Below are 144,179 nucleotides of genomic sequence, written 5' to 3'. Positions count from 1 at the left end.
ACGAGGTCACTATTGTTATTCTGCGCGTTTCTTATTCTTCTTATTATTATTAGTGCCTCGGTCCGAAGGAACGAGGTCACTATTGTTATTCTGTGTCTTTTTTCACTCTTGTTATCCTGCACATTTCTTATTTAGTGCCTCGGTCCGAAGGAACGAGGTCACTCTGGTTATCCTGCGCATTTCTTATTTAGTGCCTCGGTCCGAAGGAACGAGGTCACTCTGGTTATCCTGCGCGCTTCTTATTTAGTGCCTCGGTCCGAAGGAACGAGGTCACTCTTGTTATCCTGCGCGTTTCTTATTTAGTGCCTCAGTCTGAAGGAACGAGGTCACTCTTGTTATCCTGCGCGTTTCTTCTTCTTCTTCTTCTTCTTCATCTTCTTCTTATAGCAGAAATTTCGGTTCGCTACTCCTCCCACAGTTTCGACGATACCTATGACATTATAATTATGAAAACATGCGTCTCATTCGGGAATAGTGTGCTATGACTTCTGTATATTACTGGAGTTACCATGGATGACCCATCCGCAATGAATGGCCAAAACTTCCCAAGGCTCCAGAGCGCAGAGCTTTTGACCTGCATCCACGCACCAAATTCGAAAAACATGCATTTTGTGGAGAAGAAGCGGTGTGTCGATTTCCAAACCAATCTGACTTTCTGTTTTTCCGCAATTCCAGTTTGAATTCGGAATTCCAGATGCAATACACACTAATGGAGTCAGCTAGAGTGGCATTCCTGAGGGCTAGAGTGGAGCAGCCCTGAAAAATCGCCTAAAACTTTTGTCTTAAACTTGCTCTGCTGGCCACAATTTTCACTCCACATGCATAAATTTGGAATCAAATTGTAGGAAAAATAGTTGTGCTTTGAAAAATGTAAATACAAAAGCAAAGTAGCTTCAACTTTTTACACTGTGACACTTAACGAGGCAGGAGTGCCAGTTCTCTTCCCCATAGACATAATATCTAGAACCCAAAGTCTGGGGAGAAAAGCAGAAACACACACTTTTTCAACTCGCCGAATCTCAGGCATTTTGGGGAGTTGGCAAACAATTTTGACACAGTTGGAAAGCCCAAAGCCTTGCCTTACAATTCAACTACCAATGAATGAGCAGTAGTATGCATGTGATAACACAGACTGAATATATTGTTCTGCCCATGTTGCCGCCCTGGGCGAAATTACTGCCTTGCGCCCTTGCGCCCTTGTTACTACTCCTAACTCTTTTTCAGGGCATTTTCAATGGAGAAAATATCATCTTATATTCACATGAATACAATAATAGAAAACTGCTTTGCAGCGAGGATGATTTTTTTTTTTTTTTTTTTTTTTTTTTTTGCGCTTGTGCCGCCCCCCACGTGACATGAAAAAATGCCGCCCCGGACGGCTGCCTACTTTGCCCATGCCTAAAACCGCTACTGCTGCCATGCAGGAGACCTGGGTTCAACTCCCCACCTCGGCAAGAGCCAGAACTTTACATAACCTACAAACAGCATAGAGCTGCTGTTATAGCGCAAGGGTGGCAAGTACGCTCAAATCCGAGGCACTCTTAAAATTTCCGCGCGGGAATTTTCTAGTTATTATAGCAAATTTCGGTTCGCTACTCCTCCCACAGTTTCGACGATACCTATGACATTATGATTATTACTGGAGTTACCATGGCGACAAAAACCCAAAAGAACCGGGTCACATGACACATCCACAATGAATGGCCAAAACTTCCCAAGGCTCCAGAGCGCAGAGCTTTTGACCTGCGTCCATGCACCAAATATGAAAAACATGCGTCTTGCGGAGAAGAAGCGGTGTGTCGATTTTCAAACCGATCCGACTTTGCGATTTCTCATAATTCAATTTTCAAATCACGATTTTGCCCTCATTGAAAAATAATGGGGAGCCGGCCAAGACCCATGCATTTTCAAAGCCTCACAGCTCCCTCATTCTTTGGCCGACAGACTCCATTCAAAGCTTAAACGGGTCAGCAGAAGTTAAACTTTATGTGTGTCATCTTCATTTTCATGTCTGCTTTAGTTTGCCATAAAACACAGTTTAAGTTTGGAGTCATTTTTGAGCCAGCTCAGACTTTTGAATGGGTGTGTATTGCGTGAGCTAGAGTGAGTTACATCACAGCTAGAGTGCAGCAGCCCTGGAAAATCGTCTAAAACCTTTGTCTTTTGCTTGCTCTCCTGGCCACAAATTTCACTCCGCATGCATAAATTTGGGATAATATAGTCAGAAAACTACACTGTAAAATCCAATTAGTTGTCATTACTTTAAAAAAGCATGCAAACCGATTGCAATTAAAAAAAACAAGTTAAGAAAACGAAGTATTTTAAGTTGTGCTAACTAGCACTTCCTTCGTAGAGTACACTTACAAATGAGTTTAAGCAACTAACACAATCAAGTTGAGTGTACTTGATAACTTACTTTAGATACACTCTTGAATAAATAAAGATTACTCAGAATTACTATTTAAATCTACTAAATCATTGCATGTGAAATTTACTTTGTTCAGTCCATATAACACACTTATCTAAGTTTGACTAACTTTGCATTTTACAATTTCTATATACTTGAACAGCAATCTGACTTACTTTGCTAAAACCATGCAAATGCGACTTCAGCAATGGTCAGTCGTTCAAATGTCAATACAGGAATGAAAAATAGGTTCCAATCCCCTAAAATAATCTGAATTACAATTAAACATCATAAATGAAGGTAATAACACAGTTGAAAGTTCAAATAAATCATTTTTATTTTTCTTCCATTTATATCAACTTTTTTTTAAAAGATAGCCTTAAATTACATCCACAAACACAGCTTTAATAATGCAATCAATAATACAGTAAACACAGCTTTAGATCTGTAATAACTAACACTTTATAGACCACCCTCGGTAAAGAACCAACATGCAGAAGTGCACTTCTGTATTCCTGAATGTTACTCAAAAATCTAAATAAAACCATAAAAAAAAAAAATCCTCTCCTTCTCTCATCTACCCCTCTCCTTCACTCTTTCTCCCTCTCCTTCTCTCATCTACCCCTCTACTTCTCTCTCCATCTCTTTCTCTCATCTACCCCGCTCCTTCTCCTCTCCCCCTTTTCTTGTCCTAAATAAATAATATTTTTTAAAAAGCATGCCATCAATTGCAAAGTGGCTTCATTCAATGAGTGCAAAAACCTGAGAGGGTAGTGACTGGCAATGGATCTCACATGTGAATGAATGTACGTACATCTACAGGCTCTAACTCGCTGATGAACCCATGCGCTGACAATTTGAGTGGTGTCTTATAGTGAACAATAAAAAACAACTGAATCCACTCATACATTTGCATTCTAACTCAACAAGAGATTTTTAAGACTTTGCAATTTTGGCAGGAGTTTGTTCTCACCTAGGCCAAGCATCACTCTTTGAATGAAGCCGAAAGTGTTTTCATGGCTTTTGGGTGGTCTAAATGTAAAACGTATGACAACCATACAAAAGGCAAAGTGCCTCAGGTAGGTTCTGGAGAACATCCATTACAATACCTCCCTCAACATGACAGTAGACGTTGGGTGAAGGGGAGGGCTGATTTGAAATGAGATGCTCATCTTCATGGACAACAGTCAGCACCCCTACAGATACTTGTGCCCAGGTCTCATCAGTGTTGTAGAAGTCACTGGGATCATCACCAAGTAGAACAGGGAGGCCTCGGAGTACAATGGTTCGCATTGCCGTCGCATCTGGATTCTAGAAGTGGATGATGAACAAATTAAGCTCTAGATAATGCAGCATTCAAAAGCTACAGTACAAAACAATTGTTGCAAAAAAAAAAAAAAAAACAGCAATCACTATTATTATAAGTCACCTTACCATGAGAAATAAAGACAGATGGAGCCTTTCACAGACTGCATCAACTTGTTGCACCAACTCTGTCAAGGTCTGCCCCACACTTCCTTTCTTTCATTTGAAGATCTCGACAAAGCATGGTGTGTGGCAGTCGAGGGCCTCAAAAAAGTCCACCTGTAGGTCCTTGGTGACTACCCTATTGAACTCTGCATACACCTGCAACACACAGCAAAAAGCATGGTGAGTAAATAGGGTTGGGCCAGTGTGGAAAAATACATTCACAACCGTTAATAGTTTAATTTTATTACAACAGTAATTGGCAGACTGTCATTTAGTATTCGGTCACAAGGCAGAATGACAGAATTACAGAAGATGAGAAGAGTATTAGAGTCACTGGGAAAAAAATACAAAAAACAATAATACAGGGGTGTTAAAAATATGTTCCCGGAAACAGTCAGAATTCTAAGGAAAAGAGTCAGAATTTCTCAGATGTCTGACTTTTTTTATTTTTATTTATTGATTTTTAGTAAGAATAGTCTCTCAATTTAATCTAATTAAGGTGCAGCAGTTTGTCAAAATGTTTCTACTGTTGGTGGTTATAACTCCTTTAAGGAATAGTTCACCCAAAAATGAAAATATAGTTATCATCTATTCACCACCTTGCAGGTAAGATGTCAGGGGAAGTTTTCTTTAGCCCTCTAAGCACTGCTGGAGCTCCACCAGGAAACAGACCCTGTATTTTTTACAAACAATGGATGTCTGCGGTAACCACGGGCAAAATCGAATAAAAGTACCTCCAAAAAAGCTTCAAAATCCTCAAAGCTTCTCATCTGCCACAATCCATACGTCAGAAACCCGCAGCATGCAAAATTACATGCAAAAGATGGTATTTTATATATGTTTACAGGCTAAATACGTCTCTATGCTGTTAGCTTTGAGCACCATTTGAATGTTCTCTCTCTGGTCACGTGACAGCTCGTGCACGTGTGAATGCGCCTAAAAACGAACAGCATGTGAATTCACAAAGTAATACAAAACATAAGGCTCAAAAGGATGCACTTTTGATGAGAAAATTCTCTAAAGATATTGGATTAGTGGATGTTTGGCGAGCCTTAAACCCAAGTCAAAGGGACTATACTTATTATTCCTCAGTTACAAGAAATTACTCAAGACTTGATTACTTTTTTATGTTTGCTAAAGACCTATCAATTGTTAAAAGTATCAAAATTGGCCAAATACATTTATCAGATCATGCACCTTTAAAAATGACATTAAAGACTAGTATTGAGAAAGGTACTCATATTTGGAGGTTTAATAATTCTCTCATTTTAGAAAAGGAATTTAAAACTAAGGTAAGAGAAGTGTTACAAGAATATATAAGGTTTAACGACACAGAGGATGTAAATCCATTAATATTATGGGAAGGGGCCAAGGTCGTTTTAAGGGGTGAAATAATAGCCTATGCCGCCTTTAGGAAAAGACAAAAAGAAAATGCAAGAAAATTACTTGAGAAGAAAATTGAGGAATTAGAAAAAGAACACAAAACCTCTGGGGAAACCTCAGTATTGGAGGAACTTAAAGAGACAAAAGCAGTAATGAATGATTTTTTGAATATGGAGGTAGAGAAATCATTGTCTTTTATAAGACAAAGAACATATGATGGAGGCCCCAAAGCAGCAAAAGTTTTGGCCTACAAACTTAAAAAACAGCAAAAGAAGGTATCAGTAATGCAGCTCATTGAAAAAAATGCAGACTGTAGTAATGGGTCGAAATGAGATAGCAAACCAATTTGCAAAATATTATCAGGAATTGTATGACGCTACCCAAAATCTCGTAAATAAGGAGGATGTAATGCAATTTTTTCAAAAGTTGAACTTACCCAAAGTTTCTGAAGAACAAAATATCACCCTTCAATGGCAATAACAGCAGAAGAAATTAATAACCATATTAAAAAACTTAAAGCACATAAGTCGCCTGGAAGCGATGGATATACAAATGAGTTTTTTAAAGAATTTCAGTTTGATCTTGTTCCACTTTTATGTAAAGCCTATAATTGGGCATTGGATAATGAGACATGGGCAGCGACATGGAATTCTGCTATCATAACAGTTTTACATAAGCCAGGTAAAAATCCCGCAGATTGTTCATCTTATAGGCCTATTAGCCTCTTAAATACAGATCATAAATTACTATCTTCAATACTAGCTACCAGATTAGCGAAAATTATACCACAGCTAATAAATCCAGATCAAACTGGCTTTATTAGCAAAAGACAGCTTGTTGACAACGTGAGACGAACATTAAACATCATAGAGACAGTTCAAAAACAAAATCTCCCTGTGGGAATGATTACCTTAGATGCCGAAAAGGCCTTCGATAAGGTCTTATGGCCTTATCTATTTGAAACTTAAAAGAATTTTGGTATACATGACAATTTTATAAGTTGGTTGAAAGCTATGTATAAACAGCCAAATGCTCAAGTCAAAGTTAATGGGGCAATGTCAAATTTATTTAGTATTTCTAAAGGCACCAGACAGGGGGACCCCCTATCCCCGTTGATTTTTGCACTATGCATAGAACCATTGGCAGAACGAATTAGGTTAGAACAGAAAATAAATGGTATAGTTATAGCTGGAGTAAATCATAAATTGCCGATATATGCAGATGATATAATTATCTATTTAGCTAAACCTGAACAATCAATTGAAGCATTAATGAAGGTAATTGAAGCGTTTGGAGCTATTTCAGGCTATGTATTGAATGTTAATAAATCAGAAGTAATGGTTATGGGCTGTACAATCAGTGATGAACTCAAACACAAATATGCATTTCATTGGGATGTGGAAAGGATAAAATATCTTGGAATTAACATAACAAAGAATTTGGACAACTTGTATTCAAAGAACTTTGATGAATTAACGTGTCAAATCAAATTGGATTTAAATAGATGGTCTATAATCCCATTTTCCGTAAGAGAGAGAGTTAAAATCATACAGATGAATATATTACCAAGATTTTTATTTCTTTTCAAAGCACTACCCATATATATTGTTTCCAACACATTCAAACAGTGGGATTCTATTATAATGAATTTCATTTGGAACGGCAGGAAACCAAGAATAAAAATGAAATACCTCAAACTGCCAAAAGAAATGGGTGGTCTAGATTTACCCAACTTGCAAGCTTACTACCAAGCAGTACAAGTAAGAAACGTTAAAATATGGATGCTAGAAAGCCCACATATAAAGTGGAGAGAAATGGAAGTAAATTGTGGCGACATACCATTAACTGCTCTCCCCTTTTCTAATTATAAAAAGTCATACATTGAGACTTTAGATAACAGATGGGTAGTGGCCACACTTAAGGTCTGGAGAGAAGTCTGTCACAATTTAAAACTAAATGAAGATTTAATTTTCTTAAAAGCAATGGGGACTGACCCAGACTTTCCTCCTAACAAAACAGATCGGACTTTCAGTCTGTGGGCCTCAAAAGGTTTTTGTATATTTGGACAAATGTTTAATGACGAAGTAATGAAATCTTTTGAACAGGTATCTCTGCAATATGGTTTACCTAAATCTCATTTATTTAGATTTTTCCAAGTGAGATCTTATCTTCTTGATGCTTTAAAGAAGAAATCAAACCAACAGGTAAACCCTTTGATTAAATACATGCTTAAAATATATGATGGTGGAGCTGAAACAAAATTTCTAAGTAAGATAGTTAGAATAATACAAGCTGACCACAAAGATAAACAAATGGATTTTTATGTTAAAAATAGATGGGAGAATGAACTTCTTTGCAATATTTCATCTGTAGATTGGGAACAAATGTGTAATAACATACACGAAACAACTAATTCAAATTATTGGAAGGAGTTTGCATGGAAAATTTTAATTAGATTCTTTAGGACACCCCAAGTCCAATGTAAGTATAAATGTAATCTAACTTCAAATTGTTGGAGAAAATGCGGGGAACAAATAGCACACCACAGTCATATATTTTGGTCATGTAATGTCATAAGTGAATTCTGGAAAAATTCTGTCAGAGAGATGGAGAATATTTTTGGTGTTTCATTTAGTAAGAATCCTTTGGTGCTATTACTTGGAAAAACACCAGAGGAAATTAGGAGGAAGGATACTCACTTGTTTTTAGTTTTAAGAGTAGCTTTAATTAAACAAATTACAAGAAACTGGTTAAAGGATGATAATTTAATTAATTCTAAGTGGAAGGATCTGGTAAATGAGATTTATGGAATGGAGAAAATAACAATGAGAATTAGAAACCAAGTCTATATATTTGAAGAAAGATGGGAAAAATGGGTGAAGTATACAACAAACAATACTCGTAATGATCTATAATATGAAAGTTGTGTACTTATTTTGTCTCCGAATGGGTCTACATCTTGGGCCATGTCGTGTATATCAGGGAAATGTATCCTCCGAAGGGAATGAAATCATATCGATATTTGTGTAATTAATTGATATGTGTATGTGTGTATGTGTATATATATATATACATATATGTGTGTGTATGTAGGTATGTATATGTATGTGTATGTATGTATGTATGTGAGTGTGTGGATGTACAGTACAGGCCAAAAGTTTGGACACACCTTCTCATTCAATGCGTTTTCTTTATTTTCATGACTATTTACATTGTAGATTCTCACCGAAGGAATCAAAACTATGAATGAACACATGTGGAGTTATGTACTTAACAAAAAAAGGTGAAATAACTGAAAACATGTTTTATATTCTAGTTTCTTCAAAATAGCCACCCTTTGCTCTGATTACTGCTTTGCACACTCTTGGCATTCTCCCGATGAGCTTCAAGAGGTAGTCACCTGAAATGGTTTTCACTTCACAGGTGTGCCTTATCAGGGTTAATTAGTGGAATTTCTTGCTTTATCAATTGGGTTCGGACCATCAGTTGTGTTGTGCAGAAGTCAGGTTACTACACAGCCGACAGCCCTATTGGACAACTGTTAAAATTCATATTATGGCAAGAACCAATCAGCTAACTAAAGAAAAACAAGTGGCCATCATTACTTTAAGAAATGAAGGTCAGTCAGTCCGGAAAATTGCAAAAACTTTAAATGTGTCCCAAAGTGGCAAAAACCATCAAGCACTGTATATCCATTTAAAATTGTTTTAACATCTGAAAAAAAAACATCATTCCGAATGCAGGGCATGCCGTGGTGAAAAAACAATGAATTACATGTAGTGGAAACCCTGTAACTATCACGGCACATTGAGGTCTGACAATGAACGTGTGTCACATGTTGGGATAATCTGTATTTATATCTGAGTCACCTTCAAATCAAGAGAAGTTACAACATTATCAAGGGAACCCATAGAAGGATGCAATACTTGGATAGCAAGCATTTCCCAGCTAACTGGCTCTTGTCATGCTTCCTGAGCAATGTACACATGTCAAACAAGTTACCAATACCAACACCTGACACTGAAACAAATGTTTGGTCGTACAGAAAGCTCCTGGAGGCCATGGCCTGGACAGGCTAACGTTATGCCTCTTTGGTTCATTAGCTAGCTAACTAACGCTAACGTTAGCTCGCTAACGCTAACAGTCGTAGCGGTATTATAAACATATTAGCAGGCAAAAAATGCTGGATAACTTACCTTACATTGCCTTTCTTCAAAAGAATAAACAAGACGACGCAAACGTCAAGTCAGCAGGCTGCCCTCAGTGCCCCTAAGTAAGTATTTTGCATTTTTCACTATGCAAGTGCAGGGTTGCCAACTCTCACGCATTGGCCGTGACAGTCACGCATTCAGCCTCAATCTCACGCTCTCACACTCGAGAGAAATCTCACGCCAAATCTGACTTGTTTTCTATTGTAAATTTTTCCACTCCATCCGGTCAGGTGTGCTGGATCTGGTTGATTATTATTATTAGTTGATTATTGATTGTGCAATACCGCGACTTGCAGTTAATCGCGCTGCGCGCATTAAACTATTTTGCGGAAGCAGGAGGACGGCATGATTTACGTTGTATCCACGTTCGCACGCTGCGTGCACGACTGTGCATGTGCTCGTGCATGAGCGCCCGTACCATGAGCGCCCGTACCGTACTGGAGCACACCCCCTCCAACCGTGGTTAAGTTGATTTAATTAAACAGTCAAACGTTACTTTGGTGGTCCATAGATTAATTTTTATCATGTGGATTGAAGTTTGCCTAGCCCATATAAATGCTCGGGAAATCGGGAAAAATAAGAGGTGTAGGCTATTAATTCAGTCATAGGACTGTATGCAGTCCTATTGTTAAGGTATGCATATGAAGTCCTTTGAATCATCCTCAATTTAGAAAGGTTTTTCACTTTTTAATGGTGGGTAGCATCAAATGTGCGCACTAACATGCCCACACACAGACACACATATTCCTGTTTTTATATCCTTGTGAGGACATTTATTGATATAATGCACACTCTACACACTCTTAGACACACACACACACACACACACAATATAACTGAGTGCAGTTCACTTTGTTCATTGATCACTGTTGATACTTTTTAGTGACACAGACACACACACCACCACGCAGATTCCACACACATACACTACATAGTAACAGCCCCCCGACAACGGCCCCTGAGGCACACTCAAAATTTCTGCGCGGGAATTTTCTAGTTTTACTTTATTCTTCTGTATAAATTTCGGTTCACTACTCCTCCCACCAGGGGCGAAAATCCCATTTCATTATTGGGGAGGACAATAAACAGCAAAATTTCTGAGAGTAATTGTTGGGGGGAACATGAAAAAATTGCTGTCTGGCACAACTGTACCTCTCTCTTTCTCTCTTACGCTCCTTTGAAATTTGCCGTACAGTGTTGAGCGCTCAGCATGTTCATATGTTTTAAATAATGCTATTAAAAGCAATAATCCTCTAACCAAATTTCTTTGCTTACTGTTCTATTTCCACTACAGTCCATCAAAGTAGCTTTACAAGAACTAGAAACTCAAAATAAGCTCTAAAACTAGAGGAAATGGAAATCGCTTTTCATATTAAAACCTTGTGCTTGTGGTGTGATAAATGACTCGCTGGCTTTCACTTGAGGAGGTTTTCTTGCTAGTTATTACTAGGCTGCTGCCTCTCGGGCTGACGGACTGACTGAAAGTTACCAAGCTGCCGCTCTGCCGGTAGCAGGATGCGGACCAAACCACTTGGAGGCAAAAAACACACTATTTTACGTTTATAATTAGCACCGCTTGCATTGTGCTTTCATTGAATATTACTATATTATTCAAAATGATTTATTAGTATTAACAATGATTTTTTTTTTTCTTGGGGGGGGGGGGGGGGGGGGGCAACTTTATGGATGGAGGGGTCTTGTCCCCCACGAGCCCCCCCAGGATTTCCACCTATGCCTCCCACAGTTTTCGTGTTAGACTCATACACTAAACATGAAAAATGTGTGGCCCGATGGGGAGAAGTGTGCTATGACTTTTCTAAACAATCCAACTTTCCAATTTTATTGGAAATCCACTTAAAGCGAATTTTTTCCCATCTGCGCAACATGGGTGAATTTTTGCTAGGCTATCGCAACCTCACCGTTCCCTCGAAAGTTCCCTCGAAAACCCCATTTCAACATGTGCAATCGTAAAAACTGCATATCGTAAAAATAGTGTGTTTCATCCATGCTCTACATGTAAATATATTTGGCAATCAGATTGAGCCTTACTGCATTAGATGCCCACCCCCAAGTAACTGCTTGTGGTTGAGGTCGCAAACTGCGTGGAGAGAAGAGGGCATCGTGTTGGCGGAAGCGACAGAGACATGCGAGGAAAATGTGGGCGAAGAAGAACTCGTGCCTAAAAGACACAGCACGTCTGCTATTTGGAAATAGCAGACGGTTTCAACAAATATGACACATTACAAACCCAGGTTCTCTGTAAGTTATGCCAAACAGTTGTAGCATCCAGCAGGGGAAATACGACTAATCTCCACAGCCACCTACAATACAACCACAAAGATCTGTACAAAGCTCTCCACGAAGCTAGCGTTAGCAAAAGCAAAACTACAGACTTAAAGTCACGTAGCAGCAAAGCAGTCCAGCAGGCATCCATTCCCCAGAGTTTTGCAAGTGTAACTTCCTATGAAAAAACATCAAAGCACCACAAAGAAATAACGGAGACCATCTCACGTTATTTGGCTAAGGACATGATGCCTATAAATACAGTGAGAAGAGAGGGCTTTGTGAGTCTGATAAATAAACTGGACCGCAGATACCAGATTCCCTCACGGAATTATTTTTCCTGTGTCGCCATCCCACAGATGTACGACACCTGTCGGCAGACGGTTCATTCCGAACTGAGTCAAGTTGAGCATTATGCAGGTACTACAGACCTTTGGTCTAGTCGCACCACAGAGCCCTACCTGAATTTCACTGTGCATTTCCTCACTGACGACCTTGAATTGAAAACACGATGTCTAGAGATAGTGTATTTTCCAGACTCATGCACTGTTATCTCTTGGATCCAAGAGCTATGTCTTGGACATAACTCTTGGATTACGTGAAGTGTTGGCCAGCTGGGATTTGCATGAAGACCGGCAAGTGTGCATCACAACAGATAACGGCGCCAACGTTGTGAAAGCCACAGAACTCAACAATTGGGTCAGACTTCAGTGTTTTGGCCACAGACTGTATCTGGCCATCGGTAAGTGTTTAAATGACTAAGAGAATAAACTGATCTGCTTGTCACTGTAAACGGTAGTCTTAATTGTAATCTTCTTATTTTGTAATACATCTAATTATTCGTTCACTAGATGAAGAAAATGAAGTAATTATTGTATTAAAGTGATAGTGTGTAGCATAAAGAATAAAGTGAGACATGAAAAACAAATTGCAGACTTTGTATTGCATAGTATGTTGCTTTGTAACCTATTGATTTTTATTAGCTCATGACATGCACACACAAGTTAGGCTGCTACAGGGTAGGTGATTGTTGTCAGTGTAAAATGTTGTAGTATCTTTAATTATTGTAGTTACAAAACTATGGTGTATATTGCAGTCATTTTTGCCAGTAGGTTTTAAATCATAAACGTTTGTCTTGTGTTCTCCCCACCCCCCAGAAAATGCTGTTAAATCTGATGACCGCATTAGTCGAGCTGCTGGGCTCTGCAAAAAATTGATGGGACACTTTTCCCATAGCTGGAAAGAGAAAGTGACACTGAAAAAGGCACAGCGGGAGCACAACAAGTGGGGGTTCAGGCAAAAGATGATCGAGAGAGCCCTGGAGCAGCAGCGGGCCGTATCTGATGTCCTCTCAGCAGACAGAAAATCAAGGCATTTCGTTCCCACCTGGCAGGACCTGGATATACTTGAGTCTGTAAACCAGGCACTACAGCCTCTGCAAGAATTTAGAGATGCTCTTTCAGGTGAGAGTTATGTCAGTGTTTCATGTGTGAAACCAGTCCTTCATCTGATGAAGACATCAGTCCTTGCAGAGAGGGAAGAGGACAGTGGTTTAACAAAGTCCATTAAGATGAAAATTCTGGACTACATGAACACCAAGTATGACAACCCAGAAACCCAGGAACTTCTGGATATGTCGTGCTTCATCGATCCCAGATTCAAAGCCAGCTACATCAGCGCTGAAAAGGTCTCAGACAGCAATTTCGATGAATCTAACCCACCACTAGGTGGGTTAGATTCATCGAAATTGCGATGCATCGCAATGTTTTCTTGCATCGATTTGCATCGATTTTTTCACGTCGATTCTTTTCCACCAAGCCCGGAAAAAAAACGGGTACCCGGAACAAAAAGTAGGTAACGCGTGCGCCACCCGGACAGTTTAGCAGGTGGGACCATAGCAAACGGAAAGCCGTTGTAAAATAAATGTAACTCACGGCTTCAAGGGACTTGCTTTTATAAAACGGTTACCCTACATATAGCCCATAAAATAAACACACAAGAAAAAAATCAATAATTTATTGGTAAAAATGCAACAATAAAATTGAGAACTATTCATTCTTCCACCAAGCAAGATAGAGTGGACAGAATGAACAGAGCGCAGACGGTAAGATTGCTTTTTCATCTAGCGCCATCATCATGTCACATCAGGCTATTCGGGCTCGTTAATGTTGAATTGGATATTTCCATTAATAGTGCAATTGTTAAAATAGTGTTCAATTATGTTTGGACTCCTCTTTGCAGGGACGGTGGCGTGCGTTTCGCGACAGGTGTGTTTTTGCACAGACGTAGGCTATGCCTAACGTCGGCTGTAACAATAATAATAAAAGTATACTGATAATTTACCATACATCGGCGCTGTCACACTGTGTCCGCTTTGGGTGGAGATAAAAGGCAGGTGGATCAGGAGGCAGCAGGGAGAGGTAGGCTATTTCTCCAGGGAGGCCACCGAACACAGTGGGTTACCCGGCTGCTCAAATATGAATCCCCTCAAGCTTTCTATGTTTTTTTCGGCAGCATCTTTGTGATTTTTTGTGCATTCGTTGAAAGACACGGTGACATATTTTAGGTAATTTCATCGTGGCGAACACTGAAGGAGTCGGGCTTTAATTTGCGGTTGCCCTCGTTCGCCCTGCGTCCCATGAAGCTGTACGTCAAACCAGGCTTTACAGACAAGCCCCCTCCTGATCCGCCGGGCCTTTTATCTCCACCCACGAAACGAACGCCACCGTCAAGTACTTTCGCAACACGATAAATTATAAACTATAATACATACATACATACATACATAAAAGTCAATGGTGTACTGTACTGCCTGTGTACCAAATTTTTTAATTACTTTGTTATGATGGAACTGGCTCATGCAATTCTTTCACTCCCAGATTACATAGTCAAAATATTTTGTGTCTTTGTGTCACGCCGGGTGGTAGGTTAGGACCCAAATGCAGGAGGCACAAGGCACGAAGTTCAGGATGCAACAAAATATTTTAATCAGCTCACAGGGAACGCAGGGAACACATGACAGCTAAGACAATAACTGGACAAGGAACAGAACTCAAAACAGGACTTAAATACACAAGAACTAAATAGCTAACAAGACACACCTGGGAAAGGGGCTGGAGCACAAGACAGGAGAACACAGAGGATAGGCTGAGGGAAACACTGGGAGGGATCAGAACAATAAGGAATAATTGACAGACACAGGACAGGTGTGGCACTGGGAGGGGCAAACAAGACTAACCAGACACAGGTGAAAATACTAATGGGAAACAGGACAAGAGACCACAGGAAAACAGAAAAACAAGTGTTCAACCAAAGTACAAAAACACAGAAAACACCAAACCATGACAGTACCCCCCCTCAAGGGACGGCTCCTGACGTCCCAAAAACAGTCTCTGGGGCACGGGGATGGATGGCCGTCCTAAGACGGGGGGAGGAGGAGGCCGAAAGACAGAGCTCAGAGCCAGAGTCTGGTGGAAGGCCAGAGGGCAGATGACCAAGGATCAGGCGGTGCTCGGGTGGACGGCCAGGGCGCAGGAAACCAGGGAAGGCCTGGCGCTCGGGTGGACGGCCAGGGCGCAGGAATCCAAGGACGGGGCGGTGCTCAGGCGGATGGCCAGGGCGCTGGGAACCAGGGACAGAGCAGCGCTCGGGTGGACGGCCAGGGCGCTGGGAACTAGGGATAGAGCAGCGCTCGGGCGGACGGCCAGGGCGCTGGGAACCAGGGACATGGCGGCGCTCGGGCGGACGGCCAGGGCGCTGGGAACCAGGGACGTGGCGGCGCTCGGGCGGACGGCCAGGGCGCTGGGAACCAGGGACGTGGCGGCGCTCGGGCGGACGGCCAGGGCACTCGCAGCCAAGGCGGAACCTCCGTGGATGGCAGCCGTGTGGGTGGCACCACACTGCAGGCCGGCCCCAACGTCCTGCAGCGCGGACTCTGGGACGCTGGGTAGCAGCAGCGTAGACTCGGGACCGCTGGGCAGCGGCAGCATGGACTCGGGACTGCCGGGCAGCGGCAGCGTGGACTGAGGGCTGCCTGACCGCTGATGAGCTGGTGGGACCAGTGACGCAGGACACCGAGGAAGCAGCAGCACAGCCCTGGGAGGTTGGGATGAGTGCTGCACGGGTCCTGGGGGCTGGGACCGGGGTTGTCACAAGGGCAGTGGGAACTGAGCCTGGGGCAGCTAGTCGGGCTTGGGGGACTGGGACAGGGACTAGGACAGCCAGTCGGGCTCGAGGAACTGGGACTGGGACCGGGGCAGCCAGTCGGGCTCGGGGAACTGGGATCGGGGCAGCCAGTCGAGCTCGGGGAACTGGGACCGGGACCGGGGCAGCCAGTCGGGCTCGGGGAACTGGGACCGGGACCGGGGCAGCCAGTCGGGCTCGGGGAACTGGGACAGGGACTGGGGCCGGGTCAGCCAGTCGGGCTCGGGGAACTGGGACAGGGACTGGGGCCGGGTCAGCCAGTCGAACTCGGGGAACTGGGACAGGGACTGGGACCGGGTCAGCCAGTCGAACTCGGGGAACTGGGACAGGGACTGGGACCGGGTCAGTCAGTCGAACTCGGGGAACTGGGACAGGGACTGGGACCGGGTCAGCCAGTCGAGCACAGGGAGCTGGGCTTGCTAGGCTGCTGAGGCTAGTAGCTGGGCTTGCTAGGCTGCTGAGGCTAGTAGCTGGGCTTGCTAGGCTGCTGAGGCTCGGGGCTTGACTTACTGGGCTGCTGGGGCTCGGGGCTTGACTTACTGGGCTGCTGGGGCTCGGGGCTTGACTTACTGGGCTGCTGGGGCTCGTAGCTGAGCTTCTGGGGCTCGTGGCCTGACCCACTGGGCTGCTGGAGCTCGTAGCTGAGCCCGCCAGGCTGCTGAGGCTGGTGGCTGGGTTGCGGCTAGCCTGCAAGTGGCTTACACACTTGAAGCTAGCACGCTGTTGACCAGCAAGCCGGCGCCTGGCCAGCTGGTGGCTACGAGGACCTCCAAATGCCAGTCGGGTTCCCAGAAATGGGTTCTGGGATGGAGCAGCAGGACAAACAACAGGAAGCAGCTGTGGCAGATGAGACTGGGGTGCAGGTTGGGAGGAAACTGGAGTGTCCAATGAGGTGTTCAGTAGGTAATTGTTAAGTCTGTTACGGACAACATCCAAACGGGGGACAAAGTGACTCACCCAAGGCCTCTCCTTAAACCACCGCTGTTGGACAAATATTTCTTTCAGGAGATGAGCCTCCTGATGGGACGGAGCCATCATGAGGTTCTCCACAGTCCGTTCAAAATGAAAAACCTTTTCTTTAAAAAGGCGTTGCTCCGCTGGGTCCATGTTGTGGTCCAGTTATTCTGTCACGCCGGGTGGTAGGTTAGGACCCAAATGCAGGAGGCACAAGGCACGAAGTTCAGGATGCAACAAAATATTTTAATCAGCTCACAGGGAACGCAGGGAACACATGACAGCTAAGACAATAACTGGACAAGGAACAGAACTCAAAACAGGACTTAAATACACAAGAACTAAATAGCTAACAAGACACACCTGGGAAAGGGGCTGGAGCACAAGACAGGAGAACACAGAGGATAGGCTGAGGGAAACACTGGGAGGGATCAGAACAATAAGGAATAATTGACAGACACAGGACAGGTGTGGCACTGGGAGGGGCAAACAAGACTAACCAGACACAGGTGAAAATACTAATGGGAAACAGGACAAGAGACCACAGGAAAACAGAAAAACAAGTGTTCAACCAAAGTACAAAAACACAGAAAACACCAAACCATGACACTTTGAAAAATAATTCCTAGTCAAATGTTCAAAAAATCTTTATTTTGAGAGTGACATGAGTTAATTTATGGGCTATTTATTTCCAAAGCTAGCCACAGATTAACACAAAATCAGTCTTGCATGGAAAATAGCTGTAAAAATCGCAATAATCGAAGAATCGTGGCACCAATAATCGCATCGAATCGACAAACACTGTAATCGCTATAATCAAAAAATCGAAGCTGCCATAATCAAAATCGCATCGAATCGTGAGGTACCTGCGATCGAGCACCCCTAATCAAGACCAGGGTGATGTCAGAAATGGAAGCAAAAGCACTTAAGGTAATAATGTTATAATGTTTATTTGACACAAGCCTGATAGAATATTCATATAATATATAATAATTTTGCATGATCTTGAATGGAACATGACATATAACTGAATATTAGTGCAAAATGAATAAATGTTTTCCCACTGTATTTTTCTCTCTGTTCTAGGAGAGGAACCCCACTGACCCAGAGGCCCAGAACATGGATCCAACCAGTGCCACTGTGAAGAAGGCAAAAAAAAATCCCTGGGCAGTTTCTTCAAGAATGCCCTTGCCCCAGTCCCTTCTTCATCTTCTGTGCAACCGGCACAAACTGTGAAAGCTGAACTCAACAGCTACTTGCTGTCCCCCACCATAGACAGTGAAGCAGACCTTCTGGCTTGGTGGAAACTCCATCAGGTCAGCTACCCACATCTGAGTAAACTTGCCAGGAAGTATCTCTGTATACCTGCAACTAGTTCACCCTCAAAGAGACTTTTTAGCACATCAGGAAATGTTGTAACATGCCAACGCACATGCTTAATACCTAGCAAAGTAAACATGCTGGTTTTCCTAGCGAAGAACTTGCCATAAGAAAACATGTTCACACAAGTGTCCACACACAGAGACACACACACACTTACATGAATACACACACAGACACACAGTACATTACATTACATATTGCCCTACAGTGACTGTTCTCCAGCGCAAGTTGAGTTTAACTGGCATTGTTATAGATTGTTCCTTTTGCTAGTTTTTTGGCAAAGAACTTACTATGAAGGTTTATCATTATTTTTGTTTTTGTTTCTTGTTTATTTTATAATTTATCATATCATTTGGTGGTTTACTCAACCCCCCACCCCATACCCCAATGACTTGTTGGCATAGAAAAGGTGAAACATTTGCTATGCGAGACACTGCAGGTGGATTTAAATTCTTTTGTTCACTATCTGTTTATTTAAGATTTAAAATTATTTAACTTATTTTACGTACTTATTTTTTATTTCAACAATCCAGGTAGTGGGGCATGTTTCTGCTATCCATGTTTCTGAGTAGCATAAATGTTTTATAGGAGGCATTAAAATGCTCTGTGATCGAGAAATTGTGTTGCTGTGCACCTAAGTTGGTTCAATGTCAATAGAGCAGCTGCAGCCAGGTGCAGTTCTTTCAATAAAAACATCTTGTTGGAATGGAAACATTGGATTTCGTTTTTTGTTTTTTTGTTTTTTCAGTGTCTGCATAGGCTATTCATTGTCTGTGTGGAGTCTATGTTACCAGCAAATCCAAAGCAGAAAGACATTAACACTATATACTTAAGTATTTGTTTATTTATCGCAAGTCATATTGTCATCGCAACACTCAACAGCATTATCACATATCGCATGTTTTCCTAATATTGTGCAGCCCTAGTATCTGGTAACTTATATTATGCTTAAAATTTCAGATTCAGTGAACAGTAGGCCCGTTTCTACCAAAAGGTTCCTCGTAGTATTTGGGGGGCAGGAGCTACTACAGGAACGTCCTCTCGCTCGTCCTTCTCAACTGCCGTGTCTCCACTGAGAGGGCCGAGTAGGAGGAAGGTTCCTGTAAAGTTACCAGGCGGTTGCGCGACCATGACCTGGGCATCAAAATGCGTGTTGTTAAAAAAGCCTGTTGTTAGCGTTAGCTAATGTTCCCTAAAGCTAACGTTAGCGTCCCTAAAAATGCCGGCTAAAAAGTGTGTTGTTAGCGTTAGCTAACGTTAGCTAGCACGAAAGTTCAGGAACTCTCTCCTTAGGGGTAGTTCCTGTGGTGGAGACACGCGACAACAGCCCAGTTCCTGCGGTGGAAACGGGCCTAAGAACAAACCTTTTTCCCTCACCATTTTTTTCCTCTTCCAATCTTCTCTTTTTTCGCCCTTGAGCGCCACTCCTACATTTCCGTTTAGGACCCATGTTGCAGCTGTAATCAAGGTGTTATACAAGTGCCGTGACCCCTTTAAGGGATAGTACAGTGCGCTATATGGTGCGCAGTGGCTGAGCAGGTGGGAGTGTGTGTGTTGGTAAAGCTGGCGACCGGGGCCAAGCGTGTTGTAAAGGTAGCTGCAAACGAGAAGAAATAAGGTGTGTGCCCTTAGAGCTTTTGTCAGAAAAATAAATGCGGGAACTCCTCAAGACTCAAGCCCGATTTGTGTGTGTTACTTGGCCATTCAGCCATAAAGAAAGGGGGGTCAGTCCTACCAACTTCGGCCCTGGAGCAGAAAATAAGTCTCCCTGGTGCGTTCCAATTACGGTCTGAGTGCGGAAGCAAGAAAGGTTAACAAAGGTTTAATTAGCAGCATTTAACTGACACAACACAGACTATTTGTGAAAGTCCGTGTTTGTTATACAGTCTATGGTAAGAGTAGAAACACAGAGTCACAGTTAGTGTGTGGCCCCTCTGGTGGTTGTGGCCCTAAGCAACTGCATAGCCCGTTTATGCCACGGGCTGGCTCTGAGCGTGGCCCCCAGCCCAGTCGGGCTTGGACGACTAATAATTACCCCTTTTCCTTATGTGATACTCTTTGAGTCATTTTTGTGATTTGTTCATATTTTGTTTAGAACTGTTTTTGAGAGCAATTTTGTGAACACAATACACATGAATGGGTAGGAGAAACACAGAAGAACTGTGTCAGAATATTGACTTATATAGAGCTCCACAACATGTACAGGCAAACTTAACTTCAACTCTGTTGCTCTTTAAAATCTACCCTGAACAGTTTGTCTATTTTGGGCTGAAATTTCAAAGAATCCACAGCATCTCTTTAAGCTCAATTATGTAGAAATGGTTGCATTACAAAAATACTACTACTACTACTACTACTAATAATAATAATAATAATAATAATAGAAGGTTGGAGGATTCTGCCACTGTTTCTGGTAGGTCAGATGAGTGGTTTAAATTTCTGTATCTTTTTTCAAAATTTACAGATCTTCCTTAAATCATTATTCTTTAAGACTATAACACACATGGGCAAAATAACGTCCAAGGCTGGATCCAGTCTGTAAGACAGTTTGATCTGGCTCTTAGATGTAAATCATGATTTATAGTTGAATCCAATCCCCTTGCTGAATGTATGTTTGTTTGGGAAAACAAATTCTCCTGTTTATTTCACAAAGGTGCTGTGCACCAACAATCCTGAGGATATGAGTTGGGTTGAGCTTGTAGCAACTCCTGTACACGCTGTGTGGGCAGTACACAACTGAAATGCTACCATCAAGTTTCATGCTGGCTAACAAAATCACGGAAATGCAGTGACGCTGTGTGGGAAACTACTGGCACCATGCGGTTTTCACAGAATTTTGGTTATTTAGTTAAAACTGAGCTGATGAACATTTGTGTGCCATACAGAGGATTTCCACTTCAAAAACTATACTTTAATAAACTGAGTGGGAAGACAACTCAACTATACCAGAGCTGCCAACTCTCACGCATTGGCCGTGAGACTCACGCATTTGATTGGCTTCACACGCTCTCACGCCACACCTCCGATTTCTCACGCTGAAGTGCTCATCAAGAGCCTTTTTTCTTGACTAAAAACGGTTCTGTTTATCTGTGATCTATCTGTTGAGCCTGAGAAAAGCCACTTGTGATCGATAAGTTATGCCTACAGAGCAGAGGCAGCGGCGGCTGGGCCACTTTTACAAGAGGCCCAGCCAATCAGAAGAATCTTTTCGATCGATCAGGGACTTCCACCTCACCCCACCAGCATATTATCCAATGAAATGAATGAGTTAGAGGCTACTCACATTACAAAGTTTGTACCACGCCCAAGCGTTCATGCACGAGCACATGCATGGTCACGCACGCAGCGCGAACGTGGATACGGTGTAAATCATGCAACTTTCCTCCTTCCTCCGCAAAATCGTATAATGCGCACAGTGCGATTACTGGCAAATCGCCGCGTTGTGCAATCAATAATCAACCATGTTGTCTATGTTGTTGTCAGTTGTGCTGCTGCAACCGCATATAAACAAAAAGTCGGTTTATAATGAAAGTACGGCAGTCTGTGTGCGCGGCGTACCTGTCAGATCCGGCAGACCTGGTGGCCACGGCACCGCACAGTGCGCCACCCGGTCAGGTCAGGCCCCCCCCCCACCCCACCAAACAAATCTCACTCCAAGGTTTTTGGAAAAGTTGGCAGCTCTGCTACACCCACTGAGATGTTACATCACACACTGGTGATAAGTTCTGAATATATGAAATGGCAATAATTAATCAACCTATTAAAAAGGAGTTTGAAAAGGAAAAGTGATATAAATGAATATGTTTATAAATATAATGCATTAGTATAGAAACTTGATTACAATCAATTTTAAACTTTGAATGTGGCCCCTCACCTGGTCATAACATACCTTTTATTTGGGCACACAAGTCTAACTGTATGGACACCCACAAAAATCTAGGTCGCATTGTGTCTTGTAGCTTCCAATTTTTCAGCACAACAATGGTATTCACACAACTTGGCACAGCTGCTTCTTTGTTTTAACTGCCAGAATCAAAACATGAAAAAATGAGGAAAAACAGATCCTGTGGATTGGTATAGATCCTGCACAGTGTAATTTCCTTTTTAATGAATTTGGAAATCTTTCTAAAATTCTGTTTTCACTTATGGCATTATAGGTTACTGAATGTAGATTAGTGAGGAAAAAAAATATTTTAAACGATTGTAGCATCAGGCTGCAACATAACAAAAGTGAAAAAAGTGAAGGGGTTCTGAATACTTTCTGAATGCACCTGTATATGCACCATTCTACCATAATCAAAATTTTTACCATTTGGGCAGAAAAAGGATTGTTGATGATTAAAGATTTGATTTTTTTAAATAAACATCTTGCTGCTTTTAATCAAGTAAAAGTTAAATGTTATCTCACATGTAGGCGCTTTTTCCAATATCTGCAGGCCAGAAACTTTGTAAGGCAGTCTCTGAAACAGAAGGTTGCAGCAACATGGGACCATGACTGGCAACTTCAGCATCCTTGAAAATCCACATAGGCATAGCCTTCACTTTCTCTATGCAATTAAAGTAGTTTGCAAAAAAATGGATTTATTCATGTCTGACACAGAGAAAACAGGCTTGACGCCGTAACTCTAAATGGCATTCTGCTTCAGTGACGCTCGAGCCGCGCCTGACACACATTGCTCTCCAGGCTGTGTGGCTCTAATCTTTTAATATGGGTGCTAAAATGAAAATCAAGAGGGCCTGTGGCACACACGGACTGCTCACACTGTGACCTGGGCATTAGTCTCACAGCTAGTTAAACTCTTTAAACAGATCATCTCTTTTAACCATGTTAAGGGGACTTAGCACAAGGAAAATGGTTCTGAACTGCCCGATGAGCTCTGGGAAGAAGGGTTGGGTAGAAATAAAGATTGTTCTGTTAATATTAATGCTTCAGCTCATTCAATTTAAAACAGTACATCGCTTATACTATTCAAGGTGAATAAGATTCAACTTCTATTTCACCCCAATGTCACACATATAATTCTGGTGATGAGACTCTACCTCATCTTTTTATTTCCTATAAGTTCAGTTTTGGATTGAGATATTTCAATAGTGTAATAATTGGAAAGCAAATTATTCCTGATTGTATTTTTGCTGTGATGGGTTGCTCTGAGAGTGCCTTTGAGTTATCATTTGAGATTCAGTAGTTTCTCATGTTTGGGATGGTTATCATCATCATCATCATTATTGTTCTAGTGCCACATCCACACGCGCTGCTTCCACTGGTCTCTGTTGTTCATTGCCACACCAAGTTCATTCACAGTCAGTCCTGTATCCCTGCTCAGAACATCTGGAAATGTAAGTGGTCTACTTCCTCTTGATGGGCGGGGTAGTCTCCAGAGAAGAATATCTGATATGACCTGGTTTGCTCGGAGTCTTCTTTGTGCCACAGCAACTGAGATGTGAGGGATGCCGCCATAAATGCAATGGATGGTTATAGCCAAAGGGCTATTTTGAAAAAAAAAAAAAGGAATTGACCTCCACTCCATGCTATAAGAATTGGCTTAATGAAAATATTCCTGTTTATTCTTGGATGAGATAAGGTATTCCATGTCTAACTTGTTTGTAAGGATCTGAGGATCCATTGTTGATCACACTAGGTGACAAGATGTTCAATATGCACATGCTCATGTATGTTCCTTGTTGTGCAGCCTGCTTACATTTAACCTAATTTGGAATAATGTACAACAACAAATTTACTAGAAAATGTATTTCCTTAATTTTGACTTTTTTTTATTTCCCTTGAATAATGGAGAATTGCGAAATTGCTGGACATTTAACTGTGGCAGCACTGGAGCAACATATTGTGAAAGGATAAATACGTGTTGAACATGTTAAAAAGGAAAAACAGGGTGAAATAATTTTCTCCTAAAAATGAATGAATTAATTAATCTTTAAAAAATGTATGCAGTAGAGGACTAGGATCAGCCCCAAGACCCCATGACACTGAATAGGGATAACTGTGTATGCAAAATGGATGGAGTAATAACAAACAAACAAACAAAACAAACAAACCAGCTTTGTGCAGCAATTCAGGGCAAGCCAGAAAGAAACAGCTTTGAACAAAGATACTGGAAACACTGGAAAGGGGAATGATCATTTATCAAGTCCAAATACAGGCTCTTCAAGAAATGTTATCCAAAGTTAGCAATAGTAATGATAATAATAATGATGACAAATTAAAATTGTAACAAAAAATATCTCCAACATTTAGCACATTGTTCAAAAGGAACATCACAGAGACAGTTTGAGGCAGTTTAAAGACTGACAAAGGATATTTGCAATCAGTATGTTCAGACCATTATTACATTTTCAAGGTAAACCTATTCATACGCATGAGGAGCAAACCCCCCTTTTCAGTGATACAACATTGATTGCAGAACCACAGTAGGAAGTGGGCATAATTATTTGAGAGAATACAGACAAATTCCGCCATATAATGACCATGCCATTTTTGGAGCAACCCAGTGGTTGAGTAGTTCTGTGATGTCGTCGCATTTCATTCTAATTATGTCTATCTTCAGCAGAGATGGCATCAAACCAATCACATCAAAAATACTCTGCTATATTTACTGCATTTGAGTAGTCTTTGTCCTCCTCTTCACATATTTGAGTGCTTTAAACAGCAATTTCATTATTATTCAGTTATAAATTTAACTAATTTAACTAATACCTATTATTTTAAAAGTATTTTTAGACATAAGTCTACAATGGTGAAAACTTGACTGGTATTAACTAAAAAAGGATAATCCCCAAATTTTGGTCGAATACTAGCCACCAAATTATTCCCACAGTCCACACCAGAACCAGCACTGCATTATTTTTCAGTATTTTTTTTTTTTTTTTACATTTGTACAAATTCTTCCCTTTGAAAGCTGTTAGGTACTTGAGCATACTCAGTGAGGTGGGGGGTGGTTGGCTGCTTGCAAATTTACTTTACTACCTATTTTTTGTCAAGGTCAAAGATCTCCTGGCTCTCGATGAGAATGAACTCCACAACCTGGTTCTGGTATACCATGTTGACTGCCATGTTCCCGGAGTCCAGCTCAGGCCACATCAGTGTTGGGCCAAAGACAATACTGATGCCCTGAGTTGACATTAGGTTTTTTGAAGAATAGACCAGGACTCTGACAAAAAAAAAAGAGCAAAACAAAATTGTTATTGTATATAGCAAGCAAGATCATATGGGGGTATTATTGTACAGCTCATCCAATATAGTCACTCAGCAAACAATGCATTATGCATTTATAAATTTAATATAAACATAGCTTTTCAAGCTCAGATCTGGGGTACATAAAGATCAGATGTGTTCTTTGCAGATACTTCATCACTTCTCCATTTTATGGGCTCAGTATGTATCTATATTATCTTTCAGATTTGTATGCACGGTAGTTTTTACCCTTAAATGGTCCCTGCTGAAAGATTATCTTGTTGCAAGACTGGCAACACTGGTATATCATTTTGTGAACCCAGCTTTAGGTACTGAAAGATCCAGGTTCAGCCACAACTCAAACCCCTCACTCTCCACACCACAAATTCAGCAGTGGTGAACATTGCAGAACATCCATTGACTCAACAGGGAAAGTTCTAAAAGTAATGTGGATAGAGGTTTAACGCAAGGAGTCTGGAAAGGCAAGGAAACCAGAAAAGTTTGGCACTGGAGAACAAGATCCACAACTAAACTAAGACTACATTTTCTGTGGTTAGCAACAGGTCACAAAGGTAGACAACTACACTGCATTCACCTAGACTCTAGTGAACAATGTGTATTAGTGTCAACTGTCTTCTCCTTTGAAATTATTGTTTAGATAGGTGTTCTGGTGAGACTTTAAGCCAAGGGTAGGGAGCATCTGAGGACTGTCTCTACTCTGTACTATGGAGCAGAGAGTGTGTAGAAGAGTGTAGCATTCTCCTTGTGCTGAGGCTTGGCTGGCGGACAGAGGCAGGCAAGGCTGAGGGGGACCAACCAAATGAAGGAGGCAGCCCGCAGGCTTCTGGGCCTGTTATGTAGTGAGGCCTGGAACAAGATGGAAGGACCGCGGCACAGGGCTGCTCTCCAAGCTGTCAGTGGGTTCTTGACGAAGCGTTCTGAGGTGGGATTGAGTCCCCTCTTGCCCAAAACGGATGCACACAGGGCCTCTCAGTGCATAATTGCATCCAAAAGGTATTGTCAGTGTGCCAGGCATGTTCGTCTGTGCCGCTGTGGCGTCTAAAGCTGGTATTTTGCAGAGCCAAACTGATGTTATCTATGGCTTACATGTCATAAAACACAAAGCAAAAACACAGGCTGTAAATTTTCTGTCCTCATAGCGCGCACACACTGTTTTTGCTTAGATGTGTTGCACATGTATACTCCTGTAAATAAGTTTTCTTTTTCTTGTCTTCTATTTTTCCCAGTATCTGATTGGTTTTTGATATGGACACAATAGTTCTAGCTGTATTTTAGGATGTATGTAAACAAGTGTACAACATTTACTCGCCCTCTGAGGGCTTTCCTAATGAGGTCAAAATCAGCATCTGAAGCCACTGCAAGCTTGGCTCTTAAAGGGTTAACTGCATGTGATAGCCAACATCTTGTCCTGCCATGTAACATTACACTATGGACTGAGCACATGTGTTCCATGCATATTCCTCAACCTCATTAATGAAAGAAACTCCTGATGATCATCCACACTGACACAATCATGATGAATAATTATCATCGTCTCACTTTGAGCAAAGAAATTAAATTTTACTTGAAATGTGCCTTCAGTCTATAATGTCAGAAAGAATGCACAGTGAAGTAATAATATTGCAACACTAATAAAGTCAGTGTGTGATTAAATAGCACTACTGTAAAGCAAACTGTTATTGGTTTTCATTTTGGTGTTTTCATCCTAACACTGGTACGTGGTAGGATACACATGCATCACACATGTCATCTTTCGAACTAATTGGCAAAAAAGCTGATCAGTTGGTAGAAACTGTTGTAAGAAAGTTACATTAATTGTATTCATATTTCAGGTTTAGTTTACAGGTGGGTAAACTAAGTATCAGGAAGTTGATCTGTGCTTGCAAAGATGAATCCAAATCCCAATTACAGGATTTTAAGTCAAGGTCAAGTCAGATTTTATCTATATAGCACATTTAATGCCCAGGCAATTCAATGTAAAATAAAATAATACTAATAATACTGATACTACCACCACTACTACTACTGCTTCAGACAATAATGATAAGACGATGGGGAACATTAACAGAAGTACATAAATAAAAAATAACTAAACTAAACAAATCAGATGTAGCAACAAAACTGCAAAGTAAGTGACCGGCTTAATCAAAGATGGTTGAGGTTACTTTTAAAAGAGGTTAGGCCAGTGGCACAGTTTAGGTTAACTGGAAGCCTGTTCTACAGAGAGGGAGCATAACAGCTAAAAGATTGGTATTTGCCTAGTGTTTGGGAAATACATGGCAAGGTAAAGACTGCTTTCTGAATCTCGAAATTAATTCTAGAATGTATCGGAAGAGAAAAATCTGGAAATCATGTTCAAAATAAAATGCAGCTTGAATTTCAAAACAAAACAAAACAAAAAATAATGATGAAATGATGAAATGAAGTGATGAAGATGGCTTAGTGGATTCAGTCAGAGGATGACTACTATGTACAAATAAATGTAAACTTAAGGCAGGACTTGCAAACTACGATTTTAAAAGTTTTAAATGAGACAGAATGATAAAAGATCATGGTCCAAGATGTGTCTGTGTGTGTGAGTCAAAATTACAAAGTCAGAAAGTATAAGTCTATGCATGTACAGCATACATGGTACATTTCTGTGACGAAGTACTTAAATACTTTGTTGTGTATCCTGAGTGCAATGCAAGTGAAACCTGATTTGAATGTGTACACACTATAATTTCCCATTTATGTCTACAATTCACCTCAGACCCGTGCCTGCACACAGTACATCACTGTTCCATGCCTGTCCTGGCATCAGGATTTTAACTTAATTTGAACAGTACAATGATCTGGATTGATCTGGACGGTCTGGATTGCCATTCCTAATGGCTCACTAATGATCTCAAATTAGAAGACTCAAGTATTAAAGTAATTCTACTGTATATTCATAGGAGGAATACGTCATCTAAGCTCTAGGGCTGATTCTCCTGCTATCTGGCAATCAGCTGAGAGCTAGTGTTAACATCTGCTTCCTGTTTCTCTTTCCTCCTCAACATTCTTCCATCATAACACCCCTGATCCTTTCCTCCTCTTGCTACCTCTTTTTATGGCTCATTCTTTTTATCTCCTCATACTTTTTCCGCTCTCTTCTTTCCATCCTCGACCCAACTTACTGTAGTGGCAAAATACTGGCACAGTTATTCAAGGGAGCCATGGTGACATGCATAATAGCAAGTGTCCAGCATGCCCAGGAGGTGACCACAGGACTCTTGATGTAAACTGACGAGCCATTGATATCTCTACATAAGTTGACATGCGCAGCCCAAGATGCCAATGCTAATTAATTAGCATCTCATTTTCCCGAGCAGGGGGCATGACAGGAAATGGGAGCTGGACCATGATGGTGTCCCTCTCCCTCCTCGCCTGGAAGGCTTCTTCTAATTGGGTCAGGATCATTGACTTCTTCAGGATCATGGGACAGATGATAATTTGAGATAGGGAGGGGGAAGAGAAGAGAAAGAAGGGTCTAAGGAGCTAGAGGAAGAGGACTAGAAAGAGGATGATGAAGGAGTGATGGTGGATGGTAATGGCTCAGAGGTGGATGAGTGGCCCAGAGGGTGAAAAAGGAGGCTTCAGTGTCATAAAGTGAAACCTAAATCCTACCAGTGTGAGGCACTAAAGTTAAAATACTGAAAGGTTTCCAGTGAGCATCTTCAGTGTACTATGGGGTAAATATTTATGCTAAATGTTGACTGCATACACCAGAGCTGCCTGAAAAAGGATTTAATCCACTGGGTACCCACTGATCTCAGGACTAGCATTGGCTTTGCCACGCCTATAGAGAGGTTGTTCCAGAGGTTTGTTTTTCACTGCTCTTTAAGGTCAGCAAGAAGTAGAGACGGAAAACTCAGCCTGTGGATGTTTTAAAACCCTTGTGGTAAATGGCAACCATGAACAGCAGTGACAAAAACACCCACAAAAGAAGGAAGAAATAGAATGGCTAAGTGAAGGTACACTTCAGAGAATCTGGTTTCTTTGACCACATCATCACAATGCAAGTACACAGCTCCATATTGAAGCCAGACCCCACGGACTTGGGAGAAAAAAGAGGAACGCTGGTTCCACACAAGCAGAGGATGAAGCCACAACAAAGGAGTCAAAAACTTCATAGACTCCTGCATTACTAAAGGCCCAGCCCCAGCCAGGGCTGAAATAAAACCCCTCAGCAAAGCCAAGGATCGTAAAACACACTCTTTCTCTCACTGTTGGAGATGAGAACTCACACATTTTCTCTCTCTCTCCCTCTCGCTTTCTCTCTCTCTCTCTCTCTCTCTCTTTCTCTCTCTCTCTCTCTCTCTCTCTCTCTCACACACACACACACACACACACACATAAATGATAAATACAGAAATTCTCTCACTCTCCAAACTACAATCTTATAACCTCATCTGACATCTCTGATAAGAACTGTGGTCATCTGATAGGCATGGAAAAGTTTCTTTTTTTCTTTGTAATTAAAGCCCCAGTGCCCCATTTTACTTATGGAACACACTGTGTATACACTGTATTTACACTATATCTCTTTTATGTTGGGAGAAATAGGCAAATAATAAGTATGCAAATAAATAAATCACACGTTTCTCATTTGGTGTGGTCTAGTGTGCAATTTTGGCATAGACTATGCATCTAACATGTGGGAGAAGAGAGGAGGGACATGAAGAAAGAGTAATGAGGTGAGAGAGAAAAGGACAGGGTGAAAGACATGGGTGAAATAAGTGAATAAGGGCCTGGCCACATCAGTAGGTATGGGTGTGGCAGCCCCATCTCTGACACTGTTCCTCTGGCACAGACTCGCTTACCATTCTGTCACATGAGACATTGTTGGGTTGATTATTTTCATGGCAAGAGGGCAGAGGGAAGCCATACTGTGGCCAGGGACAGACTTGGAGGCACTGGCTGGGATTTACCCTGTCCCCACAAGCCCTTGCGGTGAAAGCATGTGAATGAAACAATGCATCAGGCAATGAAAAATGTTATAAAAGGTGTCAGTAGCTGTGCTGACAGCTACTGACACCTTTTTTTTTTTAACATTTTATAACATTTTTTTCCAGGGTCCTGTGTGGTAAACCTGGTGAGGGAGTTGGTAGTTCAGAGCTCAAAAGGGAAAAGACAAGTGAAAAATGTCTGAAACTGTTTTGGTAGGGACAAATTTCTATTTTGGGAAGGTGTGTTATAGGTGTGTTTCAATGAGTAGTGTTAGTTAGAGAGTTAGTGTGTGAGGGATGAAAGAAAAATACAGATTATCATCATGCAAACAAGTGAGAAGAGAAAGCACAGGGAAAGTTTATCCCTGCAGCCATCCTCCAAGGGCAATTTTGCAAGAATATGAATAGGGAGCTTTGGACTAATTGAAGAACTTGGCACGTGAAACCAAACAGACAAACACGTTTTCCCGCCACGGCCAAGGGGTATGTTCCAGTTAGGGAGGGGCTTATAAATCTAAAATGAGTCAGTTGGCCTCCTCTGCAGGCTGGTAAATATGGAGAAGGGCTAAGGGTGGGACAGAACACCTCTCTGGGGATGCGGGTTTAGCCATATGGCCCTTTAGCCTGTCCAGGACAGGCAGAGTGGACAGGGGCCAGTCAACTTGCACACACAGCACTAAGATCACTTCCCCAAGCCTCATATGGGACCTGGATAGTGCTGAGGAAGGGCAGGAGAATGTCTGACCTCTCCATCCTCTTAAAATCATGAGCTTGACCCTCTGTCAATCTGCTAGTGTGAAACAGTGCACAGCAGACCTGACTAAGGGCTTATACAATAGTAGTTATTGTGTGGTGTGGTGTAGTGTGTGGAGGGCTTAGGATTTAAGGTAATGTTTAGTATGAGATAAGGATTTAAATTACGGTTAATTTTACAGTTACTATTTAATACTAAGGGTTACAGTTAGATATGTAGTGGGGAGAGTAAATGTTACAATTGAGTTAGGAAAAGTCATCGTAAGTAGAACAGACGTGTGTCAATACAATGGGTCCATTTATCTTGGATATATGTAACCTATATATAAAATATAGATATAATATACATCTAGGATATATCAAATATGATTAATTTGCCATTTTACTATATTCTAAAACAATGACTTGTGGAAGTTGTGCACTCAGAATAGATTTGAATGCTTGCAAATGACATGAACCTACCTCTGTAGGTGACTGAAGAGGAGTTTCATGGTGTCTTGGTTGGGCTTGGGTAGCTGATGGACTAGCTTCTTCACAGCCTGCACATTTTGCATGCGATCCTTTGTTTCTGTGCAGAACATTGAGACATTTTATACTTGACATTACAGGTTAGCTGTGATACTACAATTAAATTGATCAATTTGTTTACTTGGAGCAGTCTAATCGCTTAAGTAATATAACAAAAATAACATAAGCTATGAGTAATTAATTAAAAAAAAAAAAAAAAAAAAACTAAAAAGCACAAATGAAGTTTCTTAAACAATACTAACTTGCTAATGTTATGTTCTTACCCCCCATAGATGGATCAAAATGAAATGCTTCTGTGATTATCCTCACTCCACCTCCAAGTTCCATCTATTAATCACTCTGTTTCGGAGTTATTGCTTATTCATCCATTCATTCATTCATTCATTCATTCATTCATTCATTCATTTGCATTATGACAGTTCTACAACACCACAGAGGTGGAAACCAAAAATTATAAAGGAAGACCTTTTGGATCTTTAAGCTAAAGTCATTCACCTCAGTTGCATTACAGAAGATTTGGACCTAACTTGATTCTCCTAAAGGGAAAGCCACTGGAAAAGTTGGATTGAAGTGTGTTCTTTGGGGGAAAATATTTGAACGGCATGTTTTATCTTTGCACAATTCTCTGTTCCTGTTTCTCTTTTCTTATGGTAGATTATATTCACAAGTATTCAACAGCTCATGTCATCTTTTTGTATATATTTTTCCACTTGTAACTTTTTGTTTAGGATGTTTAAGGAATAAATTAGTTTGAAGAAACTTCATGTCCATAGTCTTTAGTGTGCAGAATCATTGTCTTTTATTGTTAGTATAGGAAACCACGAGATGCTATTGTGTGGTACTGTAACATGAGCCTTGATTGCTGACAAGTTACGAGCCATGTGGGAATATCCTGTCAACCTCTTCGTTATGGGATTACAGATACTGGCACTAAAGCAGATCCTGAATGCCAGGCAAAATGACCATCCTACTCCTGTCTCTTGGAAAGCTTTAAATTTTACTTATGGGAACACTAGAAGGATCATGTTGCTCGGTTATACTCCTGGAAATTCCCACAATGTTGATGAAAGAACATGATAAGGAGAAAAAAAAATCACCACTGAGTGACCTCTTACTGTAATATCTGTTTTGATGAATCTGCTAAGACTTTACTTAATTGTAATCAAAAAACCTGGAGTACATTGGTCAGATGAGATAGATAATCTGGGTGGGGAAAATCCTCAATTTAGTCCTCACAGTCTCAGAGATATCAAAACCACCAGACATCAAAGGATCAACCTCCTTTAAACCATCAAAGTTCCAAACAACTTTGCGTTTTTAATCCAAACAGATGTTTGCCTGCTGTAAATCTATTCTATTTAGGAAGATTATATGGCAACGAAATGTTTTTAAGTCCAATGCCCCACGCCACCCCACCAGAGGGTGCTTGCGTTCACTGTTCAATTGTAAAACAAACAAATAAACAGTTTATTAGTAAATTATAAAGTACACAAGGGTTTTAGAAACAAATCAGATCAGCTGCCAATTAAAATTAGTCATGGGTATATCTTATAACTGTGGGAGGGGCCAACACTGCATCTGTCCTGAACTTTTTCAAATTTCTCAGTTCTCTCCACCAACCAAATCCTTATCCTTTGTTGATCCTTGCACATTGCATTTTTCACAAGCAATATGGTATTAGAGGTTTTCCCTTTGTTTTTAATTAGCTTCTTTAACTATTACTAAAAACTACTTGAACTGGCAACCTTGGATTTCATCAAAGAAATTCAACTGGCTGGCTGGCATAGGCGCCCATGTGGTTGGCATATGATTGTGTTTGAACAACCAAAACAAAACCTTAGATTTTAGTAGAAATTACATTTATCATGTCATATCACGGAGAAGCACTACATTACCCATAATCCTAATCAGCGACGTCTGATTTGGCAACTTTCATCAATAAAGTGCATGAAAGTTGTCAAATCTTCTTAAAAGAAGATTATAATATGCTGATATGTTACGCTATTGAACACCACCCTTTCAGTCAGTGAAACACAGTGGGTGGAAAAACCGTGGAAACACGTCAAAAATAGCACTAAAGATTCATTTTTTTTCATAACACATCTTTACTCGTGATAAACCAGTGCAGCAACTAAAAATGGTACAGACATGGGGTCAACATTTTTGCAAAGCACTTGACCTCTACTATCATACCCGATGGCAAACCAATAGAGGGAGCCACTGACTAGTGTCAAAACATGGAAAAAAAACATGATTTCACTATCTTAAGAAAAAAAAAAATCTGACCAAACAGGCGTCCTTCCCACACCCAAAAACTTTGATTAAGATTGCAAAATTAGTGATCACAACATCATATAATAGACATAACATATTAGAACTACAAAAACTATGGCGCAGGACACCTCTGTGTGTTGCAACTCCGCACAGATTGTAGTTCTGGTACCCCTCTTCTGGGTTAGGGTAAAAGTTTTGAAATTAGGTTTAGAAAACATACATACGGTAGTTTTTCAACAGCAAAAGTATAACCTTAACATGTTATACAACTCAAATACATCTTTACTCATGATATAAACATAGGTTTATATCACGAGTAAAGATGTATTTGAGTTGTTTTTTAACAAATCAATACAGATTCCAGTGGAAAATCTCACATATCTGGGCAAATTGTGGCTGCCAGGTCTGAAAAATCAAGTCAGAATATCCATCATTTTTGCATTGAATTTGAAAAGACACATCGAGTTGAAGCATCCAACCAGTCTTGGGAAATATTTACAAGTGAATGATGATCACAAGAAATAATTATCAAAGGGTAAGACCATGAGCCCACAGCCACAAAGTTCTTCCACGTATGTCAAACACAGCATTTTGTCAAGGACAGGCTTACTTGAGAAGAACGAACACATAGTGACAGCTATGCTGCTGCCAACAAATTGGATTGGGTGAAAGAAATTCTGCAGTACCAGCTGATACTAAAATAAAAAGTTCAAACTGTGAACTCTGCTGACTCAGAAGCAAGAGGCTCTGATCATTCCCATTCCAGTGGTGACAAGACAGACACTGCAGCATCATTTTTCAGATTTAAACTCAACCCACAAATTTCTAGAAAAACTGAAGAAGACACTTATTTGAATGAACCAACCACAGGTAAGTTTGCTGAGTACACAGTGGTGCCCATGCTCAAAAGGCTGTTCATTAAGTACAGCACTGCACACCCTTGAAGCACTCCAGTGGAGAGGCTCTCCCCCTTACTGGTTAAATATATAAGCCCGGGAGAATCCAGCTTGGTGATACCAAGTTTGACATGCAACCGCTCTTGAATACAAACAAAAAGATTTGAACTACTTTTATTGGTGGATTGAACTGGTAGCAGTGTTAATTTCACTGACAAATAACTTTTGTCATCATTTTCATCAGTGATGATGAAAAGGAGACAATAACTTATTTATGATGAAAAAAAGCTATGACGAAATTTAAATGGTAAATGGTCACTGGACTGTAAGAGAAGAGCGGCTATATTGATACATGGATACATATTCTTGTTTCTTTTATATGAGACTTGGTTTTATTTGTATTTGATTTTAAGATAAATAAAGACATGTTTCACATCGTAACAGTTAAATCTGTGCCTGTATTGCATGTTAAAACCTTAATACTATTCCATAAAAACAGGTTCATAGATATTTCCTCCAGGAGTATATAATGACTTTAGAAACTCTACAAGAACATTTTAATCGTGCATTACACTTTAACTAAACCTGTTAGATTTTACTTGACTAAACCTACTATAGATTTATTCAACAAAACAATATTTAGTCAACTAAAACTAGACTAAAACAGTTCAGATGATTAAAATGTCTAAATTTAATGGTATTTAAGTCAGAAAACTACATGAAAATTTGCTGTCAAAATTAACACTGACTGGTAGTATCTTTTGTTGTGACTTTAAGATAAGATAAGATAAGATAAGATATTCCTTTATTAGTCCCACGGTGGGGAAATTTCACATTGGGGAGCTATAGCCCTGACTCTTAAAACCAAAATACACACAGGAAATCTGCTTCTTAAATGAAGATGTGATGTGTGTGAGTTTCTGATATTCAAGAACTGCCTTTTCTCAGAGCAAACACAAGTCGGGAAGAACAAAAATCAAACAGAATGAGAATGACTTACTTATTGTTTACACAATGTTTACTTTTAGTTCTTTTCTTTTTAGAAGTTGTGAAAATATGTTGGCTGAATATTGCACTGTCAGCAGACTAGTCACAACCTAAGTCTACTTTTCCACAGCCTGATTCTGTTTTTCCTTACAGTTTTTGCCAGTGTTGGTGCATACTTAGAATCTTGTTGGACTCTCAAAGTAACTGCAGTTAATAATCTCTTAGTTTGTTTAGAAGCAGAGTCTGGCTTTTGCTCCCATTGTTACTTTCTCTAAGTTGTGTTCTGAAGAATGTGATGAAGCCAGTGGTAGAGCCTGTACCAGCTCACTTGGAAGCATATGTTCTATTTCATGTTTTTTAACTGCTGCATAATTTAGTGCAGGCTAAATACAATTTAGCCTGCATTAGCCTTTTTTTCTTTCTTTCTTTTTCTTTCTTTCTTTCTTTCTTTCTTTCTTTCTTTTTTACTTTTTTTTGCATAATAAAAATGTATGCAGAGCTGAATTATGCTTGTAAACCAATCATCATTTGAGTTGTCCTGCTATGGACACACTGTTTGGTGGTAAAACATACAGTATACTCACTGTTTTTTTCTTGGCTTTTAAAAGTAATGTCTGTGATTCTATAGTAATACACAATAATTCATTTAGTTTGGGACATGGGCAGTAGCAATGATTTGAGGCTGAAGATTCATGGAGGGGGTCATACTGAAAAAGAACAGCTCAGGGCAGCTCATTTAAAAAAAACGGAGGAAGTGATCATGAATTAGTTCATTTTGGGAATATTCAAAATTTTGAACTATGTATGTGAATTAGTTCATTTTAATCTGTGTGAACTCAACTTTGAACTTGTTCTTGTTAAGTGTGAACTTGCATAACACTTATTCAGTTAGAAGACATTAGGTTGTGTGATGTAAAACATTAAACTTGCTCAACTTTAATTAAGGTTCAAACGCAACCATTATAAAATACAAGAAAACTGGCCAAACATTCTACTGCTGGAACAGGTTAATATTGTTATTCTCCATTTTAAATGTAAATATAAATATGATAGATGATAGATGGACAGATACATAGACAGATGTCAAGTCACATAATTGAAAAACATTTGCAATCAAAGAGAATCATAATTATAAGTTACAAATTTTCATACTTTAGCTGTGAGCTTTAAGGTATGCTTTTGCAAACTAGTACCCAACACAGTGCCATCACAGAGAAGCAAGAGTTTTACCCATCTATCTGTTGAATCCTGCAACCTGTTTTATTTCCTTAAATGCCAGTTTGAAGAATGCTGCACATTTCCCTTGCTCGCTTGGGCTAAGCTTCCTTTCTCACCTCAGCAGAGAACCCTTCAGGTTAAGCAATGTCATACTAATAGAGTCTGCCCTGCATGTTCTCATTAGGGTAGGTTGTTAGCATACACAGTCAGGACATTGTTTGGCCTGCTCTCTGTTGTAGGACTGAGGCTCCCCTTGAGCACGGCTACAGCAGATGTCTGCGTGTATACTGAGCTGGCATGGGCGCAGGTGGCAGATGCCCGTGTTGGGTGCCAACCGCCGCCAGTTGGGCACAGATGGACCATCACGTTCAGGGAGGGAGAGCCGGGCCCCTGACCTTCTGCTGTAGGTGAGGCTCTGTGGAATGTGGGAGCATTTCCCTGAGTCGTGAGCAATTGCTTCCACTCCTCCCTCCCATCAAGTTTGTTAAGAAATGGCAAAACAGAGCCAACAAAGTTTGTCAGAGAAGCAATAAAACAGGACATTCAACACAATGAGGTGGTGTCACACTTTTAGAGTTGAGAGAAGAGATCAATATTTTCCAACATCTGCTGTCATGTACCACCTATCAACAGTGGCTGGCTTTGAAATATTTAATCTAGATTCTATTACTGGCACAAAGGACATGATTCATTAATTACTTTGCCATTGGTGGTGGACATATTGGAGATGCCCCTCAGCCTACCATTGTGGACAGATGGTGGGGACACTGTCATTAATATAAAGCAGGCAGAAATGGTAAAACTATCTAAATATGCTGAATCACTTCAACAACATACACCATAAAATCAGGAATCTCTTTGAACTGATAGTAATGCAAACATTGCCAAGTACAAAATATAGTTACAAAATTGTGTTGAATATCCTCTGAATATCATTTAATTAGTAAAATTTGTCATCACAGATCAATCACAAACAAGGGCAACAGAGCTCAGGAACAATGGGAGATGTCTTGGACAACTGACATTAACCCGCAAAAGATTAAATGAACATTAGTTTTGACAAGCTGAGTCCCAGGCTGCAACATTGGGCCTCTTTTTGGATACTCCTCACTGAAGTCTGTTTTAAACAATACAAAGAAACCTCAGTGTGGTTATGAAATTCAATTCAATGACACAGGGTAATGCAAGAGACATTAACTGGCCCTTACAAGGATACAAGGATACAAGAAAGCTTATTGGTCATTATACAACAGGTTGTATAATGAAATTAAAATACATACTTAATGACTTACACTGCACTGGAATCAACAATGTAAATTACGAATAACAATGTAAATATTACATGCACTACTTCAACTCAATGTATAATAATGAATGGAATAAAAACGTCTCTACTCCTGTGCATATTTTAAAGTACTTTAGCCTCAACAACTTGAGGCACCAGTTGTTGAGGCTAAAGTGAGGCTAACATAATGAAAAAGAGGAATGTCCAGAAAAAAAAACAATATGTACAAATTACTCTGCTTATTCCATTTTCCGCAAATTTGATTAATTAACCAGATAATGGCCTAAAGTTATTTTTTTCATTTCCAGGTAACTGTTTCAACTGGTGACACAGCAAGCAGATAAACATTCAGTACCTTAAACTGCTGTACATTTAATCCCATTACAAACAGGGACATAGTTTGTTTCGAGACAGCTTGCTATACAAACCAATCTCTAGCCTCAGTGCACTGGTTTACCCAAGTCCCATCAAGGCAAATATTAACAGAAAGCAAATAATCCTGCAGGTTGTGATTAAGATTTTAAATGGATCCCAATTGTGTGCTTTTGGTTAATGAATAACAAAGTCTTAGAGGATGGCGTCTATAATGTATTAAACATGAAAAGCTCCTTGATGAAATATAGAAACTAGATATATTTTTGCATTTCAAACGATTTGCATGGCTAGCTTACTTGCATGCAAATGAGGGGGAGTTTCAAAGAGTTATAAAAAGAAATTAACTAATAAGTAACATTAAATCACCCCGTTTCATAGAAAAAGGTGTCATCTTGATCAGAAGTAAATGAGTTATGGGGATTGCTCAATTAACCCACAAAAGCCACACAAGCACAGTTTCACAAAAGTGAATTTATTAAATCATTGCATATTTATGTAAGGACTTCACTCTGTACCCCAAATGCAAAAATACACAAATATAATTAATGATCATTAGGGATGAGTGAATAATCAATCTGGCTGATAATGGCTCTGCTGTACTCAGTCATTCTGGATGAATCATCTGAGCACAAATTTCTTGGGAGAAAAATTAGCTTTTGTGGGGATGTGTGCTTTCATGCCTGCAGAGGTAAAACATGTTGTGGTAAGTCCTGAACTGCCAGCTGCATTTCAGTTCCTTTCTTCTCTTAAAGTGATCAGAAGGTAAAACTAGGGCAAATCATAAATATGTACAATCATTTAAATGTAAATGTGTGTGACTCTTTGATGCTCAAGTGATGTTACCCAGGATGACCTAAAGCTAGATCTGGACTTTACCCTTTTCAATAAAATATCTTCTGGTGCTTTTGATGAGCTGACCCAATTCTGGCCAATCTTTCAGTATGCAGGATATTATTATATGTAACAGCCCCTCTAAACCAGGTTTGCATGGATGGAGATGCAGAATAGTCATAGCATCAAATTCTCAAATTTGTAAAATATGTACATCCATGTTCAGGTGGATGAATATACAAAAAAAAAAAAAAAAAAAAAAAAAAAAAAAAAGTAAAAAAACATAAAAGTAAAATAAAAGTAAGACCCTTAAGGGGTTTGCCTCTGTGTCACTGGGGTGGATAAATATGAAGGATATAAACTCAGCTACAGTGGTCCATGAAAAAGTCCCTGACTTGGTTGAAATTGTGGTGAAGCATTCATATGATCATTCTCACCTGGATGGCCCTGTTACAAACTCACATGACTCTACTGCCATGGTTACTTAGGGCACAGACAAGGAGCAAACAACTAGGGAAAATATGCTTTTCCCTAAATGGTATTTTTGCATTAACAGAAAAAGAATTTTCACAAAGAAGCAGAAAGAGAAAAAAAATGTTAAGAGAGGCCCACTCTCTAGGACACTGTAAAAACATACAAATGCACACTTACATGCATACTTCGATACACAGAGACACACAAAAAGGAGAATCTCTTTGCTACTTTGCACATTTATTGATGATACTCTGGAAAAAAAAAAATCAGAATAATTTTGGTGTTCAGTGCTCCAAAAAGATAAAACTCAATTCATAAATGTTTGCACTGATTTGCTGGGAACAAAAAGGCAGGCTTGTCTGTGAGACAGGTGGCTGGAGATTCCAGATCCCCCACTCTGATACTAGGGCCACATGAATAATAGATTCTGCTACATTGGTGCCAGGATCATGGCCTGCAAACACAGCTGCTCCTCACCACCATCCAAGAACAGCTTACAGGGAAGAGAAACAGGGCATGGGCCTTGCACCTGAGGACCCGGTGTTGGAAATACATAGAAACTCACAAAACAAGACAGTGAGAGTCAGAGAAAGGGTGGGAGGAGGAAAACAGGCATCTGTGATCTGTGCACTCCAGTGTAGTAACAGAATGGATACAAGAAAAAACAGGAGAATTAGAGACTGTACATATGAAAAAATGGTGTACCAGAACATGTTATTTGTTTTAAAGGTGAGGCACAGATTTGCAATACATACCATAAACAGCTACAGTTTACATGAGCTTTGACCCAGAAATGATACAATAACTTTTAAGGCTGCAAAAGGCTGCTGATAAGGTAGTTGGTCTCTGTCAAATGGAACACTTTCTCTTGTTGGCTGTTACCAAAAATCGACATGTTCTGACACATTATGGCAAAGCAAATCACACACGGTTATCTGCTGGCTAAGTGATTTCAATTAGAGAGCTGGTGAAGTGGAGCTAGAATAATCATCCCACCGCTCATTTAAGCAGGGCCCATCCAGGCTCAGAGGATCTCCCCCTTTATTGCAACCCCATTACTGATACAGCCAGGATGGCTGCTGTGGTGCTAATGATGATGGCCCATCTTCTCCATCACCACCAAGAGACCATTTCACGTGATCTTAACTGGAGAGTGATAGATGGGCATGAGGTAGAGAGTCACATATTTGTCTACAAGCTAATGGCTGGCACAGATGTTGCCCTCTGCTCATGAGCGAATCTTCTAAGACAGGTTACTGTTACTTTTTCTTTGGGAGAAGCCACAGATTTCTTACCCAAATAACATGTAGTAACAGTATATGAAAAGAAGCATGACCACTTTAGAAGCTGTTGTTGGGGGATTTCACTGGGTGCGTTCTAGAATTTAGTTTGTCCAATTTCTTAGTTTAACGTTATTTATTTATGTGGGCTTAGATTGTATTTTTGTTCATTCATTCTGTTATGTTCAAACAGAAACCTTGAATGTCTGAATGTCAATGAATGAAAAATCTGATCTTTTAAATATGCTATACTGTCGAAATCTAGCTAACTAATTATCTGGATGTGATGGGACAGTCGGGCTAGCTAACATTTTAGGCCTAGGACTGCTGAAGATTTTGGGCCGTATGTTTCCAAAGTACTATGTTTTCACAGCACTATATTCCCTCAATGTAATTTTGAAAACATCCCCATGTTTCCCATGTTTCTACAAGCCTACAAAAAGAAAAAAAGCCCATACGATGGGTCTAATGATTCATTCATTGTCTTGACAAATCAATTTTAAACTCTGCCGATTCAAATGAATTGAATGGCTAAAAGAAATTAGTAGAATGACTTGCACTAATGTCAGCCTGAATCAATAAAAAGTGTTTTGAATCAATTAAATTTGAATTCTCAGAAAATCACACCAAACTTGCATTGAGCAAATACTATAAGGCGCAAGTTGCTGCATGGACCCCCTTTCCTGTTAAATGAGGTGCTAACCCTAACAACAACACAGCAGTAGCATGACTGACACAATGGACATATTTTCAGCCCCACTGAACCTAAATTCCAAAATCAGGGAAACTGATGGCTAAAGAAGTGATGGGATTGCTGGTAAAGCTGACTGAGTGGCTGTCACTACTGATGGTTTATTAACGCATTTCATTTGTAAAGACTGCACCATGCATTATGCATTTCTTAAAACAAGACCACTGGAGAAAATTAGTAAGTAAAAAAAAAAAAAATCACTTGTTAAAATAAATAAATGCTAAATTATTTATTTATTTAACTTTAGGTTTTCAGATTAAACAGGTCTTTAACCACTTCAACCCTGATGCTTCCAATGGGTGGGTTTGTCATTTCTGTGTAACCAATTGCTTTGCTTAGACCTACAGAACTTTATTGTAAATTCTACTGGGGACCTCAAGGTTTGCAAAACTTCCAAGTTTATCCTGGTGAATTGTGTATAAAACAAGTGAAGTATTGCACAAGACATCTATGTATTTTCTATTTGCTCTAATGGTCTTTTGAGACCGTAAGCAACTAACCCCTCGTACCCCTTGGATCTGTAGGGTCTCAATGCGCTCCTCATGTGAGTAGACAGGGAGTCTACACCAGGCACTCTACATGCGGTAACCATGGAAACACCCTATGTGCACGACTGTATCCCTACCGGTGTAATTGCATTTTATTCAGCAACATTAAAATATATCCTCTAGAAATATTTAAAGAAAAAGTCAATAACAGGGAGGCACAGTGCAGTGGTTAGCAGTGTCGCCTCACACCAAGAAGGTCCTGGGCCCGATTCCCAGCTAGCTGGGCAGGGGCCTTTCTGTGTGGAGTTTGCATGTTCTCCCTGTGTCTGCGTGGGTTTATCGTACCAAATTTCAGTTTCCTATGTGGTGTAGTTCTTGAGATATTGACACCTGAAAATGGAGGAAAAATAAGGACACGCAAAAATCTTAAAATCGACACATAACCCGTCACTAAATTGGCCGTATCTCAAAAAGTGTCCATCCGAGCAAACTAAAATTTTACAGTGTGCCTATTGGATAAATAAGGAACAACTGGTGAATTTTTCAGAATTTTTTGAGACCCAAGTGCATAGGATGTCCTGAAAATTTGGTGAAATGACATGGAATGACCCACACACCTCTTTATAGAAGGCCTCACAGCTGACAATGAGCAAAAAGCAAGCCATGAGGTCAAAGGAACTGCCTGCAGAGCTCAGAGACAGAATTGTTGCAAGGCTCAGATCTGGTACAGAACTGAAAGCCTTCTGTACAAGGCTTTCAGTTCAATATGTATCACAAACCAAAATAATGCTGTCAATGTCATGTTTTTAATGTTCTCTGTGCTACTCATGGATGTATAAAGAGAACAGAGCCACTGTACCCAGCAAAGTAGCCAACACAAAAACAGGTAACATACTTTGCCTGTCAAGCTAAACTAAGGTTGTGCATTGCAATATGGCTAGTAATGCCATTACCATACCAGAAAGTGGTGGATAAAAAAAACCAAAAAAAAAAACAAAAGGTACGTTGCATCTGCTACACAACAGTAGGTTACACCAGAGGGAATACTTGAAACATGACACCTCATTTAAGCCCACATTACCCAGTATGTCAACAGGTGTAACTAGACCAAAACAAGGAGCAACACACACACTTGAAACTATCACCACAGCATTTCAGAAGGTGCAGCCATTTCCAGCTGATTCAAACAGACCAGTAGAAATCACTGCAGCGATTGGTACATATGTAGCCATGGATATGAGACCCTACTCTGTAATGGAAAATGCAGGCTTTCAAACCATGCTTAATTTCATTGAGCCCCGGTACACTATCACTTCACAAGCCCATTTCAGCCAGACCATAATTCCTGCTTTGTACAAAAAGAAAAAAAAAAGCCCAAATAGAAAGTGAATTGTCTGAAGCAGCCGCTGTTGCTCTGACTACAAATGGCTGGACGTCAAGGGCTGTACAACACTACCTAACTGTAACAACACATTACCTTGCTGCTGAATCGGAGGCCACTGCCATTGTCATCATCCTAACACCCCGTCAGGATGAGCCCTCTGCTGTTTGCTGATGGTACTATGGAGGTTGTTAAGAGTGAAGCTAATGTTAGCATCCGGGGGTATGTAAACAGCTGTGATAGTGACTGCTGTTAGCTCTCTGGGAAGGTAGAAGGGACGGCAGATGACCGTCAGAACTTCGAGATGTGGTAAACAATGACTATCTATAGTGCGCCAAGCATTATTAAGCCAGGTTTCAGACATAATCATTACACAACAGTCCCAGATAAAGTTGTCAGTAGCTATCTGTAGTTCCAGTTCACTCATCTTGTGTGCAATAGATCTGACGTTGGCTAGAAAGAGGCTTGGGAGAGGGAGTTTATGTGGCTGCTTGCTTAGCCTGGTTAGCAGCCCAGCTTGGCACCCATGCTTTTGCTTTCTCTCCCGTCACCTACGTCGCTTGTTGGTTCCGACAACAATCCATGAGGTCCCCGGTGGTCTGGAGATGTCCTTCGGTATGTTGTATGTCCTCTGAATGTGGCTAGTAATGGGCGATCCACATTGTAATCCTATATTGATTAAGTCTTATCGACTATATACGAGCTTGCCTTGGCAGAACTCGCCAAGATGTAGCCAGAAACACAACAAAATACATGCAAACAGCAAAGAACAGGAGAGCTAGGAGCCACTGCACAGACACGCGCCGCCATCTTCCTGCAAAGGACTAAGTGCACTGGTGTGCCAAAGGGATGGAAAGCCCACTGAGATTCTCGCTCACACTACAAAAAGTTTCACGATGATATTCTTGGTAATATTTTAAATCAAGTGTAAAATCGGTTTCAAGACGACAAAACCTTTCATTCCTTTCCCCTCTGGACCCCCAGCAATTCACCAGCTTTAAGACAAACTGTCCATATCTGAGGCACTGGAGACTGCCAAACAAAGCCTCACAACCCTGGGTTCTTGCTTGAAATAGTACACTGTAGATATAGAAACCAGGAGAATAAAAAGGATATTCTCCACCAAAGAATAACAGAACCATCCAGGGCTAAGACTGAACAGTACTGGAAAAGCATATAGGAGACAGAGGCATTTCATAACACCAATGCCCAGTGGCTGGGGGATCTGAGAGCAGACCACAGCAATCTCCCAGAACAAGAACCAGTAACCATTGCAATGGTTGCTGATGGACCCACCAAGAGTGACTGGCCCAAGGTTGGACAGTCCTGATCATGAAGGACTCTCAGAACTACTGGCCTATAACCTGCTTTTCCATGACATGGAATCATATCAACTCACTAATCCATATCACCAAGTGTGGTAGGGTGGTATCAAAGAGGGACAAGATGGTCACAACTGAAGGGGTTGAACTACTGGAAGGCAACATAGCAGATGTGCAGGACAGCTACAAATACCTTGGAATTCTGCAGGCAAATGGAAATCACAAGGAGGCTGGAAGGAGGTCAGCCACAACCAAATACCTCCATAGAGTAAGGCAGGTCCTGAAGAGTCAGCTGAATGGACAGAACAAGATCCGAACAATATCCTGGCCAAAGATAGAGACCACTGATATCAAAACAAGGGAGCTCCTCACAATGCATGGAGAGTATCATCCTGAAGCTGTACACTAAGTGGAAGGAGGCCAAGGACCGGTGAGTGTCAAAGCCACCATCCAGGATGAAGCATCAAATATCCAGGGATACATCAGGAAGATGACCTCCTAGGCGAATAGTTCAGGCAGCAGAAGCCCAATGAGGAGGGGGAAGAGGAAGAGCCACTGTCATGGAGGGACAAGCCCCTGCATAGCATGTACCACTGACAGATAGTATAAATGGCTGATATCAAGAAAAGATACCAGTGGCCAGAGAAGGCTAGACTGAGAGACAGCACAAAGGCATTGATCATAGCAGCAAAAGGACAGGCCCTAAGCACAAGATCCAGAGAAGCTGGGGTCTACCATACCAGGCAGGACCCCAGGCTGCAGGCTGTGCAAAGATGCCCCTGAGACAGTACAGCACATCACAGCAAGGTGAAAGATGCTAGCAGGTACAGCATACATGCAGGACCATAATCAAGTGGCTGGCATAGTGTACAGGAATATCTGCACTGAATTGGGGCTGGAAATCCCAGGGTCAAAATGGATAACACCTTCAAAGGTGGTTGAGAATGACAGAGCTGAGATCCTCTGGGATTTCCAGATCCAGACTGATAAAATGGTGACAGTTAATCAACCAGACATCGTGGTGGTCAACAAACAGCAGAAGAAGACAGTAGTGATAGATGTAGCAATCCTACGTGACAGCAACATCAAGAGGAACACAAGAAGCTTGACAAACCCCAAGGGTGAGATAGGGGCAAGAGAAGATGACAGCTCTTGGGGCTGTGATCCCCTAAACTGGGAGAGTGGCCCCTGTAGATTCCAGGAAGAAACATCTGAGATCTCTGTCCAGAAGGAAGATACTGCGCAGAACCCTCAGGCTCCCAGTCCTCAAGTAGAGGACCCGAGCTCAATATACTTAATACATTGAGAGAGCACTACAATTTTTTTTCTTTAATCAGCATCTCTACATATACGGCAGCCATTTCATTCCAGTGTTTGTTGAATTCCAACACAAGCGCACGTGATTCTACCTAACGATTCTATCTAACGAGGAAAAGTATAAAACCCACTCATGACTATCATCTCTATCCTCTTGCAATAGGACCAGCTGGATGGCAAAACAATGCTGTAGTCCCTCAAAAGTAACTGCAGTCAAAACATAACAACAGAACAACAGACTGGTGGAGACCATGCCAAGATGCATGAAAGCTGTGATTAAAAATCAGTGTTATTCCACTAAATATTGACTTCTAAACACTTTTTAAGTGAAAAAAGGGTTTAATAAATATGAACTTGTGTTCTTTCCATTATTTGATGTCTGAAAACACTGCATGTTTCTTGATATTTTGGCTGGTGGTGATTTTCTGCAAATAAATGCTCTAAATGACAGGGCATAATGCTTTACAGCACTTCATCACTGGCACAAACTGTGTCTAGCTGTTCTCAGTGCATAAATCATGGCAGAGCCCAAGAAACCTGAAGCAAATACTGACAGAGGAAACAAGGGAGAGAAAAAGATATAATGATTGAGCAAGAGACTGCAACTATCCGGAACTGCTCAGTGTTTTGCTGTCTTTGTAAAGTTCTTGACTCACTAGTTTTTGTTCATAAGCCAAGTCAGGCCATTTTGACACAGGGATTTAGTTGACTAGCTGTCCTTTGTATGTTAGCATCCCCAGGAGCATCCCCCCATAGAACGGCCAGTGGTCCAGGATGGCTGGCGGCTGCCATGCATGCACCACTGTTTTTGTTTGTTTGTTTGTTTGTTTATTTGTTTCTTGTATGTATGTATATATGTATGTGTGTTTGTTTGTTTGTTTTTGTTTTTGTTCTGTTTTTTATCATTTCAGGTAGTTGCACTAACAAGCGACAGGGGGCAGTAATACAAAGATTTGGTTTCTACGCGCCAAATTAATATCCAAGAAGAAATAAGACCATAGAGAGCATGAGCAGCCTGAGACTCGAATGGAAGCAGTTCATGTCAGTTACCATGGTTACAACTTACTCTTTTTTATCCAGCTTGGAAGATAGTTCAACCAACCTTATTTGCTATAATATACCGCCCTCCTAATTCAGCATTTTCTGAATTTCTGTTGGAATTCCCAGACCTCTAATCAGATTTACTTTTCAGCACTGATGAAGTGATTATAGCTGGAGATTTTAACATCCACACTGACACGGAAAACTCTCTTAACACGGCGTTCATCTCATTATTGGACTCAACTGGTTTCTCGCAGAGAGTGAATGAACCTACTCATAAAGATAACCACACTCTCGACCTTGTTCTTACTTATGGAATTGACATTGAACATTTGACAGTGTTTCCACAGAATCCTCTTTTATTTGACCACTATCTGATAACCTTTGAATTCCTTCTTCAGGATTACTTGCTGTTGGAGAAAAGTGTTTCCATTAGATGCTTATCTGATACTGCTGTAGCTATATTTAAGGAGGAAATCCCATCAGCACTTAATTTATTACCATTAATTACCTTAATTTAACTAGTGACTCTTATGCTATCTTTAGTCTCTCGCAAACTGACAATCTCTTTGATAGCATTGCAGCCTCACTGCAAACGACACTTCGCTCCTCTAAAAAAGAAGACTATAAAACAAAAGAGGTTAGCTTCATGGTATAACTCACATACTCTTGAGCTGAAATGAACCTCACAGGGACTCGAAAGGTTATGGAGCTCTACAAAAACGGAAGAATCTCGCTTATCCTGGCAAGATAGTCTTAAAACTTACAGAAAGGCCCTCTGCGTCGCTAAAACAGCCTACTATTCATCTCTGATGGAAGAAAATTAAAATAATCCCAGGTTTCTTTTTAGCACCTTAGCTAGACTTACAAAGAGTCATAACTCTATTGTTCCCTGTATTCCTGCAACTCTCAGTAGTAATGACTTCATGAACTTTTTTAATGATAAGATTCTAGCTATCAGAGACAAAATTGATAGCCTCCTTCCCACAATTGGCATTAACCCAACCCCCTTAGAGACTTCTGTCAAAGATAATAATTTAGAGGCTTTTCCCCTGATTAATCTCTTGGAACTAACTTCATTTATCTCCTCCTCTAATTCATCTACCTGTCTCCTAGACCCTATCCCAACTAGGCTGCTTAAATAAGTATTACCTTTATTTAGCACATCTTTGCTAGATATGATCAATACGTCTTTATCGACAGGTTACGTGCCACAGTCCTTTAAAGTAGCTGTAATTAAACCGCTTCTCAAAAAACCTACTCTTGTCTCAGATGTCTTAGCCAACTATATGTAGCAGGATAGTCTCTTCCTCCTCCCCTTCCCCCTCCTTTTCGCTTGCTCCACACCAGGTGTGGGTCATCTCGCGGCACTAATTGCGGGGTGGAGTCGCTAGCCTTTTAACTGCTCCGGTGTGTGTGTTTGCTCAGTGTGCTACCTTGTCTCCCTTGGGGCTGGCGTCCGTGTGTGTCGTGGCGTTCCATGTGCTTTGAACCGTGTGGCGGTTGGCGTTGCCGATTTCGCCAGGTCTTCTCCATCTCTCCGAAAATTGTAAGTCCTTTTCGCCTTGTGGTATTTGGGTGTCTCTGCGGTCTCTGGGCATTACACCTGCTTTACGTTGTGCTTGCAGTGAGGCTGTCGGCTGGCTGCGGCTGTGTGGGACTGGAGGTTGTCTACGCTGTTGTTCGCTCCCTCCAGGTATGTCGGCTCAGTTAACCCAACGGCAGCTGTAATCCAGCTCGCTAGTGGCTGCTATCCGGCTAGCCGCTAAACTTTCTTTTTGTGGTCTCTCAGCAGCGTTTAACTGCGGCCTGCTGCTCTCCCTCTCCTCCCCGGCGGAGACGCTGTGCCTGTGCTCTGTGCTCTGTGGTAGGTGGCCTGTAGCCAGGTTACGCCTGGTCATTCACATTTTAACCAACATAATTGTAAATGCTATTTTGTGTGCGCACTTCGTAGGCACGCTTTGGCCTGGCTGTGCGCTGCGGTGCTCCACTCTCCGGCGGTCAACGCTCTGGTGCACCGGGACTCTACTGCTGTCTTGTCTGGTCTTGTCTTGTATTGCTGTGTATGCTGCCTTGTCTATTATTATGTGCTTGCCTTGAAAAGGCAACACATCTTATTATCTTGCATACTTATTATTTTTCTTTTATTATGTGCTTGCCTTGAAAAGGCAACACATCTTAAAATCTTGCATATTTCTTCTTTTTATTATTAGTGGGCAAGCTGCAGCTTGCACACTCATGTTGTTCCTACTATTTCTTTCTTTATTTCTTTATTTCTTTATTTCTTTATTTCTTTATTTATAGGTCCGTTTTTTTGGCGCGCTACTCCTCCTACAGCTTTCATTTTAGGCCCACACAATGAATTGGGAAAATGTGCGGCCCGATTGGGAATAGTGTGCTATTACTTTTCTAAGGAATCCGACTTACGAAATTCCCAAAATTCCCATTTTCCTGAAAATTTCGGCCATAGGAAATGAATGGCCAAAACTTTGGAAGGCTCCAGGGACCACAGCTTTGGACCTGCGTCCACGCACCAAATACGAAAAACGTGCGTCTTATTGAGAAGAAGCAGGGTTTCGATTTTCAGACCGATCCGACGTTCCGTTTTTCTGCAATTCCGGTTTGAAGTTGGAATTCCAGACGCAATACACACTAATGGAGTTGAGCTAGAGTGGCATTCTTGGCATTCCTGAGCGGCTAGAGTGGAGCAGCCCTGAAAATTCGCCTAAAACTTTTGTTTTTAACTTGCTCTCCTGGCCACAATTTTCACTCCACATGCATCAATTTGGCATCAAATTGTAGGAAAAATAGTTGTGCTTTGAAAAATGTAAATACAAAAGCAAAGTAGCTTCAACTTTTTAAACTGTGACCCTTAACGAGGCAGGAGCGCCAGCTCTCTCCCCCATAGACTCCCATTATATCTGGAATGCAAAGTCTCGGGAGAGAAGCAGAAACACACACGTTTTCAACTCGCCGTTTCTCGGGCATTTTTGGGAGTTGGAAAATAATTTTGACACCGTTTGAAAGCCCAAAGCGTTACCTTTCTCATGATACATTTTATTTTCTGCTCGGAAACCGCGCGCCGCGGTTACGCTTCCAGCTTGCCCACGCAGTTTCCCCAGAAACTGCACAATCCTCTAGTTAGTGGGCAAGCTGCAGCTTGCACACTTATGTTATTCCTACTATTTCTTTATTTCTTTATTTCTTTATTTCTTTATTTCTTTATTTATAGGTCCGTTTTTTTGGACCGTAACTCCTCCTACAGCTTTCGTTTTAGGCCCACACAATGAATTGGGAAAATGTGCGGCCCGATTGGGAATAATGTGCTATTACTTTTCTAAGGAATCCGACTTACGGAATTCCCAAAATTCCCATTTTCCTGAAAATTTCGGCCATAGGAAATGAATGGCCAAAACTTTGGAAGGCTCCAGGGCCCACAGCTTTGGACCTGTGTCCACGCACCAAATACGAAAAACGTGCGTCTTATTGAGAAGAAGCAGGGTTTCGATTTTCAGACCGATCCGACATTCCGTTTTTCCGCAATTCCGGTTTGAAGTTGGAATTCCAGACGCAATACACACTTATGGAGTTGAGCTAGAGTGGCATTCTTAGCATTCCTGAGCGGCTAGAGTGGAGCAGCCCTGAAAATTCGCCTAAAACTTTTGTCTTTAACTTGCTCTCCTGGCCACAATTTTCACTCCACATGCATAAATTTGGCATCAAATTGTAGGAGAAATTGTTGTGCTTTGAAAAATGTAAATACAAAAGCAAAGTAGCTTCAACTTTTTAAACTGTGACCCTTAACGAGGCAGGAGTGCCAGCTCTCTCCCCCATAGACTCCCATTATATCTGGAATGCAAAGTCTCGGGAGAGAAGCAGAAACACACACGTTTTCAACTCGCCGTTTCTCGGGCATTTTTGGGAGTTGGAAAATAATTTTGACACCGTTTGAAAGCCCAAAGCGTTACCTTTCTCATGATACATTTTATTTTCTGCTCGGAAACCGCGCGCCGCAGTTACGCTTCCAGCTTGCCCACGCAGTTTCCCCAGAAACTGCACAATCCTCTAGTTAGTGGGCAAGCTGCAGCTTGCACACTCATGTTATTCCTACTATTTCTTTATTTCTTTATTTCTTTATTTCTTTATTTATTTATAGGTCCGTTTTTTTGGACCGTAACTCCTCCTACAGCTTTCGTTTTAGGCCCACACAATGAATTGGGAAAATGTGCGGCCCGATTGGGAATAGTGTGCTATTACTTTTCTAAGGAATCCGACTTACAGAATTCCCAAAATTCCCATTTTCCTGAAAATTTCGGCCATAGGAAATGAATGGCCAAAACTTTGCAAGGCTCCAGGGCCCACAGCTTTGGACCTGCGTCCACGCACCAAATACGAAAAACGTGCGTCTTGTGGAGAAGAAGCAGGGTTTCGATTTTCAGACCGATCTGACATTCCGTTTTTCCACAATTCCGGTTTGAAGTTGGAATTCCAGACGCAATACACACTAATGGAGTTGAGCTAGAGTGGCATTCTTGGCATTCCTGAGCGGCTAGAGTGGAGCAGCCCTGAAAATTCGCCTAAAACTTTTGTCTTTAACTTGCTCTCCTGGCCACAATTTTCACTCCACATGCATAATTTTTTGGAAAGTAGTAGGAAAACTAGTTCTGCTTTGAAAAATGCAAATACAAAAGCAAAGTATCTTTAACTTTTTAAACTGTGACCCTTAACGAGGCAGGAGTGCCAGCTCTCTCCCCCATAGACTCCCATTATATCTGGAATGCAAAGTCTTGGGAGAGAAGCAGGAACACACACGTTTTCAACTCGCCGTTTCTCGGGCATTTTTTGGAGTTGGAAAATAATTTTGACACCGTTTGAAAGCCCAAAGCCTTGCCTTTCTCATGATACGTTTTATTTTCTGCTCGGAAACCGTGCGCCGCGGTTAAGCTTCCAGCTTGCCCACGCAGTTTCCCCAGAAACTGCACAATCCTCTAGTTGTTTTTATTATTCCACCTTTTTTTCGGCGCGATACTCCTCCTACAGCTTTGGTTTTAGGCCCCCACAATGAATTGGGAAAATGTGTGGCCCCATTGGGAGAAGTGTGCTATTACTTTTATAAGGAATCCAACCCACGGAATTCTCAAAATTCCAATTTTCCTGAAAATTTCGGCCATCCGAAATGAATGGCCAAAACTTTGGAAGGCTCCAGAACCCAGAGCTTTGGACCTGCGTCCATGCACCAAATACAAAAAATGTGCGTCTTGTGGAGAAGAATCGGTGTGTCAATTTTCAAACCGATCAGACTTTGCGATTTCTCATAATTCATAATTTAAATCACGATTTTGCCCTCATAGAAAAAGAATGGGAAATCGGCAGACACTCATGCATTTTCAAAGCCTCACAGCTCCTTCATTCTTTGGCTCACAGACTCCATTCAAAGCTTAAATGACTCAGCAGACCTTCAGCTTTATGTGTGTCATCTTCAATTTTTCATGTCTGCTTTAGTTTGCCATAAAACACAGTTTAAGTTTGGAGTTATTTTTGAGCCGCCTCTGACTTTTGAATGAGTGTGTATTGCGTGAGCTAGAGTGGCATTCCTGAGGGCTAGAGTGGAGCAGCCCTGAAAAAACGCCTAAAACTTTTGTCTTTTACTTGCTCTCCTGGCCACAATTTTCACTCTACATGCATAATTTTTTGGAAAGTAGTAGGAAAACTAGTTCTGCTTTGAAAAATGTAAATACAAAAGCAAAGTACCTTCAACTTTTTACACTGTGACACTTAACGAGGCAGGAGTGCCTGCTCTCTCCCCCATAGACTCCCATTATATCTGGAATCCAAAGTCTCGGGAGAGAAGCAGAAAGACACACTTTTCCAACTCGCTCTAAGGTGGGCATTTTTGAAAGCCCAAAGCCTTGCCTTTCTCATGGTACATTTTATTTTCTGCTCGGACTTACTATCATTGAGAAAAAAGCATTTGTTTGACCACTACTTTTAGGTGATTTTTCACAGAAGCAGCACTGTCACTCATGCTGTGTGCTTCATAGAGCCTCATTTCTGGCTCCGCCCACACAAGCCCCAGTAGCACAGTGGATAGTGTCTCTGCCTGCCATGCAGGAGACCAGGGTTCAACTCCCCACCTGGGCAAGAGCAACAACACTACACAACCCACAAACAGCATAGGGCTGGTGTTTCAGCACATGTCCAGGTGCTCGCAAGGCAAGCACATCAAAGTTTCTTCAGAAACTTTATAAAGTCTAGTTATGTGCTTGCCTTGAAAAGGCAACACATCTTAAAATCTTGCATATTTAATCTTTTTATTATTATTATTATTCCACCTTTTTTTCGGCGCGCTACTCCTCCTACAGCTTTGGTTTTAGGCCCACACAATGAATTGGGAAAATGTGTGGCCCCATTGGGAGAAGTGTGCTATTACTTTTATAAGGAATCCGACCCACGGAATTCTCAAAATTCCAATTTTCCTGAAAATTTCGGCCATCCGAAATGAATGGCCAAAACTTCAGAAGGCTCCAGGGCCCAGAGCTTTTGACCTGCATCCACGCACCAAATACGAAAAATGTGCATCTTGTGGAGATGAAGAGGTGTGTCAATTTTCAAACCGATCAGACTTTGGGATTTTTCATAATTCACAATTTAAATCACGATTTTGCCCTCATAGAAAAAGAATGGGAAATCGGCAGACACTCATGCATTTTCAAAGCCTCACAGCTCCCTCATTCTTTGGCTCACAGACTCCATTCAAAGCTTAAATGACTCAGCAGATGTTCAACTTTATGTGTGTCATCTTCAATTTTTCATGTCTGTTTTAGTTTGCCATAAAACACAGTTTAAGTTTGGAGTTATTTTTGAGCCGCCTCTGACTTTTGAATGAGTGTGTATTGCGTGAGCTAGAGTGGCATTCCTGAGGGCTAGAGTGGAGCAGCCCTTAAAATTCGCCTAAAACTTTTGTCTTTAACTTGCTCTCCTGGCCACAATTTTCACTCCACATGCATAATTTTATGGAAAGTAGTAGGAAAAATAGTTGTGCTTTGAAAAATGCAAATACAAAAGCAAAGTAGCTTCAACTTTTTAAACTGTGACCCTTAACGAGGCAGGAGTGCCAGCTCTCTCCCCCATAGACTCCCATTATATCTGGAATGCAAAGTCTCAGGAGAGAAGCAGAAAGACACACTTTTCCAACTCGCTCTAAGGTGGGCATTTTGGGGAGTTGGAAAATAATTTTGACACAGTTTGAAAGCCCAAAGCCTTGCCTTTCTCATGATACCTTTTATTTTCTGCTCGGACTTACTGTCATTGAGAACAAAGCAGTAGTTTGACCACTACGTTTAGGTGATTTTTCACAGAAGCAGCACTGTCACTCATGCTGTGTGCTTCATAGAGCCTCATTTCTGGCTCCGCCCACACAAGCCCCAGTAGCACAGTGGATAGTGTCTCTGCCTGCCATGCAGGAGACCAGGGTTCAACTCCCCACCTGGGCAAGAGCCACAACACTACACAGCCCACAAACAGCACAGGGCTGCTGATTTAGCGCATGTCCAGGCGCTCGCAAGGCAAGCACATCAAAGTTTCTTCAGAAACTTTATAAAGTCTAGTTATAGTTTATTTTTCTGCAAATCCTTCGGCGCGCTACTCCTCCTACAGCTTTCATTTTAGACCCACACAATGAATTGGGAAAATGTGCGGCCCCATTGGGAGAAGTGTGCTATTACTTTTATAAGGAATCCGACCCACGGAATTCTCAAAATTCCAATTTTTGTGGAAAATTTCGGCCATCCGAAATGAATTGGCAAAAGTTTGGACGGCTCCAGGACCCAGAGCTTTGGACCTGCGTCTACGCCCCAAATACGAAAAATGTGCGTCTTGTGGAGAAGAAGCGGTGTGTCGATTTTCAAACCGATCAGACTTTCCGTTTTTCCACAATTCCAGTTTGAAGTCAGAATTCCAAACACAATACACACTAATGGAGTGAGCTAGAGTGGCATTCCTGAGGGCTAGAGTGGAGCAGCCCTGAAAATTCGCCTAAAACTTTTGTCTTAAACTTGCTCTCCTGGCCACAATTTTCACTCCACATGCATAATTTTTTGGAAAGTAGTAGTAAAACTAGTTCTGCTTTGAAAAATGCAAATACAAAAGCAAAGTAGCTTCAACTTTTTAAACTGTGACCCTTAACGAGGCAGGAGTGCCAGCTCTCTCCCTCATTGACTCCCATTATATCTGGAATGCAAAGTCTCAGGAGAGAAGCAGAATGACACACTTTTCCAACTCACTCTAAGGTGGGCATTTTTGGGAGTTGGAAAATAATTTGACACAGTTTGAAAGCCCAAAGCCTTGCCTTTCTCATGATACCTTTTATTTTCTGCTTGGACTTACTGTCATTGAGAAAAAAGCAGTAGTTTGACCACTACTTTTAGGTGATTTTTCACAGAAGCAGCACTGTCACTCATGCTGTGTGCTTCATAGAGCCTCATTTCTGGCTCCGCCCACACAAGCCCCAGTGGCACAGTGGATAATGTCTCTGCCTGCCATGCAGGAGACCAGGGTTCAACTCCCCGCCTGGGCAAGAGCCACAACACTACACAGCCCACAAACAGCATAGGGCTGGCGGTTTACACATGTCTAGGCGCTCGCAAGGCAAGCACATCAAAGTTTCTTCAGAAACTTTATAAAGTCTAGTTTCATCTATTGTCTTGCATGCTGCCATGTAGCTACTGTTTGCAGCCATTGTTTTTGCGCTATATGGAGTTGCATTACACTGCTTTGCACAGCCGCACTTATATTGTTGGCTCCCACTGTGGCCTCAATTACGCCACTGTTTGTTTTACCCCGTCTGTTACCGCCAGTGACTATTATAAGTACCGTGCTGTGATTGGCTGATCTCCCGCATCATTGTACGCGGGGACGAACTGCAATTGGCCCACTTTTGGGTCAGTCCCAGTAAGCCCTGATTTATTTTATTTATTTACTTTTTGTGTTTATTGCCTGAATTATGAATATTGTGTTTTGAGTTTATTATGATTTGCTCTGCTTTATTTTTTTGTTTTCTTTCTGAATGTTTTTGTGTGCTTATGCTTGGTTTGTGTGAGGTTTAAGTGTGTTTAATTCATTGTTTATTCCTTTGGTTGTTTTGAGTTTTTCTTTATTGTAATTGCTTTGATTTCTTAAACATACTGGTACTGGTGACCCTAAGTGAGATTTTTGTATTGGCCGTATTGTAGTACTTGAAAAGATCTTTGTCACTGTTTGTATTCCACCTTGTTTTAACATTGTGAAAATAAATCTATATTTTTATACTGATTTCACGTCTGGTCTGGGTGCATACGAACCTGTTAATTAAGTTCCTGGGGGTGAAATTCCCCCAGGTGGCGTTGTCGAGCACATTTAAATTCAAGCCTTATTACATATTTCTTCCAACTACCCGTTTTGCCACATATAGACCAATATCTAATCTCCCATTTCTCTCAAAGATATTAGAGAAAGTAGTCGCTAACCAGCTCTGTAACTACTTACAGCACAATGAACTATTTGAAAACTTTCAGTCAAGATTTAGAGCGCACCATAGCACAGAGACAGCTCTAGTTAGAGTTACTAATGACCTCCTTACTCCATCAGATAATAGTTTCCCTCTGTACTTCACTGATTCTTGGGAATTTGGATAAAACAGGTTTTAATTTTGAAAAAAAAAAGTGAGTTAAATTACAAAATCTGAAGGTATATCATTATAGGCCAAGGTCTTGGCTGTTCAGCAATGTACCGGGGCAACCTCCTCATTTTGCTTTTTTTTTCATAAAATAGGCATTTTTCCAGGAAATGATATGTTATTAATGATTGCCAAGAAACAACCGGATAGGTCAATATGGAAATGAAATGCACTCTTTGAGACAAATGAAGAAGCTAGTATAACAATTTAAGTGTTTAACAAACTGCATTTTGATAAAAGGCAGTTAATTGGCAAACGCAGATATTGATTAACCGATTTATTTGGACATTAGATTAACATTTTATAATTTAATTATTTTTAATTATTTTCTCAAATGTCTCCACACACAAACATAAATGGCAAGATCTAAGATACTGACAAAATATGTACAAACACAAACAGTAGCAGGAAATAAAATAAAGTACAGAAATTAATACAAAAACCAAGCGGTTGGAAACTAGTATACAGCTGATAGGTTACTGCGCGGGGGGGCTGGGTGCTTGTGTGTGAAAAGCGAAGCGAACAGCAAGTGGAACGAAGGAGAGATGGGAAGGCAGCCAGCGCACGGCATAGCAGCATAAAAACGAACACAATAATTACACAAATCCGTCTCTGATTAACGTTAGGGGGTTTAGTCACTTGGGGGAGTTTGGAAAGTCGCTAAGTTGTCATTGTATCAGCAAGTGGAACGAGGGAGAGATGGGCGGCCAGCGCACGGCATATCGGCACAAAAACAAACACAACAAACGTTACATAAATAAGTTTCTGACTAACGTTAGGTTATTAAGTCACTTGGGGATATTTTGGAAAGTCGCTATGTTGTCATTGTATTACTGGTATTTGCCAGCGCTTGTGTTTTTCGCGCTAGGCGATTCATACATTCCCCCTCCGCCTAGCCTACAGCGGAAATGTCGCGGCTGAAAGCCATCCTCTCAGCATGCACGCACAAACTATTCGCTGCAGTGATTGGTTAATTCCGTTGTCAGTATTTCATGACGTATAGCCCAGTACCCGCCTAACTCCCTCCGGACAATCCAAGCTAGCATCAACAACAGATTCCTAAAGGAGCCGCAGATTGAATATGTCGATGTGCGTTTTTTCCCCTTTCCTCGTTCATTTGATCTAGGCGGTCGGTGAAAACGTCTAGGCGGTGCGCCTAAGAAATTATAAGGCAGGGAAAACCCTGACAATAAATATACATATGTATATATATTATTTATCCGATACCTGATCGGGACATAACGTCCGAGTCCCGATCGAGTCTTCAGTCATGTGATCGGCCCCGATTTCCGATCACACGATCGGATCGGGACAACCCTAACTGTAATGTTTTTTTTTTTTTATTGAAAAACATATATTCGTATTAAAAGAGACTAATACTTTAATAATTCAACAGCACCAAAGAAACATATTGTACGTATATTCATTTAAAACAAATAACTGCCTCTGACGGTGGTGACACTAATCTGACGGTGGTGACAGTCGCCTCATTACAATATACAATTCCAAAATTTATACCACTGAAGTCAATGGCTTCTTGCTTAACAACTCTATTTAACTGTTTGGTACAAAAAATAACAATCCTGAGCACGGTTATAAGCATTTTTCAGACTTCAGTCATCACCATCAGACAGAAAACCTGATGGTGGTGACGTCCGACGGTGATAAGCAAGAATTGTTCACATTAGCCATCTTGTTTCCCCCCTGTTGCTACCTACATAAGACCTCTTCTTAAAAAGTATACATTTATTCCATAATCTAATCTAATATTTTTTATACAAAAGTGACGGTGTTGACATGTTATGGTGAAATATTGTTCCAAACTCTTGTAGTTTTTAATACATATTATGATGTACTCTTTCATGTGGTAAATATATTATTCAATGAAATTATTACTTTTTGTTATGCCCTTGATTCTTTTTATTCATTAAAATGTTGTAAATTTCCAGCAGAAACAGCATTTTTCTTAGTGGGACATGATTTATCCAAATTCCCAAGAATCAGTGACTTGTGTTATTGGATCTTAGTGCAGCTTTTGATACTATTGACCATCACATCCTATTACAGAGATTAGAGCAATTAATTGGCATTAGAGGAACTGCATTAAGCTGGTTTAAGTCCTATTTATTAGATCGACATCAGTTTGTTCACGTTAATAATGAATCCTCCTCTTGCGGAAAGGTCAAATATGGTGTTCCACAGGGTTCTGTGTTTGGTCCTATTTTATTCATGTCCTATATGCTTCCTTTAGGTAATATTATCCGGAAACACTCCGGAAATTTTCACTGTTATGCAGACAATACTCAGTTGTACTTATCCGTAAAGCCGAATGAAACTCATCAGCTAAGTAAACTTCACGCCTGCCTAAAGGATATTAAGGCCTGGATGGCCACAAATTTTCTACTATTAAACTCAGAAAAAACTGAAGTTATCATGTTCGGCCCTAAATACCTTAGGGCAGAGGTCACCAACTCAGTCCTCAAGGGCCCCCTGTCCTGCAGTTTTTGGTTTCAGCTCTGCTCTTGCACACCTGACCCAATTAAGGCCCATGCATCTTCCTGCACGCCCTGTTCAGATAGATCTGCTTCAACCAATCAGCATGAATCCCTTAAATGGATCAGGTGTGAAAGAGCAGAGCTGAAACCAAAACCTGCAGGACAGGGTGCCCTTGAGGACTGGGTTGGTGACCCCTGCCTTAGGGAATCAGTTTCTAATGATATAGGTACTCTGGACGACATTACCTTGGCCTCCAGTTCCACATTAAGGAACCTCGGAGTTATTTTTGATGAGGATTTGTCCTTTAACTCCAATATTAAACAGATCTCTAAAACTGCCTTTTTTTACTTGTGTAATATCTCATAAGTCTAGCATATCCTGTCTCAGAGTGACGCAGAAAAAATAATCCACGCCTTTGTTACCTCTAGGTTAGACTACCGTAATTCCTTATTATCAGGCTGTACCAGCAAGTCGTTAAAGACTCTCCAGTTGGGCCAGAACGCTGGTGCACATGTGATGACTAAAACTAGGAGAAGAGATCATATTACTCCAATATAGGCCTCTTTACATTGGCTTCCTGTAGAATCTAGAATAGAATTTAAAACTCTTCTCCTCACCTACAGAGCTTTTAATGGGCAGGCACCATCTTATCTGAAAGAGCTCATAGTTCCTTATTACCCTGCCAGAGCACTGCGCTCCCAAAATGCAGTTTTACTGGTGGTTCCCAAAATTTCTAAGACAAGAATGGGAGGCAGATCCAATTCCAGGCTCCACATTTGTAGAACAAACTTCCGGTCTCAGTTCGGAGAGCAGATTCTCTCTCTACCTTTAAGAGTAAACTTAAAGACTTTCCTCTTTGACAAAGCGTATAGTTAGGGCCAGCCCAGGTTGCCCTGGACCAGCCCTTTGTTATGCTGCTATAGGCCAGGGGACTTCATATCATGAAGTCCCCCGATAACTTTTGTTGTGATTTGAAGCTATATAAATAAAGACTGATTGATTGATTGATTGATTGACAACTTCATGACACAGTGCATGAGTGAAATGATATGGATAAAAATCCAAGAAAATGGAAAAAAAGGGGTGGGGCTTAAAAGTGTAGAGAGAAAACACTTAAATTCCTGGAGAGAGATGCCTCAAAATGTCGCAAATTGATAGAATTTTTTGGCAGCAGCAGTAGCATACACAAAGTCCAGTGGCACAGTTTGAGAGAAGAAGAAGTTAATGTTGAGGGCGGAGAAGTGTATTCAGGTTGGTCCCTTTCAGCCTAGCTCCAATATGTGTTATGTATGCAAAAAACAAAGCAATAATTCCATGCGAGAAACACAAACTGGGGTTACTTTCACACTAAGTACCAATTTAGAAAACAATGTGTAATTTCTTATGATGCATCCAGATAGAATATTTGAGTGTAATTATATTATTGAACATTTGTAGTCAGTAATAATTACAGTAATATTGAGAAAAAATGCATGCAAGAGATGATAGAAGGTCCTGAAAGACAATTGGCTACATAAACCCTGTTTTTTTTATATACTCATTCTATCAATTGTTTATCCAGGTTGAGCACAGGCCTAGTGTGATATCCTGGATAATATCATGAGTTAACATCAAGGCGTCATGACACTGCTGCTGGGGGCTCATGCATTTCCGCAGACATGATTGTTGAGGACTGGGCTGGATCACAATTCTGGCTCCTGCTCATCATCAATTGCAAAACTCCCTCATCTAATACTGCATCTGTGCCATATTGTTTATACAGCTCTGAGGCCCCATCTGGGACATCAGCAGTGTTGATTTTTTTTTTTTTTTCAAACTCAAGGGTCATCTAACCTCAGTTCTGTCTCAGGCTACTGTTTAATAGATAAATTTATCTCATGGCAAATAGGTTTAGTCAGTCTTTGTCAATATCATGCCAAGTATGCCTTTGCTACCTTGCAATTCTATCTTGTAATAAAGTACACTGTCCAATTATGTGCAATGTAGCCTATATCATGTCGCCAACATTTTATCTAATTTCACACACAACGTTACTTTATATTCAGAGACTTAGCAAACAATGTCTATGGACTGAAAATACAAGTAGTATTTCAGCAAATCTAAGACTTTCTGTTATTCTTTTTCATTATTTAATAAAACAATAAATAAAACGATGCAGAATCATCAGTACTATACCTTGTCGATCAACATGCTATTTGGCTTCTGGCATTGTCTTTGTTGGTTCCCAGTCCCTCAGCTTGTAAACAAATGCAGATGTACTGGAGTTTACGACAGTGGTGTAAGAGGGAATTGCAACTGTAGGGGGTACTGTTTCACAAAAATACAAAATCTTACATAATAGGGCTTTAAGGCAGGCCCTTGGGAACATAGGACCTTGGGAACATAAGGCCAAACAAAGGCTATACACGATGGACCCCAGAGACATAATTAGGGCCCGAGCACTGGAACAGTGCGAAGCCCTATTGTATCTGCTTCGTTTTTTCCTTCTTCTTCTTCTTCTTCTTCTTCTTCTTCTTCTTATTTGGGCCCGAGCACTGGAACAGTGCACCCTATTGTTATTGTAGTGTTTTTTTCTTCTCCTTCTCCTTTCTTATTAGGGCCCGAGCGCTGGAACAGCGCGAAGCCCTATTGTATCTGCTTCGTTTTTTTAGGGCCCGAGCACTGGAACAGTGCGAAGCCCTATTGTTATTGTAGTGTTTTTTTTTTTAGGGCCCGAGCGCTGGAACAGCGCGAAGCCCTATTGTTATTGTAGTGTTTTTTTTAGGGCCTGAGCGCTGAACAGCGCGAAGCCCTATTGTTATTAGGGCCCGAGCACTGGAACAGTGCGAAGCCCTATTGTTATTGTAGTGTTTTTTTTTTTTTTTCTTTTTCTTTTTCTTCTCCTTTCTTATTATTATTACGTCTAAATAACCCTTAATTTGACCCCCTAAACATGCTCCAAAACTCACCAAATTCGGCACGCAGGACAGGTCTGACGAAAAATTTGATAAAATGGACAAACAGACCCCCTAAGTGCAGAAATGGGCTCGGTAGCGCCACCTAGGCACACAAAGGCAGCCGCTGCGGCCCACAGGAATGTGATAGAAACACCAAACCAGTGCCGAAATGTAGGTCTCATCAAGCACTACAAATCACGCGCTGACACCCCCGACCTAAAACCAACAGGAAGTCCGCAATTTGCATTTGAACGTCACATTCTCGCCCAAAATTCCGCCTTTGAACAAAATCGATCTCCTCCCAGGGCGTAAATGCCAGCGGCTCGAAAATTTAATAGATGACAGAGGACACAGTGCTTAACAAAAGTTGCTAAAAACTCCGTCATTACTCGATTCGTTTGGATTTTATAAGCCCTCAAAGTCAGAGTGGCCATAGCCAAAATCTCATTTTTTCCCATGGAGTTTGGTGTGTAGAGGCTGACTTTTGGCACTAATTAAGCCCCTGGAGTCTAAAGTAAAAGTCTGGCGGCTTTGAAAACTATGCAGATGGAAAGAGGACAAAAATTCCTACAAAAATATGTAGTTTTGATGTGGATTGGACCAAGTTTGTGGGAGCTGTGAAGAGTTTTCAAACATTTTTGACTCTGGTGTGCTCTGCTCTGCACTCTGCCTGGACATGTGACTCACTCTAGCTGCCTCAGGAATGCGCAATACACACCCATTGTAAGAGCTCAGAGGGAGCAGAAAACACTCTCAAACTAAAACTGCCAGAACTCAAAAACGGTAAAAGATAGCAAAATCATGTAAATGGGAGATTTATACATCCGAGTCTCGTGACTCGTTTAAGCTTTGAATCAAGTCTGTAACTCAAACGGTGACCGAGCTGTGACGCCTCAAACAGGGGTGGGTTTTATGGATTTCTCCACTGGATTGAATGAGGATTTCTCTGTCTGCCTGCATTTTGGTGTGATCATGCCACAGCTGCCAGTACTCAAGTCAGTCACACACTAGGACATGCTAAGGGCGCCATCTGCTGGAGGGGCGCTGCTAGTGGCCAGAGGGGCACCAGCAGCGAATGTACTACCAGTGGGTTTTTGTTGGCGTCGTGTGTGTGTGTGTGTGTGTGTGTGTGTGTGTGTGTGTGTGTGTGCGCACGTGTGTGTGTGTGTGTGTGTGTGTGTTTGTGTGACTGAGTGAGTGAGTGAGTGAGTGAGTGTGTGTGCCTGCATTTTGGTGTGATCATGCAGCAGCTGCCAGTACTCGTGTCGGTCGCACACTAGGACTTCCGCGGCCTTTCAAAATAAAAGCCCAAAACTCTTTCAAAATAAAAGCACCGAAACATACCCTTAAAACTGGCACAAACGGACGAATTGTCTGCGCTTCGACACACGCGCCGTCCCCGACGTGCACGGGGGGGCGAGGGCCCGTCCAACGCTGCTTGCAGCTTTAATTGTAGTGTTTTTTAGGGCCCGAGCACTGGAACAGTGCGAAGCCCTATTGTTTTTGCTTCGTTTCTTCTTCTTATTATTATTACGCCCAAATAACCCTTAATTTGACCCCCTAAACATGCTCAAAAACTCACCAAATTCGGCACGCAGGCCAGGTCTGGCGAAAAATTTGATAAAATGGACAAACGGACCCCCTAAGTGCAAAAATGGGCTCGGTAGCACCACCTAGGGACACAAAGGCAGCTGCTGTGGCCCACAGGAATGTGATAGAAAGACCAAACCAATGCCGAAATGTAGGTCTCATCAAGCCCTACAAATCACGCGCTGACACCCCCGACCTAAAACCAACAGGAAGTCCGCAATTTGCGTTTGAACATCACGTTCTCGCCCAAAATTCCGCTTTGAACAAAATCTATCTCCTTCCAGGCCGTAAATGTCAGCGGCTTGAAAATTTAACAGATGACAGAGGACACAGTGCTGAACAAAAGTTGCTAAACACTCCGTCATTACTCGATTCGTTTGGATTTCATAAGCCCTCAAAGTCGGAGTGGCCAGAGCCAAAACCTCATTTTTTCCCATGGAGTTTGGTGTGCAGAGGCTGACACTTGGCACTAATTAGGCCCCTGGAGTCTAAAGTAAAAGTCTGACAGCTTTGAAAACTATGCAGATGGAAAGAGGACAAAACTTCCTACAAAAATATGTAGTTTTGATGTGGATTGGACCAAGTTTGTGGGAGCTGTGAAGAGTTTTCAAGCGTTTTTGACTCTGGTGTGCTCTGCTCTGCACTCTGCCTGGACATGTGACTCACTCTAGCTGCCTCAGGAATGCGCAATACACACCCATTGTAAGAGCTCAGAGGGAGCAGAAAACACTCTCAAACTAAAACTGCCAGAACTCAAAAACGGTAAAAGATAGCAAAATCATGTAAATGGGAGATTTATACATCCGAGTCTCGTGACTCGTTTAAGCTTTGAATCAAGTCTGTAACTCAAACATTGACCGAGCTGTGACACCTCGAACAGGGGTGGGTTTTCTGGATTTCTCCATTGGATTGAATGAGGATTTCTGTCTGCCTACATTTTAGTGTGATCATGCATCAGCTGCCAGTACTCATGTCACACACGCACACACACACGCACGCACGCACCCACACGCACGCACGCGCACAACACACGTGCATGCGCGCGCGCCCACGCGCGTGCACACGCACGTTTTTTTCCACAGCGTTTAAAAGGCTCCTGCGTCTGTGTCCGCCCCACCCACTTCTTTTCACAGACCTCCGAGGTAAGACCTGTTTTCATCTGTTAGCTTAACGTTAGCCTATTGTGTTTACTCTGTGCTAATATGAGGATATGGTTGATGATAACGCAGGTAAAACACGACATTAAAATGTTATATTTCAGAGAGTGATTATGTACTTTGCATTGTGCTGTTTGCTGGAATTTGGTGAGTTTTGATGGAGGGGCAGCCTAGCTTTACATGCAAAGCTAACCTGTGTTTGGTAATCTCAACTCCTAAGATACAAGTGGTTGACTTGAAACGTTTATTATGCAGCATTACCGTCGACTTGAGATGAATTTTAAAGTTTATTGATGGCATTCGGTCAGTTAGATTAGCGTGCTAAGCTAGCGCTAGCTAGCCGTTCCTCTGGTAGGCCCGAGGCCTGTTGTATCGTCTTTATGCTGTTTGCTGGTTTTTCATGGAGGGGCAGCCTAGCTTTACATGCAAAGCTAGGCTGTATTTGATAACCCCAACTCTTAAGATACAAGTGGTTGACTTGAAACATTTGTTATGAAGTATTGCCGTCGACGTGAGATGAATTTTAAAGTTTATTGATGGCATTTTGTTAATTAGATTAGCGCGCTAAGCTAGCGCTAGTTAGCGGGCTAGCTAGCTATAGTCATAGCTTTGCTAGTGTGTGGTTCAACCAGATTTTGAGATGAAAACTTCCTCTTGCTGTGTGAAAAAGTAAAATTATTGGACTTGATGATGAAAACTGGCATGTGTGTGTTTTTTGAATTGTTTTATATCAGGTTTTATTTGCATGGAACTGAGCTTATGATGTATGTAGTTGAGTGTGTGGCTTCTGTGTGCATTCAAAGAACAGGTGTTGCTGTATCAGGCAAAGCTGTCCTATTGTTTGGTTTGAGAGGAAAACTTATTCTTGGTGTGTGAAAAAGGAGAATTATTGGACTTGATGACAAGTAGTTGCAGGTGTGTGTGCTTTTTTTGTAGTTTGATATCAGGTTTTATTTGCATGGAACTGAGTTTGTGATATGTACTTGAGTTGAGTGTGTGTGTGGCTTTGTGACAGAGCTATATCTGCTCTTTATACGCCACTGATAGCTTTGCTAATGTGTGGTTCAACCAGATTTTGAGATCAAAACTTTCTCTTGCTGTGTGAAAAAGGAAAATTATTGGACTTGACGATGAAAACTGGCATGTGTTTTTTTGTAGTTTCATATCAGGTTTATTTGCATGGAACTAAGCTTATGATGTATGTAGTTGCGTGTGTGTGGCTTCTGTGTGTATTCAAAGAGCAGGTGTAGCTGTGTGATATGCAAAGCTCTGCTAGTGGTTGGTTTTATATTGTTGTAAAAGAAAACATTTTCCTTGTGTGAAAAAGGGAAATTATTTTATTTAATTTTGATAATTAATTGTAATAGTTGCATTTTTTCCCCCCGTGCGGACGTGTGTGTCGTTTCCTGTGTGCAGGAACCATAAGCTGTATTTAGTTGGGTGTCTCTGTGTCCACCAGTATGGCTAAGCTGTGAGATGTTGTCAGCCACTTTCTGTGTAATGAGGAAGCAAATAATGTAATAAGGATGCCAATTTGCTGGTTAATCACAGTTTTGAGAGGAAAAGGTTTTCTTTGTTAAGATGTATCTCTGTTTTGAGCAGCACAGTTGTGGTGGTGGCCATTTTCTTTCTGTTACTTGAACACAATAGTATGGATGCTAGTTTGTCTTAACTGTGTTGTAGAGAGAAAGACTGTTTAAAATTAAAGCCTAAAATGTGCTACAGTTAAGTGTATTCAGAATGTTTTGTGTAAAGTTCTGTTCACTTAAATGTTTTCTATTAGACAAGTAATGTTGTTTAAATCAAACGATGTGTCATTTAATTTACAGATTCATATCTGTTGGCTGTGAGATCTGGTGTTCTCCTGCTTTGGCTTCTATCGAGACCGAGTGACCTGCATTTGCCCTGCGAGCTACCTGCACCTACATCTGCGATCCCTTGATCCAGAACAACTTACCACAGACACATTTATTCCATTTAAAAAAACACACACAGAACTAATTGTTAATCAACACACATATTTTTACTCCTTCAACACACAGACAGACATACACACACATACACACACAACTGATTTCCCACTGCCAAGGTAAATTGAAACATTTGTGTATTTGAAGGCTGACCTTGTCTTGGAAAGCATTGTTTGTGAGTATGATTGGGACAGATTCACATGGATTTTTAAAGTTTCTTTGAACTTTGAAGAAAATAAAATTTTTTGTTTTTCATTCCTAGATGCCCCGTGCCAAGTCCCACCGTTGCGCCCAGGCCCAGAAGCGGAGGATGGCGCAGCCGCAGCCATGGACCCCCCAGCCGCCTGTCCCCGAGTTCGTTGCTCGTAAGTATCAAACAGTTTATTTTTTTAATGTTTAACTGACGCAGTTTGAATGTAATGAAAAGATGTATGAATTTTGTGTCATCATCCTTAACTTTGTTGTCAACCACACAGGGCGCGGTACCGGTTACCGCCATCGTGTGCGGAGATGGCCGACTTCGAAGCTGACCCAGCGGAGCTTCAAGTTGGTCACTCCAGCTCAGCAGCCGGACCAGAAGGTATTAGTCTTCCCTTTTCAGAAACACAGTGCTGGTTGTACGAAGTCACGGTTCGTGTCTGTGTTCTAAAGCCGTGTCTCTGTCGTTGCAGATGGTGTTCGTCGTGGGAGCCTCCCACCTGCGGCCCATGGTGGATGGGATCGTTGCCATGCCAGAGGGACCTGTCTCCTTTGCTTTTCTCTCTGTTCCAGGTGCGCATGCAGCAGAGCTGAGGACGGAGGTGTCCCACGCCGCTCTCCCGTGGACCCCGGACGTGGCCTGCGTGATGGCCCCCAGCAACAACCTCACGGCCAGCAGGAACATCGGAGAGGCGTCGCTGGACTTCGGTGCTCTCCTGGCTACAGTCTGCAGCCGCTGGGCGAAGGTGTGTTTAATTTGCAGTTGCTGCTGGCAGTATTTGTTTTGTCCTGTGCTGTCACAGCCTCTAGCTGTGACAGCACAGGACAGCGTGTGTTTTCTCGTGCTTATTTTAGAAACCTAAATGTGATTCTAAATGTTTTTTATGTGTGTGTAGGTGTTTGTGCTGGATTTCCCTCCACGCCTGATCATCGAGCCTGGCCTGCAGGAGCTGTTTCGCCAGGAGTTCCGCCGTGTTGCAGCACGCATGGGTACGTCTTAGTTTTGGTCATCTGCTCGATTATAACTGACGTATCGTGAAATTAACCTCATATATAAAGGGACATCTGATTTATTCTTAAGGACTTGTACTGGAAATGTGTGAATGTGATCTAACCCTCCAGCTCACTCAGTTGGGTTTGAAGAAATGATAATGAAAATAACTTAAAGCTTTTAAGATCACCTTTGAAGTGTTTTCATTTTGAAAATGTTGGACTTGACATTTGAGAGTGTGTAGCATGATCCATGAAGACTGGTCAATGGTATGACATCTTCGGCCTTTCAAAATAAAAGCCCCCAACTCTTTCACAATAAAAGCACAAAAAAAAAACACCCTTAAAAATGGCACAAATGGACAACTTGTCTGCACTTCGACACGCGCGCCGTCCCGACGTGCACGGGGGGGGGCGAGGGCCCGTCCAACGCTGCTTGCAGCTTTAATTAGGGCCCGAGCGCTGAAACAGCGCGAAGCCCTATTGTTTCTGTAGTGATTCTTTCTTCTTATTATTATTAGGGCCCGAGCACTGGAACAGTGCGAAGCCCTATTGTATCTGCTTCGTTTTTTAGGCCCTCGCCCTACATCGTAGAGAGGGCCTATTGTTTTTGTACCGTTTCTTTTTTCTTCTTCTTATTATTATTACGTCACTTTGACGCTTAATTTGACCCCCTAAACATGCTCAAAAACTCACCAAATTTGGCACGCACCTCCGGCCTGGCGAAAAATTCGATAAAATGGCAACTCGGACCCCCAAAGTGCAAAAATGGGCTCGCTAGCGCCACCTAGGCACAAAAAGGCACACAAAGGCGGCCGCTGCGGCCCACAGGAACGTGATAGAAAGACCAAACCAGCGCCGAAACGTAGGTCTCATCAAGGCCGAGATTTCACGCGCTCGCCCCCCCGACCTAAAATCAACAGGAAGTCCGCAATTTGCCTTTCAAAGTAAAAGTCGGGCCCCGAAATTGCGCCTTGAACAAAATTTATCTCCTCCGAGGCCGTAAATCGCGGCGGCTCGAAAAGCTAATAGATGAAAGAGGACACAGTGCTGAACAAAAGTTGCTAAAGACTTCGTCATTACTCGTTTAGATTTTAAACTATAAGCCCTCGAAGTCGGCAACGCCGACTTCGAGGGCGTCGTTTTTCCCATAGAGTTTGGCGTGAAGAGGCGCACACTTGGCGCTAATTAGGCCCCTGGCGTCTAAAGTAAACGTCGCATGGCTTCGAAAATTATGCCACACGAAAGAGGACGAAAATTCCTACAAAAATATGAAATTAATTTTTAAATTGGAACAAGTTTGTGGCCGCGGTCAAGACTTTTCGACCATTTTGGACCCTGGTGTCCTCTCCTCTGCACTCTGCCCGGTCATGTGACTCACTCTAGGCAACGGACAGTTCCGCAATACACACCCATTATAAACCGTCAGCGGGAGCAGAGAAAACAGTCAAACTTAAACTGCCGTAATTCAAAAATGGTACAAGATAGCAAAATAGTGTAAATACGAGATTTATAGAGCCGAGTCTTGTGCCTCGTTTAAACTTCGAATTTCGTCTGTAACTGAAACGATGTCCGAGCGGCGTTACCTCAAACGGGTGTGGGTTTTTATCGATTTCTCCATTGGATTGAATGTGGATTTCTCTGTCTGCCTGCATTTTGGGCTGATCATGACACAGCTGCCAGTACTCATGTATTAGCGCAGTACTCATGTCACTCACACACTAGGACATCCTGGCCCTTTCAAAATAAAAGCCCAAAACTCTTTCCAACTGAATGCAAAGACAAATACCCTTACAAAAAGGGAAAAATGGATGAAATGTCTGCACTTCAAACATCGTGGCGGACCGGCACCGGTGCGAGGGCCGACCAATGCTGCTTGCAGCTTTAATTCTTTATTATTATTATCTCGTGTCATTAGGCCTTAATTTGACCCCCTAAACACGCTCAAAAACTCACCAAATTCGGCACGCAGGCCAGGTCTGGCGAAAAATTTGATAAAATGGACAAACGGACCCCCTAAGTGCAAAAATGGGCTCGGTAGCGCCACCTAGGCACACAAAGGCAGCCGCTGCGGCCCACAGGAATGTGATAGAAAGACCAAACCACTGCCGAAATGTAGGTCTCATCAAGCCCTACAATTCACGCGCTGACACCCCCCCTCTAAAACCAACAGGAAGTCCGCAAATTGCGTTGGAATGTTCACGTTCTCGCCCAAAGTTCCGCGTTGAACAAAATCTATCTCCTCCCAGGGCGTCAATGTCAGCGGCTTGAAAACTTAACAGATGACAGAGGACACAGTACTGAACAAAAGTTGCTAAAAACTCCGTCATTACTCGATTCGTTTGGATTTTATAAGCCCTCAAAGTCGGAGTGGCCAAAACCAACACCTCGTTTTTTTCCATGGACTTTGGTGTGAAGAGGCTGACTTTTGGCACTAATTAAGCCCCTGGAGTCTAAAGTAAAACTGACGGCTTTGAAAACTATGCAGATGGAAAGAGGACAAAAATTCCTACAAAAATATGTAGTTTTGATGTGGATTGGACCAAGTTTGTGGGAGCTATGAAGAGTTTTCAAACATTTTTGACTCTGGTGTGCTCTGCTCTGCACTCTGCCTGGACATGTCACTCACTCTAGCTGCCTCAGGAATGCGCAATACACACCCATTGTAAGAGCTCAGAGGGAGCAGAAAACACTCTCAAACTAAAACTGCCAGAACTCAAAAACGGTACAAGATAGCAAAATCATGTAAATGGGAGATTTATAGATCCGAGTCTCGTGACTCGTTTAAACTTTGAATCAAGTCTGTCACTTAAACGGTGACCGAGCTGTGACGCCTCAAACGGGTGGGTTTTCTGGATTTCTCCATTAGATTGAATGAGGATTTCTCTGTCTGCCTGCATTTTGGTGTGATCATGCAGCAGCTGCCAGTACTCAAGTCAGTCACACACTAGGACATGCTAAGGGCGCCATCTGCTGGAGGGGCGCTGCTAGTGGCCAGAGGGGCACCAGCAGCGAATGTACTACCAGTGGGTTTTAGTTGGCGTCGTGTGTGTGTGTGTGTGTGTGTGTGTGTGTGTGTGTGCGCACCTGTGTGTGTGTGCACCTGTGTGTGTGCGCACCTGTGTGTGTGTGCACCTGTGTGTGTGTGCACGTGCGTGTGAGTGAGTGAGTGAGTGAGTGAGTGTGTGTGCCTGCATTTTGGTGTGATCATGCAGCAGCTGCCAGTAGTCCTGTCGGTCACACACTAGGACTTCCGCGGCCTTTCAAAATAAAAGCCCAAAACTCTTTCACAATAAAAGCACCGAAAAATACCCTTAAAGCTGGAACACACGGACGAATTGTCTGCGCTTCGACACTCGCGCCGTCCCCAACGTGCACGGGGGGGGCGAGGGCCCGTCCAACGCTGCTTGCAGCTTTAATTATTATTACGTGTCATTAAGCCTTAATTTGACCCCCTAAACATTCTCAAAAATTCACCAAATTTGGCACGGACCTCAGGTCTGGTGAAAAATTCGATAAAATGGAAAAACGGACCCCTAAGTGCAAAAATGGGCTCGGTAGCGCCACCTAGGCACACAAAGGCAGCCACTGCGGCCCACAGGAATGTGCTAGAAAGACCAAACCAATGCTGAAATGTAGATCTCATCAAGCCCTACAAATCACGTGCTGACACCACTGACCTAAAACCAACAGGAAGTCTGCAATTTGCGTTGCAAAGTCACGTTCATGCCCAAAATTCTGCTTTGAACAAAATCTATCTCCTCCCAGGGCGTAAATGGCAGCAGCTTGAAAATTTAACAGATCACAGAGGACACAGTGCTGAACAAAAGTTGCTAAAGATTCCATCATTACTCGATTAGTTTGGATTTTATAAGCCCTCAAAGTCGGAGTGGCCAAAACCAAAACCTCATTTTTTCCCATGGAGTTTGGTGTGCAAAGGCTGACACTTGGCACTAATTAGGCCCCTGGAGTCTAAAGTAAAAGTCTGACGGCTTTGACAACTATGCAGATGGAGAGAGGACGAAAATTCCTACAAAAATATGTAGTTTTGATGTGGATTGGACCAAGTTTATGGGAGCTGTGAAGAGTTTTCAAACATTTTTGACTCTGGTGTGCTCTGCTCTGCACTCTGCCTGGACATGTGACTCACTCTAGCTGCCTCAGGAATGCGCAATACACACCCATTGTAAGAGCTCAGAGGGAGCAGAAAACACTCTCAAACTAAAACTGCCAGAACTCAAAAACGGTAAAAGATAGCAAAATCATGTAAATGGGAGATTTATACATCCGAGTCTCGTGACTCGTTTAAGCTTTGAATCACGTCTGTAACTCAAACGGTGACCAAGCTGTGACACCTCAAACAGGGGTGGGTTTTATGGATTTCTCCATTAGATTGAATGAGGATTTCTCTGTCTGCCTGCATTTTGGTGTGATCATGCCACAGCTGCCACTACTCAAGTCAGTCACACACTAGGACATGCTAAGGGCGCCATCTGCTGGAGGGGCGCTGCTAGTGGCCAGAGGGTCACCAGCAGCGAATGTACTACCAGTGGGTTTTTGTTGGCGTCGTGTGTGTGTGTGTGTGTGTGTGTGTGTGTGCACGTGTGTGTGTGCACGTGCGCGTGTGTGTGTGTGTGTGTTTGTGTGAGTGAGTGAGTGTGTGTGCCTGCATTTTGGTGTGATCATGCAGCAGCTGCCAGTAGTCCTGTCGGTCACACACCAGGACTTTCGCGGCCTTTCAAAATAAAAGCCCAAAACTCTTTCAAAATAAAAGCACTGAAAAAATACCCTTAAAACTGGCACAAACGGACGAATTGTCTACACTTCGACACACGCGCCATCCCCGACGTGCACGAGGGGGCGAGGGCCCGCCCAACGCTGCTTGCAGCTTTAATTCTAATTTCTGTTTCAATTCAAAGACAAGGTAGGACTAGGAGCAAAGTTTTAATAGGAGAATTTAAGAACCTGAGTTTGATTGGTTCTCAACCAGCAATCATTATGCTAATTTGCATTGTATTTTCTGTTTTTTCTCGTGTGATTACTCACTTTTCACAATCTAAAATGGAAGCAACTGACATAAAGTTTGTGTATCCATAATGAATATTATACTGAAATACCAAAGCTATCATCTGTTTTAGTATTTCCTAGAACCAGGGTTCAGGGCAGAGGACCAAAGGATTCCTCAGCACTGAGCAGCATTTTCTCTAAACCTTTCCTGTGAGCACCTCAGCTACTAGAATGCTGAGCTCATTTATCCTACAAAACACAAATTCATAATTTGTTTGAAATGTAAACTAAGGTGCTCCTGCAAAACATCTAACATCTTCACCAGTCCTCTCATATTACTATTACCACGTTTAGTGAGAAATGTATGCATTCCCCTCCCCTGGCCGTTTGATCTGGGTAGCAGAGAAATGTGTAGCAGGTTAGCCTAATTACACCTCCTGCTATGAGGGGCTTCCTCCACTGCTAATTAGTTGTCTAAACGCTGCCTGTGACTCATCAGCCACGCACATGCTTATCTGATTAACTGGATGGAACCACCTTGAGTGCCAGTGGGTATTCTGGCCTACATTTCGAGCATGTAAATATTTATTGCCAAATTATACCACCACCCTGGGAATATTGGCAATCTGCTCTCAAGGTCTCTATGAGAATATTTTTGGGCACACGCTGCAAAATATTTGATAATAAAGGGGACTTTTCTCTAAACTGCACATAAAACTTGACTGGCCTACTAAAAACAAGCCACATTGATAAGACTATACATACCTATGGGGGAGATTATGTTTTCAAGTCACATATAAGACCAATTGATACTGCTGGCTCATAATTCAACCTTGGAGCAAAGGCATACATGGCACAGGTTTCACCTCAGCTGCATGGCAGAGGTCTGATGGATGGCCAGGCCTGGTGAAGCCTAACTGACAGGTGGGACAAATAGGTAACCCATGACCAACTGGAGGATTTGTTGATTCTGCCTGGACTCTGGATAGCAGGTCAGGTTTACAATAGTCTTCAAGTTCAAGTTCTGTCAGTCAAGGTATAATTCAGAACTGAGACATTTCAGAGGTGAGAGGCTCCTTAGTAATGAGAGGTGAGTTTATAGGAAGCTCTTTGTGATGAATTTTTATACTTCTGTTACTATTACATTGTACCTTTAAACCAAGTACAACATGCTAATGTGCTATGGCTCTATGCTTGTACTTAATTTTTGAACTGATATTACCGCAGCAAGCAGAATCTCAATTTCAAATTGATCACTCCTCTCTTCCAATACATATAGTGGAAACACCATCATTTCTTATCAGCTGAATTCCCAGTGGTCTCTCTCTCTCTCTCCAGCTCAGGGAGTGAAAAATAGTTTAGTCTTTAACTGAGCTGCCTTAAGGGGCAACAGTTCTAGAGGCAAACAGAGGCACTCACTGTAAACAGGATTAAGGCTAATACACCGCAGGGCCAAATGAAAATGTTACTATGTAAAATGCAGGGTAGACTGCATAAAATATCATCTTGGCTGAATATTAACTCCCATTCTGACATATTAGCCAGCTATTATTGGGTATGATGTAAATGAATTTCAGTGAAAGAGAATATGTATTAAGAAATAATACTTTGGCACAATAGAAGTGACTGTAAGGTGACTGTAAGCCTTTCCAAAATGACAGAGTATGTAGCTGACACAACACCAGTGGTGTTGAAATTGCAGCTGGGTTTCACTCACTTATGGCCTCCACAAACAGCTCAAAGAATCGGAAAGGGAACAGCGGCTCTGGCAGCTCACGGAAAAACAGCTTGAGTGCGCCGGTGACAACATGGATGTCCTCCCACTGGCTGCTGTCCAAGTTAAGCTCCTCCTCTGGGATAACACCAAGCAGGCCGAGGACAGGAGGGAAGACAAAGAGAAAAACATAGTTTTAATTGGTAGAATTAGCGGGGGCTAATTAGTATGCTAATGTTTACCTGCTAATAGCGCTTGCTTGCTAACTGCTGGGCCATCCTGGCTACCCAGAGGTCTGGCACCACATGTTTTCACTCTCCATTTGAGGCAATATAACCCTCTACTGAAATCATTCAGTTTTAATAGAGCTGAGATCAGAGAGGACCCCTGGTAGTGACACAGACCATCAGGTAGATGAGCAATTCAGAGGAACACAACTTCGCAGAGCCACAGGAGGGAGGCTATGTGAGTCAGAGCCAAACTGACAGGCCTGGAGTAACTTTAGGATGTATATTGTGCTGGAAATATGCCAGCCTTCACCTACTGAGACAATTACCCTTTACAAAATTAGAATAATATGATTTTCCAGGGACTACCACATAGTTCACATGTAAAAAACATTTTGGGCTTGGATTTAAAATATGGTACCTTTATTTGTAAAGTAGTGAGTGTTTTTAAGCTTTAAATCACACCTGTATTCAAGTATTCAGATTCAGTATTCAGTATTCAATTCCAAATGACATTTATTCTTAAGTGAGGGTAGTTTTCTTCAAATACCAGAAGCCTACATGTTCAGTCAGTCAGCCTCAGCTAGTGGATACACTGGATACCCATAGGCTCATTCTAATAACCCTTGAGCATTATATCGTGTATTAAGCTAGGATATTTAGCCATGGCACAAGGAATCACTTGAGAAAATCTGTCTTTTCTTTTGAATATACTTTAAGTTCAGCTGAGGGGTGTAAAATAAAATTAGTATGAGTAGACAACTCAAAGACAGAATATGTCCTGTGTAGTTTTTTTTTTTTTTTTTTTTTTTTTCATCATATGGTTTGCAATATGACAAATGTGGTTAGCCCTCCATTATGTAAATTATTAACAAATATTGTAATCAAAAACAAACAGGCTGGACAGAAAATAGGCACATGTTGTCACCGTGCCGGAATTCATGGAATGCTGAAAATGTGGGTTTTGTCACTCTTGACCACTGTCTTATGTGGTCAGGTCTGTTATAAGTACCACTATCACCACTGTTGTCATGGAGTCATATATATATATATATATATATATATATATATATAAATGTGTGTGTGTGTGTGTGTGTGTGTGTGTGTGTGTGTATATATATATACACACACACACACACACACACATTTATTTCCTTTATGTGCATTGGAACAACACAAAAAAGCAGAAGAAAAAAGCCAAATTTGAAAAATAACTGAAACCAATCACTTCCTATAACCATCAACAAGCTCCTTACACCTCTCAACTGGAATTTTGGACCACTCCTCTTTTGCAAACTGCTCCAGGTCCCTCAGATTTGAAGGGTGCCTTCTTGCAACAGCAATTTTGAGATTTCTCGATAGGTGTTCAATGGGATTTAGATCCGGACTTATTGCTGACCACTTCAGAACTCTCTAGTGCTTTGTCTCCAACTATTTCTTGGTGCTTTTTTAGGTATGTTTCGGGTCATTGTCCTGCTGGAACATCCATGACCTCAGGCACAGACTCAGCTTTCTGACAGGAGGCCCTACATTTCAGCCCAAAATCTTTTGATAGTCTCCAGATTTCAAGATTTGCACACAGTCAAGGCACCCAGTGCCAGAGGCAGCAAAACAACCCCAAAACATCTTTGAACCTCCACCATGTTTGACTGTAGGTACTGTGTTCTTTCTTTTTTCTGTAAACAGTAGAATGACATGCTTTGCCAAAAAGCTCTACCTTATGGCCCTTTTCCATTAGTATCTACTCGGCTCGACTCGGCTCGACTCTACTCGCCTCGACACGGTTTAGGTGGTTTTCCATTACAATTGAGTAGCACCTCGCCATGGGTGGAGTCGTCATAGCAAGGTGGCGCACCGTCCAGCTCCCTCTGGATTCTTTGGGCTGCCACCAAGCTCAGAAAAGTCTCCACCTCTTCATTTGACCACGGTACCGGTTTGCTTGCCATTTTCCAACTTTGACAACTTCACTGACGATCAATGCGCACAGCCCTGTTGCTGTTTTTTTTTTTTTTTTTTTTTTTTTTAAATGTCAGGTTTCGTTTTCGTGCAGGAGTCGCTCTCGTCACTCCCTGTCCAATCAGTTGCCTGCACGGCGTTTACGTCACATTTTCAGCTCGACTCAGCTCGCTTGGAACCCCGACTGAGTAGGTCCCAAAATGGGACCTGCTAGCAGGTACTACCACCAAATGGAAAAGCTCTTAAACCGAGTAGAGTCGAGCCGAGTCGAGCTGAGTAGGTACTAGTGGAAAAGGGGCAATAGTCTCATCTGTCCACAAAATGTTCTCCCAGAAGGATTGAAGCTTACTCAGGTTCATTTTTGCAAACTCCAGTCTGGCTTTTTTATGTCTCTGTGTCAGCAGTGGGGTTCTTCTCGGCCTCCTGCCATAGCGCTTCATCTCATTCAGATGATGACGTATGGTCCGAGCTGACACTTTTGCACCCTGAGTCTGCAGGATAGCCTGGATATGTGTGGAAGTTGACTGAGGATGTTTATCTACCATTTGAACTATCCTACGTTGCATTCTTTTGTCAATTTTTCTCTTGCATCCATGTCAAGGGAGATTAGCCACAGTTCCATGGGTTATAAACTTGAAAGGTTTTGAGATTGTTCATATTTTTCCACAATTTTGCTTCCGAAGTCTTCAGACAATTCTCGACTCTTCTTTCTCTTCTCCATGCTTGGTGTGACACACACAGGCACACAACACGAAGGTGGAGTCAACTTTTATACATTCTAAGTGGTTTCAGGTGTGATTTCTATATTGCCAGCACCTGTTACTTGCCACAGGTGAGTTTAAACAAGCATCACATGCTTGAAATATAATGATTTACCCACAGTGTTAAAAAGGTGTCAATAATTTTGTCGAGTCCATTTTTGGAGTTTTGTGTAAAATGATGTCAAATTTGACATTTTTCTTTTGCTTTTTTGTGTTGTTCCAATGCACATGAAGGAAATAAACGTGTGTACCAAAACACATTTGTAATTGCAATAATTTCTGGGAGAAAGTGTGGATTTTCTGTAAAAATTCCAGGGGTGCCAATACTTTCATCGATGATTGTAACTACAAATTTGTTCTTGCACATTGTGTTCCATTGAGGCAAACATGCAGTACAAGGACACATTTTTTAATGTTAAATTATAATTTGAACAACTGAAGCTGTGGAAAGCCAGAGTGAGAAAAGCATTCTCATCAGCCAACCTTGATCAACTATGAACCGCAGCTTCTGGATGGTAGCTAGATTTCCACTGACTCTGTAAAGGCCATCGACTTCCAAGCCTATAAAATATAAATATTAAGAATCAGTGAAATGGCATTTGAAATCAGAATCAGAAATACTTTATTGATCCCTGAGGAGAAATTGGGTATATTACACAAATACATGGAAATGCAGAAGAATGTACTAAATATGTAAGAAAAGTATGTGAAGCACAGTGTAAAACAGAATATAGCCAGCATTTTAAGTGTGAGAACAAAAATGATACTATGTAGACAATTCTATTATTAATCAGACTGGCTCTTGGTTTCAGATTAATATTGTTTAATGGTATTCAATAATTTAGTGTGACCACAATACAGACATAATGTTAGAGGACATAATGTATCAGTAAGATATTAACTACAGGTTACTGATGCCCATACTAATTGCTGTTTATCATGGATAATAACTAAAATAAATCTTGTCATTGTTCACACTGAATGCTGTAGAATAAAATGTCAGTGAGCCTCATCAGGTGCTGAGATGAACTGAGACGCCATGGGCTCTAGTTTCGCAGACCAGGCGAGGCGGGGGCGTAGCGCAGATGCGCTTCGCCAACTGGGTGTGGCCAGGCGGATTTTCCAAGTTTGGCACGCCGTTCTCGGTGGCACAAGTACTCCGCCGTCCCTCCTACCGGCGGAGGGGAGGAGAGAAGGCGTGGAGTGGGTTTGACACAGCCGATTCACATGTAACCAATCAAATGAGCCCCTGTCCTTGCCTTTAAAATGCGCTGCGTGAAGGCGTAATGAAAGTTTACACAGCTGACATGGAGGTCTATTGCCGCAGGCGGAGCGGAGCTCAGGAGACAGGCGCGGAGCGGAGACCGGCGAGCAGTGCGGACACGTCACCAAAACCTCACAGGCAGGCTTCCGGAATGTCAGACACATGAACAATGCAATAAATACCGAAAAAAACACTATTCAATGCTACGATCACAATCAGCACATATATATATATCTCCATATCAACTGTCCCGTCACAACTGATGTCAGATCAAAGGAGGTTGGCACCGTTTGTGCTGATTGTGAGGTTTTGGTGATGTGCGCCAGGCAGCCAAACTTCGACTGCGCCGGCTCCGCTCCGCCTTGCGCTGAAAGTAGACGTGGTTTCAGATGTCGAGCTTTTGGCGCACCTCGGCGAAGCCTTTTGGCACGAAACTGTCACTGCGCCAAGCTGAATTTGTCGGCACCTCCCCCCGCTGCGCCGCCACTCCCATCTCGGCGAACCTCCGCCTGCGAAACTAGAGCCCCATATAGCTTTGTTTCATTGTGAGATTTTGAGGACTACTTTGATTGTAGAGTAGGTTTGCCATTTTGTGCTACATCCAAAGACTCAAGATGAGACTGCCAAACGAACTCAATACCAGTCAACAGCTTGTCATGTTTTCACTGTCCCCACTCTAAAAATGAACATTGTTTTTATGTAGCATTCAGTGTAACACAATGTTTGTATGAATCACATTGATTTACTGAAAACTCTTACAGTTTACCAAACTGTTATAGGTTCATAAAACATACCTTTGTATACACTGTATTCCTAAAACAATCTCACCTGTACATATGAATCCATCCAAATTTAAGTTAGACCGCTATATTGGTTTGATGATATTGACCTACTCTTAAATATCAGATATTAGCTAGCCACACCGTGTATTCCACCTCTGATAAGATTTGACATGATGGAAGTTCCTCGACGACCACCACTGTGGTTTTTAATTGTATCAAAAACCTACAATGAAATTTAATTTTCTTGGCACATATTATTAACTAACACATGAGGAATTTCACTAGTCTAAGTCAGGGGTCCCCAAACTTTTTCCTGTGAGGGCCACACAACCTTTCCCTTCTCTGATGGGGGGCCGGGGTCAGTTTGTAACAGAAAAAGTGTGACGATCGCAGGGGTGCCTAAACGTAAACATTTATTGTTTTCCAGAAAGCCACACATAACCAAATATTAATAACCCTTTCCAGGATCTTCACAGAAAAAAAGTCAGGAAATAAATAATAACACTATTAATGAAATAAATTACACTATTTATGAAATCAATAAAAATCAAATAACCCTCTATGGGTTCTTCACAGAAAAAAAGTCAGGAAATAAATAACACTATTTGTGAAATAAATAATAACCAAATAACCCTCTCTGGGTTCTTCACAGAAAAAAAAAGTCCATGGAACATTAACTTTCTGTTGTGCCGTGCACAATCTTAACAGGTAAAAGTTCAGCTTAGTTGTCAGAGCAGAATCTCTTACTTAAATGCAGGGACGGTTTTTGCTATGGGCAGTGTGGGCCAGGGCGCAATCTACTTGGGGGCGCACGAGAAAAAAAAATTCGCCAGTTTTCTAGACTACCATATAGACCCGCACATGCCGTGGAACCGGGGTACCATCAGTTGGCATCAGGCGGGCCGGCCGCGGCACCGGCCGGTACCGCGCCCCCCGGTCTGGTCTGCCGGATCTGACAGGTGAGCGGCTTAATGAGGGCCAGTGCCGGCTCACCTGATGCCAACTGATGCTGCCCCGGTGCCGCGTCCGACTGGTGCCGCGGGGGCGGGGGGGTTGGATTAGTAACATGAAAGGGCGCAAGCCAGTAATATCGCCTAGAGCGGCAACATAGGCAGAACCGCCACTGCTTAAATGACTCATATGAGCAGTCTCTCAAAGTTCTTGTGTTCCTTCCTTATAATCCTTTTGTAGGTCCCAGTAGGCTTATCACGTTCTATGCGTGTATTAGTCTCGATCGCGTGGCCAGACTGAAAAAAAAAAAAATCATAATGCGTCTCTGGTATTGTTCAGGGGGCTGGGCCAAATGTGGAGGCGGGCCGTATCCGGCCCGCAGGCCGTACTTTGGGGACCACTGGTCTAAGTCATTAGGTTAATTTAGTCTAGGTTTGAGTCAGGTTTGAGTAGGAGTCATCCCATTGATTTAATTTCCCATGACAGTGTAAATGCTATTTAAGAAGCTTTTTAACCCTGACAATAAAATTCTGATAAAACAAGGATTTTTTTTTTATTAATATGAAAATGTATCAATTTTGGCAGTGAATATCAGTACAAAATATGAGTTAATGATTCAATACAAAAATATCAGTATGAGACTTCAAAAATCTGGCAAACTATGATCTAAATATACCCAAACACAGGGCAAGCAAAAGATAAATATATTCCATGAGATGCCTGTTCAGTTCCTGTGGCCCGAGGCATTAGAATAGGCCACCATCATTTTAGAGACACTGTTCTCACAATAACGTACTACTGGGCAGAGGTGGCCATTAGTACGTTATTTTCCTCTGCCCTTTATATTGATTGCACTAGTCAATGTCCACATTTGAAGCATTTTACACCAGCGCAAAATGTGCCATTGTCCCTGCTGGGGTAACATTAGGATATATTTGGCATGGAAAGTAAAGGATGTCTTGTTTAAAGGGTCTTTCCTGCTACACTATATTACCAAAAGTATTCGCTCACCCATTCAAATGATCAGAATAAGGTGTCCTAATCACTTGGCCTGGCCACAGGTGTATAAAATCAAGCACTCAGGCATGCAGACTGTGAAACAAGACATTTGTGAAAGAATGGGCCGCTCTCAGGAGCTCAGTGAATTCCAGCGTGGAACTGTCATAGGATGCCACCTGTGCAACAAATCCAGTCGTGAAATTTCCTCGCTCCTAAATATTCCACAGTCAACTGTCAGCTCTATTATAACAAAATGGAAGCGTTTGGGAACAACAGCAACTCAGCCACGAAGTGGTAGGCCACGTAAAGTGACGGAGAGGGGTCAGCGGATGCTGAAGCGCATAGTGCAAAGAGGTCGCCGACTTTCTGCACAGTCAATTGCTACAGAGCTACAAACTTCATGTGACCTTCAGATTAGCCCAAGTACAGTACGCAGAGAGCTTCATGGAATGGGTTTCCATGGCCGAGCAGCTGCAGCCAAGCCACACATCACCAAGTGCAATGCAAAGCGTCGGATGCAATGGTGTAAAGCACGCCGCCACTGGCCTCTAGAGCAGTGGAGACGCGTTCTCTGGAGTGATGAATCACGCTTTTCCATCTGGCAATCTGATGGACGAGTCTGGGTTTGGAGGTTGCCAGGAGAACGGTACATTTCAGACTGCATTGTGCCGACTGTGAAATTTGGTGGAGGAGGGATTATGGTGTGGGGTTGTTTTTCAGGAGCTGGGCTTGGCCCCTTAGTTCCGGTGAAAGGAACTTTGAATGCTTCAGGATACCAAAACATTTTGGACAATTCCATGCTCCCAACCTTGTGGGAACAGTTTGGAGCGGGCCCCTTCCTCTTCCAACATGACTGTGCACCAGTGCACAAAGCAAGGTCCATAAAGACATGGATGACAGAGTCTGGTGTGGATGAACTTGACTGGCCTGCACAGAGTCCTGACCTGAACCCGATAGAACACCTTTGGGATGAATTAGAGCGGAGACTGAGAGCCAGGCCTTCTCGACCAACATCAGTGTGTGACCTCACCAATGCGCTTTTGGAAGAATGGTCAAAAATTCCTATAAACACTCTCCTCAACCTTGTGGACAGTCTTCCCAGAAGAGTTGAAGCTGTAATAGCTGCAAACGGTGGACCGACATCATATTGAACTCTATGGGCTCTAGTTTCCCGGCGCAGCGCAGGGTGGCGCAGTGAGGCGCACCCCGCGCAGAGCTAGTTTCGACCAGCGCAACGCGCGAGGCGAACGGTTTCCAAGTTTCGCAGACGGATCTGCGCCGAGATGGGAGTGGCGGCGCAGCGGGGGGAGGTGTCGACAGATTCAGCTTGGCGCAGTGACAGTTTCGTGCCAAAAGGCTTCGCCGAGGTGCGCCAAAAGCTCGCCTCCTGAAACCACGTCTACTTTCGGCGCAAGGCGCAGCGTGGCTGGCGCAGTGGAAGTTTGGCTGACAGGCGGGCAGTGCGCACACGTCACCACAACCTCACAGGCAGGTTTCCAGAATGTCAGGCACATTAACAATGCAATAAATACCCACAGAAACCACTATTCAATGCTACTATCTCAGTCAGCACATAAACGTATCTCCATATCGACTGTGCCGTCACAACTGATGTCAGATCAAAGGAGATTGGCACCGTTTGGCAGCGTAATGGAAACCCAACCTGATCACCTGTCAGTCAAACAATGTGTCCAGTACGGTGATGTCTTTTTTCCAGTTATGGTGTCTGGCGCTGCCCCTGTTAACTACACAGTTTTTCTTCCATATATATTTAAATATTCCACTCTGGGTTTTCGTTATCCGGTAATCACTGGACTATGACTGGTAAAATCTGCCAAAGTCCGGTAATTTTTAAATGTCCGGTGAAAATATTCACAATTTGAATTTTATTAAAACAGTCAATTTCCACGTAATTTTATTTGTAATTAAAAAAAAAAAAAAAAAATAGACTGCGTGAGCCCTGTCTCCGGTATACCAGAGAGAGACAGGGTTTTTTTCTGCAGAACCGGATCAAAACAGCGCAGCAAAGTTGCCTGGGGCAGAACAAGGTCACAAGACTGATGCGCATTGCAAGTTGCGGAGAGACACTTGAGACTTTTGATTTTAATTCAGCTGCTGAATTAAGTTTTTATTGCATCTATTTGATTTCAAGTTGGCAGCACGCCGCGTTATTAAAATGATATGAGCCCGTTTTTTTGTTTGCAAATTGTAGTTGCAATTGTATGCAACGTTCATGTTAAAAGAGCAGGCTTGTGCAATATTTATTTATTTATTTTAGACGTTACGCACGTGAGTCAATTGACGGCACTAATTTAATTTGATACAGCCTGCTTTTCAATAAAAAGATTACGCTATAAATTGACATGCCTTGATATCATTCTTATATAGCCTGCATATAATTTTAAGCTCAGTAAATTCAGATAATATTTGACCGGAATTTCAAACATTTGTCCGGTAAATTGAAAACCTGCCGGTCGTTGTCCTGTGCCAATTTTTTCTAACGGAATCCCTGATTTGCCCTGCGATGGACTGGCGACCTGTCCAGGGTGTTTCCTTGCCTTCGCCCTATGAGCGCTGGGATAGGCTCCACCACCCCCCCGCGACCCTAGTGAGGATAAGCGGTTTAGAAGATGAATGAATGAATGAAACCCTGATTCCACACATATCGAAAATGTAAAATGCATCGGTTCCTTGCCAGACACTGGGCGTTTAGAACAGCGAATGTAAAAGCTTTCATGAACCGGATTTTGTTTTAATCTCTAGTGTGTTGTTGTATCAGTAAGTGATGGAGTCGAAAGTTGCAAAACAAACATGTAGGCTATTTATATGAATATGGCGAGGATTATCCTTTGAGGTAAAAACATTCATTAAAAATGGGGGCTTCACAGTAAAATTTTTATTTGCTTGTAAAAATCAATAACTTTAACAGACGGTGACAGAGCTGGAAAAAAAGAGATGCGAGGCAGGCAGGTAATGGAAAGACAGGGGACTCAGGAATTTAAGGATAGATGCATGGATGGATGGATGGGTGGTTAGATGGATGGGTGGACAGATGGATGGCAGGTAGCTCCAGCAACATTGCAGCAGCCAAGACTGGCCTCAGTGCGTGTGTGATGCGGCTGCTCTCTTCGTCCATGTCAAATGTGTAGACTACCACTACGCCTTCGCGCAGCGCATTTTAAAGGCGAGGACAGGGGCTCATTTGATTGGTTTAAAGTGAATCGGCTGTGTCAAACCCACACCACGCCTTCTCTCCTCCCTTGCGCCGGTAGGAGGAACGGCGCAGTAGATGCGCCAAGGCGCACGGCGTGCCAAACTTGCAAAATCCACTTGGCCACACCCAGTTGGCGCAGCGCAGCTGCGCTGCGCCCGCGCCTCGCCAGGTCTGCGAAACTAGAGCCCTATGGGTTAGGAATGGGATGGCACTTCAGTTCATAGAATGAGTAAAGGCAGGTGAGCGAATACTTTTGGTAATATAGTGTATGTTCAAAGGTTGTCTGCTCTTTCATGAACAGCACTCAGCATGAGTTTTACTTGTTGAAAAATGTATTTTGTTACAGGCCAAAGAACAACCTGGATCAATAAAAATAACAGGGCTCTACATAAATAATTGCCATAGTTTCAAAGGACTCTTAATAACTATTATTTTCTCAGAAAGTTTATCAGGCCGCCACAATTTCACCCCAAGATAAGTAAAAGTCCTGAACAAATGTTCAGCGAAAACCACAAACAGAACACTATGCAAAAACATAATTCAATCTCATTTTCAGCATGATCTAAACAGTCTGTAATGGACGGCATTCTGGATGGGAACCAAAAATGAGTGATTTGGGAAGCTGGGGAGTGGTTTCCTCAGGGTCCAGCCTCTTTGCCTCACCAACTATGTTAGGAGGCCTGGGAAATTGTTGATCAGACACATTGTGCTGGAACACTAACACAAATACATTACACTAATACATTCTTCAAGGCTTTTCAAAAATAGATATTCATGCAGTTTAATCTCTTTCCTTCACAAAATAAAAGAATGGCAAATCTTAGTTTTCAACAGAAATGTACAAGAGTACATACCTCGTTTTTCAACAGCTTCCAAACAGGACTTAACAAACCTTGGCACAGTGGTTCCTTCACGTTCACAAAGTGTCAACAAATGGCACCCAAACACTCGATCTGGGAGACAATGAAGTGTTATATAAACTTAAGCAGAAATTTGTGCACAATGTTTTTTTTTTTTTAATTAAAAACAATTTTTTTTAGTCAGACTTTCTAACTTTGAAATCATATTTTGTAACCGTGAATCTGAAACTTCTGTGGCTCAAGTACATTGTTTTTGTCAGATCTCAGCTTTTATTGCAACAGTAAATCTGCAAATTTTAACAATTTTAAAAAGTTCAATATCCAATATTGTGTAATTGAAAATGTAGTACAGTTCCATAGCAAAATGTATTTAAGTGAAATCACCAACTTTAAAAATTTTTTAAGTGTAACCTCTCAAACAAAATCTACTACAATACAGCAATGTGTGTAAACAGAGTAGTTACTTAAACTTGTACAAAAATACTGACATTTTTTTCAACTGACCCTTGTGTCTCCCACAAGATGTAACTAAACAGGAGCGATGCATCATTTGCTTTTCTTGCATGAACATCTACTCTACTTTTGTCAAACTAACTAAAAAAAGGCTCACTGAACTTGTCCCAACAGGCAGTAAATTACACTTCCGCTACTAACTTCATCAAGCCAACAAAGAGTAGAAAAGCCCAGGCCTTAACAAATCTAAGGTCAGCCAGCACACATGGAGCAGGGAGATTTTACACTTGGTGATGAGGCTCTTGTCAAAGGGCTTTTGCTCCAGCATTTTGCCTTCAACAGTACCTTCTTTTCAGCCTGTGCAATGTCAAAGATCGCCCCCTCTTGTTTACACAGTAGAGGGGAGGGTGTGCCAAATACATAAATGACTTTGAGCGAGGCACCTTCACATACAAAATACACTTCCCCAGTGCTTCTCAGATAAGGGAGATGAGTGAGCCTGTTTGTGAACGTGGGTGGAGTGTGTGTGTGTGTGTGTGTGTGTGTGTGTGTGTGTGTTTGGAGGGGTGGGGTGGGGGGCAGAGAAATGAAGCAAAATAACCCTTCCTAAAGGAATTCAAATAACCCTCCCGTCACATGGATTTAATTTGCATTCTGAAGAATGATATGCGGAGGGTGGGGGGTTGGGGGGGGGGGGCATTTGAGGAAGCACACTCTCTGAAGTGGCTTGCCCACCAGCTCTGCCAAAAAGGACAGTCTGGGGGCCACCTGCCCCATTCCTTAATCCACAAATATTTCATTTATTCCGTCAATAATGTCCTCTCCCTTTGATCTCGCATTTGTCCCGTGGACACAACATTAAAGGGTCTCCTTGAAGCTGGGGGAAATTCCAAATACCGTTACCTTCTTCTAAGGATTGCAAATGTGCTTAAATATGCCCTTTAATGGTGCATTTTCCTTCAACCATGAGCTCAATAAATTAGTTACCCCTTTGAGGAATGGCTTCTCTGCTAGCTGCTTGGATTGGCGTGGTTTGTTGGAGTAAAATACAGAGTTCATTTATCTATTTCTGTTGTTCTTTGATTTTAACACTTGAAGAGGAGACAGTTTTCAAATCACTGTAAGGACGATTAGAAGTATTTCCAGGGAAATAAATAAATAAATTCTAAAATAAATGTTCTCTTAAAACATCCTACACCACTCTTCAGAAAGTGACATAAGCCAAAAACTTCAGTCTGATGGTTCACTACAAATTCATATCAATAAAAATAAAAATAAAAAACATAACACATACATCATAAAACAGAGATATTCTTATGAAAAACATTACCTTTGATGATGCCTTTCTCTTGTAAGGTCTTCATGGATGGTCGTCTAATAATGAACTTCTTCAGTCTGTTTTTTACTCCATTTTTATCTGCACTGTCTGACATGCTGTGTTTCAGTTTGGAGCTTGTGAACATGTCTGTAGACAGGCAAACATAACAAACAAAGTTTTAGATTGATATTACGGAGACAGACATACTTCTGCATTCTAAAACTGGGCAAAACATTCCCTCACAAAATTGATAAATAAAATCTGCATAAAACATAATTTTGGAAAAACAAAACAAAACAAATAAAAAACAATAGCTAAATTAATAAAACTCATGTCCATGAATAAGGTGCCAAGACACGCAGTTTCAACAATGACTTTATATGGTTATATTGTACTCTTGAATAATTAATCCATAAACTTAGTGAATGAAATGTGTGATGGCTATATTCCAAGAAGTCAAGAAGTCATGCCCTAGGGCAGTGATTCCCAAACTTTCTCTGCTGGGCCCCCCTTTGTTACGTAAAAAAAATTTTGCGCCACCCCACCCCCCACAATCCCATATTTAACAACATGTTGTTTTTTTTAATTTTTTTTAAATTACTTATCAAACACACCTAATGATTCAACTACCATGAATGAGCAGTAGTATGCATGTGATAACATAGATTGAAAAATAATCCAAAGTGATACCTCTTCTCTGAATAGACAAGCAAAGCCAGTGTGCTGCTGTTAGCCAGTGAAAATAGAGCGGAGTGGCAACTCTTCGTTTTGTTACACAATCTACGTCAGTGCGCTGCTGTATCCTGGAAAGTTTCTTTGCCTTTTCGACTCATAAGGTGCTGGTACAGTTGTAATGTTTTTTTCTTGGTGGTGCAGTTGCAGGTGACACGACTGGAGGGGTTGCGCCACCCAGATTTACTTCCCTCCATGTATTTTTCCCCAGACTTATGGTCATATTCCACACAAAAACAGCATTTCATTCAAATTATGTCAAATTTGGTGATATTCCGCGTTAAAAATAGATTGCGTTTTATTTGGCTAATTCCGTGATCGCTGAAATTATAGGACCCTACAATGTTAACATTAACGATAACATTAAGGTGGTTTTCACAGGCTTGAACAAAAAACTAGATTAAATTTCATCTTGCCTATAGGCACCTTTCTCTCGCCCTTTTCTCTCCCTGTGCGAGTGCACAGCAGTAGTAATCAAACAGGCGGGTGATGACTCTGGTGTTCATTTTTCAAAATAAATTTAATTGCAGTGTAGTGTAACATTTCATGATATTTAAATTATCATTTCAAACTGATTATAGTAAGTATATGTGCGCAAATATAGGCTATATATATGTGTAGCCTATATATATCCATTTAAAATTGTTTTAACATCAGGAAGAAAAAAAATCAGCATTCCGAAGGCGTGGCGACTTTTATTTTGCCGTGGCGGTGCGCCACGATGAATTACTTGTAGCAGAAACCCTGCACACATCCATCTGGAGAGAAAAGCGGACTGTCAAGCACCTTTTCATTAAGCTGCTCCTCTATGTCCTTTGACACGTCATGAATCCTGATGGCGTTGTTGGACAGAGGAATAGCCCTTAGTTTGCTGGCTGTACTCATCAAGCACAATTGACACCATGTCCATAGCACACAGAAGTATTAATTCCTCCGCTACTGTGTGCGGTTTTTACACTGTGCCACTCGGTAGGCAACTTTATAAGAGGTGAATTGAGCGTTTGCCGGCACAGATGCAGCTTTAGTAAAGAGAGACTGTTGAGCACGGCAGTTTACGAGTTTTTGTCTGAAAAACTCAACTGGCTTGTCTTTGTGCTCTGGATGTTTTATCTCCAAGTGGCGTCTTAGTTTGTTCGGCTTCAAGCTGTCAAAAGCTAGCACGTTAAGACAGACAACACACTCTCTCCTCATTACCCACCATTGTACAGGTGAAGCCAAATCAATCACATAAATCAATATAGGCCTAGTTCAAATAGTTAGTTAGTTAGTTAGTTATTCCTTTATTTCAGACCCAGGGGATCCATATCACAATAAAAAAAAAAATATATATATATACACAATACATTCATCATGTCTTCCTTTTAACTAAAAGACGTTTTTGTACCTTGTAATCAGACATAGGGATGTTTATTTACCTTAAGTTTCGGAGGTAACTTCCTCCTTCAGAAAGGTCCAACTGACAGCTGGAGCGGCACCTGTGAGATCTGGAAGACCTGACCTGACCGGGTGGCCGCGCACGGTGCGGTGCCGGCGCAGTGCAGGCCGGCACCAGGTCTGCCGGATCTGACAGGTGCGCCGCGCACACAGACTGCCGTACTTTCATTATAAACCGACGTTTGTTTATATGCGGTTGCAGCAGCACAACTGACAACAACACAGACAACATGGCTGATTATTGATTGCGCAACACGGCGATTCGCCGGTAATCGCGCCGCGCACATTAAACAATTTTGCGGAGGAAGGAGGAAAGTTGCATGATTTACACCGTATCCACGTTCGCGCTGCGTGCGTGACCATGCATGTGCTCGTGCATGAACGCTTGGGCACGGTACAAACATGAGGCTACTCACATGTAATGTGAGTAGCCTCTAACTCATTCATTTCATTGGATAATATGCCGGTGGGGTGAGGTGGAAGTCCCTGATTGATCGAAAAGATTCTTCTGATTGGCTGGGCCTCTTGTAAAAGTGCAGTGGCGGTTCTAGACCAATTTTACTGAAGGGGCCTGGCTGGGCCCAGGGGTTTTGTCAGAGGGGCACATTCAACCCGGGGCAAAAAAGACAAAAATTCAAAATTATATCTGATTTTTTTTTTTTCATAAAACTAATGATTACCCATTGTAACCAAATTGAATGGTTCAAAATATCACATTTGAGACACAAGTAGGAGACAGAAACAATGGAAATATCCTATTTTTCAGTGTAACCTTAGTACAGACAAACTCCTCACTTAGTAGCACTTAGTAGCTAAACTGCTTCTAAAATCTTTATTTCGTCAACATCATCATCACATCATCCTTACATCAGTCTTATCATCTTCATCAATAAATCATCATCATATTTACACTCTGAAAGCTTATTGTTACCTTGTAACAATAAAATATTTTTCGTGGTAGTCGTTTCTTGCTTCTGACTGCCTCTCGTCGGGTGGTTGGTAACTTTTCGAGCTTGCCGTTTTCACCATAGATCAACAAAACTGATTGCCATTTCCAGCGGTGCAACGCTCTAAAGCGGCTTTCACATACACGCGCATGGCGCAGCCATTCATTGTGTATGTGATCGCGGAGCGCGAGGGCGCACCTGTCTGCGTTAAATATTTAGAAATCTAAATGACTGACATCATGAGATATGCACTACTCTTGCAAAGACAATGCAGTATAGTCATGCATTTATTATAAATTTCCATGTGAAGTCACACGCACAACAGGTAGGCTAACAGGTGAAATCAGATGAAATGAGAAAAAAATATAGCCTTCTTTCATGTAACATAATTTATTAAGAAGCATTAGTTCGGCTAATCCATAAATTAAAGAATGAAGAATGAAGCTGCTGTATATTTACAGAGAAAAAGCGCCAGAACGGAAAACTACTTCCTAGCGTCTGTTTCGGTTGGGTAGCAACCAGTGCCACATACGTGCACGCCGCGCATGCGTGCGCCCTACTCTGCACGCGCATACGCGCTGCTCTGCGCAAGTCTGTGCCATATCCAGCGCAGAGCGCGGCTCAAACCGCACTATGGGAAAGCCGCTACACAATTTCTTTGTTCGGAGGGGGGGCCACAGCGGGGTCCAGACTCAGTGTTACGGGGGCACTGGCCCCTGCTGGCCCCTCCCCAGAACCGCCAGTGTAAAAGTGTCCCAGCCACCGCCGCCTCTGCTCTGCAGGCATAACTTATCGATCACAAGTGGCTTTTCTCAGGCTCAACAGATAGATCACAGATAAACAGAACCGGTTTTAGTCAAAAGAAAAAAAGGCTCTTGATGAGCACTTTAGCGTGAGAAATCGGAGGTGTGGCGTGAGAGCATGTGAAGCCAATCAAATGCGTGAGTCTCACGGCCAATGCGTGAGAGTTGGCAGCTCTGTTATTTATTCATTCATTCCCCCCCCCCCCCCCCCCCCCCTCTTAAAACTAATCTGACAGAGGCATGACATTTGAAGTCACTGAAGGAAGTTAGCTTTTATGGATTTTCTTTTGCATAATGGAAATAAATAGGCTAAATAGAGTCTGGTCACACCACTACTACCAGCCTGGGTTCAAATTTGGCTCAGACCCTTTGCTGCATGTCAACCCCTCTCTTCTCCCTGCCTTTGTTGTTTCTCTCCACTGTGAATGGCTTATAAAGTGAAAATAACCAAAAAAAAAAAAAAAAAAAATCTTTAAAAATATTTTCTAATGTCTGTTCTCATGTTTCTGCATTAAAATACTGGTTGAACCAAAGGCAGAGGCTAAAGAAACAACAAGACACTGAATCTTGGCCTCCAGTGTCCCTCATCTATAATTAGGAATTTATTATGATCATCCAACAGCAATAATATTCATTGTGCTGCGCCAAAGGTGACAAGATTGATTTGAACCATTGACACGGATTACCATAATTGCTACTTGACACATGCTGACATAATTATGATTAGCATGTTCTTGTGTCATGGTTCCCCTGCCCGATTCATAATCAAAATCAACAGTCAGTACACATTTTGGCCATGTACTTGTGAAACATAAAAAGTGTCATAAAACATCAAGAAAATCTGTCACACCACATCACTTCACTAGGAGACAAGCATGCATGCAGAATGCCTGCTGTGTTACAAATCATTCTTCCTCATATATGGGAAATAACTTTCCATGTATGTGGGAACACATATTACAACCTATGTAAATTTCAAGTATTTTTTTTATCCTTTGGCATTATGGTGTTGAGGTTATTAGAAACAAACAAATAAGAAAAAATGTAGTATTGGAGGACAAGTGACACAGCACCAGCATAAAGAACTGATGCCATGCAACCCTATAGTCACTCCTACACCAGCTGGTGCTGGTTCATGGACCCAGAAGCCATTCTAGATGTTGCTGAATGCAGGTACTGTTGACTACTGCCACATTTAGGTTATTAGAAGAAAGAAAAGAACAGGGCAACATCTTGTGGTTACAACTTGGAAGCATGTGTTTAAGACCCAAATTCTATTTATGAATTTTAAGCTTAATAACCAAGTTGCAGCAGATATTGCTGTTTTCATAAATAGATCATTCCTTCAGGATTCCTAAGTCTAACACTAAGTTTGAGAAATCTGTTTTAGCAGTGAGCTAATGGAGTATTATCCTCAGGTGAACCATTTCTTCACAGGATGGCGTTATTTCTGCAGTAAATTCCATGATTGCAGATCAAATTTCTGGACAGTCTAAATGAAGTTGATTGTGTTAGTGTGAATATAACTGGTAATTTTAATTTGGACTGCTTACATTGGTGGTTTTGCTACACTGTTTGCTGTATGTGTTGACACGCTTCCAAAATTTGTGATGGCAAGTGGGAGATATTAAACTTACTAAAAAATCTCATGTGATAGTTGTACCACATTACCGCTCACAGGTTGACATGACAGGGGTTTCCCAGTTGGCTGCTTCTGGTAGATGAAGGATGCACCCTGATGTGAATCAGATATAACTATGCCATCCTGCAACCCCTGATGAAGGCTATTGGGGTGTCAATTTAATTTTTAATAATAAAGCTCTGTTAACTGTTCTCCAAGATTAGGTCAACTAATTTATTCGCATAGTTTGGAGGAGCTGCAGGGATGCCACAGCTTTTTACCCTTTTTATTTTCATTCAGGTTAGTTTACTGTCATTCAGCAACCCTCTTCAACAAGCAGTGTAGGAGTCCCAGGGGACATTGGTCAAAGGCTCCGCCTGTGCTTATAGAACAAGGGTTAAAATATCATAAAATTTGTTCTATCTCACAAAGGCTCCACCTTCTACTGGATTCTGGGGGTACATTGGCTGGATGAATGCCCTAATATGAAATTATCATCAGACAAAAACCTCACTGTCATCCTGACTGACTACAAGTTAATCGCTGTGGCACTCTCACTATTCAGACTACACTGTTTGAGCGGGAAAACTAGGGGTCCAATCCATCCCAGTGAAACATACAATATGAAACTAGGTGGCTCTGCAGGCCTAACCTCCAAGGGGTCAAAGATCATGCCAGAGACACTTTGCCCACCTCATTGCCCCAGGTCATCAAGCAGCATGGGGAGAATGCAGGTGACATGTATAATGCTCAGGATGGTGTCAGCTGACATTCGCACCTCCTTTTCACAAGTCCTGGGTCACTGCAGCAAGCATGGACCCTGAAAAAGAACTTGTCATGCCCAAGAGATAGTATCATATGAACGGACAGGACGTAGACCACAATGCTGCCGTGCATATGTCCTTGACAGTCAACCAAATGGCAGTCCCCATTAGGGGGTGGAGGCACCCATCACTGGGCATTGTCTCCTGACCCTTTGAAGGAAACATTTCACCGGAGGGTTGGCGATGATTGGTCTGTCACCAAAAGCCTGCGACAGGGTTGCATTACATGAGACAGCCCCTCCTCCAGCAGAGGAAGGGATGCAAAAAAGGAGAGATCCAACTGCACATCAGGAGAACTAACCTCCTTTCCTCACCAACGCTGAAATACCAACCATTTTGCTTTGTAGCAAGCAAATGGTGGATCCCACTAGCCACCTGCATGGTCTGCATGACCCCTACAGGCAAACCAGCACATATTAGCATGTTCCTCCCAGGAGCCAAGCTAATATGGGCATCATGCCAATTACGCCAGCCTCTTGTGAGAGAGCTACTAAAAATCGGGGGATTGTCCATTGCATCATTTCTGCGTACCACAGCGCCAGTGCTGTTGTATAGGGGGGAAAGGTGATGACACTTCTAAAGGCCCACAGCCCACTAGGGCCCACACACAGTTAAAAAAGTGGCAATGAATGGGGTAGAGGGGCCCACACCGATGTTCTTTCAGGGGGCCCAGAATTCCTAGCAACTGCCCTGCACAGCACCAGGACTCCCAGGAAGACTGTCGAACACTCTTGTCTCACTCACTCCAATAGCGGAGGAATGAGACAGAGAAGAGGAAAGGCATAAAACAGCTTTACTAGCTTTCCTTCCATGGTGTGTGGGCAAATGCGCCCATCCATTGGATGCACCAGGGAGAACCACAGCAGACAGAAATTAACACAAAGAATCTTTCTGAGGAAATGGGGGCGCCCAAGAGGTCATGTTAGTCCTTCTTCTGCAGGAAAGTGAGCCTAAGTCACATTTGGCAAGAGTCTACTGTGGCCAGTGGCATCACATGCCCCGCGACTCTCACAACCTCCTGGATCAGGTTTTTCATATTCATGTTGTTCATTGTGCAGCCTAGAACTTCAGCCTGATCCGGTGTGGAGGGGGCGTTAAGTAGCATGGGTGCTGCTAAAACGCCCAACAGTCACACTCCCACTGCAGCCAACTGTGTGCCTAGCAGGAATTTTTTATCAAAATATTCCAGCGTATTAGTCCAGTAATTTTAGGCCAAAATTGGGGTCAACCTAGGACAAATTGCAAGAGAAGCAAACTCAACTGATTTTGTATCCTCAGTATGTCCTGAGTGAGGGGAAAAAAGTCCCAAGAAATCCCATTGGTGGAAAGTTTTGAAAATCACCTATTTATGACCACATATTACCAAAAAACACTGTTTTTAACACACAGGGAAAGGGGTTCAAAATTTTACTTTCAGATATCTCTGTAAAAATTCAAAGGTTGATTACACACACAAAGACAAGAAAAAAAGTCAATTACAAGTTCTTTGAATTATTCTGTTTACACATGCATATCACACATTATCTGATTTGATATGTGCTAATTGGAATATAAGGAAGACATGATAGAAGAGACATTTAAACAGTGAATTGAAAGGTTACTATGTATATAGTAACCTTGAATTAAAAGTTTCTATATAACAGTGAATTAAAAGGTTATGATATATATAGTAACCTTTTAATTCACTGTTTTAATATCGGCTCTGGCATTTATTCCTTATATTCCTTATTAGCGCATATCAAATCAGAAAATGTGTGATATGCATGTGTAAACAGAATAATTCAAAGAACTTGTAATTGACTTTTTTTCTTGTCTTTGTGTGTGTAATCAACTTGTGAATTTTTATAGTCATATCTGAAAGTAAAATTTTGAACCCCTTTCCCCTGTGTGGTAAAAACAGTGTTTTTTGGTAATATGTGGTCATAAATAGGTAATTTTCAAAACTTTCCACCAATTGGATTTCTTGGGACTTTTTTTCCCTCACTCAGGACAAACTGAGGATACAAAATCAGTTGAGTTTGCTTCTCTTGCAGTTTGTCCTAGGTTTTTACATAAAATGATTGGACTATATCCCTATCCGGCACCTACCTAGGTAGCAAAAGGGCAGCAAGGACTTCTTCGAGAAGGGGCACGCCAGGGCAGGCAACCTCAGCATGGCTCTCTATCCTGAGGAAGTTAAAAAAATCCCTTCCCTGGAGCTCTTGCCTTGAGTGGCTTGCTCTAAGACACCTCTACACGTGCCACACCAGTGGTCTGGTAGGGACTCGTATTGAGAGAGGCTAGTTGCACTTCTCAGCTTGCTCTTGCTGAGGCACTCAAACCAGTAAGGGTGTAGGTTGGTGCCAGCAATCTGGTTGGGGCAGTACAGTCAGTCTCTGGTCTAAAGTGGCAATTCCATTCTGCTGGACTTGAATCTTTGCATCCCAGTGACCTATTCTAGCCGTTTGCTGAAGAAGAAAGTATGCTGGTAGTTTGGTATGTGGCCTTGCAGATAAATAAATAAATACTTCTGAAAATGTACACAGCAGGCAGGTCGTTCTTATCGACCAACTGCGATTATGTAAATTTCAGTGAGCTAGTCCGTGTGTGACTGGGGGAGAGCACCCACAGAGTCCAGTAGAGAACAGAGCCTGTGTGAGATAAAACTGTTGGGTTTTAATGTCCAGCAAAGGTCTAAATGCTGATTGAGAGGCTTTTCCAACCTCATAACAATAAAATTCTAACTCACTTCAAAGTATCACCTATTGGCATCTTCAAAACAAAAGTGGCAGTGGAGGACTTTAAAATCTATATTCTTTGGATTAGCTACTTACTGAGGGAGCGCCGATGTCCAGGGTGGCGTTGTTTTGAGCTGGGGGAGGAAGATCCATTGCCTGGCAGGGAACCATCTCTTGGCAGGTACTCTGTGCTGTTTGACCTTCTGAGCCCTGCCTTGCCGGGAACAAACCCGCCATCCCCTTTAGACTACAAAGAAAAATAAGGGCACAACCTTTTATAGTGAAAAAGCTTACTGATTGCGTAACTACTCGGTGTTATTTCAATATTCTCTGTATTACTGCAACATACATTGCCCCCATAATTATCTGCATATTGCAGCATTCATTTAATAATTACCTTTAAAACTGTGTTTTCATCACAGTGAAATTGTTTCATAATGGCAATTTCAGGTTAATGATATCACTGAGGAGATAATGGTAACTAACACAGAACAAGGTCTATCTATGTAGTAAGAGATGGATACTTACTAAAGAATTGACTGTCTTTTTAATAGCATTATACCATTTGCAAATTGTGGAATAACTGTCCGCTTGAAGAAGGTATTCACTTCCTGAGTTTGTTGTGATCTGTAATAGATGAATTTAAAAATGCCTAGTGAGTGGACATACTGTTGACAATCATGTCATTTTCATGTATTTTATTTTCATTTATATACAAATTATGTCATAGGACAGGAATGTTTGAAGTCATTACAATGGACATCAACAGATCTGCATGGTGTTTGCAAACATAAGCATCATTATAACATCAGGAAACCTTATACCCAGCCCTTGCTGTGTGTGAGAAGATCTCATTTTGCCGAGCCTGTGCCATGAAAGAAGAGATAAAAACACAGATTGTCTCCTCAGAGGATAGAACACAATTAGCGTGATACTTGTCATCTTAATATTGGGTCCATTCTGTATCTCTGCAATGGTGCAGTAACAGCATTTGGCGGTGTCAAATACAATAATCACAGTTAGTGAAAGTCTTTTAGAAACCATGACATCAAGGTCAGCATTGACAAGTGTGGTTGAAATTATACTGATAAGAATCCACAATGCAGAAAAAGGCAAAAATAACATCAAAGAAACTGAATACTATTGCATGTGCATTAGACTAGCCATTTTGCCATGAAACTATTTTAGTAACAACAAAAGATAAGTTCATTCCTTCAAGTAGGTAATTCCTCAGTAGTATGAGAAGTTCAGGATCCATATAACCTTTTCCCTTTATTTGGAAAAATCATCTTGATTCAGCATGAAAACTGAACCAGACTATAATTCTTTGTGTCATACAAAACCTTTTAACAAATTCTGAGGAGGAAATTTCATATTTTATCAACCTCCATGCTCACAGAGTCAGCCGTAGCCTCAGGGAGTGGCTTCCCACATCGCCCTGTCCCAATACTCCACTCAATGTGGTTACCCTACATAGACCTTCAAAGTTTCTGACTGCTTGGGAGCTGACTTTTCTGACTTCATTACAAAGCGTCAGGAGCAGTTAAGCTGCATCCTTTTGTGATGCCAGATCTAAAAGATGGAATGGTTACGGGCACAATCCTTGTCAGACTGTGTTTATGATCCCTCTCTACTTGGGTTACAAGCATCTGAACAAGTATGTTTGCACTGGAACATTGTTTTTCCTGGAGGCTGCCCCAGGATTGTTAGTAATAGGGTCTACACATTTATGCTGCATTGTGAGGGGCAGGTTATGAAGAGACTGGTGCGTTCAGAAATGCATGTAATATATATCCACAAAAACCTTTAGATCTCATATTCTCAATTTGTGCTTTTGAGAAATACAGTCAATTAAATACAAATAAGTATTATGAAAACAAATATCTTGCAAAAATGGGGCACTGAGACCAATTAATCAAGATTTTCTGATCATACTTATGTGTATTTATGTTTATGTTGTATCTATATCAAATCTTCTCTTTTTGATTAACAGGTTCATAATGGACTTGGATAGGTTGTTTCACAATACCAGTTAGATGTCTTCACATGAATTTTGTATAAGTTACAGTCTGCTCCTCTTATGAATCTTGCATGCTGGACAAAGCATGCTCTTTCTTGTCTTCCACAAGAGCTACCCTTCAACTGAATTGAATCAATGTTTGTTTCATTCTGACATTCTTGAATTCTCATAACATTAGAAACATTACAATGCAAATTATAGCACACTCTTTGGGAAAATCAGTGTAATTCTGAATATTCATCTCAAGTTTCATCAAATGCTTGAAATATGACATGGTAAATGGATGAATAATGATGGATGAATGAAAGAACGAAAGAAAGGGAACTTAACAATTGTCTTAACAGTACCCAATATTACTTATAAGTATCTGGAACATATAAATATATTAATTTCCCATATGTAAACAGGGAATATTGATTAGTGATGTTAAAGTGTGATTCATCCCTAAAATGTTTGATTCTGGGTATTCAAGAAAGAAATGAAAGCAAGTTCTTCCCGTAGCTTTTCTTGAAATCCTAAGATTCAACATTGAAGCAGCCTTAAAATCTTTATCTTATTGAGGTTAAGAGTATGGTGGATTTAACATGCATTCTGCACGATAGCCATACAGAAATGTACCCTGAACATTTGGTTGCCTTTTCTTTTCGTATCATTTTGGAAACATATGTGCTGCATTGAAATGTTAGGCTTACATGCCAAAGTCCATACAAGTCCCTGATAAGCAAGACTCATCCCTCTAAAGTTTAATCAGAAAAGGAGTGCAAACTACTTAAATATATATCAAACATTTTCTTTAGGAGCAGTGTGGTCAAAGATGCATGAAAGATTATCAGAGGCAGTCTGAAGAGATGACAGCAGACTCTTGATGTCTATTCATTCAGTTAATGAAAAAAGGAGATAAGCTCTTTCAACTAAATGCGGTCATATCCAGCCTGAAGTCTTGATGTCAACTGTCCTAATCTTGCCATACACAAAGGTACAGTGTGTAGTGCGCCTTCTCATGTCAAGCTGATATTGAGCTGTAGTTTTTGTCGCAAACTCTGTAATATGCCTTGATGTTAATCCTGACATGCACAAGCCTCTTGAACCACAGTTTGTGATTTTAATTAGCATGGTCATTTGCAGACAAATGTTTGCTAGAGCGATGCTAATGCACATGAAATCAAATACACCCCCCACAGGCCTCTCAATTGCCTTGTCCAAATAGGAGGCAACAGCATAGGAGGTAATACTAACCTAACTGTGATACCTAGGTCTCTGGTAAATTAAAACACATGAAGGAAATTGACAAGCTAGGATGAATGTACATTAATTTATATTTCCCTTAAATCCAAGTCACTGAACAAACAAACAAAAAAATCAACAAAATCACATTATTTTCGTGGGTTGGCTTGGAAGGACTCCATGTATATAATCAAAATACCACAGAACATCCAGTGCATCTGTAAAGCCCTTCTCCATCCACAGGTCAAATACAGCTTCTGTTCATTCCACTGACACCACCAAAAATGGAAAAGGTAAAATAAAATTTGAGTGAAAAGTTTTGTGTATCTCTGCAAAGTGAAATGAAGTTACAGTAACCGGTCCAAAGTATTTTTTGGCATTTACAAAATGAAAAAGAATACAAAATAAATCACTTTTTTCATCACATTGCTTAATAGAAGATGTTGAGTGTCTGGGCCTTATTCTGACTGGAGTTATTAATATTTAAATATGCACGGTGGTGCAGAAAGGCGAGTGCCATTTGTGCCTTTGGCTCTTAAATTAAACATTAATTACAGTTCTTCATAAAGGAACAATACATCACTGAAGCATTCTATTTTGCCAAGTTAATTATTTCCAATTTGCAGCAAAATATCTGTGAATGTGTCAAACTGATGATATGGTTCAGAGAAATTTAAAAAGTTCCTAGAATCACAGCAGAAAGACGGGGCTAAGTGCTGGTATTTCGTCAGGTTTGTCCAGAGATGAATGTTAATTCTGAGGCCAAGGCAATGTTTGGCCATCTTTTGTACAGTTTGTATTCCTTTCAGTCTGTCTTCTTGATCTTTTGTGAATTGTAACACCACTTGCAGTTCCACATAAAATATGAACATTTAATACAGTTCTCTGTGTGTTTGTCCAGAATAAAGGCTTGAACTTTATTAGGAGAAATTCATTTCTAAGTTGTAATCTCCAAGGCAATCTGACATTAAACATCTAAATCCGTCCACCGTTTTGCGATTAACATACTGTGCTTTCACTGTTTCTCTCAAGAACCAAATTAATGCCCACTTCGGTGTAAGCAGCTTTGGAGAGTAAGGGCCATGCCACAAATACCTTTTCTCTGCTTTGGATTGAGCAGACTGTCATTTCAAGAGATTATCTCCCTGTTTCAAGTCTCCAGAGGTTCACTTTAGAGAGGAATTATCTTATAACCTTATAAAAGGTAACATCAACTGACACACAAACAGTGTCAACAGTGTTGAGAGTGTTGCTGATGTAACAGTTTGACTTGTCCTTACTCCCCAAAGAGAACAGCAGTCTAGAATCAAAGAACATGATTAAACTGTTCAAGATAAAGCTTTTTGCTCCAACGATCAGATGGTTAGTTGATGGCATGAATGAGTGAAAATCAGCTGACTGGAACACAGAGAATCTCCATATTTCATCAAAATGTCAAGTTTCAGTTGGCAGACTCCAAATCACTAGGCATCATTTTGTAATAACTGTTTTTAGCCACTTTGGCAACTTGTCATAAAGCATTTTCATTGAAAAGCTGTGAGGGGAATTCATATTTCAAAAATTGTTTTAGTTGTGACCAGTAGCTAGTGTAGGGGGTCACACGGAGAAGCAGTGCTAGAGAGAAAAACTCTGAACTCCACTGATTTCAACAGAAGAGTTAGAAATATGGTGATGGTTAGGACTTATATTGGAATATATTGAGAGACAACTTTTGAGGCAGTGTGTCACAGGGCAGAAGTGTGTTTTTATGGTTTTATTTTGTAGTGCTTATGCATGCTTTTATGTTTTTATTATTTATGCATGATTTTATTTGAATTTGGTATTTGTTGTGTTTTTATCCCTGGTTTTATTTGGATGTTTATTTAGACACACTTCTGGCCTTAATTGGCACTTGATTGAGATAGCTGGCACGTGTAGTTTTTGGGACTGACAGCTTTGATAGCCACTGGAGGAAGGGGAAGGAGACTTCCACAGCCAATCAGTGCCGGAGAGGTGGGCCTCACCTGCGGCGCTGCAGAAAGAAAAGTTCCCGGCAGGAAAGGACACCAGAGAGGCCGGGTGACGAGAGGAGGGGGGCGGCCGGAGCGGCCAGGCGGCCGGGTCGAGCCGAGCCGAGCCGAGGCAAGAGCCGCGGCGGGGCGACCAGCGCAGGGAGAGAAACGGCAGCGGCGCAGGATGAGACCGGCCAGAGCGGCGAGAGTCGCGGTGATACGTGGCGTGTAGGAGCGAGTCACTGACCGGAGTTGGGGAGCAGCGTGCAACAACCAAGGAGCGGCGCGGGGTTTCCCTGTACCAGGAGCGGCTGGTGGAGGAAAGGACCGAGCTGCAGTAGTGTCTGCCAACGCCAGTTCACTCCGGCCTGGGTCGCAAGTCTAGGACTGCGGCCCAGGAAATATGTGAGTAGTTGTTTGGCGGCATGAAGTCCTGGAAGTGGTTGTGTGCACGCACTTTATTGCCTTAAGGGCAAATACTCGCCCCGTGTCTCTTGTCTCCTCCGGGCATGTCGCCACCGCCAGGACCACGACTGGAGTGGGGCACGGGTCCACCGAAAGCCTGCAGGACGGAGGGCGTGTTGCTACGGCGCCCTGGCTCAAGTAGCCTATTTTGTTGGACATTTACCTGAAAGGTCTTCTTTTTAAAGACTGGGTTATGGACTGAAAAGAAATTAACCCATTTCCTGTAAATAAATCCCTTTCCTTGTATTTTGTCTCCGTTGGTTATTTTAGAACTCTGCTCATCCTGATTTTAAAAGAACCTGTTGAGCCCTAGGCTCATACTCCTAGGTGGCATTGTTGCTAGTTTTTAGTTCTGTTAATTTTATTCTATAGTTTATTTGTTTAGTTTTATAGTTGTTTTTAAGCCTTTCCCGGCCAGCCGGTTTTACAAGTGCAGTGCAAATCATCTGTCAAACAATACATGACATATAGTGGCAACCAAGGGGGCAACGAAAGTCTACCCTTATACTTTGTTGCAACTGTTCTCTCCACCTCTCTATCTACCTCCCACCCCCAGTGACACAGCTAGCATTTTCTATGTGCCAAGCATCTCTCATATGACAATGCTGGTCAGTCCATGGGGGTGGTTTGTCAGTCCCAAAAATTTAAAAATATGCCTTTGTTGAATAGAAGCAAATACAGTGTTAGGCTTTTGTATTTTGTGTCACAAAGCCAAACTGATCACAGCTTAGCCTCTAGAGTTAACATGACATAATGATAGAAAGTGATTCATTTTCAGGAGTATATACAGTAGCAACAGCCTAGTTTCACATGGCAAGGGTTTAGTCACCCTCGTGGGCCAATCAGCTTCAACACTTATTGCCAAGTCATTGTTCAACATATAATTCTGAGTGTGCCCATGCCCATGAGATGGAATAGCAAAACAGTAAAGACACCACACACCTAGTCACCACAAATATGTGCAGCTATAATATGGAACAGAATGTAACAGTATGTTTTCTGGAGGTGAGTGGAGAAATTAAAGATAAGGTAGGACAATAATAATAATAATCAGGATGTGACTTTTGAGTGTGACATTTTAGTATGGTTATTAGCCATATACTAGTTTTCATCTGTTTGAGTCAGAAACAACTTTTATCTATGGGTGACGTGGTATGTGTTTTGGGACGAAGCTACAGTTAATCACAACTGTAATCACAGCAAGTCATCAGAAAGCAATCAAGCACCGTTAGCTTAAGACGGATGGCATTAAAGTACTCAGGTCAGCGGCTTTGGACGATTACATCCTGGGATCTGGGTGACAGGGTGTGGTTCACACAGGACAAGTGCACACTACTGCTCTGAACTAGTCCCAACTTGCCCTTCTCATCTAGCTCAGCTTTCTATTTAAGTCATTCAGTGTTAGTTAAGTTTATCTTTTAAGTCTTAATTAAATATTGACTAACACTAATTCCAAATATAACCCCCTCAATATGGTAATGAAAAGGGGTAGTTTGGGGGGTAGTAGTGAGTAGTTTGTGTTTACAGTGTCAGAGGACATTATTAACACAGTTATATTCAATATCCTCCTCATCAGTGTGAACTTAAAAAAAATTAATCTAGTTCAGAAAAGAGAGTTAAAACACTGTGCTAACCTCTACAGTTAAGTCCTCGCCAAATATTCGGCTGAAAGGCCGCGGGCGTAATTCACCTTTAGCACAATCAGAAAAATGCATATGTGAAATGGTATAGGTCTTTTATATATAGATATAGATACAGATAGATATAAACTTTCTTCTTATTTGTCAAAACAAAACAATGTTTTTTAGAGTGGTGGCAGGTTAGGGCTTCTCAGCTGTGGACTCATTATTTTATAGCCTCAGGCTTTTTTACATCATCTTCAGTTGTTTCGGTCCTCTTGCTTGTTGTTTTGGAGTCTGTTTTTCCAGACTGCAACTGTAAGAGCTATGTTGTCAGAGCAGAAAGGCTACAAAGAGCTCACAGCAGAAGATGGCCAAAACTCAGAAGAATCAATTAATGATGAGAGATGAGTGCAAGTGTTGACATCTATGTCACAGTGGCCAGCTTATAAAACCAGACACATTTAACACTACATTACATTTTGTCTCTGTTTTATTCTTGGGGAGGGGGTTAGACTTTTTGCCTCCTTTTGTTATTTTCTTTTAACTCACTCAACCCAGACACAAAACTTATATATTCAGATATGTGTGAAGAACACATGACCATGTATTGAAAGTTATGTTTTTTTCTTTTCTTTTCTTTTTTTTTTTTTTTTTTACATTTTTTGAGCAATGTCAAAGAAATTTAAAGTTTCATTAGCCTCAAGAGGCCCTGCGATGGACTGGCGACCTGTCCAGGGTGTTTCCTTGCCTTCGCCCTATGAGTGCTGGGATAGGCTCCAGCACCCCCCCGCAACCCTAGTGAGGATAAGCGGTTTAGAAGATGAATGAATGAATGAATTAGCCTCAAGAGCACCTTTTTAAGTCTTTGGTTTGTCTCGGAGGAAATAACCTTTAATCAGTGCAGATTATGGTAAGAAAAAAAATGTTATCGCCATCTATGACCATGACTGTCTGCCATTTCACTTGATGTTTTCCAAAATAATTATGCAGCGTAGTATGTGGAGCATATTTTTATATAATCACCAGGCAGCTGCTCTGCAATAACCTGATGGGCAGTAATACTGTCTCTCCTTTTGCAGAGGGGAAAAAAAACATCCGGCCTGAAGAAAAACTGAACATGAGAGTCATACGAGGTTACAACCTCAAAGCCATCCCTTTGCGATTGCTTGCCTTTTTTTTTTCCCAAAGTGCTCTTGTTTCAATCTTTGTTTGTGTTAGCATTCTTTCTGTGAATGTGGCACAAGATCTGGGGGTCAAGAGTCTTGAAACATAGAACAGTGCACTTTCTACGGGATGCTAGGAGGTATGAATTTCAATGTGTTGGTGATTGGATTGGTGTTACTGATAGCTTGATAAAGGACACCATGGACAGTAACCTATCATTGTTTTGAAGAATCTTGGGAGTGAAGAGCAGAGAGTTTATCTTAGACAATGAATTATTCCTGGAAAAACAACAACTCCAACATAACACTTCCTACAGTACAATACACAGCCATGGACAGGGATTATGATATTGATAAGTCAAAGGAAGGGTGAGGAAAGTGTCACAAAGAAAGGCAGTGCAGCTGAATAAATGTGTAGAAATTACAAGAGCCTGGCAACATCCTTCTCTCATTATGATTATGTTGTGTCATTATGTACCCCCTTCACCTTGATTTTCTAGAATACAGAAGAACTGTGTGTCAGTCATCCTCAGTGATTAAAGATGATTAAATAAACAACTGAATGATGACAGTATTGTCTATAATTGAGAATCCATATTAGCTGATGTACTGTATATGCAGTGTGTTAGGCTTTGATGGAAAATAGCCAAGGTATTACAAAACAAGGGAAGTATGAATTCCAGCCCACAACTTTTATCAGTATTTCCAAACACTTCAACTCTTCACACTTCAACCCACCTTAAACAGACCTTAGCTATGTTCATGCCTGCTGAGCAGACCCTTATTAATTTACTGAAACCCCTTTACTTTCAACTTTCTGGACATAGAAACAAAGGGCTCTAGTTTCGCAGACCAGGCGAGGCGGGGGCGTAGCGCAGATGCGCTTCGCCAACTGGGTGTGGCCAGGCGGATTTTCCAAGTTTGGCACGCCGTTCTCGGTGGCGCAAGTACTCCGCCGTCCCTCCTACCGGCGGAGGGGAGGAGAGAAGGCATGGAGTGGGTTTGACACAGCCGATTCACATGTAACCAATCAAATGAGTCCCTGTCCTTGCCTTTAAAATGCGCTGCGCGAAGGCGTAATGAAAGTTTACACAGCTGACATGGAGGTCTATTGTCGCGGGCGGAGCGGAGCTCAGGAGACAGGTGCGGAGCGGAGACCGGCGAGCAGTGCGCACACGTCACCAAAACCTCACAGGCAGGCTTCTGGAATGTCAGGCACATGAATGATGCAATAAATACCGAAAAAAACACTATTCAATGCTACGATAACAATCAGCACATACATATATCTCCATATCAACTGTCCCGTCACAGCTGATGTCAGATCAAAGGAGATTGGCACCGTTTGTGCTGATTGTGAGGTTTTGGTGATGTGCGCCAGCCAGCCAAACTTCCACTGCGCCGGCTCCGCTCCGCCTTGCGCGGAAAGTAGACGTGGTTTCAGATGGCGAGCTTTTGGCGCACCTCGGCGAAGCCTTTTGGCACGAAACTGTCACTGCGCTAAGCCGAATCTGTCGGCACCTCCCCCCGCTGCGCCACCACTCCCATCTCGGCGAACCTCCGCCTGCGAAACTTGGACACTGTCCGCCTCTCCCGCTTCGCCAGTCGAAACTAGCTCTGCGCGGGGTTCGCCTCACTGCGCCACCCTGCGCTGCGCCGGGAAACTAGAGCCCAAAGACTCTTTTTCAAGACGATGATTGCCCTAGGAAGTTTGTTTCAACTTAATCCTCTATCCTTTTTAGCTTCCTGTAGGAAAAGCGGGTCTTCCATGGCAGCTTGCCAGCACTGCTCATCTGAGAAGTTACATTTGAGAAGAAAAACAGGTACTGAGCAGCAAGGTCTTAGAAAGTGGGCACAGATTGAGAACCAGAGAGCTAGTCTGGGTTGTGGCCTCTGGCCTTGGCTGGACATTCAGTTGATAACAACAAAGAATCAATGCCTATTGGAAAAGCAGAGTGCAAAAAAAAAAAAAAAAAAAAAAAAAATCCTATCCAAATGTACTATCCATCAGTGTCCTATCTGGGCCGGCACTACCCATTAAAAAAATATATGATATTTTCTCAATAGGTAGTATATATAATGTAATATTATTAAATAACAATGTTATTTAAAAACTTAAAGTTCACTTAATCACATATTTTAATCAAATAGTTGCAGCAAATTATTTACAATGAGGGGTTGTTATGTTCACATGACACCAAACGGATACTGAGTATGAAAATTACCAGTCCTGTCAAATTTGAGATTGCCTTTGGTAAAACAAACTGACTATGTAAACCCAGCCTTGAGATTATATGGTTCAAAGGAGCAGCTGGCTGATGGTTATACAAGAATTACGACGATAGTCTATGGCATGTGAAATTGTGACCTAAGTGGGTACAAAAATAATGCCATTATGTTTTTAATCACATCTGAATATCTGGCACCATATCTTCCAGAGGTATTTCTTAGATTATAAATCACACTATATTATGAATCACATAAGGCAAAATTAACAGTAACTTTCTGTGCTAATTTTAACTTTAATCCTGGTGGTGATTGACAATGTTGTCAGATCTCAGAATAGCTTTGCATCGACATTACAAGTACTTCTCTGTCCACAGCACTTGGATTATTTAAGATTATGTTGTAATTCCCGTTTTAATCTTCCCTGCTTTAAGATTTCGGAGCTGAAATGCTGTGCATAAGAGTAGCACTCTGGTGTGATGAAGTGTCTTAAGCGTTTGATGGGATCTGGAATCTGCTCTCATCCTCTACCCTTTTCTCCCGGCTATCACTGCATTTGCTCATGAAATCTTGCTCCACCAATGAATTGATCATCAGTTTGCTTTCCTGGCTTAAGCCTTTAATCAAAAGATTATCTTCAAAAGCCAATAACAAGTACCACTGTGTGGATTCACAAGTCTAATTTCTTCCAACTACAAAAATCTATTTTTTGGGATGTAAAATGCAAAGCTGTCTCATCATCACCTTACAGTCTGACTAAAATGTAATTCCTTCTCTGAGCACGTGGTTAGCACAAAGCCCTAATAATATCAAACATCATCTTAAAAAATAGAAAGTAGTTCACAAACTACACAAAATCTTCAGGACAATGTAAACTCCAAAAACACATCCCATTTCACACACACCTTACCATTCTGACACCCCCTTCAGTGGACCCAGCTGACTTTTCTTTCAGAAACTGTAGATTGCTCAGTTTTAAAGGTAGAGTGAAGATACTGGTATCATATGAAACTAGACAACCTAAGGAATCAATTGGTATCAGGTATCATGGTCCCCTCACAGTTTTTCATACTAAGTTGTCATGAAGCGGGCTAAATATTGCTGCAAAATTAGGCAAAATTTTGGCGTGGAAAAAATAAGCATGGCTATTTTCAAAGTGGTCTCTTGGCCTCTCACCTCAAGATATCTACTTGAAAATTGGTTTTGTGGGTCTCCCCTTTGTAGACATCAGAATCATGCCCACCTTATGCTATTTCCATACAGTTTGGGGCACAAACCCTGCAAGGTTTTGCATGCAGTGCAAATATTATCATTATGTTATTATTATGTTATTTTTGCATATTCTAAAATGGTATAATTCTGCACACTGGAGTCCGCACAATCTTGGAGTTGCATAAACTGTGTATGAATGGAAAGCTGAGAAAGCAGTGTGATGATGTTTGCCTCCATAATAGCCATTGCATTGTGGTGAGACCATTTTTTTTAAAACTTCACGTCACTGTATAAAATGACCTATTGTGACCTCTATGATAATCACAGACTCATGAAATTTTACAACCACAAACTAGAGATATAGAGCATTCAGGAGATGTATCGTTTTAAAGGTATATTGACAATAATGGGGATTTGCTGAGACATTTCCAGAACAGGATGTTTGCCATCCAATTGCAGAAAAAACGTCTCCAAATGCCAGAATATTTTGTTTTACCAAAACCAAAAGTTTTACCAAATCACAGCAATTTTGGAATTTTTATGTGAAATTCCTCAAGGTTTGGTGTCCTAATGTGGTATTTTGGAGGGATTTTTGATCATTTTTATTAATTTTCGAGTGGCAAAAAGTAGCTAAATTTTGTACCAAATCTGTGTAACAAATGGTATCAACCCACAAATTGCTGTACCAATACATACTGGAGCAGGGGAATGGCTATCATATGATTCCATCATAATGTTCTAACCCTTACACACTCTAACTGAATGTATGAATAAATGAATAAATAAATATACAGTTAACGAAAACACAACCTTTATTACAGATATATGACTACCATAACCTGACACACTGTGCTGAGCTGCATCTTTAATCAATCATTAGATTCCCAGCTTTCAGATGATATTTACCACTTTTATTTGGCTTCTACTGGTTTATCTCCCCTTGAAGATTCCATCCCCTCATACTAAAATGGATCTAAGAAAGGGCTGGAATGGTATGGGGATAGCTCTCACTCTGAAAGCATCTAACACAGTGCACACTGCCTTCTGTAACACAGGTCTGAAAACTCACTATATACTACTGAGAAAGCATTTTGAGAATTCTTGCTCATAGCATTTTCAAATTTATGATGCCCACACTGACAAAAATATTAACCAGTCCCTGAACATAAAATATGTTCATGGTGTAATGATGTTTCATTATGTTTTGAAATTTAAGGTGCATGCATTTTATCTTTACTTCTGTTTTAAAGTATTATGAATGATGAATTAGGCTTAGACTGAAATCAGTTTGCTAAGAGCACCGATATTGGATTTTTATGAAATATAAAGTTTTATTTTGATGGAGGATCCCCCTAACCACAGCTACATAAAAAGTCAATCAAATCTACAGTTGTGAGTGAATTTCTTTTCACATTTTATTTAATTTAATTGCTAAATATTTTTTATGATTTAAATTTTCTTTTAATGCTGTATTGTATTCCAGAGTTTCTCTACTATTTAATAGGTGTTTCCAAATTCCAAAAGAATTTACTGGCTGTATTTCAATATCAACCCAACATTAATTGTATCATATCAGTCTTTAAAAACCCATTTCAGGAGAAGCCTCACATGAATTATGCTGTGTAAGCTTTCTGACCCATTATATGTTGAGGCTCTGTAAAAGTATATTTTCTTACTTGAAACACATTCTTTCGGCTGGACTTTTGGGTTGTCCACTCAATGACTGCGCCACAAAGGTCCACTCCATCTGCCTTGCATCCAGTTTTCTAAATACAGAGGTTAGAGAGAGTCAGAGGGCCTTGACAAAAAAAAAAAAAACAAAAAAAAAACACCACAAATGCCCTGTGGTCTAAGCCATCTTTAAGGTCAAAGACCTTTTACCAGATTTCAACCAATTAAAACTGTAATAATACAGTGAGTGCAATACGGTAAACTAATCCAAAACCAAATGTTTCTGCTTTGAACTCATGTTTGTTGTTGTCGTTGTTGTTGTTGTTGTTTAAGTTTTCTGTCTTTTTTTGGCAAATGAGAATTAGAATTGTGTGTGTTTTCAGCAAATTAAACCATTTCAAGATGGAAAATTTATTCAGGATGATAAAATTAAGATTAAGTAAGCATGTCATTGCATAAGGATAGTTTTTGTAAAACTGTCATTTACAATAAAGATTCATTTCTTAAAATCAGTTTCTACATATAAGGATGAACAAATTCAAGAAGATATCTTGACAGACAAATGATTTTATTTGACCTCTAATACATATGTACACAGGTAAAAACAGTGACTTTACAAAGCTGACTTCAAAGAGAGTTGTCATGTTTTTGTCACAAAAGAAATGTCTCTTTGCCTAGATGCTAGATTTATTTGCCTAGATGCTAGATTTATTTGAATGATGCAACATAATCTGTACTTAGCTTATAAGAATATACATTTTTCTTTGTGGATTGTACAGTGAAACTGAGCTTAGACCCAAATATTTTGCAGATATTATTGCATTATATTTTCAAACTCAGGATAAACTGTCTAAACTCATGAATGAGCTACCATCAGAACACTGGAGGCTATATTTCCAACAAATCACCTATCAAGCCATATGTAGCATTCTCCAAAATAAACCAGAAAGAGTCAATGATTGCCATTAAAAAGGGGGCAGATACTTCAATTTGAAACCCTACCTCAAAATGTCATTCTCAAATAATGAACTGTTGGACAGAGAAAGTCTGACAGACGCAACACTCATGGGGCTCACTAAGAGAGAGAGCTTTGATTAAGTCCTCGGAGCTTCATTAAAAACCATGGCAAGCTCATTTTAGAGACAGCCCTCCCTTTACCAATACTCGCCCTCTAAACCAGTCACCACTCTGTCTTTCTGTGTTTGTGTCTCTCTCTCTTATTCTCTATATGCACATCAGAATCACACCAGGGTAGGGTGGATTTAAGTCAAAAACACACAGCCTGACACACTCACTCTCTCTCTCTCTCTCTCCCTCCCTCTCTCTCACACATGCACAAAGGCACACACTCATTACATGCACACACATGTACATTAACACATATGAGGTACAAACTGTAGATAGCTCAGTCCTGCACATACATGTGCAGGACTATGTATGCATATATACACATACACACACACACCACATGCCCATGCACTGGTCTGCAGGAGAGGGTAAACATTTCCTCATTGCTTTCTGATGGGGTGAGCTCCAGTCCTCGGGATCAAAGCCAAAGTTAATTTGCCAGTTTGAAAAATATGAAAATGAAAAGAAAACGGTTCATTTCTGGCATCAAATTAAAATGCACACAGTGTGCGTTCACTCAACATTTGCACTCTTAATGCTAATAGGCAAGCTCTCTGAAGGTTGATATTAAGCCATAATTGAATGCTGGCCCTCATACAGTCTGATGGTAATGGTGTCCAACTCTCACTATTCATGTCACTTCTAACTTCACAGTGACTTTTTTACCCTGGATCTCTCTCTCTCTCTCTCTCTCTCTCTCTCTCTCTCCCTCTCTCTCTCTCTCTCTCTCTCTCTCTCTCTCTCTCTCTCTCGCTCTCTCTCTCTCTCTCTCTCTCTCTGTGTGTGTGTGTGTGTGTGTGAAAAACAGAAACAAAGGAATGAAAAGGGATAAACAGACAGAGAAAGAAATGTAGAGAATATGAATATACATACCAAATTTGTCACAACCTCTTGTTTGCTGTCTTTATAAAACAGAAGCTGATCTGTATCCAAGACAACCCACGTGGAAGCCCAGTTTTTTCTTAGCTTTTTGCCACTTTCCAATATTTTGGCCTTATTCAAATATTCACCTTTCAGCTCAACCTGAAAAGGGAAAATATCTTCAGCAAAATTAGTATTAAAACAACTGCCAACAGCAGCATATAAAAACAGAAAGTAGTTCAGAAAATAAGTCCTTGACAATAGTCAGTAGCATAAGAAAAATAGCACAGGAACCGAATGTACGACATAATCCAGATTCTGAGATGCTATGCTAGGAGGGGGCCCACATTTTTATTTTCTAATGGATGACCATAAAATTCCCTATACTAAGTAAAGCTTTCGATCCACACAAAATGTTGCTTAAGCAGTCTCCTATGACACATAGATGTGATGTGATACTCACTGAGATTTCAATCACTCCAGCGCCACCAACATTATGCTGAGACTGATTCCTTCGGTGGCGAGAAATCTACAAATAAGAGACGGAAACACTCAGGGAGAGCTGCATTACATAATGACAGAAATAACAGAAATCACTGATAGTAGTATTGTTTAAATAATAACTGTTGGTGGTGAAAATGTATTTAAGTAACACTGAAGGTCATTATTCCTGAAGTATTTAATACTGTAAAAGGTATACAGTTAGAAAAAATAGAATACAGGCATTAAGAATAACAAATGTTCAACTCAGATACCATTAAAGATTAAATGGCACAATGTGACATCATGCAAGTAATTATGCACAGTATATGCCATTAGAAAAAGAATGTGACATTCATATTTTGCATTTATTTGTATTGTATAGTTCATACTGTTGTGTGTGACACGTGTGCTTGCATGTGTGAGTGAGTGTGTATCTAAAAGCAGTGTTATGACTGAGGGCATAGGACCTCACAGCTCATCCCAACCAAATGCCTATTAGCCAGACTATCATAGCTGTCATCAGTAAGAATAATGTTCTATGCAGAGAAAAACAAAAACAAACAAAAAAAATCACCCCAAAAGATTAATTGCAATTGTTAAATGAATTTACCTAAGTGTTTTTTCTTTCCTAAACCAAGATTGAAAAAATCATCAGGATGATGTGGTTGAAACATTCTGTACCCAGCGCAGTAAGACAGCAGCATTAACCATTTAGCAAATTGTCATGCAGGAAAAATAATTCAGATGAAATGTATTCTTGTTCTAGAGACTAAGAGCATATTGAAACCTGCATTCTTGTTTCATCAGGTTGACTTCTACTTCTCTCCAGTAATACAGTGCTGGCCTGCCCTCTACTGTTCATAGCATATATGACAGCAAGAATGGCCCAGACTTATCAGAGACCCCAAGGTTTTTCATTCTGTTTTGGTCCAGTTTTGGGGAGCTTTATTTTCTTTTATTAATCTGTTTTATTTAATAAAAAAGCAGACAACATCCAACTTAAACAATCATGGATTTGGATCTGCCTGAGACTGATGTCATCATCCCTCTCCAATCTATCCTCTAATGGAAATATCAACAGCAAACACTGGCACCGGGGTATGAGAGTAGATAACTTCTGTGTTTTTGAAACCTATGACCATAGACAAAACAACAGGCTGTATACTGGAATGGTGAACTGATGCAATGTTATAGCAACACTTCAGAGCACTTATTGTGCTCTGAATGTTAATGACCATGTTTCCAGTCTGTAAGACTATTCTGGTTAATTGCACATAGCCACTGCCTTTCCTCCCTCTGGTGAAACTACTGTTGCAGGGCTGCAAACAAGTAGTGAGTATCATCTCTGCAATTACACAACATGAAAACAAAGGTAGCTTCAACTATGTGCATGTGGTTGTGATTGTCCAAAAAATCGTTGCCTCTTCCAGTTTCTGTCAATTACCTAACACCATGAGAAGTTAAAATGAACATGAAGACATTGTTTTTTTCTGGCTGCAGTCCATGGATGGGTTGATAAATTAAACATTTTAACATTTTGAAACCAAACAGATGAATTTGGTTTGTGAAAGAACTACACTAAGCAGGTGTTACAGCTCACCCAGGCCTTTGTCAAATAGATTAGAAGTTATATCCAGATCATCATGTGCACAGAGCAATAGCAACAGCAAACCCAATATGCTGCAGCAGATTGCTCATTTTGCAAATGCACAATCTGTTTTATCATTCTTTTACCCTTGTTTTTCCCATAGAGACCTGCTTGGAATCAAACAGAGATCAGTTCCATTAAGCTAATGATAATCACGTACTGTGCAACTACAGTTTAGGAAATAATCATCATTACAAAAATTTAAATCAATGTGTCATTAAAAGACTAACAACTGTAAATATGTCTCTACCATTAAACTAGAAATGATCTCAGACATGGTTATTTTTTTTTATCGTACATATAGATTTCTTTTAAAATATTACTTCATCACTGTCAACTTCATTGCAGACCTTAAATGCCCTACATTGTTTACTGACCACAGGAACACTGATGAGAGTACCTAAGAGGACATTTGAGCACAGTATGAGTCAGTTATGCAGGATAGTGGTCATCGTATACTCACAGGTTTTTGGGGGAGGTCAAAATCCTGCAGCACCATGGACTTGGACTGGCTCAGGCGTTCCCCAGGGCTCTGTGAGCTCTTAATGCGCATCTGCACAGCACCCTGTGATGCTGCAGTGAACTCATGAGGGAGAATCAGCAGTGGTTGCTGCTTCTCAGCAATCTGTAAATTGGGGATTCTGTGGGCACACAAAACAGCAAATTTGAAAGGTTACAAACTTTTTGTAATTTCTGTCAAGCATCTGTCACCATGTTGTTTATTTTGTCCTACAGTTACACTGAAAATAACTGGATGGATAGGTTGGTAGATAGACAAAACTTTAATCCTTGTGAGGAAATACAGTGGACCAAATAAAAAGATAATGCAGGAAATAGCAATAATATTATTATTACTGTTTTTGTTTTTTTTTTATCGATTATGTTTAAACAGATGTACAAAAATGTTTGCTGATGTTAAAATATACTTTGTAAGCTGATCAAGTTACTGATATTTACAAACATCAGTGAAAGGTTTGTTAACATTGTTAACAATCTTCATTGCATCCGGTACTGTTAAACAACAAGCTGTCAAGGTTGCTGTTGGAACTACCCATTTGATTCATAACAAAGTACCACTAAGGAATCTTTTCTTTATACTATGACCTGGTGAATAACAAAAATACCAGACAACAATAAAACTTAAAATGTCATTGTATTCCTTCAATCACATATTGTACCATTATATGCAACTCCATGAGTTTTGACATTTGACTCAACAAAGGTGTTGTGTCCTTAGCTCATAAAACAATGATTGCACAGTGGTGTCTTAAGAATACCAGAAGTCATTATGAGGTCTGTGCAGGCCTCGATCAAAATAAGGAATAGTTTCAGTGTTATAGAACTCACTTGAGGAGAGTGTAAAATTATTGTTTGGGTCAAAAATTCCACTGTTAGCATCCATTCTAACTATATTATAAACTATAATATATCAAAATATCATAAATCTTACAAGTCTTCTCGTATGGGTTTACCTGGAAAAAAATCTTATCAAATTGCTGTTATTTTGTAATGCGGTTTTATTTAGTGGCCCTTAATATGGTATACATTTTCAACACAATCTCCCCCATGAAGCTGATTGGAAAACTGAACACTCTGGGCATCAGTACCACTCTCTGCAACTGGATACTGGACTTCCTCACAAACAGACCCCAGTCAGTTCGGATTGGCAGTCTCTCCTCCTCCACTCTAGTGCTCAACACCGGAGCGCCCCAGGGCTGTGTGCTCAGCCCCCTCCTGTTCACGCTGTACACCCACGACTGCAACCCCCGACATGGAGAGAACTCTATTGTGAAGTTCGCAGATGACACCACCATCATCGGCCGGATTTCCAACAATGATGAGTTCTCATATCGGGAGGAAATCAACCATCTTGCAAAATGGTGCACAGACAACAACCTGCTCAACGTCAGAAAAACCAAAGAGCTGATAGTTGATTTTCGAAAAAAAGAGGCAAAGACACACAACCCTGTCTACATCAATGGAGCTGAGGTGGAGCAAGTGAGCAGTTTTAAGTTCCTGGGAATCAACATAACAGAGAACCTAACATGGACTTCACATATCTCTGCCCTGGTTAAAAAAGCCCAGAAACTGCTGTATTTCTTAAGGAAACTTAAGAAAGCAAAATTCCCACGCCAAGTTCTTGTCAGCTTCTACAAAGGAGCGATTGAAAGCATCCTGACTGGAAACATCACAAACTGGCATGGGATGTGCATGGCCCAGGACAGGAAGACTCTGCAACGAGTGATTAAAACTGCCCAAAACATCATTGGCACCCATCTACCAAGCATCAGTGATATCGGGGAGGTGAGGTGCCTGCGCAGAGCCAAAAGGATCCTAAAAGACAACACCCACCCCAGCCACAGCCTGTTCACCCTGCTGCCATCAGGCAAAAGATACAGAAGTATTCGCTGCCGTACAACCAGACTACAGAGCAGCTTCTTCCCTCAGGCTGTGAGACTACTAAATGCACCATCTGCACTCCTCCATGTTTAATAATTTTATTTTCTATACAATCAATTAATCAATCAAGAGGGAACCACACTTTAATTTCATTATTCAACCCGTTGTATAATGACAAATAAACTTCCTTGTATCCTTGTAAATAACAATAAATAACAAATTCTATTAATGGAATTTAGAACTCCTCACAAGCATTAAGTCAAACAAGAATATACAAAACTGTATGGAATGTTTACTTTTCAGTTAAGCTGTATTTGGGTTCCTGTTTGGTATTCTGATTGCTTCACAATGGTTGTGACATATCTCTTTCTGCAGTGAGTGCAGAAAGAGGTTTTACATAGAATCTGTGGTCTACTCATAACACCAGAGGAAGGTGCACACAACCGCACACACAGACACAATCCAACAGGCAGGGCTGATGGGGCTAATCCTGATTTCTGAAGTACATTAAAGCAAGGACATTAGGATAAGCAGAAGTATTATGCATTGTGTGGACCACTACACCATGAAATTTATAGTGTGAACAGTATTCTACATTTGTCTTCACAGATAAAGTAAAAAAATAAAAATAAAAATAGATGATGCCAGCTCTCTTATTCTTAGAAGCACTACTAGTGAATAACTTATACTAATTTGAACATATCCTGTAAACAACGTCAAGAATATCTGTATCAAACTATAGCATCTGTCTTATTTTGACAGCCAACAGCTAAGTCTGAGAACTTGCTACAGTGCATAAATTTTCTTTCTGCATTGTGGGTTTCTGCCATCGTAACGACTGATGACAGTGTCCAGCAACTGCTATCCACAAAACAAAAAGTTTTGGAAACTTCAATAACAGGAAACAAATAGAAGCTGTCTGAAAGTTGTCCGAACAACGGAAGCTCTAACTGAAGTCATGCATGAAGTCTTCTTAAGCACCCCCCTAATTTGCTTTAAAATATAACCAAGATGCACTGTGTTTGCTGAGCTGCAAAAGCATACATTTAATTTTATACAATCCTGAATCTGAAACTTGGATGTTGAATGTTGGGTCAAGAAAAGCTTCATCACCCTTTAATAGTAATTCAGTTAGCAAACACAAAAGTCATGAAATCCTTCTGTCCAAAAACATAAGACAAATGTGAACACCTTGTAAATTTTTTTTTTTTTAGCTTTGCAATGTCCATGTGCAAACTAATCAATGATCTTCCCCATATATGTAAATAATAAAGCTAACTACTGTGTATTCCATCCATCATATATCAACAAGTGAGGGTCTACACAGCATACAAATCACAAAAATCTTTGACTCATTCATGATCCAAAAGAACATGCAAGACATTCACCAACATAATCCAGTCTCCAGTATTACAAAAATATACAGAAAATGTAAGATGAACTCCCATGACTGATCATTTAAATTACCTTGTCTCCGCCATTCCTCTGTTAGTAAAACTGCAAAAGTAGACTAAGAGTGTAGGCCCTTCATTTAGAGGAAGTGTGTTTCATCACGTGGCATATTGAAACCACCATGTCTCACAGCACATCTATGAGTTAAGTGCCTGTTTCATGCTGCAGCCTCCCCATTTCCTGAACCATGACACATACTCAGAAATTCTCTAACTGAAAAATATGTATTAACATCATTCTTAAGAGTTAACACTTTGTGCAAGAGTTTTTATTTGCATGAGATGCTCTACATTACTGCATATTCACCTCACATCAAAATCCATATTATTCAGAGGCTTGGTTTACAAGAAAGCTGCTGTGGCTTTCCTCCTCATTTTCATGAATTGTATTTATTAATGTGTGCCAAAACAACTCACCACAAGAACTGTCTAAAATTCAACAACAGATTATGTACAGTGAAGGTGTATATAATTCGAATGAATTCAATTTATTTCTGTAACACATTACATACTAATGAATGCAGCATAAAGTGTTTCAAAATAAAAGAAGTAATAAAATACAACAAAACCATAACATACAACACAAAATAGAACATAGGAATAAGACAGCAATGCAGTAATACAGGGATACAATAAATAAAGCTGTTGTTATAAGCGCACAATGTAAAAATCTAGTTAAGCAATGGGAACAAAATTGTTTTCTTTTTCTTTTTAAAAGTGGTAAGTGACTGAATATTTCTAAGATGTTTAGGAAAGCTGGGGTCACATGATACAGTTGAGTCATCAGAGTACTTAATAAATGATGAGAGCAAAATACTGACATTTCTCATTAAATAACCTTCAGTAACATTAAAGTGAAAATGACAATTGTGTTGCAAAAATGATAATTTCTACAATCAGTTGCAATATCTGTCATATCATCTGTTTTATCATATCATGCAGCCCTAGTTTCCTGGTGTAAATTTTGACAGCGTTTGAACTCCACAACTATTTAGCAATCATGTGCTAGTGGCTACAAGAAACATATTGATGTTCTGACCAAGAAATTATCTATATATGTTGGCTTGTTTTCTAAGCTGAGACATTTCCTTCCTCTCGAAGCTCTCCTAACCTTGTACCGGTCTCTATTTGTGCCTCATTTAAATTATTGTAATTTTTTATGGTGTAATACATATCCAAGTTATGTTGAGAAATTACTGATCCTACAAAAGAAAGTAATACGAGTTATATCATGGAGCAAATTTAATGCTCCCACTGATCCTCTTTTTCATAGTTATAAGCTTCTGAAGCTCACTGAGAGTAACATTTTCCATAATGCCTGTGTAATGTATAATGTAATATTTAGACTCAATGACAGACTCTGTCAACTCATTCCAATTTATTTTCCCACTCACGAACATAACACAAGGAGAAAACAATTTTTAAAGGGAAAGAAAAGGAAACTGAAATGTACAAGTTTCAGTATAACCTGTAAAGGTCCAAAAATTTGGAATGAGATTGACAGCACTATAAAAGAGTCTGCATCTCTGTCTATATTTAAAAAGAGGTTAAAACAAAAGCTGCTATCTAATTATGTCTAATTACATTTATAACGGAACTGTTAAAAAAAACTGCTGAGGATCTAAATTATGTACTGCTCACTTGAATGTATTAATGTATGTATGTATTTCTCATATATAACATGCACTGTATCTAGGGAATCCGAGGGGATCTTAGTGCTTAGAGTAGGTTATATAAGGAATTGTTTTGTTATGTAATGTATGGTTATTCTTTGTCTTTTTTATGTTTTGGGCCCCTGTTTATAAGCTACAGATAGCTTCTGGGGAGTCCCATTTTACAAAACTTAAATACTGATTTTAAATGGTATTTGTATCTCAAATGATTTGTAAATAAATAAACTGAAACTGAAACTTATGTGGCAAGTGGAATGATACCTTGTTCTTTCAATTGTTTAAAACTATGCTCAAAGGGTTTTTTTCGAATACAGACACTGTCATCAGGGTTCCCACACCTGACTGTCCAGGCCTAATTCCTGACATTGACCCAACGCAGCACAGTTTGAGACACAAATCAAGATTAAAGGGATAGTTTGGATTTTTTTGAAGTGGGGTTACATGAGGTGCTTAAAGATGGTCAGCATATTACTTACAGTGGATGGTGGACAGCCTTAAATGCGCCAATATTACATCACAACACTAAGTAATAATAACTGAAGCTGGGAGTGCCAGTGTGAGGTCAGTAATAAAAATTGCACAGGTGCGGACAGGGTCAGCAGCAAAACACATAGCCACGTAAGAAAAACTTAGTCAATTTAAGTGTAGGGATATTTTGATTTTTAAAGCCACCAATCTTCTTTGGTATTTTACCTTGAACAACACACAAGAGTTGCTTGTCTACTGAATTGTTTGTTTGTGGTACTGTGTGACTTCTGTGAATCCAAACTAACACTATAAACACTTAAGTTTCACAAGAATATAAAAAATTGAATAGCTTTGTTACTCAATTCTGATTGATCAATTACAGCATTCTAAGGTCTATTACTTCTGTGTGTCCGACCATTGCTATATATAACAGACTATTAACATTTTGTGCGAAATTATTGTTTTTTTGTTGGCAAGTAACTAGGGATGCAACGGTTCTCGGTATTTTACCCAACCGTTCGGTACGTCCTGTTCGGTTCGGTACACCCAGGTGAACCGCGGCATTTCAGTACGCGCGACATTAAACTTTAATGTTTAATATGTAGTTATTGAGCACGCATTATGTGTATTGGGTGATACACGGGGCTGCTTAGGACCCGGGGGATGTGTTCTGCTCAGCGTCTCTCCACAACCATGCAAGAACCAATCAGAATTTCCCTGAGGTTCCCAGGAGCCAATCAGCGCTCTGAATGCAGACGCTGGAGAAGTGAGGGGAAACTACAAACAACTTTCTCAGTTGCATGATAATGGCGAGTGAACGCGAGACGGATAAAAATAAATTTGAAGAGGCACCTCCATCGTTTAAATCCGCTGTGTGGCAACATTTTGGCTTCAGCGTCAAGTATGACGAGCAAGGAAAAAAGACTGTCAGCAAGCAAAGCACGGTGTGCAAGCATTGCTTTGCAACTATTGCCTACGCGACAGGTAACACATCAAACATGTCGGCCCACATGCGTCGCCATCACCCGGCTGTAACCCTAAGTGGAGCAACACGGAGAGCTGGTTTGTCAGCGAAAACACAACCATCCATTGCTGCAACCTTCCAACAACAATTTTCTAACAATTCGGAAAAACACAAGGCAATAACAAAAGCAATAGGCGTATTCATAGCGAAAGACATGCAGCCCTACTTGGTGGTGTCAGACAGAGGATTCTGCTACATGCTAAAGGTACTCGAACCTCGTTATGGTATCCCCTCCCGCACGCATTTCAGCAGCAAAGTCATTCCTGAACTTTACAATGTGTGTAGGAGTGAAGCTGAAATCGAGTTGACACAGGCCCCCTTCCTTGCTCTTTCTACTGATAGTTGGACATCCAGGGCGACAACATGCTACCTTACAGTGACTGTACACTTCCTATCAGATTGGGAGCTGAAAGGCTACGTGCTACAGACTCGTCCCGTTTATGAGAGCCACACCAGTGCGCACCTGGCACAAGAACTGATGCAAGCTGTCACAGAATGGAAGCTGGAGAGAGAGCATATCACTATTCCAGTTACCACAGATAACGCTCCTAACATTGTGAATGCCATCCGTGACACAGATGTCTTTGGGCCACACATTGGGTGTTTTGCACACACCCTGAACCTAGCAGCCAAGAAGGCTGTGGCTCTCAATGCAGTGTCACGTCTCCTGGGGAAGGTCAGAAGAATAGTAGCATTTTTCCACAAAAGCACCACTGCTGCTCAAGTTCTGACCAACAAACAACACATGCTTAACATACCAGAGCACAAACTGATCCATGATGTTGGAACTCGGTGGAACACAGCACATGACATGCTTGAACGTTATGTGGAGCAGCAACCAGCCATATTCTCTGCCATGGTAGACAAAGCTGTGAAAAAGACAGGCAAAGAGGACATAGCCATGCTCACTGACAGTGAGCTGAAGCTGGCAGAAGACCTCATCCAGTTGCTTAACCCACTGAAAAAAATGACTACACTGATGAGCAGTGAATCAACTCCCACTTCATCCATGATTCTCCCTCTGAAGACAATGACTCTAAAATCCATGACACCACATGCACATGACAGTCCAACTATCAGGGAAGCCAAGCTAACTATCATAAAGGACTTGGAGAAAAGATATACAGACCCAGATCTTCTAGACTACCTGCACAGAGCTACAGTCCTCGACCCCAGGTTCAAGTCATTACCTTTTCTTGATGAAGCTGCCTGTGACCAAGTCTACAAGGACCTCATAAAAGAAATTGTGGAGCATGAACATCAGGTATTTGATCTTCTTTTAATGTTAATTTAAATTTAAACTAGCAGATATTTTATCTCAGTATTCTGATGTTGAGGTGATTATTATGGGTGACTTCAATCTCAATTGGTTTAACAACAGTTCTAGCTACCTGAAAGAGGTCACACATAATCTAAACCTAACCCAGCTGATTACTGAATCTACTCGGCCTAATCCCAAAGATAACTCCAGGTCTGCTCTGATTGACCTAATTTCCTCTAACAGAAAAGACAAAATTACTGCTAGTGGTGTATTCGATCTAGGCATTAGTGATCACTGTCCAATAGCTTGTATAAGGGATAGCAGAATAAAGAAAACTAAATCCCGCATAGTTATCAAAAGAAATCTAAAGAACTTTAATGATGAAGCCTTCCTGCTTGACTTGCTCAACAGTGATATTTACTATACTTCTGAAATACATGATGTAGATCTGGCGCTGGATTTCTTCAGAAATTCGTTTCTCTCAATTGTTGATAAACACGCCCCCTTTAAAAAATTCAGAGTGAAGGATAGGCAAAACCCATGGTTTACACCTGAATTGTCATCTCTATTCAGAGATAGAAACAGAGCCTGGGCTCTTGCCAGAGACTCTCGTGATCCATCCGACTGGTTGGCATTTAGACAAATCAGAAACAAGTGCACATCAGCTGTCAGGAATAGCAAAATAAATTACTACTTGGAATTGGTCACAAGCTCGTATTCAGATCCTTCAAAATTCTGGAGGGCAGTGAAATCTGATAAAACCAAGAGCATTAACTCTCTGCCTACAATGGTCAGATTAAACGGTTGCCAGATAACAGAACAATCTGAGATCTGTTTGGCCTTTAATAATCACTTTGCCCAAGCCGGTCACTTGTTTAGTGATGAGGCCCGTAATGGTGATGATGATGATGATGATGATGATGATGGTGATGGTGATGGTGATGACGATGATGATGGTGATGATGATGGTTATGATGACGGTGCCGACGCTGGTGCTGATGATGATGGTGATGATATTGTTAAAAACAGACCCTCCTTTGTTGCACATTGTAGAGGGCACCTCCCTGTGTTTTCCTTTAAGCCTTTTTCCTGTGACGCTGTTTATGAATTGTTACAATCCATTGATACCAGGAAATCAACTGGAGAGGATAACTTGGACCCATTATTTATTAAATTAGCAGCACCACTAATAACAGAACCGTTAACTTATATACTTAATCTCTCCAGGTCAACAGGCATAGTCCCTAGCATCTGGAAAACGGCCCATATCTCTCCTCTATTCAAAGGGGGGGACAAAAGTGACATTAATAACTATCGCCCTATCTCCAAGCTATCCTGCCTAGCAAAAATTATGGAGACACTGGTAAATCATCAGCTCAAAGCATTTCTAGCAGAATATTCTATACTGAGCCCATTTCAATCAGGTTTTAGAGCAAAGCATAGTACAATCACAGCCACCACTCTAGTTGTAAATAACATCATATCTGCCTTGGATAGAAAAAAACACTGTGCTGCTCTCTTTGTTGATCTTTCCAAAGCATTTGATACAGTTGACCACTCCCTACTATTGCACAGATTACACAGTATTGGTCTGGAAGGAAATGCATGCAGATGGTTTGTGAGCTACTTGTCAGGGAGACAGCAGTGTGTGAAAGTTGGGAGAGCTCGCTCAGAGTTACTACCTCTAACTAAAGGTGTCCCACAGGGATCTATCTTGGGCCCTATTTTATTTACAATTTTTATTAATGACATTGTTCTATCTTTGCGTGATTGTCAAGCTCATCTCTATGCAGATGATACTGTTATCTACTGCATTGCAGATTCCCCACAGCTCGCTGTTGAGAACCTACAGCTTTCATTTAACGTCCTCCAGAATGCACTTATTGATCATAAACTGGTATTAAACGCTAACAAAACAAAATTCATGTTGTTCTCTCGGGCCAGAGATATAGCCCATAATAACCTTTGTTTAACAACTAAAACTGGAATCAGCATTGAAAGAGTTACAGCATACAAATATCTCGGGATCCGGCTCGATGATAAATTCACTTTTAAATTTCATATAGAGAATCTAGTGAGTAAACTGAGGCAAAAACTTGGGTTCTTATATAGGAACAAAACCAGCTTTCCAATGATTAGCAGAAAGAGGGTGGTGGAGGCAGTCTTTCTGTCCGTTTTAGATTATGGAGATGTGGTCTACAGAGGTGCTTCTCCTTCCACCCTTAAGCCTTTAAATGCAGTGTACCACTCTGCTCTTAGATTCATTACTGGTGCAAAATATGATACTCACCATTGTATTCTTTATGATGCAGTCGGTTGGCCGTCGCTTAACGAAAGGCGCGACAAACATTGGTTTCAGTTTATTTTTAAAGCCTTAATTGGTAAGCAACCTCTCTATATTACATCCTTATTGGAATGGAAAACAGGGCCTCACCTGACCCGCTCCAATGATTTAATGTTTTTAAGAGTCCCCCGGGCTAGCTCAGAACTGGGGAAGACTGCCTTTTCTTATGATGGGCCAAAATCCTGGAATGTTCTCCAAAGCTTTTTAAAACTGGAAAGTCTACCCACTTATGCAGAATTTAACTCTATTATCACTAGCCACTGTGTTTCTAATTGTAACTGTTTTAATTGAAGTCCAGGCGCATTTCTAATTTTACATAAGCCAGTTTTATAACTTTATGTATTAACGTGTATTATGTGTTTTTCCCTTTCTTCTGTTTATTATGTGTATTTCTTGTCATTATAATGTATGAGGTATATCCTATTTGTTGTTGATGTATTTTAAAGTGTATCTCGGCGGCATTGTAAAAGAGGGAAACCTCAACTGTCTTCCGAGAATAAATAAAGGTTTCAATTCAATTCAATTCAATAATTTGTAATTGATTGTCATTTTTTCTCATCATGTGCATTAATTAATTATTGTTATAATTATTATTTATTTCTAATATGTTCTTGCAGTTTGAAGCAATGCCAGCAGGATTATCCACAGAGGCAGAACAACCATCACCAGCAGTATCCCCTCCTCAAAAGAAGACTGCCATGTCAGAGTTACTTGGGGATCTTTTCAGAGCAACAGAGGAGCAGCAGTCCAAACCACCTACCAAAACTATTGAGGAAGAGGTTTCCTTCTACAAAGCAGCTGATTGCCTTCATGTAGATGGTGATCCTTTTCAGTGGTGGAAAATAAATCAGTTCAAATTCCCCCATGTCTCAAAGCATGCACAAAAGTATCTCTGTGTCCCTGGAACCTCTGTTGCAAGTGAGAGAGTTTTCTCCACTGCAGGTGATATTGTGAGTGCAAGTCGCTCTCGTCTTGCCCCAGAGAATGTGGACATGCTTGTCTTTTTACAGAAGAACCTCAAAGTAAAAGAATAGCTCTATTATGGGGCACTAATTGCACTTTTGGCAAGTTTACATTTTATGCTATCTATTTGTAACAGAGGGCTTGCATTTCCCATAAGACTGTAGGTTACAATAAGGCTAATTGTTCTAATATGTTGGATGCTGCTTTTAATGTTTATGTTTACATTTTATACTACCTATTTACAATAGAGGTCAGTACAGGCACTCCCCTGAAGTGTGTGAGTCACAACAATGTTACCAAACTACCCTGGATGGTGCACTTTACCATGTTCATGTTTAAGATTGTTTATCAAAGTAAGCTAAAGTGTTCAATTATCTATTTGATACTGCACATTACTATACTACCTCGCCAATTATTGACAGATGGCAAGTTGGACAGTTGTCCACGCTTTGTGATACATTTTGTGATTTATTATACATTTTGTTGTTTATTCTATTCTTTGATGGTGCATTTATAACAGTTAAGTATTCTCTTCAAGTGTGGCTGACAATAAGTCACATTACTTTATACTGCACTTTACTATATTTAATATTGCCTGTTTTTGACACAGGGCAAGAATAAGTGTTCCTTTGGTATAATAAATGTTGAGATTTGACTTCATCTGTGCCTTTTTTTACATTTAATACTGTGTGAGTAGTAGTTTATTTGAAATTGAAAGGGCAAATAACCTACTGCATGTTAGAGCAAAAATGATATATTTAAATATCGAAACTGAACCGTCACCGTGGGCCATTGTCATGTCCTTGAAATTATTATGTTTTGTTGGGTTTTGTTTCATGTCTTAGGAATTATCTTTTGTTTTGTTAGGTTTTGTTCTTGTGTCTTGTCTCGTGACTTCCTGTTTTATTTTGATATCCCATTCTCCTCTTGTGTCAGGTCACTTGCCCTTCCCCTTGTGTGTTTCCCTCTAGTCTGATTGTCTGCCACGCCTTGATTGTTTCCACCTGTTCCCCATTACCTTGTGTGTGTATATATAGTCTGTGTTTCCCTTTGTCCTGTGCGAGTTCGTCCTGCTTCGTCTTGTTTGGTCCTGCTTCGTCTTGTTTGTCCTACTTTGTCACGCCTAGTCAAGTCAAGTTTCGTCAAGTCAGGTTTTGTATTTCCTTTGCTACTTTGTTTGCCATAGTTTTGCTTTCATGTTCTTTTTGATACTTTGTCTTGCCTTTGTTTGTTATTCCTCGTTAAGAGAGATTTTCCGTTGATACTTTTGTCATAGTATATTTCTGTTGTCACTTTGTATTGATATTTAAGTTGTTACTTTATTATTAAAAGACTGTTTAGTTGAACTCTTGTTTGAGTCGTGCAGTTGGGTTCTATCCTTGTAGTCATAGTTCTGACAGCCATGAATCGTGATACGAACCGAACCGTGGGCACACTGTACCGTTGCATCCCTACAAGTAACCATTTAATAAACAGGATAATGTACAATGAGCAGGTCATTACTGCACAATAATCCGTTGCTCACGGACTGATTTTCTGGGCAAGACCATGAGCAATGGATTATCAACTACGAGTGCAACCTGTTGGTGTGGCAAGATCTGTAAGAACCTGAGAGGTCTGAGGATCCACCAGACCAAGATGGGTTGTACTGGGAGCAGGCAAGTCAAGCAACGCACAGAGCCAGTGCCCAGCACTGTCTCTGGTGGGACGGAGAAGCAGGACCCGGAGGCATCCCACAGTGTCCAGAGCCCCCAAGCCCCGCCTGCTGCACCTAGCATTCCATCAGAACATTGCTGGGTCTTATGGCCTGCTGCACGCAAGAGTTCAGCGTGGAGGCAGTTTGATGAGGATGTTGATTCAGCTCTTGAAGCATCATCGAAGGGGGAGCAGACCAGCGACTTCAGCTGATGTGTACACAGATCATCAGCATTGGTGCAGAGAGATTTGGTATACAGCCGAAAGCCAGCACAAGAGCCACCACAGCCGTCAGATCGAACAGGCGCCAAATTAAGATCACCCAGCTCAGGAAAGAGCTGAGGTTCCTGAAGCAGCAGCATTTGCCCCCCTGCAGAGAGCTTATTCCACCACCAGAACCCTCCACCCAATTCAACATCACTGAGCCCACCCTGGCAGAGGTCAGGGAAGTAGTCAGAGCGGCACGAGACAGTGCTGCTCCAGGGCCAAGTGGAGTGCCATACAAAGTGTACAAATGGTGCCTGAGGCTCCTGCAGAGGCTCTGGAGACTCATCAGGGTGGTATGGCGGAGGGGGAAGGTAGCCAAGCAGTGGTGCCAGTGGTGTTTGGATTCCGAAGGAGGAGAATGCAAAAGACATCACACAGTTCTGTACCATCTCTCTGCTTAGTGTGGAAGGAAAGATCTTTTTCAAGATCCAACCCTCAATCCAGGCGTTTATGGATGATTTAACTGTCACATCGACATCAGTGGCAGGATGCCGCTGGCTCCTCCGTGGTTTGGAGAAGCTCTTCATGTGGGCAAGAATGTCCTTCAAGCCGGCCAAATCCAGATCCCTCGTCCTGTGGAAGGGGAAGGTGGAGGTCAAATATGGCTTTCAAGTGGATGGAACCTCAATCCCATCAGTGGCCGAGGAGCCAGTGAAAAGTCTGGGCAAAGTCTTTGATAGGACACTGAGACACAGTGGCAGTACAGTCCACTCAGAGGGAACTGAAAATCTGGCTCGGAGCAGTGGATAAGTCAGCTCTGCCGGGAAAGTTTAAGGCATGGATATACCAACATGGGATCCTGCCTAGACTTCTCTGGCCACTGCTGATCTATGAAGTCTCAACATCCACTGTAGAAGGCTTCGATAGAAGCATCAGCCAGTTCCTTCGGAGGTGGCTCAGCCTGCTGAGGAGCCTCAGCAGCATTGCCCTTTACGGGCATACCAACAAGCTCCACCTTCCCTTCACCAGCCTAACAGAGGAGTTTAAAGTCACCAGAGCCAGGGAGGTGCTACTCTACAGAGACTCAGCGGACACCAGGGTTTCCTCTGCAGGCATTGCTGTGAAGACTGGGTGGAAGTGGCGGGCTCAAGAAACAGTTGAGCGAGCAGAAGCCAGGCTGGGGCACAAGGTCTTGGTGGGCTCTTTGGCGGTCGGACAAGCTGGGCTGGGGACTCACACAAGTCCATGCTTTGACAAAGCTTGGGGGAAAGAGAGGAGGCAGCTGATCCAGGGAGAGATCCGGGCAGAGGTGGAGGAGAAGTGTCACAGCAGGACAGTGGCCATGTGTCAGCAAGGAGCCTGGACGAACTGGGGTCAGGCATCAGCACGGAAGATCACCTGGACAGAAATCTGGAGGTGGGAACCAGCAAGACTCCGATTTCTGATCCAGTCTGTGTATGATGTCCTGCCAAGCCCATTAAACCTGCACAGCTGGGGGCTGGCAGAAACCCCAGCATGCCCACTGTGTCAGGCAAGAGGTTCCCTGGAGCACATATTAAGCTGCTGACCTAGAGCCATGGGAGAGGGGAGATACACATGGCGCCACAACCAGGTCTTGAAGGAAGAAGCTGATGCCATCTGCACAGGAATCCAGCAGGCCAAACACCAGCGTCCAGCAAGGTGCAGCATTTCCTAATAGATAGAGGCAGCTGTAAACAGCAACTCCCATGTCCTGCAAGGTAAAATTACTGTTTTTGCTAACAGAGTCTGGTTGGGTAATAGAGAGTGAAAAAGCTACACAGTTGCTGGTGGTGGTGGTTCACTGAACATCATATGTGGTGTGCACATTTAAACACAGGATCCTTGATGCCGTTTCAGTGGTTTATTTCACTCAAATATAGTGGATGATTTTTTCTATACAGGAATTCAAAAGAAAGAAAAACAAATGTTACAATTCTGAATATCAAACAGATAATAAAGAAAAATAAATTAGTATTTGACTTACATCATTAATGCATCCACAACTGGAATATTATTCTTCCAACAGAGTTAACTCAGGTATTCATACTTCATACTAAACAAGAAAACAATGTTACTCTTCAATCCATGATACATCAAATAAATAAACAGAAAAAGGGAAAAAGTCCGTAAACAACTCACATGGGTTCTCCTTTGTCTCACTGGTGTGGAGGGAAAAGGGGTTGGTGACCTGAGGGGAGGACCTTTATAATTTGTGGGTGGTGACTACCAGTGATTGACAGGCTTGTGATACAGACTTGTGATTTAACAGAGAGACTCTGCCTCGGTTGCATGCCCTCCTCATTTACCTGCACATTCAAATGCCTTATGTCCACACGTTCTGTGGGTTGCGACAAATATTATGATACAGGCCAAGCCCATTTCCGCCTATAATTTTATTTAGCAAAATTGCAAAATTTGCGTGACCCAACTTTTTGAACTCCTCCTAGGTCATAAGTCTGATCAGCACGAAACTTCGCACACAGAATCTACGGACCCTCAAAGCAAAAAGTTATCAAAAGAATTTTGATACAACTAAAAATGCCAAAGTTTTAAATTTCCTGTCTGACATGTACAAAATAGGAAGTGCCTTGTATGTCTGCAACAATTAGACTGACACTGTATATGCAAAATGTGGAGCAAATCGGCTTCTCGGGGGCGCTGTTATGCTTATTTATTTATATCTCGGGAATCGTTAGTCCGATATACACGAAACTCAGGGCAGTAATTTCTCATACCATATTGAGACTATGGGCTCTGTCTTTCACACTGCGCTAGCCGCTGCCACTCCCCACTACCCGTGGACTGAATATTACACTATCTCCCCAAATGTCTTTCACTGTTCTTGGCCTGTACAGACCACCCTCGTCAAAAATTTCCTTTTTTGACCAATTAAATCTTCTACTAAAAGAGTGTGATTTTGATAAAGAGATAATATTAATGTGTGACTTAAACTGCAATTGGGAAGACAAGCGCAACAAAAGTGCCCTTAAACAAATTACAGAAACCTTTGACCTGACCCAGTTAGTTAAAAGGCCAACAAGAATAACCCAGTCCTCTAAAACACTATTAGACTTAATATTCTCTAATAAACCAGAGAGAATTGTTAAGACTTTCAACTTGATCACCAGGTTATCTGACCATAATCTAACCCTTATTGTTAGGAAACTGTCCAAAAAATGTTTCAGTCTTGGGGCAAGAAAGCCAAGTCAATTTAAAATACCTAAGCGGGAACAAAATAATTCTGAAAATGCAATTAAAGGGATAGAATGGAATAATATTCTGTCCTATTCTGATGCGAACTCTGACTATCAGGCCCTTTTGTCCACTATCAAAAGTGTAATGAATACTAATAAGTAGTGTAAGTTCATTATGTCCTGAGTAAATTCCTGTAGAGTTTTCTTTTAAAGGACAAAATTAAAAAATTTGATGTTTTAATGTAATCAATACTGTAATAAATAATACCCAGCCACAGACAAAAAAAAACACCCTTCCATGGATGGGAGATGATTTACTTAAAATGATGAGGAAGCGTGATGCGACCCTTAAGGCAGCTATAAAATCAAAACTGACAACTGATAGACTGAAGTTTGTGGGGATACGAAATAAGGTTACAAGAGAAATATGGAAAGCAAAGACAAATTTTTTTGTTAATATTATTGACCAAGCAAAGGGAAATTCTAAATTGATTTGGGAAAACTTGAATAAGCTGACTGGGAAACATAGTGGGGGGAAAAAGTGTCTTGAAATTTCTGTGAAAGGTAATATTACACAAGACAGAACTCAAATTGCAGAAAGCTTTAATTCTTACTTTGTGGGGAAGCTCTGTTGCAAACTCTGCAACAGAGCTTCCCCAATAACCTGAGTATGTGTTCAGTGGATCACAATCAACCCGTTTTTGAGTTGTGTGAAATCACTGAAACAAAGGTGACAACAATTATAAATTCCTTGAAGAACTCCAAAACTAAGGATGTGTACAGCCTTGACACAGTGTTCTTGAAAACTTTTAATGAATGCTTGTCCGGACCAATATCGACCATTATTAGATCATGGAAGGAAGCTATAATAACCCCTATATACAAAGCAGGTAAAATCTCTGAAGTAGAAAATTACAGGCCAATTAGTATACTACCTGTTTTGTCCAAAATTTCAGAAAAACATATAGCAGAACAACTCTTAAATCACCTTAATACCCGCTCAATTGGTCTGTACCCCATGCAGTGTTGCAGCAACATTCTAAATAAAGCCTTTGACCCTGTGGATCATGCTGTCCTTCTTACTAACCTTTCACAGTACGACTTCTCCCCCAATACTATCAGATACATGAAAACTTATCTCAAAGGTAGAACTCAAAGAGTAAGGGCAAACGGTGAGCTATCCTCCGCGCTTATTTGTAGTTTTGGTGTCCCCCAAGGATCTATATTGGGACCATTGTTGTTTAGTCTCTACATAAATGATCTTCCATCTGTGTACAATGACTCTGACATCCAGATGTACGCGGATGACACGGTCATTTATGTTCATGCAGCAACCAATCAGCAAGCTGCAAAAAAGTTAACGGCAGCAATGACCCCAGTTGTTGAATGGCTGAATAATTCTTGTTTGCATCTAAACATTAAGACAAGTGTATGCATGATTTGTAGTAAGAGGTCGATGGATACCATAACACCTGATGTCTATGCTGACAGGGAAAAGTTGACAGTTGTGCCGGAATATAAATATCTTGGAATAAAAATTGATTCAAATCTTACATTTAAACAACAAATTAAATCAGTAGTAAACACAGCAAAGTTTCATTTATCAAATTTTCGTCATATCAGAAACTCACTGTCAACAAAAGCAGCAGTACTGTATTTTAATGCTATTACTATGTCACATCTGTCATATTGTCTGACTAGCTGGGCACAAGCCTCTTGTACAACACTAAAATCTGTACAAGTCTATCATCACGCTGTGAAAGCACTAGACAGGAAGAAAAATGCTCATCATCATTGACATAGCATCACAAATCAGAACTTACTGAGCTGGGATAATTTTGTTAAATTCAAAATGCCTGTCTTACCTATAAGATCCTGCATGGCCTGGCCCGACTAGATGATCTAGCCACAGGAAAAGCACAGGTATCATATGAAATTAAAGCTACAAGCAGCGTTGGATGGGCCCTCGCACCCGTGCCCCGCGTCCCCCTCGTGCCCGTCGGGGATGGTCCATTCACGGTGCCATTCACTCACTCACACTCACACACACACACACACACACACACACGCACGCACACTCACACACATACACACTCACACACACACACACACATACACACACACACACACACACACACACACGCGTACAGACACACACACACACACATATGCACGGGCAGGCACCTATACACACACACACACACACACACACACACATGCATGTGCATGCACACACACACACACACACACACACACACACACACACACACACACAGTTCTGGCCCAGTTGCTAGCGGCGCTCCGTCAGCAGATGTCGCCCTCAGCTTGAGTTTGAGTTTGACAGTTGTTTCTGAAGCCTGTCAGTCTTGACCATGGGGCTGAGTGGGGGAGGGGCAGTGCAAGCAGAGAACAGAGCAGAGAAAAAAAAAAACAGAGTCCCACCTGTTAAACTAGTCTTCACAATGGCCACAAACTTTTTCCAATCCACAGCTAGACCTCCTATTTTTGTAGGAGAATTGGTCCTCTTTCCATCTGCATAGGTTTGGAAGCTGTCAGACGTTTACTTTGGGGCCTAATTAGTGCCCATTGTCAGGGCAAGTGCCTGTTTATTCACAGCAGGCACACCAGAGTCCATGGGAAAAAGTGGAGGCGTTGGTTGTGGACACTCTGACTTTGATGGCTTCTGAAATCCAAACGGTTTGAAGCAATGTAAATTCCTTCAGAACTTTAGTTAAGCACTATGTTCTCTGTCATCTATTAAATTTTCAAGCCATTCAAATTAACACCCTGGGAGGAAATAGATTTCATGCAAAGTGGAAATTTGCGCGAAAACGTGACTTTCAAACGCAAATTGCGGACTTCCTGTTGGTTTTAGGTGGGGGGCACGAGCACAAAAAATGTCGGGCTTGATGAGATCTACGTTTCGGCACTGGTTTGGTCTTTCTATGACATTCCTGTGGGCCACAGCGGCTGCCTTTGCGTCCCTAGGTGGTGCTACCGAGCCCATTTTTGCACCGGGTCGTTAGTTAGTTAGTTACACACATACACACACGCACGTACAGGTACACACACACACACACACACACACACACACACACCAAAAGTTCAGAAGGAATTAGTAAAATTTTGAACCATTTGGATTTCAGAAGGCCTCAAAGTCAGAGTGTCCACAACCAACGCCTACACTTTTCCCCATGGACTCTGGTGGGAATAGCGCAGAATGCTAGGGGCTAATTAGGCCCCTGCTGACTAAAGTAAAAGTCTGACAGCTTCCAAACCTATGCCGATGGAAAGAGGACCACAATTCCTACAAAACTAAATATCATGGTGTGGATTGGAAAAAGTGTGTGGCCACTGTGAAGAGTTGTTTAACAGGTGGGACTCTGGTCTGCTCTGCACTCTGCCTTCTCTACTGACACACACTAGCTGCTGGCACATCCCCCAATGCACATACCCCTTAAAAGGAGTGACAGGTCATGTCAAGCACACACTAGGACATGCTAAGGGCGCCACCTGCTGGAGGAGCACCGCTAGCAACAGGGCCAGAACTTTGTGTTTGTGTGTGTGTGTGTGCCTGAGCGTGCATGTGTGTGTGTGTGTGTGTGTCTGTGTGTGTATGTGCCTGCATGTGCGTATGTGTGTGTGTGTGTGTGTGTGTGTGTGAGAGTGTGTGTGTGAGAGTGTGTGTGTGTGTGTGTGTGTGTGTGTGTGTGTGTGTGTGTGTGTGTGTGTGTGTGTGTGTGTGTGTGTGTGTGTGTGCTTAATGCCACAGCCACCGGGCACAAGTGGGCACGAGGCGGCACGGGTGCGAGGGCCCGTCCAACGCTGCTTGCAGCTTTAATTAGGGCCCGAGCACTGTCCCAGTGCGAAGCCCTATTGTTTTTGTAAGGTTTCTTTTTAGGGCCCGAGCACTGTCCCAGTGCGAAGCACTATTGTTTTTGCTTCGTTTTTTTTTTTTTTCTTATTATTATTACGCCTCTTTGAGGCTTAATTTGACCCCCTAAACATGCTCAAAAACTCACCAAATTCGGCACGCACATCAGGTCCGGCGAAAAATTCGATAAAATCAAAAATCGGAACCTCCCGGTGCAAAAATGGGCTTGGTAGCGCCACCTAGGGACGCAAAGGCAGCCGCTGAGGCCCACAGGAATGTGATAGAAAGACCAAACCAGCGCCGAAACGTAGATCTCATCAAGCCCGACATTTTTTGTGCTCGTGCCCCCCACCTAAAACCAACAGGAAGTCCGCAATTTGCATTTGAATGTCACGTTTTCGCCCAAATTTCCGCTTTGCAGAAAATCTATAAACTCCCAGGGCGTTAATTTTATCGGCTTGAAAATTTAATAGATGACAGAGGACATAGTGCTTAACAAAAGTTCAGAAGGAATTTACGTTCCTTTGAACCGTTTGGATTTCAGAAGCTATCAAAGTCAGAGTGTCCACAACCAGTGCCTTCACTTTTTCCCATGGACCCTGGTGTGCCTGCTGTGAATTAACATGCACTTGCCGTGAGCATAGGCACTAATTAGGCCCGAGCAGTCCAAAGTAAAAGTCTGACAGCTTCCAAACCTATGCCGATGGAAAGAGGACTAATTCTCCTACAAAAACAGGAGGTCTTGCTTTGGATTGGAAAAAGTTTGTGGCCGCGGTGAAGACTAGTTTAACAGGTTTGGACTGTTTTTTTTTTTCTCTGCTCTGCCTGCTCTGCCCTTCCCCCACAGAAGCAGAAACAACTCTCAAACTCAAACGCAAGCTTAGCGCGACATCTGCTGGAGGAGCGCCGCTAGTGGCTGGTCCAGAACTTTGTGTGTTTGTGTGTGTGACTGATTGAGTGTGTGTGTGTGTGTGTGTGAGTGAGTGTGTGTGAGTGTGTGTGAGTGAGAGTGAGTGAGTGGCATCGTGAATGGACCGTCCTCGACGGGCACAAGGCGGATGCGGGGCACGGGTGCGAGGGCCCGTCCAACGCTGCTTGCAGCTTTAATTAGGGCCCGAGCACTGGAACAGAGCGAAGCCCTATTGTTATTAGGGCCCGAGCACTGGAACAGTGCGAAGCCCTATTGTTATTGTAGTGTTTTTTAGGGCCCGAGCGCTGAACAGCGCGAAGCCCTATTGTTTTTGTAGTGTTTTTTTTTTTTTCTTCTTTTTCTTTTTCCTATTATTCCGTGTCATTAGGCCTTAATTTGACCCCCTAAACATGCTCCAAAACTCACCAAATTCGGCACACAGGCCAGGTCTGGCGAAAAATTTGATAAAATGGACAAAAAGACCCCCAAGGTGCAAAAATGGGCTCGGTAGCGCCACCTAGGCACACAAAGGCAGCCCCTGGGGCCCACAGGAATGTGATAGAAAGACCAAACCACTGCCGAAACGTAGCTCTCATCAAGCCCTACAATTCACGCGCTGACACCCCCGACCTAAAACCAACAGGAAGTCCGCAATTTGCGTTGAAAAGTCACGTTCTCGCCCAAAATGCCGCCTTTGAACAAAATCTAACTCCTCCCAGGGCGTAAATGCCAGCGGCTTGAAATTTTAACAGATGACAGAGGACACAGTGCTGAACAAAAGTTCTGAAGGATTTCGTCATTACTCGTTTAGTTTGGATGTGATAACACCTCCAAGTCGGAGGGGCCAGAACCAAAATCTCATTTTTTCCCATGGAGTTTGGTGTGAAGAGGCTGACATCCGGCACTAATTAGGCCCCTGCAGTGTAAAGTAAAAGTCTGACAGCTTTGAAAACTATGCAGATGGAAAGAGGACAAAAATTCCTACAAAAATATGTAGTTTTGATGTGGATTGGACCAGGTTTGTGGGAGCTGTGAAGAGTTTTCAAACATTTTTGACTCTGGTGTGCTCTGCTCTGCACTCTGCCTGGACATGTGACTCACTCTAGCTGCCTCAGGAATGCGCAATACACACCCATTGTAAGAGCTCAGAGGGAGCAGAAAACACTCTCAAACTAAAACTGCCAGAACTCAAAAACGGTAAAAGATAGCAAAATCATGTAAATGGGAGATTTATACATCCGAGTCTCGTGACTCGTTTAAGCTTTGAATCAAGTCGGTAACTAAAACGGTGACCGAGCTGTGACCCCTCAAACAGGGGTGGGTTTTCTGGATTTCTCCACTGGATTGAATGAGGATTTCTCTGTCTGCCTGCATTTTGGTGTGATCATGCCACAGCTGCCACTACTCAAGTCAGTCACACACTAGGACATGCTAAGGGCGCCATCTGCTGGAGGGGCGCTGCTAGTGGCCAGAGGGGCACCAGCAGCGAATGTACTACCAGTGCGTTTTTGTTGGCGTCGTGTGTGTGTGTGTGTGTGTGTGTGTGTGTGTGCGCACGTGTATGTGTGTGCACGTGCGTATGTGTGTGTGTGTGTGTTTGTGTGAGTGAGTGAGTGAGTGAGTTTGTGTGCCTGCATTTTGGTGTGATCATGCAGCAGCTGCCATTAGTCCTGTCGGTCACACACTAGGACTTCCGCGGCCTTTCAAAATAAAAGCCCAAAACTCTTTCACAATAAAAGCACCGAAAAATACCCTTAAAACTGGAACACACGGACGAATTGTCTGCGCTTCGACACGCGCGCCGTCCCCGACGTGCACGGGGGGGGCGAGGGCCCGTCCAACGCTGCTTGCAGCTTTAATTCTTCTCCTTTCTTCTTCTTCTTATTATTACGTCAAAATAAACCTTAATTTGACCCCCTAAACATGCTCCAAAACTCACCAAATTCGGCACGCAGGCCAGGTCTGGCGAAAAATTTGATAAAATGGACAAACAGACCCCCAAGGTGCAAAAATGGGCTCGGTAGCGCCACCTAGGCACACAAAGGCAGCTGCTCCGGCCCACAGGAATGTGATAGAAACACCAAACCAATGCCGAAACGTAGGTCTCATCAAGGCCTACAAATCACGCGCTGACACCCCCCCTCTAAAACCAACAGGAAGTCCGCAATTTGTGTTGGAATGTTCACGTTCTCGCCCAAAATTCCGCTTTGAACAAAATCTATCTCCTCCCAGGGCGTAAATGGCAGCGGCTTGAAAATTTAACAGATGACAGAGGACACAGTGCTTAACAAAAGTTCTGAAGGATTTCGTCATTACTCGATTAGTTTGGATTTTATAAGACCTTAAAGTTACAGTGTCCAAAACCAAAACCTCATTTTTTCCCATGGACTCTGGTGTGAAGAGGCTGACACTTGGCACTAATTAGGCCCCTGGAGTCTAAAGTAACGGCTTTGAAAACTATGCAGATGGAAAGAGGACAAAAATTCCTACAAAAATATGTAGTTTTGATGTGGATTGGACCAAGTTTGTGGGAGCTGTGAAGAGTTTTCAAACATTTTTGACTCTGGTGTGCTCTGCTCTGCACTCTGCCTAGACATGTGACTCACTCTAGCTGCCTCAGGAATGCGCAATACACACCCATTGTAAGAGCTCAGAGGGAGCAGAAAACACTCTCAAACTAAAACTGCCAGAACTCAAAAACGGTAAAAGATAGCAAAATCATGTAAATGGGAGATTTATAGATCCGCGTCTCGTGACTCGTTTAACCTTTGAATCAAGTCTGTAACTCAAACGGTGACCGAGCTGTGACACCTCAAACAGGGGTGGGTTTTATGGATTTCTCCACTGGATTGAATGAGGATTTCTCTGTCTGCCTGCATTTTGGTGTGATCATGCCTCAGCTGCCACTACTCAAGTCAGTCACACACTAGGACATGCTAAGGGCACCATCTGCTGGAGGGGCGCTGCTAGTGGCCAGAGGGGCACCAGCAGCGAATGTACTACCAGTGGGTAGTAGTGGGTTTTTGTTGGCGTCGTGTGTGTGTGTGTGTGTGTGTGTGTCTGTGTGTGTGTGTGTGTGTGTGTGTGCACGTGTGTGTGTGTGCACGTGCGTATGTGTGTGTGTGTGTGTGTGTGTGTTTGTGTGAGTGAGTGAGTGAGTGAGTGTGTGTGCCTGCATTTTGGTGTGATCATGCAGCAGCTGCCAGTAGTCCTGTCGGTCACACACTAGGACTTCCGCGGCCTTTCAAAATAAAAGCCCGAAACTCTTTCACAATAAAAGCACCGAAAAATACCCTTAAAACTAGAACAAACAGACGAATTGTCTGCGCTTCGACACGCGCGCCGTCCCCGACATGCACGGGGGGGCGAGGGCCCGCCCAACGCTGCTTGCAGCTTTAATTATTACGTCTCTTTGACGCTTAATTTGACCCCCTAAACATGCTCAAAAACTCACCAAATTCGGCACGCACACCAGGTCTGGCGAAAAATTCGTTAAAATCAAAAATCGGAACCCCCCCGGAGCAAAAATGGGCTCGGTAGCGCCACCTAGGGACGCAGAGGCAGCCCCTGCGGCCCACAGGAATGTCATAGAAAGACCAAACCAGCGCCGAAACATAGATCTCATCAATCTCATCTGGTAAGTGTTTTTCCTTTGTCAAGTATTGTATCAGTGACAAGAAGCTTCAGCTTTCGTACCATGCCATCTGCACTGGGGAAAACTTACATAACTCTGGCGAGTTTCCATTCATTTCTTGGAGAGCTATCATCTTGTAGGATCACAATATCATTCACTCGTGAGTTTCGTGTTGGCCTTTGCCATCTCTGTCGTTGCTGGAGGTTTAGCAGGTATTCCCGTTTCCACCTTTGCCAAAATTCATTGGCCAAGAATTGCACTCTTTTCCACCTTTTGCAGAGGTAAAGGCCACCTCCCGGACAGTTCCTGGCAGAACTGTCCGGGAGGTGGCAGAATAATCGATGATTTCATGGTTAATAAGTGGTTTGGAGTGAGAGGTTCTGGGCCTGTGGGATCATGAAGGTGTTCAACACTTAGTGGCCTGCTGTTGATTATAGCCATTGTTTCATAAAGAAAAGTCCTCAGAGTTGTGGTATCGAGTCTGCTTGTGCACTTATCAAGCATGGCAGTCAGGATACTGCAGATAGTTCTAATCTGGCGCTCCCAGACTCCGCCCATATGGCTAGCCGATGGGATGTTGATTACAAATTCACAACCAAACGATTGTTGACATTCTTGATCCATTCCCTTGAACAACTCAGAAAGCACTCTCCTGGCACCCATGAAATTTGTTCCCTGATCGCACCTTAATTGCCGAACAGGTCCTCTGATGGCTATGAATGTTCGAAGAGCATTCATGAATGCGTCTGTCGTTAAGTCATCTAGTGTCTCTATATGTACTGCTCTGGAACACAAGCAAGTAAACAGTAATCCATAACGTTTTAAGTCCTTTCTTCCCTCCTTTACAATAAAGGGGCCAAAGCGATCAAGGCCACAGTACGTGAAGGGAGGGGATGCTTCAGTTCTCTCTTCAGGCAGATTAGCCATTTGTTGAACTTCAGTAGTTCTGCGGTATCTCCTACATTTTACGCATTTGTAAATGTGTGAAGAGACCATGCTTCCACATCCTAAAATCCATATTCCATTTGCACGCAGTTGGTGATGTACGCACTCATGGTGATGTTTAATGAGCAGGGTTGACACATGAGATTTCTTGGGAAGTATTGCTGGGTGTTTCACATCATGGTGCAAGGTTGATTGGGATAGTCGTCCTCCCACCCTAAGGACACTGTTATTATCCAGGAATGCATTCAACTGATGTAACTTGTTGCGCTTATTCATGGTGAGTTCCTTCTGGAGCTTGAGTTTCTGGATTTCTTCAGCGAAGGCATCTTCTTGCACTAACTTAATGATGAAAATTTCAGCGTCCTTTCTTTCTTCCAGGTTAGTTGTTTCATTTGTTCTTGATTGCAGTCCTTTAAATTCTCTGACAAATCTTTTGAGCCTAGCCACCGCTCTTACAACTCTGGACCAGTCAGAAAATTTGGTAAAACGATGTGTCATCTTACTCACTTCCTTTGCCTTGATCGCATGAGGATAGGCCTTGCGAAGCTCTGGGTCAGTTGTCTCAACTTCTCCCACCATTTCCTCTTCACATGGCAAATTTTGTTGCCAAAGGAAGTTGGGTCCTTTCAGCCAGCTGGACTCTTTCAGCTGGATTGCAGTCATTCCCCTTGAGGCACAGTCAGCGGGGTTGTTTTCAGAGCTTACATGTCGCCATTGTTCAGGGTTTGTGCTCAATCTTAGGCATTGAATCCGATTGGCCACAAATATGTGAAATCTCTTGGCATCGTTGTTCACATAGCCAAGGACTACCTTAGAGTCAGTCCAGTAATACTCTTGCAAGTCTTCAATTTCAAGTTCCCTTTTGATGATGTCGGCATTGCGAACTGAGGTCACAGCTGATGACAATTCGAGTTTTGGGATGGTTGTCAATTTGGTCAGGGCTACTCTTGCCTTACCCATAACAAGAGAACAACTGATCTGTCCTGTATCACCTGTTGCTCGAAGATATGAACATGCACCATATCCACTGAGGCTTGCATCAGAAAAACTGTGAAGCTCGTATCTTCTGACCTCACCAAAGTTTGGTGGAAGGTAGTTTCTTGATATCTTAAGGGCTGCCAAGTGAGGCAGATCTCTAAAGGTGTGTTCACACCGGACGCAATAACGCAAATTCGCGCGTCAAGTTTACATTAAAAGTCAATGCAAAGACGCGATGACGCGCGATTTTGGGTCGGGCGGCGCGTTTCGCGCGATACACGCGACACGATGACGCTTCATCGAGTCGCGTTGACGCTTCATCACGTCGCGTTGGACGCTTTATCGCGTCAAACGCCTCATCGCGCAAGTTGAAAAATTTCAACTTTTGACGCGACATCGCGTGAGGCTTTGACGCGATAGCCAATCAGTGTTGATATTCTCCCTACGTCACCTATGTCAAGAACTGCCAAAGGAAATCGAAAAATGGAGGACAATATTATTGTTGCCATGTGTGGGCTACCGGGCTGCCAGGCTGCCGTGTGCCGGCTGCCGGGCTGCCGTGTGCCGGCTGCCGTGTGCCGGCTGCCGGGCTGCCCTGTGCCGTGTGCCGGCTGCCGGGCTGCCCTGCGCCGGCTGCCGGGCTGCCCTGCGCCGGCTGCCGGGCTGCCCCGTGCCGGCTGCCGGGCTGTCCCGTGCCGGCTGCCGGGCTGCCGGGCTGCCCTGTGCCGACTACCGGGCTGCCGTGTGCGGGCTGCCAGGCTGCCGTGTGCCAGTAAATTTTGCAATATGTGTCCGTTGCTAATGCAGCTATTGGATGTAATTTACTATTAACCATGCTAGCGGTAACGTTAACCCAGTGTTGCCAACTTGGCGACTTTCTCGCTAAATCTGGCGACTTTCCAACTCCCCATGGCGACTTTTTTTGTCAAAAGCGACTAGCGACAAATCTAGCGACTTTTCCTGGTGTTACTGGAGACTTCTGGTATTTTGGAAACTGACATGAAAGCATGTATCGTTCCTCTGCAGTTCCTGTTCTCAGCGAGCAGCGGGTGCTGCTGCGAGCCCCTCCCCCGCCCCAAAGTCCTCACAGGTGGTCACAGCCTCGAGCCGCGTGCAGCAGTCGCAGGCAGCTGCAGTCAGGAGAGGAGCAGAGAGGAGACCCACCACTCCGCGGCCAGGCAGCATATGAATCGCGCATGCGCAAAGCCGCTGTTGGTCCCGCCCTTCCCGTAATTTTGTAGTTCTAAAACATATTTAGGATGTTTTTTACTCACTTTTTGTCTCTCCCACGACGTTATTCCTCTCCTACAGCGTCCATTACAATTGCCAATTATGCAAATTAGGCGATGATGTTATTTGGCGACTATCTAGCGACTTTTAGGACAGCCAATAGCTACTTTCCTTACTGAGGAGTTGGCAACACTGCGTTAACCCGGCATATCTGTCTCGCTACGTGTGTGTGTCTTGTCAGTGGATGTGTGTCCACAGATGGAAAAGTCTGCGGGACACCTACATCAGGGAGAGGAAGGAGGGAGAGAGGAGGGCGGGTTCGCATCAACGCGTCCATCGCGCGATAGACACGATTGAGGAAATAAATGATTCCATGGTCACGCAACGCGTTTCGGGCGTTACGCGCGATTTCATCGCGTTCATCGCGTCCGGTGTGAACACGGCTTAAGCCATGATTCCCATTGGAGTAGAATGTGATCAGGAAGATCTCCATCCCATCCTAACTTATCCCTGCATAGGGCCTGAAGAATCTGTTTGCCGACCAGTATGAAGGGGGCCACAAACCCTAGCAGGTCAAATACGGAGGCAACTGTTGAGAGAACCCCTCTCCTTGTCAGTGGATTTTCCTTAACTACAACTCTGAATTGGAACTCATCCACTTCGACGCACCACTGTACTCCGAGTGCTCGCTCGATGTGAAGTTCTCCGAGAGCCATGTCTAGATCCTTGGTTTGGGCACGTTCTTCAGGTGGTATTGCTGCAACCACATCTTTGTCATTGGAAACAAACTTGTGCAGTCTAAGATTTCCTGTTCTGCGCAAGGCTCTTGACTCTTCTACCAAACATATGGCTTCAGTAGGTGACCTCACGCTTGTTAAGCCATCG

The 144,179-nt window shown here is 41.7% G+C and overlaps 1 protein-coding gene, 1 long non-coding RNA gene and 1 pseudogene across 2 annotated transcripts; 2 read left to right on the top strand and 1 right to left on the bottom strand.

Annotated features, from left to right (window-relative positions):
* Positions 1 to 24,532: 24,532 nt before the first annotated feature.
* On the bottom strand, positions 24,533 to 118,937 carry arhgap15 (Rho GTPase activating protein 15). The gene is made up of 13 exons (XM_030081389.1): positions 118,890 to 118,937; positions 115,486 to 115,663; positions 113,355 to 113,420; positions 112,904 to 113,053; positions 110,908 to 110,997; positions 97,837 to 97,935; positions 97,405 to 97,555; positions 88,243 to 88,377; positions 86,454 to 86,552; positions 78,873 to 78,950; positions 75,449 to 75,583; positions 31,690 to 31,795; positions 24,533 to 25,460 (listed from the first exon to the last, which is right to left on the bottom strand). The coding sequence occupies exons 1-13, from the start codon at positions 118,901 to 118,903 to the stop codon at positions 25,277 to 25,279; spliced, it is 1,485 nt and encodes a 494-aa protein (XP_029937249.1). The 5' UTR covers positions 118,904 to 118,937; the 3' UTR covers positions 24,533 to 25,276.
* Positions 49,111 to 49,727, top strand: LOC115380288 (uncharacterized). The gene is made up of 4 exons (XR_003930308.1): positions 49,111 to 49,224; positions 49,304 to 49,371; positions 49,468 to 49,542; positions 49,630 to 49,727. It is a non-coding gene; the product is annotated as an uncharacterized LOC115380288 (long non-coding RNA).
* A 9,576-nt stretch (positions 118,938 to 128,513) lies between the features above and the next one.
* Positions 128,514 to 130,204, top strand: LOC115380153 (uncharacterized; annotated as a pseudogene).
* The last annotated feature ends 13,975 nt before the right edge of the window (positions 130,205 to 144,179 follow it).

Source organism: Myripristis murdjan, chromosome 21 (genome assembly GCF_902150065.1).
Source record: "Myripristis murdjan chromosome 21, fMyrMur1.1, whole genome shotgun sequence".
Lineage (NCBI taxonomy): Eukaryota > Metazoa > Chordata > Actinopteri > Holocentriformes > Holocentridae > Myripristis > Myripristis murdjan.
This window is presented reverse-complemented; position numbering and strand designations above follow the sequence as displayed.

What these genes read in the sequence shown, in the direction of transcription:
- arhgap15 (XM_030081389.1), bottom strand. An exon ending in GGAAGCTGTTGAAAAACGAG is followed by an intron (nt 78,951 to 86,453) that starts GTATGTACTCTT and finishes TATATTTTATAG; the next exon opens with GCTTGGAAGTCGATGGCCTT. An exon ending in GCGGTTCATAGTTGATCAAG is followed by an intron (nt 75,584 to 78,872) that starts GTTGGCTGATGA and finishes GTGTTATCCCAG; the next exon opens with AGGAGGAGCTTAACTTGGAC.